Source organism: Notolepis coatsorum, assembly GCF_963971535.1.
Source record: "Notolepis coatsorum genome assembly, chromosome: 7".
In the NCBI taxonomy this organism is placed as follows: Eukaryota; Metazoa; Chordata; class Actinopteri; order Aulopiformes; family Paralepididae; genus Notolepis; species Notolepis coatsorum.
The window spans coordinates 52,952,678-53,075,007 of record NC_140171.1 but is presented as its reverse complement, the minus strand read 5'-3'; the positions used below and the strand labels follow the sequence as shown (position 1 = coordinate 53,075,007).

Sequence of the window (122,330 nt, the reverse complement as noted above, 5' to 3'; positions counted from 1 at the left end):
GTTTAGTAACAAGCCAGAGAGGATTACTTAATCATTACATTTAGTCACTGGCCTATCTGACCTTAACGCTTGTATCTAGAAAACTGTCTAAGAATGGTTTTAATCTGACTACCACCAAAAAGCAGACCTACCTCAGAATCCCTAAGGCTAACCAAGGTCACTTTGAAGCAGCAATACATGGAATTGACTGGAGTGATATACTATCAGGGACTGATGTAGAAACTGACAGTCACCTGTTCCTCTCCACTATAAAATCTACAATGGACAGCTTTCTTAAAGAAATCAAATCCAAATGTGTCCAAAAGAGCACCCTCCATAAAGTTTTCATTCATTCATCCCTTGGATAAACGAAAATTTAAGAAAGTCAATTAAAGAAAGAGATCATGCCCTAAAAATAGCCCTTAATTCCAACATGGAACACAACACATGTAGATTTACAACCCTAAGAAATAAGGTGACCAAAGAACTGAGACAGGCATCTGTTTTTATTGGCATAATCAATGAACCAAAGAGAAACTGCTGTTTGTCAAAGCCCTTAAATAATCAAATGCACAACCGGGGTACAAAGATACATCTTTATTGGATGGTTGGCTCCAGGAGGTTAAGCCTCCCCTCCTCAACACTAACAGGAACCTGGGGGCCGCTGTCTGTCTGTCTTCATCGCCGGCGGTGAAAGGGATAACCTGTCCCTCGTCGTGAGTTCTGAATTGATATGGTAGTGAACCAGTCGACCAAAGGATTCGCGGGACGACCAAGTTGTTTACCACGGAGTCTTTATTTCATCACACAGAGAAGAGAACTCTCCTGCAGCCCGTGGGCTCAGCTCCTCGCACACGAGTAGAAGGGCAGAATACATCACACTACATTTACATGCTATACTATGTTATTTGATACTATCTTGTCTAGCACAGTCTCTGGAGCGTAAAACAGTAAGAAGCATTTTGTATGAAAGTATTCTGTACTTCTGTATGACAACTATTAAAGAAACCTTATGTCATTTATACAGAGGAGGAGGGGTGTATGTATTTGTGTGTGTATGTATGTGTGTGTGTGCTAGTCTGTGTGTGTGCTTGTTTGTGTGTGTGTGTGCTTGAGTGTGTGTGCCTGTGTGTGTAGAGGAGGCGGCTAGGGGTAATGAGCCTGGCTGGGCGGTCACTAATCTAAACAATTGCCATATATGGTCTGTGTGTGTGTGTGTGTGTGAGAGAGAGAGAGGGACTGGGGATAACGACTTCCAGATGTTCAAGACGCCCCTCCTTGGTGTGTGTGTTTTCGTGTGTGTGAGGCCGGATGTAGGGAGACAAAGAGCCATGGCCCCAACAAGGCATGCACATCATGGAGAGACAATATGTGCACAGATACATAGGATATTGACATTGAATATTACTAGATCAATGAACTAAAACGATCAACCCCCCTTTTGACGTTAAATAAATACGTCAACACAACAGTTCATTGATGGATCTGTACCCGTCGATTGTCACCTCATTACATGCATCACATCTAATACTAGACGGGATACCAACATCAGAAGAGGAGAGAGAGAGATATAGAGGGAGGGGGGGGAGCAGGAGAGAGTGAGAGAAGAATGAGAGAAACACAGATTTGCAATTTTTCCAGACGATACACGTAACCCCGTTGGACCCCCTTACTCATTCACCTAACCCAGAGGAACCCACCCCTCTATTACAGTGCACCCCTGGTCCCGTCTTCTAGGGCGTGGGTCTCCTCCTGGGCTGGTTCCCGTTCCAGGGTGCGGTCCCCTAGACAAAAGTGTCTCCTCTGGTCTGCTGCCTTCCCAGTGTCTCTGGACTGTCCCCTCAACCTCTCCTCAGCTCGCCCACCGTCACTCCAGCTCAGCTCAGTGTCTCTCCTGCTGCCGCTTCCCCCGTTCTCGTCGTGGATGATCTGCGTGTCGTAGACGATCTGCGGTGCCTATGATCTGCGGTGCCTGCGGTCTCTGCTGCTCAGCTGCCATCTCCTCCGGTCTGCCTCTCTTCATCCTGGCCTGTCTGTCCTTCGTCTCCTCCTGCCTGTCATCTGGTCGTCTGGTGGTCTCGTCACGGACGTCTGAGGGGCTGCTGGTATCTCACCCCTGGTTCAGACGCGCTGCAGACAGCTGGTAGTGAATGTCTGGATCTTCTGCACCGTCTTCTCCTCCATGTCCCCATTCCTCGTTCCGTCCTTGGTTGCGGCTGGCCCACATCAATTCTCACTTTGGAACCTCCATTTGAAAGGGATAACCTGTCCCTCGTTGTGAGTTCTGAATTGATATGGCAGTGGACCAGTCGACCAAAGGATTCGCGGGACGACCAAGTTGTTTACCACGGAGTCTTTATTTCATCACACAGAGAAGAGAACTCTCCTGCAGCCCGTGGGCTCAGCTCCTCGCACACCAGTAGAAGGGCAGAATACATCACACTACATGTCATTTATACAGAGGAGGAGGGGAGGGGTGTATGTGTGTATGTATTTGTGTGTGTATGTGTGTGTGTGTGTGCTAGTCTGTGTGTGTGCTTGTTTGTGTGTGTGTGTGCTTGAGTGTGTGTGCCTGTGTGTGTAGAGGAGGCGGCTAGGGGTAATGGGCCTGGCTGGGCGGTCACTAATCTAAACAATTGCCATATATGGTCTGTGTGTGTGTCTGTGTGTGTGTGTGTCTGTGTCTGTGTCTGTGTGTGTGTGTGTGTGTGTGTGTGTGTGTGTGTGTGTGTGTGTGTGTGTGTGTGTGTGTGTGTGTGTGTGTGTGTGTGTGTGTGTGTGTGTGTGTGTGTGAGAGAGAGAGAGGGACTGGGGATAACGACTTCCAGATGTCCATGACCGCCCCTCCTTGGTGTGTGTGTTTTCGTGTGTGTGAGGCCGGATGTAGGGAGACAAAGAGCCATGGCCCCAACAAGGCATGCACATCATGGAGAGACAATAGGTGCACAGATACATAGGATATTGGCATCGAATATTACTAGATCAATGAACTAAAACTATCAGCGGTCCTAACTGATCGCGATCGATCCCTCCCCCCAACATCCAACAGAGTGCTGACACTGTAGCGAGGTGCTCCCACCCCGACATGAGAGTCCCACCGTCTTTTTAGTGTTCAGCGTCTCATTTACAGTGGTGGTACTTTGTCTCATTACTGTTGAATAATGTGCACTGTCCCTATTCAAATAAATGTAATAAAAACTCACCTAGGGCACCAAATGTAACAGGGCTGGTGACTCTAAGTAGTTATCTTAAATGGTCAAAAGAAGCGGAAAGAGGTAGAATTGAAAGCCAGGTACTGAATTACTTTTCACCTGCTAAAGCTCACAAAAGAAGCTGAAAGAGGTAGAATTGAAAGCCAGGTACTGAATTACTTTTCACACCTGCTAAAGCTCACAAAATAAACTGAAAGAGGTAGAATTGAAAGCCAGGTACTGAATTCCTTTTCACACCTGCTAAAGCTCATAAAGTAAACTGTAATTCTTGTTCCGGAGGCTCAATGGACTCAGATTGCTGTCTGCTTCTATGACATCATCTTTATCTACAGATCTACATGTGAAGAGACCAGTGGTGACTGACCGGAAGATTATCCTCCTCATCAATAAGTGATAATCACATGTGAAGCTGACAGGGCAAACCGCCGGCCGATGGAGCCAAGTTGAAACCAAGAGTCCGGCTGAGACTACTGGTTGGTCAGAGGTCAGAGGTAGACTAGACGTTTATTTGCAGTTACTGGCCAGTAAGAGCAAACACAGTTACAGAGTACAGTGGCAGTCTGTTCCTGGAGTTCTGCTGAATGAGAATAGTACACAGATATTTATACCTAGAGTGGCTTTAACCTGCCTGGTAAAAGTGCGCCTGTCCCTTTATGGCTGGCAATTAAGGATGCGCTCATATGGGCTCTGATAGCGGAGGTGAGACGTGAGAGGCAGGGGCAGATTTAGGATTGTAGGCGATCCGGGGCTTAGCCCAGATAGGATTTTTTTTACTTCGACACCACAACCTTTAACTTATACCACCACCTTAAAGCGGACAAAAGGCACTAGAGAACACTTAAATTCACACCCTTTAATTAATGAAGCAAACTATAATAATAATAATAATAATAATAATAATAATAATAATAATAATAATAATAATAATAATAATAATAATAATAATAATAATAATAATAATACTGTTTTGTAATAATACTGTGTTTGTATAGCACCTTTCATACAAGAATTGCAGCTCAAAGTGCTTTACAGCAGTACAAAAATACAGGCATAAAATTAGCACAACATTGGCAGATCAAGAGCAATGCATAAAGTGCAGACATAAAGCATAAAATAGATAGCAGTAAAATAGACAAAGTCAAGGTAAGACATAGAACATTAAATCACATCGTTTTTCATATTAGGATCTAAGATCTAGGGTTAACTCGCCGAACGCTGAGCGCCAGGACCTCATCGTTGTTTCTTTTATTCGATATTTCCATTCATAAAGACATGCCGGCAGCCTGTGTTATCACTGGGGATGGGTCTGAGATCTCAAAAGTCCAATACCGCCGCCTAACACCTTGCGGCCGCTATTGCACTCCATTTGAAACGATGTGGCTTGGTGTCTGTCATTTTGGAAATGACACCAGACCACCCTGAAACTACACTCATATTCACGACGGTATAAAACGGAAATGTATGGATGGAAAAATGATCTGTTTTTTGCATCTTGACCGGAAGAAACTCAATGACAATCGACTATATTATTAGATCCATAGCTATAATATATAATATAGCTTTAGGCCTGCAAACACAGCCATGTATCCCCATGTTAAAAGGCGCTGGCCTTTCAACAGTAACAGTAAACAGCGCCATCTGGCGCTGAAAGTGTTAATATGCATCTTTGTTTACGGTTTGATTATCACTGATACAAAGTAAAATAGTGCAGTGCAATAAAATAGTTAGTAAAATAGAATAAAATAATGCAATAGTGCATTGCAATAAAATAGTTATCATTGTATTTTTTCGGGAGGCCAGTAAGGAGTGCATTACAGTAGTTGAGTTGGCTTGAGATAAAGGCATGGATCTGGTTTTTAGCGTCCTTTTGATTTATAAATGGCCGTACTTTAGCTATGTTTCTAAGGTGGAATAATTATGTTTTTGTCAACTTGTTGATTGTGATTTAAAGCTTAGGTCTGAATCTACCATAACACCAAGACTTAACTCACTCAAATACAGTTAGCAGCTGGATAAACTACAGATGGAAATGAGCTTCTGCTAAATCTGGTGCAAACATATTTTCATGTAACAATGATTAATTGTAAAAAAAAATTAAAAAATGTTTAGCCCCGCCCCTAGTGAGAGGAGTCATGACGTGGAAGTGAGAGCGGCGAGTTGGATGTTGTTCCCATAGATATCTATAGAACACTAGATAGCTTAAGGCGGAGTCACCAGCGTCACTGAACCGCCGCCATCTTGCTCCAGTTAGCCTTGAGTGAGAGTGAGTGAGCTGCACAGACAAAAATACTCATAACTCGCTGAAATATTGACGGATTTACAAACGGGTTGGTTTGCTATAAACATCAAATATGTAGTTATGATACTGCATACTTATAAAAAAAAATTAAAGATGTTTTTTTTTACAAACCGCTTGAATCATAGCCACGTTAATAATGCTTGTAATAAACCAAACCGTTTGTAAATCCGTCAATATTTCAGCGAGTTATGAGTATTTCTGTCTGTGCAGCTCACTCACTCTCACTCAAGGCTAACTGGAGCAAGATGGCGGCGGTTCAGTGACGTCGCTCTCCATTGGCCGGCAGCGCGGGCAAGCTATCTAGTGTTCTATATATATCTATGGTTGTTCCACTGAAGGAAGACGTGCAGCCGATATACAGAACAGTAAGAAGTGAACCGTATTTAGATAAGGTTGAAAACGCGCAAGTAAACCTTACCTGGCACGGGATGACCCACGTGGATAGTCCGGACGTCTACCTGAGCATCTTCTTCACCCAACGCGAACTTCGGTGCGGTAGGCTACACGCTGCACTGTGTTTGTTTGCACCTGTTCCGAGGCTGTGACGCAAGCGTCTCCGACTCCAGCATTCCCCTCTCCAAGCTTCCTACCGACGGCTACACATAGCCCAAGCCCAAACGCCTCTCTCTCTCTCCCTGTACTCTCCAGCCCCAAGCCAAACGCCCCTCTCTCTCTCCCTGTACTCTCCAGCCCCAAGCCAAACGCCCCTCTCTTCCCCCCTGCGCTCGCATCCCACACACACACACACACACACATATTTTCTTTAGAGACTTTCTATTTTTTAATTCATTCGCTCAGTTGCGTTGCGGTCATCACGAACTCTTGAAAGTCGGAACTATTGGCAAACGCATATACATGTTCACGAAATTAACTGAAGTGAACTGAGTGACCAGACTGGTTTATGGGAGTTTAATCACAGGCTGGTCTGAAAATGAATTGTTTCGTGTTATGAAATGTTTGCTTATGATTTTGACTTGAATCCAATACATGGACATTTTGACTCTGAATTGAGCATGACTCTTGAGTGTTTCTTTGAATTTATGAACAGCTAATTGATTGTTATACTTTAGCAAACGAACCTAGGATTTAGCTTGCCCAGTAGTCTAGGCCTACTATTAATTAAATTATTATATTATTTGCCTATTATGTGGTACAGTCTTATGCCGGCGCTATAGGCCTAATTAATCACATTAAAAAGGTAATTTGATTTTCATTGGCAGGGTTTGGCCCTGTCTGGCGCCCAACGGGAAAAATGTTATAGGCCCTATAAGTGTGAGGTTTGGTTCTTTCCCCACCACGGGCTTCTTAAAGTACTGTGATGATTGGTCCGCTCCCCACCCACTCGCTCCGTTCCTTTAAGGTACTTTGTTGATTTATTGCATTCCCTGCCTCGCTCCGTTCCTTTAAGGTACTGTGAGGATTCTGTGTTGATTGGTCCGTGCCGAACACACACTTCTAAGTCAAGTATCAATTACCATCACGCACCTGATGTGTGTTCTAATCAGCGCCCCAAGAGGCTTTATAGACTCTGATTCCCCTAGTATCGATGTTGGATCGTTCTGAAACATTCCCTGCATTTGCCTGTTCCTTCCCGTCGCTGCTTTCCCTGTTCTGTTGCCTCCCAGGACTCTCGAGAAATATTCCGTTTGGAGAACCTGCTTCCCCGTTACGAAGCGGTCGCCTCGTTTGATCTGCCCGCTTTACGCGCTGCGCTCTGGTGAGTTTTTGTAAACAGTCTTTTGGATCTATAGTTTTTTGTGTGTTTGTAAAGCACTGAAGAGATCCTGTTTTTGTTCAGACTGTTCTCACCTTTTTGTCTGTTGGATTTACACGTTTTGATTACCTAATTGTTTTCACTCTGGACACTGCTCACTGTGTGTTTCACACCGAAGATCTGTCACTTGGATTATTTGTTTGGACAATTCACCTCACCAGTCACCTGTCAGTTTTCAATTGTGCGCTGAGCTAACTCGGACTCTCTCTCTCCCTCTCCGCCTCCATCCGGAGTATATGCTGGGAGGATCTGCAGAGCGGCTCAGACGTCACGGACAAATTCCACAACGTCACCTTCTGGGAGAAGCTGCAGAGCAGCAAACATTCCTCACATGCCTGTTTCCCAGTTTGTTCTGTTCACCACCTAATTCTTTCTTGTTACTCAGTAAATAAACATGCCCTTGATTTTGGCTAACTCTGAAACAACTCTCTCTGTGCCGTTTGCGTTTGGGGTCGGTGTCAAACCATAACATTACGATCCAACCATGACGACCCCAGCCGACACAGAGAGTCAGCACAGCATTGGCAGTCCAGCTAGAGTCAACCAAGGAACACAGCCTACAGCTAGATGCGGCTGCGGCTGCTGTACAGGAACTCCGAGAGCAGGTCCTGCTTATTCAGGGGTCCCTGGGGGCTCTGGCTAGCCAGCAGTCTGGTATTCTCCTCCACTTACAAGCGCTGAGTGAAACCATTAACACCTTGCTTGTAACCCCACTTCCTTCAGGAGCCTCGGCCGGAGCATCACCCGCAGCCCGGGCAGGTCCCGCGCCTCCCGATCCCGCACCTCGGGAGCCCCGTCTCTCCGAACCACGGTTGTTCGACGGTAACTTCGAGGATTGTGCCACATTCATCATGCAGTGTGAGTTGGTTTTTCGTCATCAACCCAGTCGTTTCACTTCAAGGGGAGCCCGAGTGGCTTATATGACTAACTTGCTCTCAGGCCGGGCAGCCCAGTGGGTCACTGCCTCCTGGGCAATGGGGGCAAACCTCTGTTTCTACTACCCAGCCTTCGTGGCTGAGCTCCGCAGGGTTTTTCACCACCCAGCCCGTGGCCAGGACCCAGGAGCTCGGTTGGGCACCTTCCGGCAGGACAGTGGCAGTGTCAGAGACTACGCGCTGGAGTTCAGACTGGCCCCAACGGAGAGCGGTTGGAACGAACAAGCGCTTCGTCTCACCTTCCTGAGGGGGCTCAACGACGCAGTAAGGGACCAGCTCGCGACCCAAGTGGAGCCCGATTCTCTCGAGGGCCTGATCAGCCTCGCTATCCGCATCGACGGACGCCTCCGGGAGGGAAGGCGTGAGCGAGCATGACGGGGACCCCCAGACGTACCCCCCGAGTACCACGACCTCGAGGAGGTCTTCAGTACCCCAGACGTACCCCCCGAGGACCACGACCTCGAGGAGGTTTTCAGTACCCCAGACGTACCCCCTGAGTACCACGACCTCGGGGAGGTTTTCAGTGAGTCCAGGGCTCAGGTTTTTCCGCCTCACCGGCCTTACGACTGTGCCATCGACCTCCGCTCAGGGGCTCCCTTTCCCGGCGGCCGCCTCTACAGTGCTGACCGTCCTGCCCCCTCCGTGACTGGTGGGTTTGTTCCCTCCCGAGCCGTGACCGAGGAGGAACCCATGCAGCTGGGACGCAACCGCCTTAGCCCGGCCGAACGGGAGTCCAGGCTCAGGTCCGGCCGTTGCCTCTACTGTGGCCGGGATGGACACCGTGTCTCCAATTGCCCTACCCGGCCAAGAAGACCAGGCTCGCCGGGACCCCGGGAGATCCTGGTGAGCCGTTTTTCCTGTTCCCCCACCCGTGCACCACCTAACCGTCTGGCGGACGTCACCCTAGCCTGGGCGGACCAGCGGGCGACGGTGGGTGCACTCATGGACTCTGGTGCTGATGGTAGTTTCATGGACGTTGGGTTTGCCACCCGGGCCAACATTCCACTTGAGGACCTCGAGAGGCCCTTGGAGGTCTTCACGCTGGATCATCGGCGCCTGGCTGACGTCACTCAACGCACCTGTCCAGTCCTTCTCACCGTTGCTGGTAACCACGTTGAGAGACTCCAGTTTTTCGTCACCAGCTCTCCTCTTGTCCCTGTGGTCCTGGGCAGGCCCTGGCTCGCGCTGCACGAGCCCCACATCGCCTGGTCCTCCGGTACCATCAAGGGGTGGAGCTCCTCCTGTCGTGCCCAGTGTCTTCAGGTGCCGTCCAGCCCCCTCGCCGGGTCCCAGTCCCCGTCTCCGGCCTCCCTCGCCGGTCCTCTGTCCCCGTGCCCGGCCTCCGCTGTCGGGCCCCAGTCCCCGTCTCCAGCCTCCCTCGCCGGTCCTCTGTCCCCGTGCCCGGCCTCCGCTGTCGGGTCCCAGTCCCCGTCTCCGGCCTCCCTCGCCGGTCCTCTGTCCCTGTGCCCGGCCTCCGCTGTCGGGCCCCAGTCCCCGTCTCCGGCCTCCCTCGCCGGTCCTCTGTCTTTGTCCCCCTCTCCAGTGCCCCTGATCGCCGGCTTCCTTCGGTCCCGTCCGGGCAGGCCAGGGCCGAGTGGGTCGCCGGGTGGCTCCCGTGGAGGGGGGAGTACTGTGAGGTTTGGTTCTTTCCCCACCACGGGCTTCTTAAAGTACTGTGATGATTGGTCCGCTCCCCACCCACTCGTTCCTTTAAGGTACTTTGTTGATTTATTGCATTCCCTGCCTCGCTCCGTTCCTTTAAGGTACTGTGAGGATTCTGTGTTGATTGGTCCGTGCCGAACACACACTTCTAAGTCAAGTATCAATTACCATCACGCACCTGATGTGTGTTCTAATCAGCGCCCCAAGAGGCTTTATAGACTCTGATTCCCCTAGTATCGATGTTGGATCGTTCTGAAACATTCCCTGCATTTGCCTGTTCCTTCCCGTCGCTGCTTTCCCTGTTCTGTTGCCTCCCAGGACTCTCGAGAAATATTCCGTTTGGAGAACCTGCTTCCCCGTTACGAAGCGGTCGCCTCGTTTGATCTGCCCGCTTTACGCGCTGCGCTCTGGTGAGTTTTTGTAAACAGTCTTTTGGATCTATCGTTTTTTGTGTGTTTGTAAAGCACTGAAGAGATCCTGTTTTTGTTCAGACTGTTCTCACCTTTTTGTCTGTTGGATTTACACGTTTGGATTACCTAATTGTTTTCACTCTGGACACTGCTCACTGTGTGTTTCACACCGAAGATCTGTCACTTGGATTATTTGTTTGGACAATTCACCTCACCAGTCACCTGTCAGTTTTCAATTGTGCGCTGAGCTAACTCTGACTCTCTCTCTCCCTCTCCGCCTCCATCCGGAGTATATGCTGGGAGGATCTGCAGAGCGGCTCAGACGTCACGGACAAATTCCACAACGTCACCTTCTGGGAGAAGCTGCAGAGCAGCAAACTTTCCTCACATGCCTGTTTCCCAGTTTGTTCTGTTCACCACCTAATTCTTTCTTGTTACTCAGTAAATAAACACGCCCTTGATTTTGGCTAACTCTGAAACAACTCTCTCTGTGCCGTTTGCGTTTGGGGTCGGTGTCAAACCATAACAATAAGTGGACACCGCTACATAAAATGGCGCCCAACGTGGGGCCTAGCTGAACCAAGGTTTAAAGGTACTGTCACATTAAAAAAAAAATATATATATATGTTACTTTGTTATTTTGTTTAAAGGTGCATGGCACTATCTTCTTTAAAGGTGCATTATGCTATTTTGTTTAAAGGTGCATGGCACTATTTTCTTTAAAGGTGCATTACGCTATTTTGTTTAAAGGTGCATGCCACTATCTTCTTTAAAGGTGCATTATGCTATTTTGTTTAAAGGTGCATGGCACTATTTTCTTTAAAGGTGCATTACGCTATTTTGTTTAAAGGTGCATGGCACTATCTTCTTTAAAGGTGCATTACGCTATTTTGTTTAAAGGTGCATGGCACTATTTTCTTTAAAGGTGCATTATGCTATTTTGTTTAAAGGTGCATTACGCTACTTTGGTTAAATGTGCAGTTGACAACTTTTTGAAAAGTGAAAAAAATTGATATTGTGAAGGTTTGAAGCATTGCTCGGCTATGTGGGTTCATTAATGTGCTGTGTGCTGCTCTAAATAATTGATTTAGGTTTTTAACCTTACATAAAGCACATTCCACCCACTGATTTCACAATGTCTAAAGGCGCTGATGCTGCACCTGCACCAAGCAAACCGCCTGTGATGTGTTGGAGATGTAAAGGACAACATCCTCCTGGCTTTTGTCCCCAATATAAACCTCCTGACCACCCCAAACCCTTCAATTGACAACAAAAAACATATTCTGCTCCGAAAGGTCAACACCCAAGTAACAGCTTGGTGTCCACAGCTGTCACCTCAAAACGACGTGACAAGTCGGCACAACCTTCCGTGGAGAACCTCTCTCCGGTTCAGAGTACTTCAAAACAAAGTTCTCCTTGTGGCCCCCCTACCCTATTGGTGGTACCCATCACTCTGGGAGCATGGCGGGGAAAGGCTGTCTTGGATACAGGTGCAAGTTACACCCTTCTCCATGAGTATCTATGGGCGGAGCTCAACAGAACCAAAGAAGAGCTTACTCCCTGGGAAAATGGACCTTTGTATCTCGCTAATGGACAGGCACAAGTTCCACTTGGTTGGGGGAAGCTGGAAATCGACCTTACCGGTGGTCGTGCTGGATCAGAGAGGCCTGGCTTTTGGAGTTGTCCTGGGGTTGAACTTCATTTCTCTCAGTGGGCTGCAAATCAACGTGGCTGACGGAGAATATAGTTTCAAGTCTAACCCTGCAGAAGTCTTTCCATTTCAACCAGGTAGTGCTAATGGCCCTGGGAAAGAGAAACGACACTACACAAGGAAATTAGGCCTGATAAGTGCTCTTCCTCCTCCTCTCGCTCCTTGGAGGCCGTGTCCACCGGCTTGGCCGCGCCAAAGATGGAGGCGCCGCCGCCGCTGGAGGCCGGGGGGGCAGCTCCTCATCCTTGCAACAGGTGCTGGATGCACCCTGTATTCCAGCAAGAAGGATTCTGGAACACTTCCGATATCCCTTGCACAGGTATGGGAGGAACAACACAAAGATGCCAAGATTGAGACCATCTTTAAGGCTCTGGCAGAGGAAGGAAGTTCTGTGGAAAATGACTACGCAATCCTGGAAGATAAGGTGTACCGAAAAACACAAGGACAAGATGGACAGTTTCATTATCGGGTCTATGTCCCAGCAACCCTGATTCCGCAAGTCCTCCAGGCTTACCATGAGAACCCACTATGTGGACATGGGGGTATTTTCAAAACCTACAAGAGGCTTCAGGAAGTGGCATTCTGGCCAGGAATGTGGACCGATGTCAAGGCACATGTTAAATGCTGTGTGAAGTGTCAGAGCCTGAAGTCTGACAACAGGAAGCCTGCAGGAATGATTCAGCAACACTCCGTAAGGGGACCAAATGAGTTGCTAGGAGTGGATATAATGGGACCCCTTCCACGCAGTCCAGAACAGAATGAATATCTTCTTGTCCTAGTGCAGTGGTTCTCAACTGGTCTAGCCTCGGGACCCAACATTTTCCTTAGTCATTAAGTCGCGACCCACATTTTTGAAAGACTATGATTTATTAAAAAAAAAAAAATTGTTGCAGTAATACACAATCTTTCATGTACTGTTAAAAACATGAAATAAACACAAAAAGTGCAACAAAAGTGCAACTAGGGCTAAAAACCCAATACAATAAAATAATAATAAATAATTATGCTTCTTAGCAGCCTTCTTAGCTTAACATAACAGACCTACAGTAAGTTTGGGGGAACTAATGGGATAACTGGGGTTGCAACAAAAGTGCAACTAGGGCTAAAAACCCAATGAAATAAAATTATAATAAATAATATATGCTTCTTAGCAGATTTCTTAGCTTAACATAACAGACCTAAGTTTGGGGGAACTAATGGGATAACTGGGGTTGCAACAAAAGTGCAACTAGGGCTAAAACCCAATGAAATAAAATAAAATAATAATAATAATAATAATAATAATAATAATAATAATAATAATAATAATAATAATAATAATAATAATAATAATAATAATAATAATAATAATAATAATAATAATAATAATAATAATAATAATAATAATAATAATATATCCTTCTTAGCAGACTTCTTAGCTTAAACATCCCAGGGAACTAATGGGATAACTGGGGATGTTGTTTGCTCCTGACAAGAGTCTCAAAGTCTGGGGTGATGGTAGACAAAGCAACTCTGAGGTCATGCTCAATGTCCAATCTGTTCCTCTGCTTTGTCTTCAGCTGGACCAGAGCTGAGAAGCCACTTTCAGAAAGATAGAAAAAAAAAAAAATTACACACATCCGCGACCCATTAAAAATGGCCCCACGACCCACTTTTGGGTCGCGACCCACCAGTTGAGAAACACTGTCCTAGTGGACTATTTCACAAAAAGAGGCAAGACTCTTCCTCCTGATGCTCAAGCATATGATGTGGTTCATCAGCTGAAGACTCTCCACGCCAAAGCCGAGGAAAGTAGCAAGAAGGCTTGTGTGAGACAGCTACGGAATTGCAACAAGAACAGGAGGGATGTCAGTTTCAAGTTCCAAGAAAGGGTGTGGGTAAGGAACTTTCCACAGTCCAGTGCAGCCAAGAACTTTACTGCCAAGCTGGCCAGCAAGTGGAAAGGACCCTATCACGTAGTAACACAAACTGGTCCCGTCAACTACCACGTTGTGCGAGAGGACACTGGTGGAGATGTGAGGACAGTACATGTCTGTAACCTCAAACCTTTCTACCCTACAGCAGAGGATTTGGACGAACAGGAAAAGAAGGAAGTCCTGGAGATACTAAATGAAGATAGCTCAAAGTTCCTATGTTTTGAGTAACTGATGTTCACCACCAAAGGTGTTTTTTCACAATGGGGGGAGAGTGTAACAGACCGGCTTTAACCTGCCTGGTAAAAGTGCGCCTGTCCCTTTATGGCTGGCAATTAAGGATGCGCTCATATGGGCTCTGATAGCGGAGGTGAGACGTGCGACGTGAGGGGAGTCATGAGGCGGAAGTGAGAGCGGCGAGTTGGATGTTGTTCCACTGAAGGAAGACGTGCAGCCGATATACAGAACAGTAAGAAGTGAACCGTATTTAGATAAGGTTGAAAACGCGCAAGTAAACCTTACCTGGCACGGGATGACCCACGTGGATAGTCCGGACGTCTACCTGAGCATCTTCTTCACCCAACGCGAACTTCGGTGCGGTAGGCTACACGCTGCACTGTGTTTGTTTGCACCTGTTCCGAGGCTGTGACGCAAGCGTCTCCGACTCCAGCATTCCCCTCTCCAAGCTTCCTACCGGCGGCTACACATAGCCCAAGCCCAAACGCCTCTCTCTCTCTCCCTGTACTCTCCAGCCCCAAGCCAAACGCCCCTCTCTCTCTCCCTGTACTCTCCAGCCCCAAGCCAAACGCCCCTCTCTTCCCCCCTGCGCTCGCATCCCACACACACACACACACACACATATTTTCTTTAGAGACTTTCTATCTTTTAATTCATTCGCTCAGTTGCGTTGCGGTCATCACGAACTCTTGAAAGTCGGAACTATTGGCAAACGCATATACATGTTCACGAAATTAACTGAACTGAACTGAGTGACCGGACTGGTTTATGGGAGTTTAATCACAGGCTGGTCTGAAAATGAATTGTTTTGTGTTATGAAATGTTTGCTTATGATTTTTACTTGAATCCAATACATGGACATTTTGACTCTGAATTGAGCATGACTCTTGAGTGTTTCTTTGAATTTATGAACAGCTAATTGATTGTTATACTTTAGCAAACTAACCTAGGATTTAGCTTGCCCAGTAGTCTAGGCCTACTATTAATTAAATTATTATATTATTTGCCTATTATGTGGTACAGTCTTATGCCGGCGCTATAGGCCTAATTAATCACATTAAAAAGGTAATTTGATTTTCATTGGCAGGGTTTGGCCCTGTCTGGCGCCCAACGGGAAAAATGTTATAGGCCCTATAAGTGGACACCGCTACAGGTGGCCTTCACATATCTTGTAGTACAAGGGAGTCTGCATATGTCTGGAAAATAAGCTTACGTCTGCAATGTCACCCTAACTGGTTGTGATGGTTACTGGATGTCATGGTTACTGGTTGTCATGGTTATTGGGTGTGAGGGTTACTGGTTGTCATGGTTACTGGGTGTCATGGTTACTGGTTACTCCATAAATGAGATGGCACTGATTTAAAAATATCCTCTGTGTGAGTGTAGCACTGTCTGGGTCTGCTGGCTGGAACACCAAGGTACACTGGTGCCCCCACGGGTTGAAAAGCGATAGGGTGTGCTCTATTGGTGCCCTTCCAATGGTCTAAACTTGACCATGTGCCCCCAGAGTTGAAAAACGTCACGCTAAAGTGCCCTATTGAGTGGCGAAAATGAGAGGACGTGCCCTATCGGCTGCCCTTCACATGGGAAAACATAGCAAGAAAATAAAAAATAACGTGTCTTAATGAGTGCTCTGTTAGTGGATAAAATGTGATGCAGCTTACTAGGGCAGGCTTTCCCAAAGTGGGTGCCATGATGACGACAGTCTAGGGGTGTTGCCAAATAGTTAAACCCTGCTTATATTCAAAACACATTATATGGCCATTAGCAAATAATTTCTTTTGCAAGGGACCGATGGGCTAATATCTAGTGAACATGTTGATGTTTCTCGATCTGCACTGTCCCTATTTTTCAATGTATCATTTAGGTTAGAGTAAGTTAGTTTAACTGTATTTTAAAGTAAAAGACCAAATAAATTGTTGCCAATGATGAAACCATAATGTTTAAAATACTCATTCCCAATCCCATTGCTGAAAACATACTGTGGCGATCAGTGAAGAATGAGGCAGTTCGACTTCTTTTTATAGACCGCCTGGACAATTATTCTCAACAGAAAGTTACCACTGGGTTATAATAGAAACAGCAAACTGCTGGCTAAAACTCACTTTGTATGGCATGTTAACCACTACTGAATTCACACACTAGCTCCCCTAAGTAACTAGCTAGTTCTTTCATTAATGTAGTTATAGTAACTGTCAAGACTGAGTTAAACACACCGGCTTAAACCAAAATGTGCCTTAATGGACATGCATAGTTGATTTTCAAATTACGCTTTTCAGTTACAGTAACAGTCATGTAATCTAATGTTGGGTCAATCATATTTTTTCATATCATTTTCTTGAATTTTTTTGGCTTATAGCTTAACCCTTTCTCTGCCAATAACGTCATACGACGGGTTTCAAGGTCATGCGAATTCTGCCAATAACGTCGTACAGCGTGTTTCAAGTTCATATTTCATATTTTCGCCATGGTATTCAGATTTCACTCACGGAGTCTTGGCTGATGCTGTAGGACTCAGCACAACTCTGCAACGCTTCAATACTGCCACCTGGTGGCTGATCGGCGAGTAGCCAAACAGGAAATTACCGTTGCAGCTCGGTCCGTCCCCTAATTCCGTCCGGCCACTCGTTTATCGTCCCGGGACTCAAGACACACACCGTGGATATGGATCTTTGCCATAACTCAATAATCTACATTATTTGGGCGTGTATTAGTAATATACAAACCGGAAATAGATCGCCTCGATCCCCACCACATAACTGGGATGTGTTTGCCCCACTCTCATCGCCCAACGCTACGAGGAGACTTGACGTGAGTTTCAGCATTTTCGTTTATCATTTTCGATACAAACTGCTCTGATCAATATATCACCCATACTACATAAATCATTTAACGTCGGTCACGGATATATAAACGACCCCCCCCCCCCCCCCCCCCCTCCGTTCACCCGCAGATGATCAGTCATACCGTTTAGGACCATGTACAGTTGAAATTTTTAATATAGCGTGCATCGGTATCAAACAGCATTTGATCATCTAATATATGCATTTATGTCTATATCTCACGTTCTAGGAAATACTGCAGAAAACGATAAAAACATATTTATACTCTAGACGGTATTTTTGTATGAATGTGTGAATGAAAAAGTCAAACGTTCCTACATCCTGAACGATAGATAATCGATGGGCCATAGTAATGTCAATTTAGCAATGCCATTTAAAAAGTTATAGCCCTGCAAAGAAGGTGAACATCTCCATAGACTTATAGCACTGGCAGAGAATGGTATAAGATGATCAAAGTGGTGGCAGGGAATGGGTTAACGCAGTGCTTCTCAAACCTTTTCTGTCAGGCCCCCCTTTGGCGGACCAAAATATTTTACCCCCCCCCCCTCCCCCCCCCCCCTTCGCCCCAACAAAATAGTCATGAAATGGGCCATGTTTAAATTTATTGAAATAACACCAATATCGTGACCTTTCAAATTGACAACACCTTCCCTCGCGAGAGCCACCTTGCCTCGCTGTGAAACAGCACTGCAGAATGGTCAGCTCCCATCTCCTCACACAGTGCAGAGAACAGGCGTGCTTTCAGGGGTCGGGTTTTGATGAAATTTACCACGTTTATAACTTCTGTCAAAACCTCATTCAGCTCAGGGCTAAGCTGTCTTGACGCTGGCGCCTCTCTGTGAATTTACAGTGCGTCCATTGCGCGTTTGGCGAGACCCCCTTGATGAGCGCCTGTAGCCCCCTCCTTTTCCCTGCCATGGCCTGCGCACCGTCAGAGCAAAAGCCCACACAGTTCTCCCATTTCAGTCCATGTTCTGTCAGGTAACTGTCAATAATTTTGAAGAGCTGTCGCTCTGTTTTTGACATTTGCAAAACAGCAGATCTTCACTCAGTGACTGGGAATTTACAAAGCGAACATAGGAAATAAGCAAACAGTCTTTATTGCTGTCAGTCTTTGACAAGGCAACACGCATGTCTAGGGCTGCAACTAATGACTAATTTGGTAGTCGACTAATCTGCCGATTATTTTTTCGATTAGTCGACTAATCGAAAACCAATGTAAACAACAACAATTTTTTTTTTTTTTTATTACCTATCTTTGTGAAAGTGGCTTCTCAGCTCTGGTCCAGCTGAAGACAGAGCAGAGGAACAGATTGGACATTGAGCATGACCTCAGAGTTGCTTGTCTACCATCACCCCAGACTTTGAGACTCTTGTCAGGACCAAACAACAACATCATAACATGATGATCCCATAGCAAATTAAAATAATGACTCATGAAACATTTGAATTTGGATCTTTAAGCCACTTTAAATGAAAATGTATTTGAAGAACAATACAGCAATCACTCATAACAAGATAAATAAATTAAATAATACAAATTAAAGTGGAAGTGTACTTTAAATAGAAGACTTTGCGATCTTCTTTGAGGAAAAAGTGGAGAACATCCGCAGCTCCTTCTCCCAACCCCCACCCATTCCAAATGCTGAATCGAGAACCTCATCCTTCACTCTGTCATCTTTCTCTCCCATTACAGAAGCAGAGACCCTGACACTGGTAATGTCAAACCGTCCGACTACTTGCCAGCTGGACCAGCTACCCTCCCCACTCCTCCAGACCATAGCACCAGACATCCTCCCATTCCTAACTGCAACCATCAACTCCTCACTCAACTCGGGGGTGGTCCCCACCTCCCTAAAACAAGCCAGAGTCACGCCGCTCATAAAAAAACCAACCCTGAACCCTACCGTCATAGGCAACTACCGTCCTGTCTCTCTTCTCTCCTTCCTTTCTAAAACACTTGAACGTGCTGTATCCAACCAACTTACTGCTTATCTCTTACAGAATGACCTCCTAGACCCTAATCAGTCAGGCTTCAGGACTGGTCACTCCACAGAGACAGCCCTCATTGCGGTCACAGAGGCACTTCACTTAGCAAAAGCGAAAGGCCTCTCCTCTGTCCTGATTCTCCTAGATCTATCTGCAGCCTTCGACACAGTCAACCACCAGATCCTCCTTGCGGCCCTCGCAGGAATGGGAGTGGCTGGCTCTGCGCTGACATGGCTGTCATCATACCTCAATGACCGCTCCTACCAAGTGTCATGGAGAGGGACCCTGTCGGCCACCCGCCCCCTGCGGACGGGTGTCCCCCAGGGCTCGGTTTTAGGACCCCTTCTCTTCTCCCTCTACACTAAATCACTGGGTAACATTATCACGTCTCATGGCTTCTCCTACCATTGTTATGCCGACGATACTCAACTCTTCCTCTCCTTCCCTCCCTCAGATATCCACGTCTCTGAGCGGATCTCGGCCTGTCTGTCCGACATCTCAGCCTGGATGACGTCCAACCACCTCAAACTGAACCTAAGCAAAACAGAATTGCTCCACCTGCCGGCCAAATCCTCCCCCCTAACCGACCTTTCAATCACAGTCGAGAATACAGCTGTGACTGCGTCCCCGACCGCCAAGAACCTTGGTGTTGTCCTCGACGACCAGTTGAACTTCTCTGCTCACATCGCAGCGACGACCAGAACCTGCCGATTCCTCCTGAGCAACGTCAGAAGGATACGCCCCTTCCTGACAAAAGAAGCCACCCAACTCCTCGTCCAATCAACAGTCATCTCCCGCCTCGACTACTGCAATGCACTGCTCGCTGGCCTCCCGGCCACTGCCACTAAGCCTCTTCAACTCATTCAGAACGCAGCGGCCCGCCTGATCTCAAACCTACCGAAGTCGGCCCATGTCACTCCACTTCTTAGGGACCTGCACTGGCTCCCCATTGCTGCACGAATCCGCTTCAAGGCCCTCGACCTAGCATACCGTGCGGCAAAGGGAACCGCTCCCGCCTACCTCCGGTCAATGGTCTCTAACTACACACCCTCAAGACCCCTACGCTCTGCATCTTCTGGCCGCCTCAGACCTACTCCTATCCAAGCTCCGGGAGGGTCATCAAAGAGAAGTCGCCTATTCTCAGTCCTTGCCCCACAATGGTGGAATGAACTACCCACCCCAGTTAGGACAGCCGAATCACGTCCAATCTTTCGCCGTCGACTAAAGACGCACTTCTTCAACCATTATCTGAATTAAAAAAAAAAAAAAAAAAAAAATCTAACCCTAACTAACCGTACTGTCATGCACTTGTCCTAATAAACTAACCTACACTGTAGCACTCAACACTTTGATGAACATTGTTGCTCAGCTGATAGAGTTGTGCCCTTCCTGATGGCTTGTCGTACAGAACTTGTAAGTCGCTTTGGATAAAAGCGTCAGCTAAATGACTAAATGTAAATGTAATGTAAATAACTTTTGTTTGCTGTGTGTGAGAGGAGTCCGTGTGTGTGTGTGTGTGTGTGTCTTACTCTGATCGCTGTGTGAGTGAGAGGAGTGTGTGTACTGTGTAATTTGTGTGTGTCTTACTCTGATCGCTGTGTGAGTGAGAGGTGTGTACTGTGTAATTTGTGTATGTGTGTGTGTCTTACTCTGATCGCTGTGTGTGAGTGAGAGGAGTGTGAATGTGTGTGTCTTACTCTGATCGCTGTGTGTGAGTGAGAGGAGTGTGTATGTGTGTGTGTCTTACTCTGATCGCTGTGTGTGAGTGAGAGGAGTGTGTATGTGTGTGTCTTAATCTGATCGCTGTGTGTGAGTGAGAGGAGTGCGTGTGTAATGTATTGTGTGTCTAGTCTGATCATCATGTCCTGCAGGGGAAGAATGTTTTCAATGTCCAAAATTTGCTATGGGATCATCATGTTATGATGTTGTCTGGAACCCTGAGAAGCCACTCTCACAAAGATAGGTAGTGCAAAAAAAAAAAAAAAAAAAAAAAATTAAATAATTTTTTTTTATTTTTAATTTTTTTAAATTTTTTTTAATGACTAATCGACGCAACAATTTCTCGTCGACGATTTTTTATAATCGACGTCGTCGATTATGTCGACTAATCGTTGCAGCCCTACGCATGTCATCCTCAAGGCTCAACTTGGCCCTATATTTTGTTTTCAGAGCTGTCATGGATGAAAAGCCAGCTTCACACAGATATGTGGTGCTGAATGATATCAACACCTTAACTGCTGCATCATGAGATACTTGGTACTCAGCACCACACTCTGAAACTAGCTCTCCAGGTGGTATCAGATGAGATTTCAATGAGTTCTTCCAAGAGTTTGGATGGAGATGTGTCAGGAAGCTTTGTCTCAATGTTGTCTGTAAAAAAATTTTTTATCCAGAGTAACTTGGTGATCCTTTTCTGTGTTTTATTAAATAATGATTTTCAGATTTTGAGAAATGGTCAAACTTATCCAAATATGGTATTGTAATGGAGAACAGTGCAGCTGCAACAGATAGCACGTTAGTGATAATTTTCTGTAATAATATTTTTATTTTATTTTATTTTTTAATTTTTTATATCTCAAGGCCCCCCCTGTCATGCTTCTGCGCCCCCCCTGGGGGGCACGCCCCACACTTTGAGAAACACTGGGTTAACGTATAGCATGAAAATAACCAACATATTTTCTTTAGAGGTGTTTGTGAAATAAACATTTTAAAGGTGTATTGTTCCATGTGTGTTTTTATCATAGAGGTGTGGTTATACTTTTAATATGGAATGCCTAGACTACATGTTAATCTAATGTAATTTTAATCTAGGATGAAGACTATTTCATTATACATGACGCATCATAGCTTTTTGCTCAGTGATGGGGTCCTGGGGCCCCTAAGGGGGTTTCCTACTGTAATTTCATTGCATATCATCCATTGATGTCGCTGCTGTTGAGTACATTCTGTCTGTCAGCCCTCGAGGGCCCCCTACTCTGCATGTCAGTCCTCATTATGACAAACGGTCATCATGAATATTTCAGGTGAGAAGCTATATAAACTGTCCACTGGTCAGTCACTGGAGGTGCAGGCAGTGTGCAGAGATGAAGCTTGCTCGCCTATAGGGTTCTTATCTAGCTCTAGGTTCGGTGGGGCGGGTTACCTCACATCTGATGTCCTGCAAAAAGATTAATCCAATTCCTGATCGCCATTCCAAATATTGATGGCGTTTATTGATCCAACGTTATATATCCAAAACACATAATCCACGCTGCTCTGAGTGTCCCCAGTCAATGTGGTATAACGATACTGCATGCCCGAGAAGGAAAACCTGGACCGGACAATCCAATGATGTGCAATACCATCCGGGAGACGATAGGCGGCAGTATTTGCCCTTTTGCGAGATCAGACCCATTCCCAACGATAACATCAGGTTGGATGGATGAAAATTAATGGATATCGCTAATAAAAGAAATAACGATTAACCTGTTAACCTTGATTGATTGATTGATTTAAAAGTGTATTAACAGATTGCAGAATGGGTACAGTACAGTACAGCTCAATACATACAATTGTTAAGGGGATGCAGACCAGAGAAAGACTTTTGTCTTGTTTACATCAGGGTCCCCCATTTTCAATTCATCATAACATATATGACACACGATATACAGATAGACAGTACTGCTACATCTATACATTTATGATATACCAGATTTGCAAATACAGTACTGTTTGTGATACAAAAAGTGTCCAGAAAAAAGAGTGTATATACATTTGACGTAGAAACTGTACTTGGAGGAGGTTGGGTAGGTGGGGTGGGGTTGTGTGGCCGGGGGGGGGGGGAGGGACTGTACATTGGAGGTGGGGGGGGGGGGGGGGGGGGGGGGGGTAGGGGGACACACACTGTACACTGTACATTTGAATACTGACAAAGCCATACTTGGTCATTTACTGTACAACTGGGTTAGGACATTTGTAGGGGCCAGTTTCGAATTGCAGTCTCCCGTAGGTGTTCTTTGAGAGTGTTTTTGAAAGTGGGTAGTGATTCACATTCCTTTACACAGCTTTGGGTAGGGCGTAGGGCGTGCAATGAGTCTCCTGGCCATTTTCGTTTTGAGGACAGCATACTTTTTTTGCAAACCAAAACAACATACTTTATATATTTATAGCACATGCATGAGCTTTCGACAGGCAACAAATAAGCCTTCAATTCGATATATATATTGTATTACAAAATATGCACACCCAAGCCACTAGGGGTCGCCAAAGTGCCGGTTGCAAAAAATCCGAAAAACGTCCCATATGAGCAGCTTAAGAGGTAACCCGACTATAGTCGTGATTGGCGCTCAAGTGTCGGCGAGTTAACCCGACTATACTCGGGTCTGGCGTCCAATGTGTTAAATAGGATATTAAAATTGAAAAAAAAGAAAAATGAACCAAATGCGTAATATTATTGAGTTAAGAGAACAATAAATAAAGCCGTTCTTAACGTCCAAATCTGTTCTTACCGAGGTGTGTTGCATGATGAATCTCACTCACTCTTAAACTCAAATGCGTGTTCGCGCTCAATTCATTTGCATACAGACACGCCCGCCATCTCCTTATAAGGCGAATGAGGTGTGTAAAACAGCCGTGGTTTGGCATCTGATCCATTCAACAGGAAGCGATTTGCAACTGATCTCAAAATGACACACACGTCTCACGACTTGCGACTCAGTGCATGTGTGTGTGTGTTCCTGTGGGTCGCTCATCACATGTGTGTGTGTGTGTGTTAATCTGATTACAAATAAAGACTTATACGTATACGTACTGTATAGTGCGAAATAAATCATTCCAGCAAAGTAGGCTTTGTCAATACTGAACGACTGCACGCTTGTCAAGAACCAGTCGCACAGTATACTGATATGTATATGCCGCTGATCCTATGCTCTCTCATTTCAGAGAGAGATGACAGGTGACAGATCCGGTATTTCTGAACCTATAGGTTTGTAAATACCGGATCTATCACCTGTCATCTCTCTCTGAAAGGTCCCTGTGGCTAAAACCCTGAGTGCACTCAGAACTAGGTGTGGAGCAGAGAAGAGAATAGAGGAGAGGAGAGGTTGTAAATATGCGTTCTATGAGTATGGCCTGGGCAGCCAGCATCTAACTGTTCTAACAGCAATATATAATCCATTTCAGAAGCAGAACGCACACAATAAGTTACAATAATAATAATAATTATTGAAAGGTTCTGGGTTTATAAAGTCATATTTGGGGGTAATTGACCAATGGTTTGCTTTCAACCCATGAACTCCTTCCTCTCTCACCTTTTTAATATATATATTTTTTTATTTGATCTACTAAAACTATTGTATTATATTGTTTGTTTTATAAAGTGTCTTTGAGCATTAGGAAAAGCGCTATATAAATATGATGTATTATTATTATTATTATTATTATTATTATTATTATTATTATTATTATTATTATTATTATTATTATTATTATTATTATTATTATTATTATTATTATTATTATTATTATGAATGGTAGGCTTTTTTAAATGTTTCTTATCTGGGTAAGAGTTTCTTATCTGGGTAAGAGTGCTCTCGACCACTCTTAGAATTTGGTCTTGCCTGAGAGAAAAGCAACAATAAGAAAACATTGCTGAATCCCAGGTAAGAACAAAATAAGAGGAAATGCTAGTTAAGAATGAAATCTGTTCTTATATTGCTTCATGAATGAGGCCCAATCATCTCCCATGACCTCAAGTGGGAGCTGAACATCAAAGCACAGCAGAGGATGTACTTCCTGCGGCAGCTGAAGAAATGCAACGTGCCAAAGACGATGATGGTGCACTTTTACACAGCCATCATTGAGTCCATCCTCACCTCCATCACAGTATGGTACGCTGCAGCCATGGCCAAGGACCAAGGCAGGCTGCAGCGTGTCATCCACTCTGCTGAGAAGGTGATCGGCTGCAATCTGCCATCTCTCCAGGACCTGTACGCCTCTCCAGAACTCTGAAGCGTGCAGGTAAGATTGTGGCCGACCCCTACCACCCCGGTCACAACCTGTTTGAGTCACTCCCCTCTGGAAGGAGGCTGTGGTCCATCAGGGCCAAAACCTCACGCCACAAGAACAGTTTCTTCCCCTCTGCAGTGAGCCTCATCAACAAGGCTCGGGACCCTCACTGACACCCCCCCACTGTGTTACATTAAAGGGGAACTATCTTATAAATGGCCTTTTTGAGTGTTTAGCATTGTTTCATAGCTATGTGAACTTATATTAATATGATCTATGTCTCAAAATTCTCATATTGGCGCATTCTTCCAATTCTCCTCTCACAATATTCACCCTCACTGAACTGAGTCGTTTGAAAATGTGCCTATATGTGATGTCATATAGTCACCGCTGCATGTTAATGTTCAGGTGAACACCACGCTGCTTAGTGGTTTAGGAGCCCAGGCTGCATGTTAATGTTCAGGTGAACACCACGCTGCTCAGTGGTTTAGGAGCCCAGGCTGCATGTTAATGTTCAGGTGAACACCACGCTGCTCAGTGGTTTAGGAGCCCAGGCTGCATGTTAATGTTCAGGTGAACACGCTGCTCAGTGGTTTAGGAGCCCAGGCTGCATGTTAATGTTCAGGTGAACACGACGCTACTCAGTGGTTTAGGAGCCCAGGCTGCATGTTAATGTTCAGGTGAACACCACGCTGCTCAGTGGTTTAGGAGCCCAGGCTGCATGTTAATGTTCAGGTGAACACGACGCTGCTCAGTGGTTTAGGAGCCCAGGCTGCATGTTAATGTTCAGGTGAACACGCTGCTCAGTGGTTTAGGAGCCCAGGCTGCATGTTAATGTTCAGGTGAACACCACGCTGCTCAGTGGTTTAGGAGCCCAGGCTGCATGTTAATGTTCAGGTGAACACCACGCTGCTCAGTGGTTTAGGAGCCCAGGCTGCATGTTAATGTTCAAGTGAACACCACGCTGCTCAGTGGTTTAGGAGCCCAGGCTGCATGTTAATGTTCAGGTGAACACCACGCTGCTCAGTGGTTTAGGAGCCCAGGCTGCATGTTAATGTTCAGGTGAACACCACGCTGCTCAGTGGTTTAGGAGCCCAGGCTGCATGTTAATGTTCAGGTGAACACCACGCTGCTCAGTGGTTTAGGAGCCCAGGCTGCATGTTAATGTTCAGGTGAACACGCTGCTCAGTGGTTTAGGAGCCCAGGCTGCATGTTAATGTTCAGGTGAACACCACGCTGCTCAGTGGTTTAGGAGCCCAGGCTGCATGTTAATGTTCAGGTGAACACCACGCTGCTCAGTGGTTTAGGAGCCCAGGCTGCATGTTAATGTTCAGGTGAACACGACGCTGCTCAGTGGTTTAGGAGCCCAGGCTGCATGTTAATGTTCAGGTGAACACCACGCTGCTCAGTGGTTTAGGAGCCCAGGCTGCATGTTAATGTTCAGGTGAACACCACGCTGCTCAGTGGTTTAGGAGCCCAGGCTGCATGTTAATGTTCAGGTGAACACGCTGCTCAGTGGTTTAGGAGCCCAGGCTGCATGTTAATGTTCAGGTGAACACCACGCTGCTCAGTGGTTTAGGAGCCCAGGCTCAAAACAGCTCGAGATCTTGAGGTAGAAAAATGCTGTTTTTGAGGACTTGATTAGAAATACAAAACAATTAATAAAAAAAATATATATATTACAGTGGTGTTCCATAGACTCACAGGAATTGTGTAAAAGTGCCCAAATAGTGAAAGAAATAGTAAAATAGTTCCCCTTTAACACACCCTACTGGACTATATACTTGCCCACCGCATTGTTACTCATTCTAATTAGTGTATATAATTGACCACATCTGCCCAGTTGTACAGCCCTGGCCTATTCCTATTTACATTTTTACTTATAATTGTACTATATTCTATTGTGCTATATTTAATTTAGTTTATATCCCATATCATTTTATTCAACCTCTTATTTACTGATTCTGATGTAACTCTAACCAGTTTATTAATTAGTCTCTCCATCTATGTAACTAACCAGTTCATTAATCTCTCATCTATAACTCTAACCAGTTCATTAATCTGTCATCTATGTAACTCTAACCAGTTCATTAATCTCTCATCTATGTAACTCTAACCAGTTCATTAATCTCTCATCTATGTAACTCTAACCAGTTCATTAAGCTCTCATCTATGTAACTCTAACCAGTTCATTAATCTCTCATCTATGTAACTCTAACCAGTTCATTAATCTATCATCTATGTAACTCTAACCAGTTCATTAATCTCTCATTTATGTAACTCTAACCAGTTCATTAAGCTCTCATCTATGTAACTCTAACCAGTTCATTAATCTCTCATCTATGTAACTCTAACCAGTTCATTAATCTCTCATCTATGTAACTCTAACCAGTTCATTAGTCTCTCATCTATGTAACTCTAACCAGTTCATTAATCTCTCATCTATGTAACTCTAACCAGTTCATTAGTCTCACATATGTAACAAACTTCAGTGATCCTCTCCTTGTCTTGCTGCACCGTCCTGCTCCTGAGAGGCAACAGACAATCTATTTGAAAAGAAGCTGACATACGATGGCATCTCCCTGTTATAATTCATATAGCTACCGCTCTGCGTCCTACTGGAATATATCCCTATATCAGTATAAGCACTGAATAAATCTCCACATGCACCTTTACACACCTATTCGCCTGGCCACACCCCCATCCGCTCCTCTACATAAGCAGGGGTGTGGCCATACTAACAGCCCCTTCCTTACTTTCACCACGGCGAGTGTCTGTATACACCACTTGAGTTTAGTGTAAAGTGATTGAAGAGGAGCTGCATAGACATTATTTCTTTATTTTTCTCTCTCTCACAGTTTAGGAGAAAAGGCTAAGCTATAATGTCTTCATCGGAGGGTTCGAGCGCTCACAACGTCACCCTTCACCAGTGGTTTTCCATTGCCGCCTCCGCCGTGCGTCGTGGGGCTGCGCTGATTCTACGCTGTGGCAGTCAGACGCACCCGAGCGGCGTCCGGTGGGGAGTCTGCCTCTCTGGGGGGCTGTTGAGCCAAGGCTGTCTCCCGTGAGATGGCCTAGTTCCAGCTCTGGTTCCCCCGCCAGTGGACGGTTGGCCGATAGGAGACGGGATGCCCAGCTATCAACCACGTCGGATGGTGGCGCCACACAGAGTGCGCATGGGGAATTGTGTGCCCTGTTCCCGGAGCTCATGGCGGCCGCCGCAGCCGCTAATGGTGTGGCATTGCCGCAGCCTCTGCCTGCACCTGTCCCTGATGACTTGATAGGTCATCTCTGGCAACGTCGTCCTGTGAGGGAGACGGGCATTGTCTGCCCATTCTTCCCATCAATGGAGGCCTACGTGCGTCAGGGACAGGTAATCTCCCGCATCACTGGCCTTACCCCCGCCTACGTGCCAGTCACGCGGGTGGTGGGTTTGGTCCAGGGACTGAAGGAAGGGGTGCCTCGGCTTGATAGCCCGATGGCGTCTATCCTTTGTCCCGAAGTGGTGTGGGAGCCGTTGCGGAAGCCGGTTCCCCATGGGAAATCGGCTAGCCAGTTGGCCAACTGGGGTAACCAGTCATTCATCGCCACGACACAGAGCCTGGCTGTGACGTCCAATATCGCGCAGCTGGCGCGCTTCATGTCGGGGACGATGGCGGGCGGGACGGTGTTGGACGATCACCATCAGTACCTACACGCCCAGGCGGCTGGAGCCATCCTGCACCTGGTACAGCTGCAGGGAATCGCCGCCGGGAAGGCACTCTGACCCAGCGCCACCTTTGGCTGGAGCAAGCGAGGGTGCGGGAGCAGAAGAGGCTTCCCCTGCTCACGACCCCCCTCTCCGAGGCTGGGCTTTTCGGGTCTGCCATGCAGCAGATGACGGCTGCATGCAGAGACATGGAGGAGGAGCGCGCTGTGCTTCAGCCCCATTTCCTCCCACCCGATGCTGCCGGTGATGTCCGACGGAGGCCACGTCGTCGGAGGTCTGCGACCGTTGCCACCGCCACCACCGCCACCACCGCCCAAGAAGGCCCAAGAAGGCCAGGAGTGGAGAGGGTGCCTCGTCCGCCGCAGCCAGCCGACCCACGCCCGGAGGTGACGGTAGGGATCATCGTGTCCAGGCACCCCAGAACTGCTTGCGGCAGGCGCCGCTAGTGACTTTTCCCTTGTTTACCCCTGTTCCCTTCCCCGCCCCAAACATATGATTTTGTTGCAAATTAAATAAAGGGTTCCTCCTGATGAGGGACTATTTTTTGTTACAAACTGTGTGTTTTTTCACTGTATATGTTGGGGATACGATGTGTGAACCCTCGCCTAGTTGTGGGGTTGTTAGGAGAGCAGGACTTTTTAGTCGTTCTGGTCGCTACATATATGTGTGCTTAGCAAGGCCTGTGGCTAGCACTCGGTCGAAAGACTTTTCTTTCCTCATCCTGAAGAAATATGTTTCTTCTTATAGTGGTAAATTGTTACCGTTGTCTGAGGGGGTTGTGTGTATTCTGTTACATTGGGAACGATGGCATTGAGTCCACAACATTGAGTGTTAGCCTGCAGAAGTGCTTGTGTGTATAGCTTGTATCAAGGTCTTAGACCCTCTCTCAACCTTCAGTGTTTTTTTCTTAAAACATGAAACACGGATGTCGTGTTCACACATAAGCCTACAGCCTTGTTTATAAACCCTGTTCGCTGGGTGTTGTCGTCTGTGACTGGCGTGTGTTGGTTTAGCTTATCCTAGTAGGATATGCGCTTCTCCATTTAGCATGCTGGCTACATAGGTATCACCGCTGATGGCTTGTTTTCTATCATATCCGGGGTGTGGCATCATGAGGGGGTGAACTTGATAAACCCCTCCTTCCTTCTTTTCTGATTGGTCAGGGGGTTGGGCCTTCTGTCCTTCAGGTTCCCTGCCGCACTGATTGGTCAGCGCGGCACGGGGTAGGGAGAGGGGGAATCAGTTCCCTGATTCCTCGCCTTTTGGTCGGTTGAGTCATGGGATTCCCCCCGCCATAGAGTACGTCACTGGGCGCGTTTCTATTGGTTGGCGACTTCCGTGAGTTCTTTTCAGGCTCCATATGTGGACCTCTGTTGTTGTCAAGTTGTTGCTGCGGTGCATGGGAACTTAAGAGTTCTGCTGCGCTCTGTATATATGTGACATGGGAAGTCTCTCCGGGGGTTCCCCGTCCCCTCTCTTACGGAGCGGGTTGACGGGGTGTTGTTTTTCCCTCGGCCGCGTCATATGGGACCCATGTGCGTATTTTTGTAAGAAAATCGGCTTCTTGCCGTTTCTCCCAGGCGGCTTGGAGGAACGGTATCTGGGTTCTTGTTAGAATTACCATTGATATGTTTTGGGTCTCGACCAATGCTTCTGATAGGAACCACGCATGTTCCTTAGTTGCTCATCATTGAAACAGTGTTTTTTATGGGGCAACTGGAATGGAGTTTGTCCCTTCCGAGCGCCAGTGTACTAGGCTTGTCTCGATGAATTCTCGTTCATCTCTGGGGGATGATAACGGAATAGATCAAAGCATTGGTAGAGGGGTCTCACGCCCTTGGGGTGGGCCACCGGGCGCGGTGCTTTGTGTTCTGACCGTCTGGGTGGCGCCCTCTGTGATGTTTTGGATCGATGTACCTACCCCCCTCCTGGGACTGGGGATGGCGGCGTGATTAGGACACAGGACTGGTTCAGGACGCGCCGGACCAGGTCAGTTAACCCGTTGTCTGCCGGGCCGTTTATCTGCTGTTCTGGTACCCTGAGGGACTTGTGCTTTTTCGGGGGGAAAATGCCGGGTCGGCCCGGGCGTTGCAGGGTTTGATGTTATGGAGGTGTTCGTGGTTATGTTACTACGTGTTATCCCTCACTGTTGCTTGGTTCATATTGTGTTGTACCTTGCGCTGTGCTAAGGAGCCTGGTCCTTCTCCATTCTTTTTTTCGCCCCTCTCTTCTCCTGCTTGGCGGGGCTGGGAGGCTGTCGAGGTGGTTCTTGTGCCCCTCTGACATCCCTATGTACGTCCCGGTCCGCCGGGCCCAGGTCCGAACTTGTTCGCGTCGACCTGTTGGCCTGGGTTAACCCCTTCTTAAAAACTGAAACACTTGTACTGCTGTATAGCCAGTGTATACCCGCAGTTGTGTTTTGGAGTTTAGGAGTTTTGGAATTTTTTCTTGGGGGGTTATAGGAACAACCGCCTCATGTTAGAACCAAGGTGGTGGTTGGTTTCCAGGTGTGTTGGTAGCGGAGTCAACTCTCGGGGTAGGCCAGGCTTGGCCCCGTCTGCCTGTGAGTGTGCCCCCGCACCTTTCATGACGTCTGCCAATCATGTCAGCCTTCTCTGCCTCAGCCCCTCTAGAGGGTCTGGGTTTTTTTGTGGAGGCTGTGCCATGTTGCACGGCACACCGTACGCCCCTTCCGCCAGGGTGCTGTTTTCAGCAGACCCCTTTGGCGCCTGTCTAGTCCGCAGTGCTCCAGGCTCAGGTCGAGTGGCATGTTGCCTGGATTGAGGGATCGACCTCTTTTTAGGGTTTGTCTCCCCGGTGTGCTGCCTGGTCCCACTGTGGGTGTAGCGTCTTGAGTGCTTCGGGGCGGCGTGCTGTAGGGGGGGCCCTGTCCGAATATGCTGGCGATGTGGGGGGTGGTGTCACTAGTGACCGCCTGGTGGGGTCTCGATGCTGCGGCGTCGTTGGCCTCACCAGGCCCCCTTTTCTGGGGGGTCCTGTCCCTTCCTGGGGCTGGGTCCTCCTTCGCGCTCCGCTGCTACGGCCTTGCTGGGTTTGCCCTTGACCCCGTGATGTTAGGGGTTGTACAGGGTTTTTATTTCTTCCCGTTCGTTCCCTAGTGGCATGTGGGTTGCGCGTTTGTGTAGTCGTGGGTTCTTCTGTGGGAAGGTAAGTCCCACGGTCTGCTCACCCTGTGCGTTTGAGTTGCTAAACCCCTCTTCGCACAGTCGGATCCGATTCCCTCCCGTCCTCCACTAGGGGGGTCCGGGGGCTCGGGTCCTCCCCGGTTCTGATGGTTGTTTGGGGCCTCAGCGGGTACATTTGTCGAGCTTCCGCTCTACTCAGCTCCTGTATTCCAGTAGGACGCAGAGCGGTAGCTATACGATCTATAACGTACGGTTATATCTATAACGATTATATAGTTATATGAGTACTGGCTGAGCGTCTTGCTCTTCGCCATCGAGATGTACCTCATCTCCAGTACCTACTGTACTTCATTAATGAAAACAAATGCACCCAGCATCTGACCAGGCCCCGCCCCAATGCCGTACTATAAGGCACCAGGCGTGGTCACCACTCGCCCTTCCTCAGAAAAAGTTTCCATCAGAAAACCCCTCCCAAGGGACCTCAGGGCGCGCTAAGAGCAAGACGCTCAGCCAGTACTCATATAACTAGGTTATATACATAACCTATCGTTATATAGTCGTACTGGCGAATCGCGTCTTGCTCTTCGCCATCGAGATATGGGGACAGAGCAGACGCGAGGACCGACAAATGCACCCCCTGAGGACCCGAAAGCCCACATCAGGGGGGAGGGGAGTCCCATCACCCCTCCTTCCTAGTGAAGAGGGGGTGGCAGTCAACTCCACCCAAGTGCGAAAAAGAGGGAACTAGAAACCTCCAAACGCACAGCACAGGCGGGACCACGTGTGACACAACACCTTGTGGTCCACACCCACACACCTCTGCTAACCCACCGAAAGGCGGGAAGCAGGAGAGGTTCCAGACCTCAGAACCGCCTGGGAGACAGAACCCCCGGTCATGTCCATGAGGTAAAACCTTACGAAGGGACCCGGGGAGGACCATGAAGCCGCAGCACAGATGTCCTCCACCGAGGCCCCACCCAGTAGAGCGGCAGAGGCCGCCACCCCACGAGTGGAGTGCGCCCTGACGCGTCTATGCCAAATACAACACAGTTCGGTTTCCGGGTTCCTCTGATTGGCCACTAAGCCCACGTGACCGCGCTCTAGCACGCCCCCCTTAGCGCCCGCTGCGAAGCGGAAGAGCCAGCGAGGCGACGCAAGGCGGTGGTTTCAGCAGCAGCGGCCGTCTTCTTCCGAGGCGGCTCGTTCTTATTAATCCCTAATGTCATGTATGTTGTGTATGTCATAAATGTCGATATTAATTGAAAATGGGGGACCCTGATGTAAACAAGACAAAAGTCTTTCTCTGGTCTGCATCCCCTTAACAATTGTGTGTATTGCGCCGTACTGTATTGTACCCATTCTGCAATCTGTTAAATAAAGTTTTGATGTCCTACGGATCTTCCTCTCTAAAAGCCCCACTCAATACAGCATGTCTTGAATGTTCAGGCAGGAATTCACCGCAAGAAAATGTGTTTCTAATCTTTGTTCAGTACAATATGATTGGAAAAATAAACTACATCTGGAATGAATAAAGTGATTTATTTTTTTTAACTGTCAAGGGTACCAGCATCTTTTTCTCCAGTAGCGCGACTAATATCCATATCAGTTACATCATCCAAGGTATTGTTACTCAATGTTTGTGAGCGTGGTTTGGAGATATTCACAGTAATTGTTAATACAGTAAAGTAGTCAGATCTACTCTTTATTGAAGGTACTGATATGATATGATTCTACGATTAATACTACAAATGTAATGGTCCTCAATGAGTATAACAATTACACAAAACATTAGCTTTATATCAGCCTTTCTGAAAGAAGAAATGGTTTCTTTATACATAGTCCTATATATAATTTGAAATAAAAAAATACCATGTTCCTTAGTCCTGTATTATGATCAAACAATTACACAAAAATATATATATAGACTCATATGCCAAAACATTCAGAAATACCCAAATGATGCTAGTTTGTTTTTTTATGACATGCACAACTACAAGCTTTTAAGAACACTGACATAACCGCTGAATATCGCTGAAATCCAAGTTAATGTATATCTTAGAAGTTCTTTGTTTCATCGTACAAACAGCCAAAGCTGTCATGTATGTTGTGTATGTCATAAATGTCGATATGAATTGAAAATGGGGGACCCTGATGTAAACAAGACAAACGTCTTTCTCTGGTCTGCATCCCCTGTTCCACTCGACGGGGTCGGTACCGACCCTTTTTGACATTATTATCATATAGGCATATTTTTATGAGTGATGAAAATAATTTGTGATTTTAAAATCAACCGTTTTCAAGTATTAACATCACTACTATGTCACAAATGCATGTAGAATGTAAAACGTTAGGTTGGCAATAGTTTAGCAATAGGTTAAAAGTGTACTTATATTATTTAAAGTTTTCTATTTGCGATCGTCTATTCTGACCCGGAACCGGAAATGGAAATGTTGAACCATTTTTGTGGCCATTTTGTAGAGGAGATCGCTAGCTATCTGCCATTGTTGAAATTTCTCCGATCTACACTTCCTGTCACATACTATGGTGGTTCAAAGTTCAGCGTTCTGAATGAATCATATCAATAATTGTTATGATTCGCGATAATAAGCTACAAAAGGTAACGTTTTTGACAAATATTGAAACGCAGTCAGTTTCTCCACACTATTGTTACCATGTAGGAAGAATTAGATCTGAAATTAGTTTCAAAATGGTTACACTGTGGGGGAAATAAAATAGTACAGTCGATTACAGTAAATATCAGTATCTGTTATATTATGCACACCTGGTGGCCTATTGCTTAATAACAGCGCAGCAGTGCTGCTTTTGCTTCCGCGTTTTCCCTGATTGGCTGCGACTAGCCCCGCGGCAGGCGCGGCAACCGCAGAGCGGAGCGGCAGAGCTTGCGGAATTATGTCACCGCCCTAATCCGCCATGATTTTCATTCAGCGCTTCAGCTCACCTGGCAGAGCAGCGGTCCTGCGGTCCGTTGTTGACGAGTTCGAATCCCGTCAAATACTTTTTTTTTAACGTGATTTTTTTTTAACGTGTATTCTTTCGCCGGTTAAGGTTAGGCATGGTTAAGGTTAAGGTTAAGGTTAGGCATTGTTTCGGAGTTGGTTAAGGTTAGAACGGTTATGTTTAGGCGCTGTTAAGGAGCTGGTTAAGGTTAGAGTTTGTCTTAGAGACAGCCTATTTCCGCACTGCCGCTCTCCCGCGTTGCCGCGGTCACATGGTCAAATTGTCACATTCTTGCACTGCTGCGCTGTTAAAAAGCAACACGCCGCCTGGTGATACTATATCCAAATTGAACTCGGCCATTTGAAAGATACTATATGTATATATATATATATATAAATGTGCGAATTGGCTATAATAAGGTAATGTATAAGCATATATTCTATATTCTATAATAATATTTAAAATTGCATTGGTCCGGATGGGAGAATTCAGTACTGTATATACAGAACCTTCAGTTTGATCATCTTCCCTTTATTAATTTCCTTAGATCTTTTGTACACATGATCTCAAGAGGGTACTGAATGAGCTCAGTGGCAGTTTTTTAAGTTTGGTCATTATTATCATGGTTTTATTCACTGTCAAAGATGAAAAGAAAAATCATAATTCATATTTTCCTTTGTTTCATCACAATTTAAGCAAGCCTAGTAATAGACACAATATTTCTGACACTGTGAATACATTCATTGAGGTCCATAGATGTTCCTAGATACCAAGAATATGCAAATAGCCCTTGTAGAAGTGGAGCAATATTCAATTTACATAGGTATACATTTTATGTAGATTTTCACCTGGGGTGGAACAGGTTAAAATTGTGTGTATTGCGCCAAAGGGAACACAGTTTCTTGAGTCTGGCGTTGTTGTACTTTATCTATTTAGTGTTACTTTTTGGAGTAGTGGAGCAGTGATATTACTACCACCCAAATCACGCGCGCCTGCCAGACCACTGCCGATCTCACGGGAGTGGGAGGCATCAACGTGATACCCCGCCTGGCGAAGGCGAGGTCGGGGTAACACGCGCTGAGCATTCTTTCGAAGAGGCCTCGAGTCCCCCTGCTGACCACCATCAACAGTGGCAGCCGTAACACCAGGCTCACCAATCGCACAACGCGTGGCATAGGGAGCCACGTGACAGTACAACATTCTCACGGACAGACCAAGGCTCAGCCATCAACTGGGTGTCAGCCCCTGTCCCCATGAGAAGTGAAACGTGGGATTCAACAAAGGCCCGCAGCCAAAGGAAACGGATCAGAGCCCTTTTTCCGCTGGTGTTGGGGGAGGGAGTGATCGGGGAGCGGGCTGCTCGCGGCAGGACGGCGACGGCTTGTATATTCCAAGCCGAGCTCATCCAACATGGCCGATCCCTCGGCCGCCAAGGCTGTCGGCCTTGTGGACACCTGTGGACATGGCCGCCTGTCGAGGGCCTCGCCATAGTCGCTGACGAGGCCGTGCTCCAACTTCCGGCTACATAGCGTGAGGCGGTGTGGGACCTAGGTCAACAACCGCCCGCGTCTCCGCAGAACGACCAAAGAGTCCTTCCGCGGAAAGAGGAGCCATGAGGAGAAGAAACCTTTCTTCCTCCCCAAGAGGAGACTGCTCCAACCAGAAATGCCTATTAACAAGTGTTGATAGCATCCTAATCCTCCCCGCGGTTATAGCTTGCGACTGATTCAAGATCTCTATAACCCCAAAAACATGCAAAATGTTTTCAGCATCGGCTGGTCCTGTAGCCCCCCTACCCGACGCTAATGTGGACAGAAAAACAGTCAGCTGAGCCACAACACTGGCCGCAGCTAAATTCCATCCTGTGGCAGTATAACTCTCATCAGTCCATACTGCCACCTGCCGGGCCGACCTGCTCTCAAGCGTCGGCCTCCGGGTGGGACACCGTTCAACCCCGCCGGGGCACAGGATCGATGCTACCTGGCTCTCTAGCCATGGCACACCTGCCCTGCACCCTGTTGTCAACCCATTCACCCGTACAAAGGTTTCAGCAAAACCCCACACATTAGCTACCGACTGACCTTCATCAATGAACCGGTTAAGAGGAGGGAAAAGCGGTGACATCCCATGGCGGGGAACATTAGAACAGTGACCCAGCATTATAGCATTAGTATTAGCAGCGCACCCCAAGATCGCCTGGAAAACGTCCAACTCAGAGGGACGTTTACCCAGACATCCTGCCCCTGGTGCCGACACACAACTCGGTTGTCTAACAGAACAACAAGCAGCATTACTAACACCAGCGTTAATGCCTGATGGCACAGAGCCTACCTGTGTACGAGTTAGCTCGATAGCTAAACCTCGCACGCTGTCCCTCGATCTGCTGCCACAAGACGAGGAAACACCAGGACAGACCCGACGTGCCGTTGGAACATGCTGAGAACATTCCAGGGGTTGGCAAATCTCCGGCGAATACTCAACATTGCGCAATTTCTCTATACTTTTCATAACGCTAGTTACACAGGGTGCAAGCATCCGCCATGATGGAAACGAAATAGAGGAAGGGCGAGTGGTGACCACGCCTGGTTATAGTAAGGCACTGGGGCGGGGCCTGATCAGATGATGGGTGCATTTGTTTTATTCGTTAATGAAGTACAGTAGGTACTGGAGATGAGGTACATCTCGATGGCGAAGAGCAATACGCGATTCGCCAGTACGACTATATAACCATAGTTATATGAGTATAGCGGACGCTCTGCGTCGGACTCACTGAGGACCCTGTGGTCTTCACCTTGGTGGTGAAAGACTTTGGAAGGAGCTGTTAGTATGGCCACACCCGTGCTTATGTAGAGGAGCGGATGGGGGTGTGGCCAGGCGAATAGGTGTGTAAAGGTGCATGTGGAGATTTATTCAGTGCTTATACTGATATAGGGATATATTCCAGTAGGACGCAGAGCGTCCGCTATACTCATATAACTATGGTTATAGATATAACCATACGTTATATCTCAATGTGTTTTACACAAGGTCACTGATTATGAGGAATTCATAGTTAAAAGCCTCACTCATGATCAAGGTGGCGACTATCAAAATATTTTATTATATAGTAATAATTTGATAACATTGCAGGCTTGCCATTAACCTTTTCTGTGCCGAAAAAGGAGATCTACGTTTCTGTGGCCCAGCGCTTGAGTGCCGTTTTTGTTTCGGTATTTCTTTTTATTCGCTATTGCCATTCATAATTCATCTGGGCACCTTGTGCATGCTGTACTGAATGTGTCTGAGCTGGCAGACGGTCAATACCGCCCTCTAGCACCTTCTGCCGCTATTGCACTCCATTTGAAACTATCTAGTTTCCTTTCTCTATAGAGCTGCTGCATGGGGGCGGGTCCTAAACACTAATAATACCAATAATCTAGCGCTGATTTCAGGATGAATAGATAATCAGGCGAAAAATGACAACGTGATAACTGGATTTCACTAAAGGGCTATTTTTGCGTCTTTTCCTGGGATTACTGAGAATCACCCAAACTATACTCATATTCAAAACGGTATAAAACGGAAATGTACGGATGAAAAACGATCTGCTTTTTGCATGTTGACCAGAAGCAACTCACTGACAATCGACAGCGTTATTAGATCCATAGCTATAATATAAAATATAGTTTTTAGCAGCGCTAACACGCCATTCTATCCATTGAATAGAACGCTGGCACTGAAGGCCCACAGTGCCCCCTGCTGCCTGGCAATCAAAGTGTTAAGGAGTTAATACTGCCACTGTTGACTTTATTGCCACTACTGCATTGCAGGGGGACAGGGACAGAACAGGGCCTATATTGACTGAATTCATATGTGAGAGTCGCAGCCTCATAATTCCCTGGACAGCGTTTTGTCCAAGCAGGGCCTAATCACTCTTCACTGATGCTTCTAGTGCGATCTGGTATGGTTTATTAGGCTGAATTTGGTAGTGGTTGATTAGGTTGGATTTGGTAGTGGTTGATTAGGCTGGATTTGGTAGTGGTTGATTAGGTTGGATTTGGTAGTGGTTGATTAGGCTGGATTTGGTAGTGGTTTATTAGGTTGGATAATTAGGATAATTAGGTAAACAATATAACAAATCAATAGAATTAACTAACTAACTGAAATATACTGTGTTCACATAAGGTGCAGTATGCATAAGGTAGTGTTATTGTTATGGTTTGACACCGACCCCAAACGCTAACGACACAGAGAGAGTAGTTTCAGAGTTAGCCAAAAACTAGGGCTTGTTTATTTCACAGAATAGCAGCAAGAACTTGGTTGAAAACAGACACAGACTGGGATACAAGTATTTGAGGAATGTTGCTGCTCTGCAGCTTCTCCCGGGGAGGTTACGTCTGAGGAATCTGACAGTGACGTCAGAGCCGCTCTGCAGAATCCTCCCGGCAGTACTCCGAGGTGGTAGCGGAACAGGGAGAGAGAGAAAGCGGGTTAGCTCAGAGTACAGTTGGGAACAGACAGGTGACAGGTGAAGTGACTTGTCCCAAACAGATAATCCAAGTGACTGAATCTTCGGTGTAAATACACACTGTGAGCAATGTCCCAACAACAATCCAAGTGATAGAATCTTCGGTGTGAATACACACAGTGAGCGATGTCCCAATAATAATCCAAGTGATAATATCTTCGGTGTGAATACACACAGTGAGCAAAGTTCAAACAATAATAAATCCCAATGAACAATCCAAAAACAGGCAAAGGGTGAGAGACAGACTGAACAAAAAGCAGGATCTCTTCAGTGTTTACACACACGAAAAATGATAGGGTCAAAAGACTGTCTTGCAAAAACTCACCCAAGCGCTGTGCGTAAAGAGAGCAGATCAAGCGAGCAGATCAAACAGGGCGAGCGCTTCGTAACGGGGAACGGGTTGTCCAAACGGAATACTCCTTGAGAGTCCTGGGAGGCAAAGCACAGGGAACAGCAGGCAATGGAAGGAACGGCAAATGCAGAGAATATATCAAAACGATCCAACAACACTTAATGGGGAATCAGGGTATATATAAGCAAAAGGAATGCTTAATGACAAGCTGTGACAGCTGCGGGATGAGATTGACAAGCGTGTGGTTGGGGGAGCACCAATCAAACGGCATCTACAGGAAGAAGCGTGTGAAGAGGAGAATGCAATTAATTAACCGAAATCCCTTAAAGGAACAGAGCGAGTTAGTGGGGAGCGGACCAATCATCACAGTACTTTAAGAAGCCCGTGGTGGGGAAAGAACCAAACCTCACAGTACTCCCCCCTCCACGGGAGCCACCCGGCGACCCACTCAGCCCCGGCCTGCCCGGACGGGACCGAAGGAAGCCGGCGATCAGGGGCACTGGAGAGGGGGACAAAGACAGAGGCCCGGAGAGGGGGACCGAAGACGTGGACAGAGGACCGGCGAGGGAGGCCGGAGACGGGGACTGGGACCCGACAGCGGAGGCCGGGCACGGGGACTGGGGCCCGACAGCGGAGGCCGGGCACGGGGACTGGGGCCCGACAGCGGAGGCCGGGCACAGGGACAGAGAACCGGCGAGGGAGGCCGGAGACGGGGACTGGGGCCCGACAGCGGAGGCCGGGCACGGGGACAGAGCACCGGCGAGGGAGGCCGGAGACGGGGACTGGGACCCGGTGAGGGGGCTGGACGGCACCTGAAGACACCGGGCACGACAGGAGGAGCTCCACCCCTTGATGGTACCGGAGGACCAGGCGATGTGGGGCTCGTGCAGCGCGAGCCAGGGCCTGCCCAGGACCACAGGGACAAGAGGAGAGCTGGTGACGAAAAACTGGAGCCTCTCAACGTGGTTACCAGCCACGGTGAGAAGGACTGGACAGGTGCGTTGAGTGACTTCAGCCAGGCGGCGATGATCCAGCGCGATGACCTCCAAGGGCCTCTCGAGGTCCTCAAGTGGAATGTTGGCCCGGGTGGCAAACCCAACGTCCATGAAACTCCCATCAGCACCAGAGTCCATGAGTGCACCCACCGTCGCCTGCTGGTCCGCCCAGGCTAGGGTGACGTCCGCCAGACGGTTGGGTGGTGCACGGGTGGGGGAACAGGAAAGACGGCTCACCATGATCTCCCGGGGTCCCGGCGAACCTGGTCCTCTTGGCCGGGCACGGCAATTGGAGACACGGTGTCCATCCCGGCCACAGTAGAGGCAACGGCCGGAGAAGAGCCTGGACTCCCGTTCGGCCGGGCTAAGGCGGTTGCGTCCCAGCTGCATGGGTTCCTCCTTGGTCACGGCTCGGGAGGGAACAAACCCACCAGTCACGGAGGGGGCAGGACGGTCAGCACTGTAGAGGCGGCCGCCGGGAAAGGGAGCCCCTGAGCGGAGGTCGATGGCACAGTCGTAAGGCCGGTGAGGCGGAAAGACCTGAGCCCTGGACTCACTGAAAACCTCCTCGAGGTCGTGGTACTCGGGGGGTACGTCTGGGGTACTGAAAACCTCCTCGAGGTCGTGGTCCTCGGGGGGTACGTCTGGGGGTCCCCGTCGGGTTCTCCCACGTCCTCTCTCCTGGAGGCGTCCGTCGATGCGAATGGCGAGGCTGAACAGGTCCTCGAGGGAATCAGGTTCCTCCCGGGTCGCGAGCTGGTCCCTGACTGCATCACTGAGCCCCCTCACGAAGGTAAGACGAAGTGCTTGGTCGTTCCAACCGCTCTCCACCGCCGCCAGTCTGAACTCCAGCACGTAGTCGGTAACCCCGCCGCTGCCCTGCCGGAAGGTACCCAACCGGGCTCCAGGGTCCAGACCACGGGCTGGATGGTGGAACACCCTGCGGAGCTCAGCCACGAAGTCTGGATAGGAGAAACAGAAGTCTGCCTCCATTGCCCAGGAGGAAGTGACCCACTGGGCTGCCCGGCCTGAGAGCAAGTTAGTCATATAGACCACTTGGGCTCCTCTTGAAGTGAAACGAGTGGGTTGATGACGAAAAACCAACTCACATTGCATGATGAATGTGGCACAATCCTCGGGGTTGCCGTCGAACAGCCGTGGTTCGGAGAGACGGGGTTCCCGAGGTGCGGGATCGGGAAGCGCGGGGCCTGCCAGGGCTGCGGGTGATGCTCCGGCCGAGGCTCCTGAAGGAAGTGGGGTTACAAGCAAGGTGTTAATGGCTTCACTCAGCGCTTGCAAGTGGAGGAGAATACCAGCCTGCTGGCTAGCCAGAGCCCCCAGGGACCCCTGAATTAGCAGGACCTGCTCTCGGAGCTCCTGTACAGCAGCCGCAGCCGCATCCAGCTGTAGGCTGTGTTCCTTGGTTGACTCCATCTGGACTGCCACGGCTGTGCTGACTCTCTTGCGGGCGCAGACCGCGCAGGCCAGAACGAACCTCTTGACGTCGTTCCTCATGGTGGGCCACCAGAATCGACGAGCCAGGAAGGAGAACGTGCGATGAACGCCCGGGTGGCAGGCGAACCGGCTGGTATGGCCCCACTGGAGGACCCGGGACCGGACTGAGTCGGGGACGAAGAGACGATTAACCGGTACATTGCCTGGAGCGCGATGGAAGCGTAGGGCACGCCTTACCACCCCCTCGATGCCCAAGGTGACGACTCTCTCTGTGTCGGCTGGGGTCGTCATTGGTTGGATCGTAATGTTATGGTTTGACACCGACCCCAAACGCTAACGACACAGAGAGAGTAGTTTCAGAGTTAGCCAAAAACTAGGGCTTGTTTATTTCACAGAATAGCAGCAAGAACTTGGTTGAAAACAGACACAGACTGGGATACAAGTATTTGAGGAATGTTGCTGCTCTGCAGCTTCTCCCGGGGAGGTTACGTCTGAGGAATCTGACAGTGACGTCAGAGCCGCTCTGCAGAATCCTCCCGGCAGTACTCCGAGGTGGTAGCGGAACAGGGAGAGAGAGAGAGCGGGTTAGCTCAGAGTACAGTTGGGAACAGACAGGTGACAGGTGAAGTGACTTGTCCCAAACAGATAATCCAAGTGACTGAATCTTCGGTGTAAATACACACTGTGAGCAATGTCCCAACAACAATCCAAGTGATAGAATCTTCGGTGTGAATACACACAGTGAGCGATGTCCCAATAATAATCCAAGTGATAATATCTTCGGTGTGAATACACACAGTGAGCAAAGTTCAAACAATAATAAATCCCAATGAACAATCCAAAAACAGGCAAAGGGTGAGAGACAGACTGAACAAAAAGCAGGATCTCTTCAGTGTTTACACACACGAAAAATGATAGGGTCAAAAGACTGTCTTGCAAAAACTCACCCAAGCGCTGTGCGTAAAGAGAGCAGATCAAGCGAGCAGATCAAACAGGGCGAGCGCTTCGTAACGGGGAACGGGTTGTCCAAATGGAATACTCCTTGAGAGTCCTGGGAGGCAAAGCACAGGGAACAGCATGCAACGGAAGGAACGGCAAATGCAGAGAATATATCAAAACGATCCAACAACACTTAATGGGGAATCAGGGTATATATAAGCAAAAGGAATGCTTAATGACAAGCTGTGACAGCTGCGGGATGAGATTGACAAGCGTGTGGTTGGGGGAGCACCAATCAAACGGCATCTACAGGAAGAAGCGTGTGAAGAGGAGAATGCAATTAATTAACCGAAATCCCTTAAAGGAACAGAGCGAGTTAGTGGGGAGCGGACCAATCATCACAGTACTTTAAGAAGCCCGTGGTGGGGAAAGAACCAAACCTCACAGTTATTGTCCTATTGTGCTTAACTTAGCTCATATTTCATTTTATTTTACTCCATTATCTGTCGGCTAATGTCGCGCCAGTAACACGTGTCTGTTAACGTCTGTCCGCTAATGTCGCACCAGTAACACGTAGCGAGAGAGAGAGAGAGAGAGAGAGAGACGGATGCGCAGTAGTGCTTAGCAAGCCTCAAGCCCCTCCCATCCGAGCTCAGACCCCTGAAGCCCCTCCCATCCGAGCTCAGACCCCCGAAGCCCCTCCCATCCGAGCTCAGACCCCCGAAGCCCCTCCCATCCGAGCTCAGACCCCGAGACATGCGGCTCTGCAGATATACCCTATTGAAGAGGGCACTATTTAGGGTGGGGAGGCATGAGACCGGGGGTTGTCCTTTTTGTGGGGAGCTGGAAACAGTTGAACATGTGCTGCTTCATTGTGCTCGGTATGAGAGGGAGAGGGGGGTCTTGTGGGGTCGGGTGAGGGTGCATATTTTACATTGGGTGGATTGTTGAGGGATGTGGTGGGCAGTAAAGGGGTGCAGGATTTGGTTTTGGGGTTTGTGTTTTCAATTGGTTTTGGGGGTAGGATTTGAATTTTATTTCATTTATTTTGTTTGTGTTTAGGTTTTATTTTTATTTTTATTTGTATTAGGTTTGTATAGGGTGGTGATGTTAGGGTTGGGTATTTAGTTTGGTTTGTTCTGGGTTTGTTGTTTTTCTTTATTGTTTTCTTTTCTTTACCGGGTTCTTGCCTTATCCGCTCCAGTTGCTGGGTTGTACAGTAGGTGGCGATATGCGCCTTTCTGTGGTTGCGACACGCCATTAAACCAAAGAAGATGAAGAAGAAGACTAAAACACGTAGTTTCTGGAGTCTCGTCGTTCAGCTAAACAAAGGTACATTCGGTTCATGTCGACCTCTCCGTTTAGTTACAGTAAAATCTGCTTTTATTCATCTACTGACCGCACATCTGATCTGTTGGGCGTTTCTGCCACTTTTGACTTTTCCACCAGACTGGGTCTTGACCAGAGGTAGCTGGAGCAGCTAACAAGCTAAGCTGCTATGCTAATGATACTACTGAGTTTTTGATTGATTGATTGAAAACTTTATTAACAGATTGCAGAATGGGTACAATACAGTACAGCTCAATACACACAATTGTTAAGGGGATGCAGACCAGAGAAAGACTTTCGTCTTGTTTACATCAGGGTCCCCCATTTTCAATTCATCAGGACATAATAATGACATACATGACATACAGATAGTCAGTACTGCTACATCTATACATTTATGACATACCAGATTTGCAAATACAGTACTGTTTGTGATACAGAAGGAGTCAGGAAAAGGGAGTATATACATTTGACGTAGAAACTGTACATTGGAGGAGGTTGGGTGGGGGGGGGGTTGGGTACACTGGGATATTGACAACCATACTGGGTAATCTACATTGGAGGTGGTTGGGGGGGGGGGGCACACTGTATATACAAGCAAAACTGTACATTGAGGGGGGGGGGGACACACACACTGTACAAACAAACAAAATTGTACATTGGACTATTGACAACCATACTAGGTAAATGACTGTACATTGGAGGGGGTTGGGTTAGGATATTTACAGGGGCCAGTGTTGAATTGCAGTCTCCCGTAGGTGTCCCTTGAGAGAGGTTTTGAAAGTGGGTAGTGATCCACATTCCTTTACAGCTTTGGGTAGGGCGTTCCACATTGATGTGGCATAATTGCGAAACGTGTTTAGTCCCTTATTTGAGCCGAATCTGGGTTTAACATGATTTGTGGAGCTCCCTCTGGTGTTGTGATCGTGGTATTCACTGACCTTTGGGAAGTATTTTGACATGTACATGGGTACCTTGGTCGTGTAGTGTATCTTGTAGACCATGCCCATTGCAAGTTGCTGTACTCTGTCGTCTACTCTAAGCCATCCTAGGTTGTCAAAGTGGGCAGGGGTGAGGTGGGTTCTAGGAGTAAGGTCAAGCAGTAGTCTGACCAGTTTGTTTTGAGATGTTTGTAATTTTGTTTTTAGCGCCTTTGAGGTGCTTTGGTACCATGAGGTGCAAGCATAGTCGTAGTACCCCTGAATGAGTGCTCCTGCCAGAGTCTTGACTCTTCAGGGTATTCTTGTTTACCAGAGAGGAGATCCGGTACAAGAATCGAGTTCGTTGGTTGACTTTTTTTATTACATTGGATGCCATTTTGTCACAGGAGAGATTAGCCTCTAGGATGGAACCCAGGTAGGTAATTTCATCTTTTCTTGTGACAATATTGTCACCCACTGTAACTGAGAAGTCGTCGGTCTTGCTGAGTTTGTTATTTGAACCGAAGAGAATGGACTCTGTTTTGCCCATGTGTAATGATAGTTTGTTATCAGCGAGCCATATGCAGATTCTGCCTAGTTCCGAGCTGAGGGTTTTTTCAACCTGTAACTTGTTCTTGTCAGAGACCAGCAGGGCTGAGTCGTCCGCAAACAGGAACAAGCTGCAGTCACAAGCTGACGACATGTCATTTGCATAAATTAGGAACAGTAGCGGTCCTAGTATGCTTCCTTGTGGAACACCACAGCTCACTGTGAGGGGGGGGGATAGGGTACCGTTTACCTCCACCATCTGTTCCCTCCCCTCAAGGTAGGATTGCATCCAGCTCACTGATAGACTATCAAAACCAATTGCTTTTAGCTTGTCAATCAGAATGGAGTGATTGACCGTGTCAAAGGCCTTTTGTAGGTCCAGCATGACCATGCCGCAGTATTTGCCTGCGTCCACCTCTTGTTTGATGTGGTCATTCAAATAGAGAAGGCATGTGTCAGTGGAGTGGGATGTTCTGAAGCCAGATTGGAATTCGTAGATTAGATTTTTTTCCGCTAGGTACTTTTCGACCTGTTCGTAGACTATTTTTTGGCGGCTGCTGAGTCTCTGAGGAATTTGGAAGGGATGTTGTCGTGGCCAGTGGCCTTGTTAGGTTGGAGGGCGCTCAGTTTATTGAGTACCTCATCTGTTGTTACCATTTCCAGCTTGAAGTCGTCCTTGCGGACCCCTAGGTTTTTGTAGTAAGCTACTATGTGTTCTACCCCATAAAGCCCTGAGTGGGAGGGTAGTTTGTTTACCAGTGTTGTGGCTATGTTTGTGAAGAAAATGTTTAAGTAATTGGCTACATCCAGCTTGTCTGTGATGAGCGTGTTGTCCGTTTTTATGTTTATGTTTGAGAATCTGGTTTTAAGTTTTTTACTGCATCCTAGTTGATTATTGAGTAATTTCCAAAGTTCACGTGGTTTGTTTTTGTTTTCCTCAGTTTTGTCATTGATGAAATTCTTTTTTGCAGTTTTGATCATGGAGTTTACGTCGTTTCTTAGTCTGTTTCTTTCTAGTTTGAGTTCAGTCACGTGGGCTTGGAGTTCACTGCTCGTGCTTTTAGTAAGCTTTGACTGACTTTTACGAAACTCCGAGCATTTTTTGTCTCTGGTTTTCATAGCGGCCAGTATTTCGGAGTGCATCCACGGCTCAGCGCGATTTTTTACCCTGGTGGTTCTTATCGGTGCCATGTCGTTTAGTATTGTGGAGAATTTGGTTTTGAAACCAAGCCATGTTTCTTCAACCAGTGTACCATTGAGTTCATCTGACCAGTCCAGACTCTCCAGTTCAAGGTTGAAGGCCTCGCTAGAGTAGGTTTTTAGGTCTCTACTCTAGATGTGACTGTTTTGTGGCAGCCAGCCTTTAGTTTTAGTTTTTTGCGGGTACAGAATATCATATAATGATCACTTAACCCGCATGCTATAACTCCTTTATTGGTGATCTTGGACTTGTCAGAGGTCAGAATGAGGTCAATGGTAGTCTGAGTTGATTCACATACACGTGTGGGTTGGGTGATTAGCTGGCTGAGGCCGTGCAGATCACAAAACCTACTGAATGACTTGAAGACGGGTGCATCTTTTCGTTGCATATCCGTGTTCCAGTCTCCAATAAGAATTTTGTCTACATCCTCAACTCCAGCTAAACACCCATCCAGTGTATCATAAAAGCCACTATGATCTGGCGGCCTGTAGACTGTGCCAACCAGTAGGGATTTCGCCCTTTCGAATAGGATTTCCACCCATACAGTTTCAATTGATTTATGATTCAGGTCATTTCTGTTGATGAATTTGGTGTCCTTGTGTATGTACACACAGACACCACCTCCATGTTTGTTCCTATCATTCCTGATTATTGAGTAGTTCTCAATCTCTATCTCTGGATCTTTTACAGAATCGTCAAGCTTAGTTTCTGAGAAGCACAGTATGTTTGCCTTACCATTTATGAATAATTGTTTGATTTCATCCAATTTGTTTTTTAAGCTGTTAATGTTAATGTGAAAAATGTTCAGTCCATTGGCGTTGGTTATTTCATTGATGTTGGCAGGTTCGAAGTATTGTTCGTTTGTGATCTGTTCCTCTGTGTGGGGCTGGGGGGCTTTGTTGTTGTGGGTGGGAAGGGGGGAGGGGGGGGTCGGGTCCCGCGCCGTGCTGGAACAACAAAGAAGGGGGCAGGGGGGGGGAGGGTCCCGCGCCGTGCTGGAACAACAAAGGACTCGTTCCTGGATGTTTTCGTTGTTAGCTCTGCTAGCTAGCCGGCTATCGGGCGTCGAGATGTTTAAATCCCGCGTCGAGTTGGTCGTCATGGTTTCGACCCTCGGTTCACCTCCTCTCGTCTCTGCCTCACGTGTGCTCGTCTGCTGCGGCGTCATTGGGGGAGAATCGCCGCCCGCGCTGTGGATGTAGCCACAGGTTGCGTTGTTGATGTTGGTCGCGATGGGAACCTCCATCGCTTCTTGCGTTGCCAGACCAAGCCTTCTAGCCTGAGTTCTGGTCATAACCGGGCCTGGGTTTAGATGAATGTCTCCCGAAAGTAGCAGAACCAGGATGATCATGGTCCTACGGTCCAATCTGCCAGTCGGGGGTAAGTTTTTCCGTACAGGGCTCGCTGTTAGTAGCGTGTGTATAGCCGCTGTTCCGACGTCTATGTGTTTCTTTTCCGAGCCATTGAGAAGGTAGAAGTCACTGTGGGTCTCGTTAAATCCGTTTTCACTTCTCTCCACTTCTGTTTGATGTTGCTTCATTGCTGAATTGAGGTATAAGTCCGTAATCCATATTAGCAGGAGTAGAAAATGTCCACAAAACCTTGTTGATTTGGTTGTTTGGCGAGAGCTCTCTGTAATGCGACTGCTCATGACTGCGCCGGATGTTGGTTAGTGAGAAGATGTGACGTTAGGTCAGAAACTGGTGCGACTCTATGTATAGAGAGACATGTGTTTATTCAGCTCCTTACAAATAATGACCGAACATCTCAACTGTGGAGCATTTCAGCCACTGTTTGGGCTTTACTTGAGAGGCTATGCTGCTAAAATGCTTCTTAGGCCATGAGCCCCACATTTGGACCACGGGTACCATTGATTGATTGGTAAACGTTATTAACAGATTGCAGAATGGGTACAATACAGTACAGCTCAATACGCACAATTCTTAAGGGGATGCAGACCAGAGAAAGACTTTCGGCTTGTTTACATCAGGGTCCCCCATTTTCAATTAATCATAACATAATATGACATACATAATAATGCAGGACCTGCTCAGAGAGAGTACATGACATACAGATAGACACTACTGCTACATCTATACATTTATGACATACCAGATTTACAAATACAGTACTGTTTTTGATACAAGAAGAGTCTAAAAAACGTAGAAACTACATTGGAGGAGGTTGGGTGGGGGGGGGGGGGGGGGTAGGTAGGGTGGGGGAAACTACAACTGTACAAGCAAAACTGTATATTGGAATATGGACGAAACCTTACTTGGTCCCAAGAAGAGGGTCTTGTGTATTATTGGGTTAGGACATTTACTGTACATTTACAGGGGCCAGTTTCGAATTGCAGTCTCCCGTAGGTGTTCTTTGAGAGTGGCTTTGAAAGTGGGTAGTGATTCACATTCCTTTACAGCTTTGGGTAGGGCGTTCCACATTGATGTGGCATAATTGCGAAACGTGTTTAGTCCCTTGTTTGAGCCGAATCTGGGTTTAACATGATTTGTGGAGCTCCCTCTGGTGTTGTGGTCGTGGTATTCACTGACCTTTGGGAAGTATTTTGACATGTACATGGGTACCTGAGTGGTGTAGTGTATCTTGTAAACCAGGCCCATTGCAAGTTGCTGTACTCTGTCGTCTACTCGAAGCCATCCTAGGTAGTCAAAGTGGGCAGAGAATACAAAGTACAGTGATTTTTTTACAGTGATTTAAGGACTTTAAAATGTGTGATAAATCTCAGCGCTCCAGGGTAGACAGAATCCAGCGTGTAGGCATTTCGGGGATGCATGCATGTATATAACATCGCCATAGTCCAGCACAGACAGTGGCAGCAACCAGCCTCTTTTTAGCCTTGAAGGAAAAACAAGCCTTGTTTCTAAAATAAAAACCAGTTTCAACTTCAGTTTTTTAGCTAGTTGCTGAGTGGGAGGCTTAAAAGAAAGATAATCATCAATTATGAATCCTAGATACCAGGGTTAGAAATAAACTTATTTTTTTTCAGGGCTTTTTTTACCCCCCTTAATTGATTTTCGGGGGCTTTTTTTGTATTTCGGGACACTGTACTTTTATGATGAAAAAGGTTATTAAATATCCTTATCATTTAAAAAATACAACTCAATTAATTACCTCATTTTGTGGCTGCGGCTGTCCTGGTGGTGCAAAGCGCTGTATTTCTTTACAGTCTTCGTCCCGCCGACAAAAACATCCACGCAAACTGCTCCTTGCACACTACCAGCCAGGCAGATTTTTTACCAGTCAAAAATTCTAAAACGAATTTGTGTCGCATATATATATATAAACAATTTCAGTGCATTTCAGGTAGATAAGGTATTAACTTCAAGTAGATAAAGAATACACACTTAAATAAGAGGCCAGAGTAAAATTTTAAGCACATTATCTTTATATATTGATTGATGATTGATTAATCAATACAAGTCAATCTTAACACATTAATAGCCAATAACGAGTATGCTCGTTATTGGCCGCCATGCGTTGAGTGCCAACAACGAGTAAACTCGTTTTTATGATCGTTATTTCTTTTATTTGCTATTGGCATTCATAATGCATTCAGGAAGCCTCCGGGAGCTAGCTGGACCCTGTCTGATATTGCAACGCCTCAATACCGCCGCCTGGTGGATTTCGGGTGAGTCATAACCGGGCCTGGGTTTAGATGAATGTCTCCCGAAAGTAGCAGAACCAGGATGATCATGGTCCTACGGTCCAATCTGCCAGTCGGGGGTAAGTTTTTCCGTACAGGGCTCGCTGTTAGTAGCGTGTGTATAGCCGCTGTTCCGACGTCTACGTCTGTCCGATGTTGCTTCATTGCTGAATTGAGGTATAAGTCCGTAATCCATATTAGCAGGAGTAGAAAATGTCCACAAAACCTTGTTGATTTGGTTGTTTGGCGAGAGCTCTCTGTAATGCGACTGCTCATGACTGCGCCGGATGTTGGTTAGTGAGAAGATGTGACGTTAGGTCAGAAACTGGTGCGACTCTATGTATAGAGAGACATGTGTTTATTCAGCTCCTTACTAATAATGACCGAACATCTCAACTGTGGAGCATTTCAGCCACTGTTTGGGCTTGCTGTACTCTGTCGTCTACTCGAAGCCATCCTAGGTAGTCAAAGTGGGCAGAGAATACAAAGTACAGTGATTTTTTTACAGTGATTTAAGGACTTTAAAATGTGTGATAAATCTCAGCGCTCCAGGGTAGACAGAATCCAGCGTGTAGGCATTTCGGGGATGCATGCATGTATATAACATCGCCATAGTCCAGCACAGACAGTGGCAGCAACCAGCCTCTTTTTAGCCTTGAAGGAAAAACAAGCCTTGTTTCTAAAATAAAAACCAGTTTCAACTTCAGTTTTTTAGCTAGTTGCTGAGTGGGAGGCTTAAAAGAAAGATAATCATCAATTATGAATCCTAGATACCAGGGTTAGAAATAAACTTATTTTTTTTCAGGGCTTTTTTTACCCCCCTTAATTGATTTTCGGGGGCTTTTTTTGTATTTCGGGACACTGTACTTTTATGATGAAAAAGGTTATTAAATATCCTTATCATTTAAAAAATACAACTCAATTAATTACCTCATTTTGTGGCTGCGGCTGTCCTGGTGGTGCAAAGCGCTGTATTTCTTTACAGTCTTCGTCCCGCCGACAAAAACATCCACGCAAACTGCTCCTTGCACACTACCAGCCAGGCAGATTTTTTACCAGTCAAAAATTCTAAAACGAATTTGTGTCGCATATATATATATAAACAATTTCAGTGCATTTCAGGTAGATAAGGTATTAACTTCAAGTAGATAAAGAATACACACTTAAATAAGAGGCCAGAGTAAAATTTTAAGCACATTATCTTTATATATTGATTGATGATTGATTAATCAATACAAGTCAATCTTAACACATTAATAGCCAATAACGAGTATGCTCGTTATTGGCCGCCATGCGTTGAGTGCCAACAACGAGTAAACTCGTTTTTATGATCGTTATTTCTTTTATTTGCTATTGGCATTCATAATGCATTCAGGAAGCCTCCGGGAGCTAGCTGGACCCTGTCTGATATTGCAACGCCTCAATACCGCCGCCTGGTGGATTTCGGGTGAGTCATAACCGGGCCTGGGTTTAGATGAATGTCTCCCGAAAGTAGCAGAACCAGGATGATCATGGTCCTACGGTCCAATCTGCCAGTCGGGGGTAAGTTTTTCCGTACAGGGCTCGCTGTTAGTAGCGTGTGTATAGCCGCTGTTCCGACGTCTACGTCTATCCGATGTTGCTTCATTGCTGAATTGAGGTATAAGTCCGTAATCCATATTAGCAGGAGTAGAAAATGTCCACAAAACCTTGTTGATTTGGTTGTTTGGCGAGAGCTCTCTGTAATGCGACTGCTCATGACTGCGCCGGATGTTGGTTAGTGAGAAGATGTGACGTTAGGTCAGAAACTGGTGCGACTCTATGTATAGAGAGACATGTGTTTATTCAGCTCCTTACTAATAATGACCGAACATCTCAACTGTGGAGCATTTCAGCCACTGTTTGGGCTTTACTTGAGAGGCTATGCTGCTAAAATGCTTCTTAGGCCATGAGCCCCACATTTGGACCACGGGTACCATTGATTGATTGGTAAACGTTATTAACAGATTGCAGAATGGGTACAATACAGTACAGCTCAATACGCACAATTCTTAAGGGGATGCAGACCAGAGAAAGACTTTCGGCTTGTTTACATCAGGGTCCCCCATTTTCAATTAATCATAACATAATATGACATACATAATAATGCAGGACCTGCTCAGAGAGAGTACATGACATACAGATAGACAGTACTGCTACATCTATACATTTATGACATACCAGATTTACAAATACAGTACTGTTTTTGATACAAGAAGAGTCTAAAAAACGTAGAAACTACATTGGAGGAGGTTGGGTGGGGGGGGGGGGGTAGGTAGGGTGGGGGAAACTACAACTGTACAAGCAAAACTGTATATTGGAATATGGACGAAACCTTACTTGGTCCCAAGAAGAGGGTCTTGTGTATTATTGGGTTAGGACATTTACTGTACATTTACAGGGGCCAGTTTCGAATTGCAGTCTCCCGTAGGTGTTCTTTGAGAGTGGCTTTGAAAGTGGGTAGTGATTCACATTCCTTTACAGCTTTGGGTAGGGCGTTCCACATTGATGTGGCATAATTGCGAAACGTGTTTAGTCCCTTGTTTGAGCCGAATCTGGGTTTAACATGATTTGTGGAGCTCCCTCTGGTGTTGTGGTCGTGGTATTCACTGACCTTTGGGAAGTATTTTGACATGTACATGGGTACCTGAGTGGTGTAGTGTATCTTGTAAACCAGGCCCATTGCAAGTTGCTGTACTCTGTCGTCTACTCGAAGCCATCCTAGGTAGTCAAAGTGGGCAGAGAATACAAAGTACAGTGATTTTTTTACAGTGATTTAAGGACTTTAAAATGTGTGATAAATCTCAGCGCTCCAGGGTAGACAGAATCCAGCGTGTAGGCATTTCGGGGATGCATGCATGTATATAACATCGCCATAGTCCAGCACAGACAGTGGCAGCAACCAGCCTCTTTTTAGCCTTGAAGGAAAAACAAGCCTTGTTTCTAAAATAAAAACCAGTTTCAACTTCAGTTTTTTAGCTAGTTGCTGAGTGGGAGGCTTAAAAGAAAGATAATCATCAATTATGAATCCTAGATACCAGGGTTAGAAATAAACTTATTTTTTTTCAGGGCTTTTTTATCCCCCTTAATTGATTTTCGGGGGCTTTTTTTGTATTTCGGGACACTGTACTTTTATGATGAAAAAGGTTATTAAATATCCTTATCATTTAAAAAATACAACTCAATTAATTACCTCATTTTGTGGCTGCGGCTGTCCTGGTGGTGCAAAGCGCTGTATTTCTTTACAGTCTTCGTCCCGCCGACAAAAACATCCACGCAAACTGCTCCTTGCACACTACCAGCCAGGCAGATTTTTTACCAGTCAAAAATTCTAAAACGAATTTGTGTCGCATATATATATATAAACAATTTCAGTGCATTTCAGGTAGATAAGGTATTAACTTCAAGTAGATAAAGAATACACACTTAAATAAGAGGCCAGAGTAAAATTTTAAGCACATTATCTTTATATATTGATTGATGATTGATTAATCAATACAAGTCAATCTTAACACATTAATAGCCAATAACGAGTATGCTCGTTATTGGCCGCCATGCGTTGAGTGCCAACAACGAGTAAACTCGTTTTTATGATCGTTATTTCTTTTATTTGCTATTGGCATTCATAATGCATTCAGGAAGCCTCCGGGAGCTAGCTGGACCCTGTCTGATATTGCAACGCCTCAATACTGCCGCCTGGTGGATTTCGGGTGAGTTACACTCCACTCTAAACCGGAAGTGGCGCTCGGTGCATTGGGGAATAAGCTCCGCCAGAGATATGTTGTAACGTGGATCAAGATACACACTTGAGTGCATTGGATCGCTTTCGAGACGCAAGAATCAATATGCTTTCGGCGTTTATTGCGTCATACAAACGGAAAATGGATCTAGCAGATTGACGTCAAATAATTGGAATTTTTCTTCTCCAGACGCATCGGTTAGAGGTAAGAGGAATGTAACGTTATTTCCAGCTCGATTGTCCATTTACTTCATTGCAATCTGTCCGATCAACGTATGGTGTCTTACTAAAGAAAGCTGTTAGTGACAATCAAGGAATCATAAAAGACCCCCCCCCCCTTTCCTTCACGCATGATGGAGCATAATGTATAGCGATCATATGCATTTGAAACTTTTAATATAGCGTGTATAGGGACGAAACGCCAATCGATAATGTATAATACGCGTCAGGGCCTATAGCGCACGTTCTAGGAATTACTGCTATACAGTCTAAAAACATACTTATATTCTCGACTGTACTAACACGACAACGTATGAATGGAAAAATATAACGTTCCCACATCCGGAACGATAGATACCCGATGTTGAATAGGCCATAGTAATGTCGATATAGCTATAATATTTAAAAAGTTATAGCCCTGCAAAGAAGGTGAGCCACTCCATAGGCTTACAGCACTGGCAGAGAGTGCTAAAGATGGGCATACTGTATGGCACCCAATGTGTTAAGCTTAAATTGTAACCTAACCTAATCATCAGACTCCTCACTCTAGCCTCTTTGCAGGATTTAACAGAACATAATAAAATGTGAAGGTTTCGTAAACCTAACTTAAACCTCCTCAATCATGTCCTCATCAGAGTCCACAATCTCATTGATTTACTACCGTTGACTGTGGTGTTATGTTATGTTAATCAGGGCTTGACATTAACTTTTTGACAAGTGGCTCAGATATTTTACTTGTCCGAAAGCTAAACTTACTTGTCCGAAATGTACTTGTGAAAATAAAGGCCTATTAAAAAATAAATAAAACCGACAAGAGATTTGGACAATTATTATGATTTAATAACTTAAACACAGTGTGTGTGCATTTGTGTGTGTGGGGTATATACTGTATGATCAGTCCTGCAGCTCATCTTCACTCCCCATCAGCACCAGCTCATCTTCCTCATCTCCCTCTCTCTTGACGACCAGGGGTTAAAACCTGGTCTACGCCTATAGTTGTATAGTTGTTATTACGGTATAGTTGTTATTGCCATAAATAACACCATTCAAATAAATAATTGTATTTTTATTTGAAATAATTTATTTTAACAATAGGCACATTAGATCAACAGGTAACAACAAAACAACCAACTTCTATTAAACATTCTGATATTTTCGCGGGTCTCGTGCTACTGTCAGTGTCAAGTAAGTGAGCACTCAGAAGACACTCGCCTTTGGCCAGGACAAGTAATATTGACGTACAGAGATTGAGAGTTTCCAGTGTGACACTGTGAGACAGGCACTTTCTGATCAGATGGAATAGGGAGGTATAGTGGTTAGGCAGGGCTGTACGTTAACTTTTTTTGCACATAGCACTGGTGCTACAGAGGTTGATGGTTTTGTAGCACAGGCCAAAATCTTGTAGCACAAGTATAAAACGTGTTATATTTGTTGCAGAATGGGTACAATACAGTACGGCTCGATACACACAATTGTTAAGGGGATGCAGACCTGAGAAAGACTTTCATCTTGTTTACATCAGGGTCCCCCATTTTCAATTCATCATAACATATGACATACACGACATACAGATAGACAGTACTGCTACATCTATACATTTCACATCTATCTATCTATACACTTCACAACATACTTCGGTTTTTTTCTTTCACTGCCCAACCCAGTCCAACCCAGCATATTTCACTGCCCAGTTCAGCCCAACCCAGTCCAGAATAGATCCCTCTTTCATGTTAATATGTGTTATGCTAATATTGTGAAGAGTAGATACTGTTATTAATGTTTTATGCTAATAAATATTTTAAAGAGTAGAGACACGGTGTGATTATTACTATGATTGAAAATCAATTTAGACGAAGACATACAAAGAAGTAATTATCACAATTAGCGATTTTTTTTGGCTGGTAAAAAATCAGTTTGTCTGATAAAAAAAATCAGATTCTCGCCAGTTGGCTGGTAAGCCAAAAAGTTAGTTTCCTCCCCTGGTTTTGATAGCTTATCAGTGAGCTGGATGCAATCCTACCTGGAAGGGAGAGAACAGATGGTAGAGGTAAACGGTACTCTATCCCCCCCTCTCACAGTGAGCTGTGGTGTTCCACAAGGAAGCATACTAGGACCGCTACTCTTCCTAATTTATGCAAATGACATGTCGTCAGCCTGTGACTGCAACTTGTTCCTGTTTGCGGACGACTCAGCCCTGCTGGTCTCTGACAAGAACAAGTTGCAGGTTGAAAAAACCCTCAGCACGGAACTAGGCAAAATCTGCATATGGCTCGCTGATAACAAGCTATCATTACACATGGGCAAAACAGAGTCCATTCTCTTCGGTTCAAATAACAAACTCAGCAAGACCGACGGCTTCTCAGTTACAGTGGGTGACAATATTGTCACAAGGAAAGACGAAATTACCTACCTGGGTTCCATCCTAGAGGCAAATCTTTCCTGTGACAAAATGGCATCCAATGTAATAAAAAAAGTCAACCAACGAACTAGATTCTTGTACCGGATCTCCTCTCTGGTAAACAAGAATACCCTGAAGACTCTGGCAGGAGCACTCATTCAAGGGTACTATGACTATGCGTGCACCTCATGGTACCAAAGCACCTCAAAGGCGCTTAAAACAAAATTACAAACATCACAAAACAAACTGGTCAGACTACTACTTGACCTGAACCCCAGAACCCACCTCACCCCTGCCCACTTTGACAACCTAGGATGGCTTAGAGTAGACGACAGAGTACAGCAACTTGCAATGGGCCTGGTCTACAAGATACACTATACGACCGGGGTGCCCATGTACATGTCAAAATACTTCCCAAAGGTCAGTGAATACCACAACCACTACACCAGAGGAAGCTCAACAAATCATGTTAAACCCAGATTCGGCTCAAACAAGGGACTAAACACGTTTCGCAATTATGCCACAACAATGTGGAACGCCCTACCCAAAGCTGTAAAGGAATGTGAATCCCTGCCCACATTCAAAACCGCTCTTAAAGAGCACCTACGGGAGGCTGCAATTCGAAACTGGCCACCGTAAATGCCGAAAACCCCCACCACCTCCTAATAGACAGTGTCCTCCCCACCGCATGTATATATTCCCTCCCCGCCGTATGTATATTTCCCTCCCACCCACCCACCCCCTCCTAATGTACAGTCCCCTCCCCATCATATGTATATACTCTGTCAGGATCTAGGGGTAACAGTACTGTATATTTGAATACCGCTTATGTCACAAATGTATCAGTACTAAATACCTATATGTCCCTATGCCATACATGTCATGTATGTTGTGTATGTCATAAATGTCTATATGAATTGAAAATGGGGGACCCTGATGGAAACAAGACAAACGTCTTTCTCAGGTCTGCATCCCCATAACAATTGTATGTATTGAGCCGTACTGTAGTGTATTGTACCCATTCTGCAATCTGTTACATAAAGTTTGCATTCATTCATTCATTCATTCATTCATTCATTCATTCATTCATTCATTCATTCACGTCATTTTCGTTTTTTCCTGTTCCACCCTCTGTTTCACTTAACACATTCAGAGCCACGCCCCTTTGACCATAATAGGGCTATGAAATTGCAGCCCGCCACCCGCCATTGGCGGGCAGATTTTCGGTTTGGCGAGTGACACTGAGAGGTCTGTCCGCCACATGGCGGGTAGGGATGGGGATCGAAAACCGGTTCCCGTTGGGCATAACGTTAGTGCCACGCATGTAGCCATGGCAGACTATTTGATTCCTTAAGGGCTCGAAATTGCCTGAGTTTTGGTCATATGCTCCCGAAATGCTCCCGCTGTTTGGCTGCTTCTATGTGCAGTGAAAACTACTCCAATTAGCCGTGGAGCTAACGCTAGCTAACACTAGCTAATCAAGCTCACAGAGAGAGATAAGAGCTGACAGCAGGTAGTACAGGTACAAATAAAATAAAAAGGGGTGGGGGCTGTTGTGTAAACCTTGTACTCTTTAGTTCACATATAATAAGAGACGGAGAGCGTTTGTTTACTAGTAAGTCAGGAAGTACCATGCAACATACAAACGTGTGCGTGTGTGTGTGTGTGTGTGTGTGTGTGTGTGTGTGTGTGTGTGTGTGTGTGTGTGTGTGTGTGTGTGTGTGTGTGTGTGTGTGTGTGTGTGTGTGTGTGTGTGTGTGTGTGTGTGTGTGTGTGTGTGTGTGTGTGTGTGTGTGTGTGTGTGTGTGTGTGTGTGTGTGTGTGTGTGTGTGTGTGTGTGTGTGTGTGTGTGTGTGTGTGTGTGTGTGTGTGTGTGTGTGTGTGTGTGTGTGAGAGAGAGTGCGGAAAAGACCAGATGACATGAGTTTGATAGTATTTACTGAGGAGTGCCAGATAATGTTGATATTTAAATGTTAAAAAAATAATACAAAATAAATGTACATGATCATGCAACATAAAACAATTGTTATAGGAACGGTTTGGGAGAGGGAGGTAGGGAGGAGTTTTAGATTGTGTGTTGTGAAGTTTAGACTTCAGAGAGAGAGAGAGAGAGAGAGTACAAATTTAACTCTGGCCTCTTTAAGTGTGTATTCTTCAACGTAATAGCTTATCTACTTGAAATGTACTGAAAAAATGTATATATGTGACACAAAAATGCGTATTTTTTTTGGCCGGTAAGAAATATGCTTGGCGGGTAGAATTTTCCCATCTACCCGCCACTAGCCGGTGAGTCAAAAAGTTAATTTCGTGCCCTGTGTGCCAATAAGGAAGTCAATGGGAGGTCGGGGACATTTGCGAAGGCTTAAACTATATCTTAAATTATGGCTATGCGCCTAAAAACACCCCTCGCTTATCAATGACTTGCTTGCAGTCAACATGTACGAAACGGATTGTTTTTTCATTGGTACATTTCCGTTTTATACCGTTTTGAATACGAGTTACTATAGTTTTGGAGTTCTAGTAATTCCAGAGAAATTCCGCGATAATAGCTCTTTAGTGGAATACACAAATACGTCTTACACTCCGCACACGTTAGTCATACAGGTAAGAACTCAGGCACCGGATACGGAGAATACCTCACGTATATATCTGTAGTCACAAAATAATATCCCTTGAGCGATAGCTCCCTCTAGTGGGGAAATATAGATACTGCATCACTATTAATCCTAGATATATATAAAGCTGACATTATAACACCCCTCCCCCTTTAAATTTCAACATTACCAAATGTCCATGCAATACAAAAATAATAACAGTAGTGTCTTACCCTTGTACACTTTCCAAAAATATATATATACCAAATAAATGACTTGGCAACAGCTTACCAAATAAGGCACTTGAAAAACATATTACCAACAGTCATTACACTCATAACTGTCTCGTTAAATGTTCAGTCTGTCGGGAGGTCTGCGATCACGCTGTGACCTGCGCAATACCGCTGGTGACCTCGGACACACCACAGGTGACTGAGGTTTGGGTGGCTCTGGTGTTGAGAGCATGAGAGGGGTCTGAGTGTCAGCTCTTCTTGGGGACACAGACACCTCTCCTGGGGAGTCTGTCACTGGTACAGTAGTCACTGGCAAACAACATTCTCCCATAGTCTGTTCCCCACGGGTATCCACCGTGGTGCGATCCGTCTCTGAACTTGTGTCGTGGCGTAGGCGTACATGGTCCTGGTGTCTACGGAAAACACATCCATCAGTCAGTTGAATGACATAGGAAACTGGGCCACTCTGTTTCAGAATAACGCCAGGCAGCCACTGTTGCTTGTTGATAGTCCTGAAGTTCCTCACATAGACTTTGTCCTCAGGTTCTAATTGTCTCTCTTTTGCGTGCTGATCATGATGCTCCTTCTGCTTCTCCTGCTTCCTCTGCACCTTCGCCTTCATGTCTGGACGCAGCAAGTCCAATCTTGCCTTGGGCCTATGCCCCATCAGTAGGGATGCCCCGATCACGTTTTTTGCCACCGATACCGATCACCGATCGTCTTGAGCCATATCGGCCGATACCGATCCGATACCGATCGTTTTTGATTAATAAAAAAAATATATATATAATTTTTTTTTATAAAATATATATATTATATAATTAGACTTGTACTTGTAGTTGTATTATCTGCGAGACAACGCCACCATGCAACAAGTCAAAATGCTCGCTATCTCCACTGTCTGTGTATATACTCTGCTTTGATCAAATCACATTCGGCTCTGCAGATTTACCCTAGGCTCTGCAGATATACCCTACTCCCTCAGCTATCCCCGTTAGTGACTGCGACGCAAGCCGGGCTTCGAATATGCATCGAATGAGTGTTATAAGACATTGATATCAGGAGCTGTCTGTAGCTACTGCTAGCCGGAAATATAACGTTAAGACAACGCCTCAGTGAACTATTTAGTTGAATGGGACATTTCGTTTTGAACAGTGAGCTAAGCTAACGTGAGCTAACAGAGGTATCATACACTAGTACTAGATAACTAGACTATTGCTGGAGCATTTGTTGATATCAGGAGCTATCAGTAGCTAGCCGGCTAGATACCGTTCAGTTTGTTAGACAATGCCTCATCATGTATTAAACTAAAAGTGAATAGTTGACTGGGTCATTTTGTAACGGTAGCTAACGTTAGCTCATGGAGGTCCCGTCCCACTAGACTAGACTAGACCCGTGTTTACATGCATGCGGGAGGAGCTGGAGGAGGAGCAGACGCGCAGCACTGTGTGCAGCTCCCGGTGTCTGAGACAGAACTCAGCGAGTGAGATCTGTTTTGACGATCGGCGAAAATAAAGCATTATCACCGATCACCGATCGCATATTTATACTGATTATCGGCCGATAACGATCGGTGGCCGATCGATCGGGGCATCCCTACCCATCAGCATCTCTGCTGGCGTGCGCCCCGTTGTCGTTTGAGGCGTGAGGCGATAGGTAAACAGGAAACCTGAAAGTCTAGTGTTTAGAGAGTCTCCTGTCATCCTCTTTAACCCAGGGGAGGAAATTAGGCCACTTTACTCGCCAAATGCGAGTATTTTTTACGTTTGGCGAGTAATTCATGAAGAGCACTCGCCAGTCTGGCGAGTACTAGTAATTACAAAACAAAACAAAAAAATCATTCTGCAATCTGCTGATTCGCTCACTGACACAAACCGAACTCTGACTCCCCCCTTGATTCCTCCCATTTGCGCCTCATAATAATCCAACAATAACCAATGAACATCATCGTTGTACAGATGCGCTCTAAGCTCCTCCAATGAACACTCGTTTTCTAGAAGATGCCGCCCATCTAGGGGAAGTGGACAGATCACTGCGCGCGGACCTACAGACTCCTGCCACCGGCTTGACAACGTAGACAAACTTAGACAAAAACACATCAGTGGATGAAAATAATTGCATGTAGAGTCGTCGCTTTCGGATATAAGTGCGGTCTGTCTGACATGGGGGCGAACAACAGCATGCGACGTGTCTCCTTCGAGTCGGATGAGAATGACAAGTGGGCGTGAGGCTCACTCAAGTCAACCAGCATTAGCCGGCTAGCTACCTAGCATGTAACAAGCTACCATAACGCGCGTTCAACATAGTGGACTATACTGAGCGGCTTTGCTTAAATGCAGCCGAGTGACATTTTATTATTACCGGGTTTCCCCCCATATCACCACTCGCCCATATGCCCTTCACAACGGTGATGTTGTCATACTTGGCATTCAGAATACACCTGCTGAACCCCTAGCGTTGTCGATTCGGTTCCAATGTATTGTCATCTTACAGCACAAGTACAGTACAACCAGAATACATTTGGCATACAACCAGAGTGCAAATGTAACAAGTCAAGTTCAAGTTGTTTTATTTAGCTATTACATTACAGTGAAATGCTTGGTTCTTTCACTGCCAACTCAGTCCAACCTAAACCAGCCCAACCCAGTATAACCTAGACCAGCCCAACCCAGCATCTTTCACTGCCCAGTTCAGCCCAACCCAGTCCAGAATAGTTCCCTCTTTCATGTTAATATGTGATTTAATGATGTAATATTTGAAGAGTAGAGACAGTGTGATTAATTTACTATGATTGAAAATCAATTTAGACGAAGACGTACAAAGAAGTCATTCAATTAGCGTTTTTTTTTGTCTGGTAAAAAATCTGTTTGGCTTGTAAAAAAAATCAGATACTCGCCAGTTGGCTGGTAAGCCAACAAGTTAGTTTCCTCCCCTGCTTTAACCCCTCTTTCACTGTCTGAACAGCCCGCTCAGCCAACCATTCTGGTGCATAAATTCACTGAATAGCTCACTGGTGAATGTTGGGCCATTATCCGAGACCAGGGTGTCTGGCAACCCATGGACTACGAAGACTTGTCTGAGTTGGTCTATGGTTGTGGGGGCTGTGATATTGTTCATGATATGGGCTTCTATCCATTTTGACTGTGCGTCTACCATGATCAGAAACATCTGTCCCATAAAGGGTCCTGCAAAGTCTACATGCAGCCTAGACCAGGGGCGGTCTGGCCACTCCCATGGGTGTAACGGAGCAGGCGGTGGATTGTTCTGATTAGTCTGACACTGTGTGCATGATTTTACCTTGCTCTCTAGATCATCGTCCATTCTTGGCCACCAGACGTATGATCTCGCTAGGCTTTTCATCCGGGAGACTCCTGGATGAGTCTCATGTATCTCCTCCACAACTTGTGACCGTCCTGGGGGCGGTACGATGACCCTTGACCCCCAGAAGATGCAGCCGTCCTGCAGGCTCAGTTCTGTTCTGCGTTTAGCATACGGCCTCAGCTCCTCTCCCTCCACGACACTGGGCCAACCTTGCAAAAGGAAGGTCTTGACCCGAGACAGGACCGGGTCCCTCTCTGTCCACTGCTTAATCTGTGTCGCTTTGATAGGTGTCTCTGCTAGCCTCTCCAATGAAAACACAGTCTCTGGAGGCACATATGTAGTGACAGGTGTCTCTGGTAACGGCAGTCGTAACGGCAGCATTTGCGTTATCCTTGCCCGCTTTGAACACTATAGTGTACTGGTAGGCTGAGAGTGTGAGAGCCCAACGCTGTATCCTGGCTGAGGCCAGCGGTGGGATGCATTTTGTCTCACTGAACAAACTCATCAGAGGTTTATGGTCTGTTGTGATAGTGAATGCCCGTCCGTATAGGTATTGATGGAAACACTTCACAGCAAAAACAACAGCTAGACCCTCTTTATCTAACTGAGAGTACCCCTTCTCCGCTGCTGTTAGGGTACATGAAGCAAAAACAACAGGCTTCTCATCTCCATCCTCCATGATGTGTGAGAGCACTGCTCCGACTCCATAAGGCGAGGCATAACTCGAGACGATGATCTCTTTGTCTGGGTCGTAGTGAACGAGCAGCTTTGCAGACTGGAGCAGCTCTTTCACTTCCTTAAAAGCTCTCTGCTGCTCTCCACTCCACTCCAACTTAGTGTCAAGGTGCAGTAGCTTGTACAGCGGGGACAAAACATTTGATAAATCCGGCAGAAATTTGCCATAATAATTCACCATGCCCAAAAACGATCTCAGTTCATGGACACTCTTTTGGCTTGGAGCCTCCTTTATGGCTCTCACCTTGTCTTCCAAAGGGCTGAGCCCCTGTGCGGTGATCCTGTGTCCCAGGTAGGTCATGCTCGGTGCCAGGAACACACACTTGGCACGCTTCAAACGCAGTCCTGCGTCTGAGAGTCGTTTCAACACCTGCGCTAGGTTAGCCAGATTTTGATAGCTTATCAGTGAGCTGGATGCAATCCTACCTGGAGGGGAGAGAACAGATGGTAGAGGTAAACGGTACTCTTCCCCCCCCCCTCACAGTGAGCTGTGGTGTTCCACAAGGAAGCATACTAGGACCGCTACTCTTCCTAATTTATGCAAATGACATGTCGTCAGCCTGTGACTAGGGATGGGTACCTTTCACATTTGAACCGATACCGGTACCGGTACCTGTGAATCGATACCGGTACCCAACGGTACCTTTTTTTGGTACTTTAGTCTTATTTACCTACCTCAGTCGTAAAAAAAAATCCAAACTTCAAATAACTACAATTTCGACAGTTTTCGGCTTGTCATTGCTCCGACTGCTTTGTTGTTGAATCAAGTCAAATCCTAGGTAAGCATATTGTGCGTGTGAACGTTGACACGAAAAGAAAAAAGTTAATTTTTTTTTCTTTTTTTCTCGGTATCTCACTTGTTCGATACTCGGTAGTACCGACGTGTTTCGGTTCGGTATCTCAAAAGTACCGAATTTGGTACCCATCCCTAGAAATAGGAGAATCGATTTTCAGCTCGCATGCGTGCATGCGTACACATAATATACTATCGATAATCTAGCGTTTATTTGAAAACGATTCATAAATAGGCCGAAAAATTACAACGTTCTAGAATATTCCAGTAAAGGGCGATTATCATGGAATGTCTTTTTTTTTCCATGAAAACGAGTGCTTTTCAAAATGATTTCAAACGGAAACGAACCGATAAAAAAACAATCTGCTTCGACAATGTTGACTGGAAAATGAGTCTTTGATAAGCGACGGGCAGATTAGACTCATCATTTAAAACATAGATTAGGCGATATTAACGTTAACATTGGAGTGGTGCTGGGCATTCAAGGGGGTAAAAAGGAAAACACGGCCGGCATTCAAAGTGTTAATCGTAAAGTTAGCAAAATAACAACGTTTATGTTTTCGTTCACTGGGAGACTACACTGCCGTTTGGCGCTGCTGACTGACGTCACCACAGCGTAGCCTCCTGGCTTTAGTCGCAGACCTAGGATCAGATTTCTTCCATAAGCGTGCAATGGGAAAATAACTGACCCTGAATCTGTTGCATTTGAGACATTTTTATCAAGACTGTTAATACGGTATTAGTGTTGTCAAAAATATCGATCTTCGATACATATCGATTCTGAATATTTAAAACAGTTTCAATACTAATTTCCCGCAATATCGATACCTTCTGCACTATCGATACCAGGGCCCTATTCCCCGTACCTGGCTAACTGAGTTAGCCGGATAATTTTCAGCATAGCTTGACCTAAGCCAGACATTTCCGTTCCCCAACGTCGGATTTTCTAAGTCGCTATGGCAACAGATCGAAAAGTTTGAACCTGCTCCGGAGCAGGGTTTAGTTGAGTTAGCTGGATATAAGCTTGCCACTCCCTCGGAACAAAATGGCAGCTCCCTTCCTCAGAGATTGATTGGAAACTTTATTAACAGATTGCAGAATGGGGTACAATACAGTACGGCTCAATACACACAATTGTTAAGGGGATGCAGACCCAGAGAAAGACTTTCGTCTTGTTTACATCAGGGTCCCCCATTTTCAATTCATAATGACATTTATGACATACATGACATACAGATATATATCATGACATTTATGACATACATGACATACAGATATACAGTACTACTGTTACATTTGTGACATACAAGATATGCAAATATACAGTACTGTTAAACAGAGATCCTAACAGAAAATATACGAGGGGGAGGAAACTGTACATTGGGAGGGGGTGGGTGGGTGGGAGGGGGTGTTGGACATTTACGGGTTCCAGTTTCGAATTGCAGCCTCCCGCAGGTGCTCTTTGATCCCATTATACTATTCTGAATAATGTTTTCGCGAGATGATTTCCAGAATGTATTGATTTCATAGAATGTCTGAAATAGGCCTATAATTAAAAACAATTAAAATACATTAAACTGGTCAAATAAATGCTTTTGAAATGTAAAATAATATACCTAAAATTCTGATAATAAATCATATTCAGCCTATGGATTTCCTATACTGCACGACACCTGTTTGAGCTGCGGGATGAGGCGCACTTGTTTCTGATGGAGAATGCATCCCAGATCGCTGCCCACCTCCGATGCCGACTAGATATCAATTGACGCACAGCTATACCTACCTATTCGAAAAAAAACATTATCTGCACTGACTTATATAAAAAATAAGTACAGATCACGTCTGAATGAATGTGGAGGATGATCTCCGAGTCGCTGTCTCCAAAATTAAACCCAGACTATGCCCATCCATCTCATTAGGTGAGTTGAACATTATAGCCTTCTATATGAAACACGCTATATGTATTCATTTTATGGTTGTTTGATTATTGTGTTATTTTGTGTAGTTATTGTGCGTGTTAAAAGCCTCCAATGCATATGTGTGTGTGTGAACGTTTTCATGTTTCAACCACCTCTATATAATAGTGGGGGTCGCGGCTCTCTGACACCGTTATTTCGGGGGTCGCGGCCTGAAAACTTTAGGAACGATGTATTTATTATATTACCTAAGCGCATACAGTACAGATATCCTCATAAATATCTATTAATTCGTATCAATTAGATTTATCTTTGGGCTTGTTTTTGTATACTTATTCTGAAAGAGTTGAAATAATAATTTTCGCTAGCAAGATCTCATTCGATTATTCATTCCATTAAGCCTATTGCCAGCAGTAACATTTAAATAAATATAATCTGATTGATTGGGGTAATGAGGGACTTAAAATGTGCCTATAGATTATGCATTTAACTTGTCGGCGAGGCTATTGAGCCGTACTGTATTGTACCCATTCTGCAATCTTGTTAATAAAGTTTTAAATCAATCAATCAATCAATGCCGTTAGAAAATCAGGATTTCTGCGATCGACACCTGCTGTCTATTCAACTGAAGCGGCCGCGTGCAATTATCAAGTCTGGTTCGAATTAACGAGACTGAATCAGCGTTCGAGGAACAGGGAAATCCCGGATTCAAACATCGGGTTAATTGAATCTGGATAATGGGACTTTTGATCGACTTAGTTGAACCAGGTACGGGGATAGGGCCCAGCTGGCTTTCTTGCTGTCTTCTCTCCTACAGCAAGTTGTTGACACACATGCACACACACGCTGGCTGCAGTGCACGCATTGCCCCTCCCCCTCACAGACCCGTCTCGTCAACAAATCCTCTCATTCGCTGAGAGTGCAGAGCCTCCGGCAACTTGTCGTGACAGCACCTCTTTCAACATCACTGAAGCATTAAACAAAATGGCCCAGTAGACTATTAACTTTAGTTTAATACATGAGGCGTTGTCTAACGTTATATAGCTGGCTAGCTAGTGATTAGGGATGGGCATTTTAAAGAATAATCCAGATCGATTGATTGCATGCTATACTCGAGTGATCGTGTATTACTCGAAAAGGGAATAAAAAAATGTAATTAAATAAAAAATAAAAAATATAATTTTTTTTACTTAATTTTGTTCATTCACGTATATGTTTAAGGAAACCAACAAACAGTTATAATCTTACACATACATGTGAAACAAATATGTAAAAAAATAAATGAATAAATTTTTTTTTTCTCATAGCTACGAGTAATCGATTCACGCCCATACTGATAGCTCATAATATCAACGGCTGGTCGGGGTCTTAATATGCATCATAAACACACAAGCGTGTTTACATGGATGAAAAGACAACAGGTTGATGTGGCTCTTTTAAGTGAAACACATCTTTTATTGGCTGACAATGTAAAGCTGGCGGATAAAGTATATCAAAACATAAGCTACACCTCCTTTGGCACTAAATCCCATGGTGTAGCTATAGTAGTGAAACGGAAGTTGAATATTAAATTGTTGGACGTATGGTCTGATGCAGATGGTCGAGTAACTATTGCTAAGATAGATTACTGTAACAGGAAAATTGCTTTGGTAGCGGCTTACGCCCCTAATGTTTATGACGCTAACTTCTACGCTTCACTAGAGCGATGCTAGATCTCCCTGAGTATTCATTTATAATTGGTGCGGATTTTAATGCCATCTGGGATCCCTTGATTGATAAATCCAGTCTCACCACAACCTATGACCAGAGACGGGCCTCTACGGCACTACAGGCCTGGTCCAAGGACGCAGGAGTAAATCATTTCTGGCGATCGCTCAATCCAACGGCGCGAGAGTATTCCTTTTTCTCAGCAAGACACAGGACATTTTCTAGAATAGATTATGTTTTTGCATCCCCTAGACTATTTGATAGCTTTGACGTTGAATTGGGGCCCATTGCACTGTCGGACCACAATTATTTACTCCTAAAGGGCTCATTCAGTAGAATGACATCCCGAGCCCCAACATGGTGCTTTAATTCGACACTGTTGAAAAACAATGAATTCAACCTTCAATTAAAAATTAAACTCAGTGAATTCCTGCAGTTTAATGCGGGTTCGGTACAAGACCCCAGAACTTTATGGATATCGGTAAAGGGTTTTTATCAAGGATAACACTACTATCTTTGCCTCCAACCTCCGCAAGAAACGTCTATCCAAATTGGTAGAACTGGAAGTGCTTCACTCTTCGTTGTTCTCCTCTTTACAACGCAACTAGTCGTGTCGACTGGAGTCTCAAATTAAAGTGTTGAAAAAGGAGATTAACTCCCATCTTAAGACAAAAATCTGAATTTCAAATACGCAGAACAAGACAACATTATTACTTTCATGGCTCTAAACCTAGTCACCTACTAGCTATGAAGATACGATCCAGTGAACAATTTGCTGATTTCTCTACCATTAAGGACCAACAGGGAATTGTTATTACAGACTCCAAAAAAATCAACAAGACTTCGTACGTTTTACTCTAACCTGTACAAGTCAGAAGTGATCTTCGATCATAATAAACTGGATAAATTCCTTGATCAAATTAACTTACCTCAACTTTCAAAGGAAGACGCTAAACGGTTAGATGCACCTATTATACTAGAGCAACTTAGGGAGTCTATATCTGACTTGCAAAGTGGTAAGGCCCCTGGCTGGGATGGCATTCCACCCGAACTGTACCTCTCATGTTGGGATGTAATTGGACCCCTATTACTTGATATGATTCTACACTCAGTCAAAGAGGGGAACTTCTCCAGGGATGTCAATATGGCACTCATATCTGTCCTACTTAAGAAAGATAAAGACCCCACCGAATGCGGTAGTTATAGACCCTTAAGCCTCCTCGGAACCGATCTCAAGCTGTACGCTAAGGTACTAGCCATCCGACTTCAAAAGCATATGACATTAGTTCACCCAGATCAGACAGGCTTCATAAGAGACCGCATGTCTCTTCCAGCTCCTTCCCTCAGGGAGGAGATACCGGTCCATACATGCCAAGAGTACAAGATTTAAGAACAGCTTTTTCCCCCAAGCAGTCAGACTGTTAAATACTCATTGACTGTCCCCTCACGTGCACCATGCACTTACCACTGCACTTGATAATCTCTGATTACCACCTATTATGCACTTTATTATTTAAAATATTCTGTTATGTACAGTGTCATGTGTTATGTGTTCATGTATGTATATATGTATATATGTACTACGGTCTGTGGGAGCTCCCCTGAAATTTCGTTGTATACTGTGCAATGACAATTAAAAGTCTATTCTATTCTATTCTGATCACGGATAATATTAGACGGTTACTGCATGTGATAGATTCCAGCAAGGATGCCGCGCCTCCTACAGCTGTATTATCCTTGGATGCGATGAAGGCCTTTGACAGGTTGGAATGGTCTTATTTATGGGCAGTACTTACAGATACAGCCGGGAAAAGTCCTGGAACAGCTGTTTGCCGGCCGGTTTGACGCCGTTTTGTGTGGTTAATGTTAACAATGACCAGCGGGGGTGCTCTCATACAGCTGGTGACAACGTGCTGGACGAGCTCCGCCCTCCCTCGGCAAACTGAGAGAGAGGCAGAGGAAGTAAATATCGTGTCTCGTCTGTTGGCAGTGGATTTAGCTCTCAATCGGTAAGCTCTTAATATACATTACTATTGAAATGCATTTTTACTTAAATTTACAGCATTATTCAAACGTGATAGGAAGTTATGAGTCATCAGCCGTTTATATGCAGTACGTTTTTGCCTACAGATTATACAGTACATGGCAAATGGTGTAGCCGGCTCACATATAGTAGACTAACGTTACGTTACTTTCTCAGATAGCAATCTAACATTACGTTAGTGGAAATCAAACAACTCTAACCCAATACTAATAAGTTGTTTCACATTCTTGTTGGGTGTTACACTATGAATGACACTCCGATCAGCGTATGTGGCTACTGAGGCTAACGCGGTTATTGGTAATCAATAGGGATGTCCCGAGAGAGAATGAGAGCGAATGGACTAAATGCACTGTGTTCCCTGGCCGTGCAGACGAGCAAGATATTCGCCAGAAGTGGATTAAGAATACCAACCGAAAGGACTTTGTTCCCACTAAAAACAGCACAGTAGGTTTTGTCAGTCGACAATCTCACAATGGCAAATGTTAGCATACAGCTGCCTAGCCTAGCCAGAGCGTCTAGCCTTAACATGGTGAAAACACGTCTTTAAGCTATTGTATTGTACCCATTCTGCAATCTGTTAATAAAGTTTTCAATCGATCAATCACTAGCTAGCTATAGCTAACGTTACTCAACGATATATTGATTGATTGAAAACTTTAACAGATTGCAGAATGGGTACAATACAGACCAGAGAAAGACTTTCGTCTTGTTTACATCAGGGTCCCCCATTTTAAATTCATTGATTGATTGATTGATTGATTGATTGAAAAGTGTATTAACAGATTGCAGAATGGGTACAGTACAGTACAGCTCAATACATACAATTGTTAAGGGGATGCAGACCAGAGAAAGACTTTCGTCTTGTTTACATCAGGGTCCCCAGACATTTATGACATACACAACATACAGATATACTGTACACTACTGTTACATCCAGACATTTATGACATACAGGATATACAGACAACTCTGTCTATATATATAGACCGTTTCTAAAAGAGAATATATACATTTGTTCTGTGTGTGTTCTGTCCTGTATACTTCCATAGTAAATCTTCCATGTTCTGTGTGTGTTCTGTCCCACTTCAGGAGTAAATATTCCATGTTCTGTGTGTGTTCTGTCCCACTTCCATAGTAAATATTCCATGTTCTGTGTGTGTTCTGTCCCACTTCCATAGTAAATATTCCATGTTCTGTGTGTGTTCTGTCCCACTTCAGTAGTAAATCTTCCATGTTCTGTGTGTGTTCTGTCCTACTTCCATAGTAAATCTTCCATGTTCTGTGTGTGTTCTGTCCTACTTCCGTAGTAAATCTTCCATGTTCTGTGTGTGTTCTGTCCCACTTCAGTAGTAAATCTTCCATGTTCTGTGTGTGTTCTGTCCTACTTCCATAGTAAATCTTCCATGTTCTGTGTGTGTTCTGTCCTACTTCCGTAGTAAATCTTCCATGTTCTGTGTGTGTTCTGTCCCACTTCAGTAGTAAATCTTCCATGTTCTGTGTGTGTTCTGTCCTACTTCCATAGTAAATCTTCCATGTTCTGTCCTACTTCAGTAGTAAATCTTCCATGTTCTGTGTGTGTTCTGTCCCACTTCAGTAGTAAATCTTCCATGTTCTGTGTGTGTTCTGTCCCACTTCAATAGTAAATATTCCATGTTCTGTGTGTGTTCTGTCCCACTTCAATAGTAAATCTTCCATGTTCTGTGTGTGTTCTGTCCCACTTCAATAGTAAATCTTCCATGTTCTGTGTGTGTTCTGTCCTACTTCCGTAGTAAATCTTCCATGTTCTGTGTGTTCTGTCCCACTTCAGGAGCAAGTCCTTCATGTTCTGCGGCCTGTATGCCACCATCATATTCAACTTCCTACTAGGAAAACTCAAATAAAACGTCAATCGCAAACTTGGGTATGAATCAAATGCAAACGTCACACAACATACTTGTTCACATGTCATTTTTCTTTCACTCAGGGATTAGTCAGGGAATCTAAACTCAACCTCCCTCAGTTACTTTTCTACTCTGCATTGTACATTGTATATATGTATATATATTGAACACTTTTGTTTACGTACTTGACTTCTATTTTATACTTATTTTATACTTATCTATTTTTATCTAGCACAATCTCTGGAGCAAAACAGAAAGAAGCATTTTATATAAAAGTATTCTGTACTTCTGTATGACGACTAATAAAGAAACTTGAACTTGAACTCTACTGTGTGTGTCGGCCTACAGCTGCTGTCGCAGGCCTGGCGTGCAGCTCTCACCGTGGAGCAGCAGAAGTGGATCGGTCGGGTGCTGTCCATCTCACAGGTCTCTTCATATAAATATCTTGGGATTTTTGTCGATAACACACTAACCTGGAACACCCACCCTGTCTGTACAATTTCTCTCAAGCGTCTCGCTGCTTCGGTGTTAACATCGTAAAGAAGCTAAGAAATTCCCCAATAAGCCCTCAATTCTGAGCAGAGCAGTATCCGAATGACTTTTATGCCTCCGGTGATAAGGTGTTTTGCAAATTCTGTCAACGTTCCGTGGACTGGAGCCACAAAAACACTTGCGACACTATTGTGATTAAATAGCTATAACGTTAGGACATGATAGCTTCTTGCTAAATCTAGTGCACCCATCCATTTGTTTAATGCAAACGATTGTCATTATACACTGCCCTTTATAATCTAAAAACGAATTCCCTTAAGGATAGGATAAAACAAAGCATCTACTGTATTACTGTGTGTTTCTATTGTGAGCAAGTCAAGCAAGTGTAATTGAACACAATACATGCTGTACAGTCTGCTAGGGGTAGGTACAAATAGAAAACTTCTATAACTGAACTGTCTAATAACTGAACTGTCTCATTGTATCTGTCTTTAGGATGCCTTAACTCGCTACTCGAGTGCCGCCCTAATGCCTATGTGGACTTTATTACGGATGGGTTGTTACTGAATGCGTCAAAGCAAAATAGAAGCCATCCAGGCGTATCTCAGTTAGTTCACAGTTACATAACACTTAGTTCTTCATTAGTTATAATTAGAATATAGATCGCCATAGACCCTAGTTAGTTACTCAACTTTTTTCAGATCAAGGATTAAAGCTTGGGCCCTGGCTAATAAATGCACCTCAACAGTCAGATTTATATATAGCATGTCTATTTTTATCATGCATATTTCTTATGGCTTACCTGTTTTTTTTCTATGTCTATTTTATTATTGTATTATTGCACAATCGATGCTGGCATGACCACCCGCATTTCACTGTATGCCCTGGTATGTATGTGACAAATAAACCTCTTGACTTGACTTGATATATATTTATTCTCATCACATACAATATATATATATCTACACCTTTACCTGCACATAGTTCTTTTACATATCTGTAGATCTTCCTTACTAGTCTCTTAGTTACGCTGCTGGACATGACTACTACAATACTGTCTTTGCCTGTATCACTGTACATATTATACTACAACTCTGTAGCTATACATCCCTACAACAGCACTACAACAGCACTACAACCCATATTATTTCTAATCTATTTCTTTTTTCTTTCGCTGCAGCTCCCACTGTTGCAGCGACCACAGACCAACCCAACAACATCCCTGCCTGTATCCTCTCACTGTACCAAGACCATCCCCATGCCCCTCTCTCCAGACATAGGCATACCAACACCACAGCACATCCAGAGCTTTGATCTTGAGGAAGCAAGACAACTACAACTGCAAATGACGGGACAGGCTGCATGTCCACTGTGGCACAAGGAGCGAGAGGGCAGGCTGACTGCATCAGAATTGGGCAAGATACTAAAGAGAGAGAATTTCAGATGCCTTCATACAGTCCACATATTACCCCAAGCCCTTCACTGCTACAGGCTCAGGGGGTTAAGCGTCTTGCTCAAGGACACTTACATTGGAATGTGATGGCTGCAACCCCCACCATTGAAATGCTAATTGTCCACCACCTAGTATTTATCGTTGCCATTTGAGAGTTCACACTCTACCATAGCAGTCATCAAAAAGGATCATGGATCATCTTTAGACAAATAAATTGATACTAATAATAGATTACTTTGAACCTTGCACCTTATTAAACCTTGTCTAAAGACATATTCCCACTACAAGCAAAAGCACACTGTTAAGTACCTGATTGGCATTACACCACAGGGGTCTATCTCTTTCATTTCCAAAGGGTGGGGAGGGCGTGTAAGTGACAAGCATCTGACCGAGAACAGTGGTCTCCTCAATAAACTGTTGCCTGGAGACTTGGTTTTAGCAGACCGTGGATTTGACATTGGGGACCATGTTTCATTAATGTGTGCATCGGTGAAAATCCCTGGATTCACAAGCGGACGTGCCCAGATGGATCCAAAATCTGTAGAAGAGACACAGCAAATAGCTCACCTCAGGGTCCATGTTGAAAGAGTGATCGGTTTGGTACGCAATAAGTATCGCATGCTACATAATACCATACCAGTCCAACTGCTGGTTCCATTTGAAGGCGAGGACTTTTCTTTCATTGACAAGATTGTGACTGTGTGCTGTGCCTTAACGAATATGTGCCACAGTGTTGTTATGAAACCACCAGACCATGCGTTACCAGATAGTGAGGGAGAGACGGAGTTATCTGTTATCTGTTATGCTAAAGCTAAAATGGAAAATCAAGGCCTCTTAGTTTTACTGATGTGGATTATTTAAATTCAGTTTGTCATGTTTTCAACGTTATTTGAACAATGTTATGTCCTGTAAATACTAGGGCTGTCAAAAGTGAATGCTTTAACTGTATTTCACAGGAGAGAAACTTTATTCATTGAAAGCTATTAAAATTGCCTTTGAATCTAAATATACTTTCTGTGTTTTTACATTAATTCCATGATTTCTAAAAAAAAATATTTCAAACCATTCCAATTATTAACACCTTTACTGCTGTAGCATACGATTGGTAAAACAGTAACATATGGTAAACATTGGTACAACATTGCTAGAACAGATGTAATATAGCATTGTATATTAGTATACTGCATAGTATATTGACAAAAATAAAGAATTAAGACTCGCACAGGTTTGTTTTTCATCTATCTATCTATCTATCTATCTATGAGCCGTACTGTATTGTACCCATTCTGCAATCTGTTAAATAAAGTTTTAGCTCTAATTAAGAATGACAGTGACCTAGCTGACTATTATTTGGAAATCCAGAGGTTTTAAAAACTGGTGCGACAATAACTGTCTGGTTTTAAATGTTAAGAAGACTGGGGAGATGGTGTTTGACCCCAGAGGTGTTGGGGACCACAGGCCTGTGGTCATCCACACACAGTCCATCTCACAGGCCTCTTCATATAAATATCTTGGGATTTTTGTCGATAACACACTAACCTGGAACACCCATGTAGATAGGATTTTATAGTATGTCTGCACTTTATGTGCTCATTTCATCATTCATCAGTTTTGTGTCAGTCTTGTTTATCTGATCTTATTTCTGAAGATGCATTTCCATTGGCTAATGGTCGAGATATAAGTCACTTGTTACTTGATATTACTGTAAATCATTTGACATCTATTGCTGACTGTTCATACATTTGTTACAATAAAGATGCAAATAATTGTTATCTCTTGTCCAATCAGAATAATTTTTTTAATTACAAAACATTGAGATATCAAACAGAAAAATGTTCTTGTTTACATCAGGTTCACAGTACGGGGAGATTGATTGATTGATTGAACATTTTATTAACAGATTGCAGAATGGGTACAGTACAGTACAGCTCAATACATACAATTGTTAAGGGGATGCAGACCAGAGAAAGACTTTCGTCTTGTTTACATCAGGGTCCCCCATTTTCAATTCATCATAACATATATGACATACATGACATACAGATAGACAGTACTGCTACATCTATGACATACCAGATTTGCAAATACAGTACTGTTTGTGATACGAAAAGAATCCAGAAAAGAGAGTATATACATTTGACATAGAAACTGTACATTGGATGATGTTGGGGGGGGAGGTTGGGTAGGAAGAGTGGGTGGGGGACACTGTACAACTGAACAAGTAAAACTGTACATTGGAATATCGACTCCCTCCCAGCAGAACTCAGCACCGCCCCAACTCTGGACTAATTTAAAAAACTGCTCAAAACCCACCTCTTCAACTTGGCCTTCAACCCCTAACTTTCTCACTTTATATGTATATGTTGTGTCTGTCCACTATGTTTGTTAATTTGTCATCTCCCCCCCCCCCCCCCTATGTAAAGCGACCTTGGGTCCTCTGAAAGGCGCTATATAAAACGAAGTTATTATTATTATTATTATTATTATACTTGGTCATTTACTGTACATTGGGGGGGGGGGTTGTGTTAGGACATTTACAGGGGCCAGTTTAGAATTGCAGTCTCCCGTAGGTGTTTTTTGAGAGTGTTTTTGAAAGTGGGAAGTATTTTGACATGTACATGGGTACTTTGGTCGTGTAGTGTATCTTGTAGACCAGGCCCATTGCATTTTGTAATGTACAAACCCTACAAATGTCCTAACCTAGTTGTACAGTAAATGACCAAGTAAGGCTTTGTCAGTATTCCAATGTACAGTGTAAAATGTGTGTGTGTCCCCTACCCAACCAAATGTATATACACTCCTTTTCTGGACACTTTTGTATCACAAACAGTACTGTATTTGCAAATCTGATATGTCATAAATGTATAGATGTAGCAGTACTGTCTATCTGTATGTCATGTATGTCATATATGTTATGATGAATTGAAAATGGGGGACCCTGATGTAAACAAGACGAAAGTCTTTCTCTGGTCTGCATCCCCTTAACAATTGTATGTATTGAGCTGTACTGTAATGTACCCATTCTGCAATCTGTTAATAAACTTTTCAATCAATCAAGTATTGATTATTTTTTTATATCACGTTAACAATCAAATGGCTAGCAAGCTCACCTGTGACATACTGTACAGTGCAAAATACTTTCGTCTTGTTTACATCAGGGTCCCCCATTTTCAATTCATAATGACATACATGACATACAGGTAGACAGTACTGCTACTGTACATCTATACATTTATGACATATCAGTTTTGCAAATACAGTACTGTTTGTGATACAAAGTAGTAGTAGATAGTAATATATAGACATAGCAGCATACTGTAGTAGGTAGTAGTAAATAAAACGATATGCAAAGGAACCTGACGCATCGCTACTGTACAGTAACTCCGCCATCACAACCATTGAACTATTATAACTCTGTTACACCTATACACGGCTGGCCCATAGTAGGTAGTAATAGATAGTAATACATACTGTACTGTAGTCAGAAATAAACGTTACCAAAATAATAACGTTTAGGCAAATCACAGACGCGGATACTACAACGTCTCTCTGTTGTGCCACGCAATAGGTTGAATCGTAGTGAGATAAGTTGAAGACAATGGTCGAGGTGTTTCATGTTTCATAATACGAATTTCATAATATATTATAGCTTACTTGAATGAACAATCTCCCTCCCCACTTTACCAGCATATTTTAAATTCACAATAAAGTTTGTCTCGCGCCGTCCCAACGTTGACAGTGGCTCGTGTTATTGACACAAAGGCAGTGTTGAATGAGGAAGTCAATAATCAATAGACCGCCGCCGCGCCGGGCGACTTTGCGCCTCCTGGCGGCATAAAACAGAACAGCAGCCTGGGTTCACAATTAATTAAAACGACGTGATATAACCGTGCGCGCGTCACGGCAAAGCGCCCAGGAATACTAAAAGCTTCATCTGTAGAAGGATGGGGGTAGGAGATGGGTTCATTCATATGATCAAAGTACTATATACAGATCCATCGGCCATGATTTTAACAGGTAAATTCTGCTCCCCACACTTCCCTGTGTCGCGCTCATCCAGACAGGGTTGTCCTCTTAGTCCCGGACTATTTGCTCTATCCCTAGAACCTTTAGCACAGTACATAAGACAATCCCAGTCCATAGCGCCGATCTCAATTAAGGGCACACAGCATCACATTAGCTTATAGCTTATTAGCTTGCAGACGATGTAATATTGTTCATGCAAAACCCTACCACCTCCCTACCTCATCTTCTCAAAGTAATAGATGATTTTGGCAATCTATCGGGATTTAAGATAAACTGGCCAAAATCGGCCTTCCTTCCACTTAATGTGACTGCGAAGGCTACCACCCTCCCAGCAAATATACCCATGGTAGAACACTTTAGATGTCTTGGAGAAATATTCCCCACTATAAGCCAAACGGTGAAGTATAATTATTCCGGATTGCTAGATAGGATCACAAATGACTTTGGCAGGTGGTCAAAATAAAAAAACTCATTACAGGCCCGAGCGTCAATAGCTAAGCTGAATGTTTTACCCAGAATTAACTTCTTCAGCTCGATGTTGCTGTTACCCCCCCCCCCCCCCCCCCCCGTTGGTTACTGGCAAAAACTACACTCCGCTGCATATAAATTTATTTGGAACAACAAACGTCCACGAATAAAAAGATCCACTGCACAGAGAAATAAAGCCGACAGGGGTTTAGCCTTTCCAGACTTCAACTATTACTTTAAAGTGTTCTCTTTAAGACCACTGATCACCTGGTTTGATTCTCAAGCATCGGTATCCTGGAGACCATTAGAGGAGAACATAGTGGCACCACATAGACTGCAGGATATAGTGTACACCAACTTATCAATTAAGCAATGCAACTTGAGATTTGGCCCTCTTATTACACATGTGATCCGGATATGGCGTGACACACAGAAAAAGTGTACTAACCACCATAAATGGCACAGGCATTCTCCCCTATTTAATAACAATTTACTCCTTATTGCACAACAACCTATCAGATATCCTAGATGGGAAAATAAAGACATACACACATTGGGGGATATCTTCGATGACCATGGTTTCCGCAGTTATCAAGATATATTCAACAAATTTAACCTCACCAGTTCCACTTATCTTTTCCATCTACAAATAAGAGCAGCTTTGAGGGCTCACGGAGTCCCATTAAATATTCCACTTGAGCACCACAGATTTCACAAATAATTTTATGACAAGGAGACATCGAGAGGCTTTGTCTCTGACTTTTATCGCCACTTACTTACGTCCTCATATGAGGTCCTTCCCCTAGACTCGGTTTGGAGGAAGGATATCCCAAACTTGGAAGTAGATTTTGATTGGGATGCAGTCTGGGCAAACGTTCGGCTATCATCACGCAACCCAGATCACCAACAGATTAATCTTAATTTTGTTCATAGGACTTACCTGACTCCTAGACGTTTGCACCTAATGGGTCTCAGACAAGACTCGATGCTCCTTGTGTTCAAACGGTGCTATTGGTACATATATGCATATGTATTGGGAATGCCCTCCTGTTAAGATTTTCTGGGAAAAAGTAACCACTCAATTATCAGAATTTTTATCTCTGACCATACCTACACTGCCTTCTGTATTGTTGTTGAATGATGTTTCTCAGTTATCGACCTCTGTACATGTAAAGAGACTAATTTTGGCCAGTTTTACGGCTGCCAAAAAGTTGATGGCGTCACGCTGGATTCAACTGGATAAAATGTGCCGGAAGGTATGGGTTCTTACCTATCTCGATGTGATTTATCTAGAGATATACACTGCACAAAAAAGGTGTTAATGAAGCCAGCATAGCAGTCTGGGTAGCTGTGGTGGAGAAGATAAAGGGAAGCATATAAACTTGTAATTTTCTGATGTTAAATGAAATAGTGGATGTATAGTCCAAGTGGGGGTCCTGAGGGGGGGGGTGGTGGGGGAGGTCAGGGGAAGGAAAGAGCGAGGAAGAGCGAGCAAGAGCACATGTATTGTATTTATTATTTTTATGTCTTTTAATCTACATTCATTTTGATTTAATTAGTGGACTGTCATTATTGTTATTATTATTTCTGTTATTGTCCTGTGATTTATCATTGATTATTACTGTTACTGTATTGTTTGTCTAGTTTCATGTTAAAAAAGGGAAAATAAAAAAGCATTTGTAAAAAGAAAAAAGAAAAAAATCAACGGCTGTTCGTTTTTGCTGCTTTTGGCTAGTGTTGGCTAGCTAGCTATCGTTATTCCGTTGGCTAACGTTAGCTACCTAGCCACTGTAGCTAGCTAATACGGGCTGTCCTGGCTACCTTTAAATTCGCAAATGGAGTGGCTATCTAACTAACTATACAAATCGATGTGATTGGCGGAGACCGTATTTTGTACGGTTGGCTGGTGTTGTGGATTGGCGGTGCCTGAATACTTTGGGCAGCCGAAGAGTGTTTCCACGTCTCTGATTGGCCAGGTAATGTACGCCCAATCGTGGGACCGCAAGTTTCTACACTGGTTAGGCTTAGGCGCTCGTTCGAAGTCGGTTAAGGTTAGAGTTTGTCTTAGAGCATGGCGATAGAACGCCTGCCCTGATTCCGACGGTTAAGCTTAGGCACTCTTTCGAAGTTGGTTAAGGTTAGAGTTTGTCTTAGAGCATGGCGATAGAACGCCAGGTAGTTTGCAGGCTGTTAGACCCGGAAATAGGCGCAGAACTTGCTGTCCCACGATTGGCGCACATGTCACATCATTCCATAATTTCCGACCTACAAACAACTCTTATATGTTGTGTAGACGTTCGTGTAGATGTGGTGGCCGCTAACGTTACATTTGTTAGTATGTATGTGATGACGACACAACACACGAGTAATAATTATTTGTGTCGTTTCATCATCACTGAGCACTGAGCACACATTATGAACAAATGTAACGTTAGCGGCCACCACATCTACACGAACGTCTACACAGCATATAAGAGTTGTTTGTAGGTCGGAAATGATGGAATAGATTTACCAACAAAAAAAGGTGTTTAACCTGCTCATACCTTATTAAAAGCGAAAGTATAGACGCAGCACGGATAACTTGTGCTTCCATTCAAACAGACGGCAACACATGTGACGTCAAGTCTCGCTTGCGTGAGACTTTCTCTCTAGATACTCTTCAATACCTGACCAGGGTACTCCTGGGTCCTAGTGCCCCCCTATGTTACACTATATGTCATGCGCATGTATTTTATATGTTAATAAAATTGCATTTATCTTTAGTCCTAATTCTGTCACTGTTTGATGTCACAAAGAAGGGTGTATCCGAAAGCTGCCTACAACATTTGTAACATGTGATGAAAAAGTAAACAAATAATTAACTGTATTAGACACTTGTTAATGATGAATAGGCTTCACTTTAGATTGGTCCCCACGATAGCATCTGCAAATGATTTATAGATGTTTTATGAATGTCTTAACAAATCATTTGTTGAACATGAAAAATAAATGGAGATACACTATAGTCGTTTTTTCATATCCATTTTTCAAAGCATCTACAAATGTGTTACTACACATTAAACAACATTATTTAATGATGAACAAATCAAGTACAAACAATGTTGATAATGAGTTATAAATAATGTAGAACTAATCTGTTGTGGTGACCTATATTAAGAGACATTCACCAAGGTGGGCTTGTGCCTTTAAGAGTGTGGGTTGTACTGGTTAGGGGAAAGGTTAAATGCCACTTCCGGTTCCGGGTGACGGGTTGTTGTTATTGTAAATGCTATGTGCAGGATAAGTAAAGTACTCAACTCGACCTACGTCTCTGGCTCACTACTTTCTTATCGCCACATTGGTGACCCTGTGAAGAACATTTGTTAATGTTAAAAAACATTAGCATTATGTCTCAAGACAACCGCAAGCACCCGCGCCGAATGCTAACAACGCTAAATATGTTGCAAGCGAACATTTACGCTGCGACCGTCAAGTTGCCCGACTTTTGGCAGCATAATCCCCGGCCGTGGTTTCAACACATCGAAGCCCAATTCCAGCTGAGAGGAATAACGCAGGACATAACCAAATACTTCCATGTGGTGGCGGCGTTGGATGCTTCGACGACGGCACGGGCGATGATGCTGTTGGAGGATCCGCCGGCAGCTGACAAGTACAATGCGCTAAAGACATTCCTTCTGAAGCTGTATGAACTGTCAGAGTTAGAGAAAGCAGACCGCCTGCTGTCCCTCAACGGCCTCGGTGACGGCAAACCATCAGAGTTGATGGAGAAGATGCTGGCTGTGCTGGGTTCAGCAGATCCCTCCTTTCTGTTCACACACATTTTCCTACGGCAGCTTCCAGTGCCTGTGCGCACGGCACTGGCCAGTTCCCTCCTCTCCTCCACCAAAGACTATCGCGGCCTGGCTACAGAAGCAGACAGGGTTTTCCTGGCCAAAAGGCAGCAGCAGTTTGTCCATGCGCTGCTGCCCCACCAGGGCACCTCAGCCCCACCACTGGATGCTTATACAGACACCGCGGCTGCGGTGACAGCCCGACGCCAACCCGACGACGGGCTCTGTTATTACCATGCCAGGTTTGGGGACAGGGCCAAGCAGTGTCGCAAGCCATGCAGCTTCAAGGGGCAGGGAAACGCCAGGGCCGGCGCTCGTTAGTGGCTGTGGGTGCCGGCCATGACTGCAAGCTGTTGTTCATCACTGACTCCTTGTCCGGCCGGCGGCTCGGTGGACTCGGGCGCACAACGCAGCATCCTGCAGGCACAGGGCGTGGACACCATGGACGGCAGACACGGGCCCCAGATGGACGCAGCGAACGGTACGCCCATACGTACTTACGGCACCAGGTATGTGGAGGTGTGTTTTGGGGGGCGCCGTTTCGGCTGGGGTTTTGTGATGGCTGCGGTGTCCACGCCGCTCCTGGGAGCAGACTTCCTCTGTGCCTTCAGTCTGTTGGTAGATGTGAAAAACTGTCGCTTGATCGATGCCCTCTCTTTTTCCTCTTACCCCTGCACACTTGGGGCGGTTGGGGAGGGCGGAGCTCTCTGCCTGTTGAACACACTTGCCACCGGGGACCCGTATGAACGCCTGCTCGCCGGGTTCCCTGACCTCACCACACCCACGTTCTCATCTGCAGTGGCCAAACATGGGGTGGAACACCATATTACCACCGAAGGCCCCCCAGTCTATGCCCGGGCTCTGCGTCTCGACTCAGCCAAGCTGGCAATCGCCAGGGGGGAGTTTTCCACCATGGAGCGACTTGGCATTGTGCGCCGCTCGAACAGCCCGTGGGCTTCTCCATTACATATGGTTACAAAAGCTGGCGGGGTTTGGCGCCCCTGCTGCGATTTCCGTCGCCTTAATAATGCCACAACCCCCGACTGGTACCCTGTCCCGCACATACAGGACTTCTCTACCCACCTGGCGGGGGCCGTCATTTTCTCCAAGGTGGACCTGGTGCACGGGTACCACCAGGTGCCGGTCCATCCACGGGACGTGCCCAAAACAGCTGTCATTACACCCTTTGGACTTTTTGAGTTCCTAAGAATGCCTTTCGGACTCATGGGGGCGGCGCAGACGTTTCAGCGGCTGATGGACTCTGTGCTCCAGGACATGCCGTTTTTGTTTGTGTATTTGGATGACATTCTTGTAGCCAGTGCATCCATAGAGGAGCACATGACACACCTCCAGCAGCTGTTTGAGCGGCTCAGTAAACACGGCCTCATCGTCAACCCGACCAAGTGCCAGTTCGGGCAGTCCTCCATCACTTTCCTCGGACACCACATCGCTCCACAGGGAGCCACCCCACTCCCCGCCAGGGTGGAGGCCGTTGCCAGTTTTCCTCGCCCCCGCACCGTACAGTCTCTACAGGAGTTCCTGGGCATGGTGAACTTTTACAACTGGTTCTTTCCCCATGCTGCCCACCTCATGCGCCCCTTGTACGAGGCCCTGCGGGGCAAGGTTCCCAAGGACGAGTTAGACTGGTCCTCGGGGATGGACAGCGCTTTTGGGGCTGCCAAGACCGCGCTAGCCAACGCTGCTCTGCTGGCGCACCCCTCTCCCACTGCCCCGGTCGTCCTCACGACAGACGCCTCTGACTATGCAGTGGGGGCGGTGTGCGAGCAGTGGGTGGGCGGGGCCTGGCAGCCACTGGCCTTTTTTAGCAAACAGCTCCGCGACAACGAGCGTAAGTACAGTACTTTCAACAGGGAACTGCTGGGTCTGTTCCTCGCCACTAGGCACTTTAGATTCCTGTTGGAAGGCCGCCAGTTCACTGCCTTTGTGGACCATAAGCCGCTGACGTTCTCCATGGCCAAGACCTCGGAGCCGTGGTCAGGACGTCAGCAGCGGCAGCTATCAGCGATCTCGAGTTACCCACAGACATTCAGCACGTTCAGGCTAGAACAACTTTGTCGCCGACTGCCTCTCTAGGGCGGTCATCGGGTCCGTCCACTTGGGACTCGATTATGCCGCCATGGCGGCAGACCAAGCCACAGACTCAGACATTCAGGCCTACCGGACGGGCCCTACTGCACTGCAGTTGGAGGATGTGGTGTTTGACACAGCTAATGCCACTCTCCTCTGCGACATCTCCACTGGCCAACCGCGCCCTATGGTGCCTACGGCCTGGCGGCGCCGGCTTTTTAACATGATCCACAGCCTTTCCCACCCAGGTGTGAAGGCCTCGACTAAGCTGGTGGGGGTCAAGTTTGTGTGGCCTGGCCTCCGGAAGGATGTTAGGAACTGGGCTAGCTCATGTGTGGCATGCCAGCGCGCCAAGGTGCACCGCCATACCAAAGCCCCTTTGGCACCGTTTATAGTGCCGGAGAGGCGGTTCGATCACGCGAATGTGGACCTGGTGGGCCCCCTGCCCCCCTCCCGCGGATATACTCACCTCCTCACCATGGTGGACAGGACCACCAGGTGGCCGGAGGCTGTTCCACTGTCCTCCACTACGGCAGCGGAGGTGGCCCGGGCTTTCATCGGCTGCTGGGTGGCCCGTTTTGGCACACCGGGGGACATCACAAGCGACAGGGGCCCCCAGTTCACTTCGGAGCTCTGGACTGCAGTTGCAGAGCACCTGGGGGTGAAGATCCACCGCACTACGGCGTACAACCCGCAGGGCAACGGGCTTTGCGAGCGGTTCCATAGGGACATGAAGGCCGCTCTTCAGGCTGCCCTTACGGATGGCAACTGGGTTGACCGCCTCCGGTGGGTTTTGCTTGGTCTTCGTTCTGCCCCCAAAGAGGACCTCCAGGCCTCGTCAGCCGAGCTGGTGTACGGCCAGCCGCTGTGGGTCCCTGGGGAGTTTCTTCCGGAGGCCACAGCTTCCTGGTCCGTCGCCTCCCATCGAACAGTGTCCCGGGGTGTTGCCGATGCCCTTATTCCCATTCCAACATCCCGCCACTGCCTTCCCCAGTCCTACATCCCCAGGGACCTGCCATTGGCCAAATATGTGTTCATCCGGCACGACAGCCATCGGACCCCGCTGCAGCCCCCTTATGACGGGCCTTTCCGTGTCCTGGAGGCAGGCACTAAGAACTTTGTTGTGGACATGGGGGGCAGGCCGGAGCGGGTCACCGTCTTAAGCCTGCCCACTTGGACAAGGACGCACCAGTTCAGTTGGCCCTGCCCCCGCGGCGGGGGCGCCCCCCGGTTTCGGCTCAGACCCCTGCCCCGTCCTCTGTTCCGGCCTTGGCCCCTCCCGTGGCCTGGCTGCTGGTCCCACTTCTCTCCCTTAATCCCCCTCTGGTTAAGCGCAGTCGGTTCGGCCGCTTGATCCGTCCCCCTCCACGTTGACTATTTAATGCGGTAATCTGTTCATTGATGGACTGATCACTGGCTATTAATTAGTTGCAGTTTTTGTTTTGGTGAATTCTGGGGGGGCCTGTGTGGTGACCTATATTAAGAGACATTCACCAAGGTGGGCTTGTGCCTTTAAGAGTGTGGGTTGTACTGGTTAGGGGAAAGGTTAAATGCCACTTCCGGTTCCGGGTGACTGGTTGTTGTTATTGTAAATGCTATGTGCAGGATAAGTAAAGTACTCAACTCGACCTACGTCTCTGGCTCACTACTTTCTTATCGCCACACTGTAAATGTTATACAAATATAGTTATAAATGATTTAATAATCATTTATGAATGTATATAAATGGTTTGTAACAGGGTGTTATTATAAAGTGCTACCAAAATGTCTATATAAATGCTTCTGAAGGGGTAAAACACTGGCAGCTATTACTGTAGTCTTGTATTACTAGGACATAATTCACATAGTACAGAGGTATTTTAAGAAAATGTATTGTGCAAAACTGCAATAGAAAAATGCTAAACCTTTTCTCAAGTTACTTCCATCTCTGAAAAACACTTTTTTCATGAAATACAATAAAATCAAGCGGCACAAAGTGAAAATAAAAACTACTGCAGGACAGGAGGTTTCTTTCCCTCAAACATCTCAAACACAATAAAACTCCAACATAACTTAAATTTAGTGTACATGTTTGACAACGTCCTAAGTTGCTGTAGTTGATGATGTCACACCAGGATGTCATTGTCAACACTCAACACAGAGTTAGAAACAAGAGCAGCCCGATGGATAAAGTGATATAAAGAAACGAATAGCCAATAAATGTGAAGTTATCTTTGAACCTCTGTTGTCAAGCCTCGTCAATATGCCCCCCCCCCCCCCCCCCCCTCCTTGAAACTGGTGCCGCGGAGTCACGTTAGAACGTTAGCTTAGCGGCTAACGTTAGCCTGTTGCTGCACTAAAGCAAGTCTCATCTCAGCCTCCTTAGCCAAATTGAAATGCCCAAACTATATGGCAAGGTCCGTGAGCAAGTGGAGAAAAACTTAAAGGTGACATGCATTATAAATGGCTTTTTTCAGTGTCTAGCATTGTTTTAGAGTAATAGGAGTTAGTATCAATGTGTCTGTGTCTCCATAAATACCATATTGGTGGATCAGGGGAGGAAACTAACTTTTTGGCTTACCAGCCAACTGGCGGGTATCTGATTTTTTTTACCAGCCAAATAGATTTTTTACCAGACAAAAAAAATCGCTAATTGTGATAATTACTTCTTTGTACGTCTTCGTCTAAATTGATTTTCAATCATAGTAAATTAATCACACTGTCTCTACTCTTCAAAATATTACATCATTAAATCACATATTAACATGAAAGAGGGAACTATTCTGGACTGGGTTGGGCTGAACTGGGCAGTGAAAGATGCTGGGTTGGGCTGGTCTAGGTTATACTGAATGATGAATTGAAAATGAATTGAAAATGGGGGACCCTGATGTAAACAAGACTAAAGTCCTTCTCTGGTCTGCATCCCCTTAACAATTGTGTGTATTGAGCTGTACTGTATTGTACCCATTCTGCAATCTGTTAATAAAGTTTTCAATCAATCAATCAATACTGGGTTGGGCAGTGAAAGAACCAAGCATTTCACTGTAATGTAATAGCTAAATAAAACAACTTGAACTTGACTTGTTACATTTGCACTCTGGTTGTATGCCAAATGTATTCTGGTTGTACTGTACTTGTGCTGTAAGATGACAATACATTGGAACCGAATCGACAACGCTAGGGGTTCAGCAGGTGTGTTCTGAATGCCAAATATGACAACATCACCGTTGTGAAGGGCATATGGGCGAGTGGTGATATGCTGGGAAACCCGGTAATAATAAAATGTCACTCGGCTGCATTTAAGCAAAGCCGCTCAGTATAGTCGTCCACTATGTTGAATGCGCGTTATGGTAGCTTGTTACATGCTAGGTAGCTAGCCGGCTAATGCTGGTTGACTTGTCATTCTCATCCGACTCGAAGGAGACGCGTCGCGTGCTGTTGTTCGCCCCCATGTCAGACCGCACCGATATCCGAAAGCGACGACTCTACATGCAATTATTTTCATCCACTCATGTGTTTTTGTAAGTTTGTCTACGTTGTCAAGCCGGCTGCCGGTGGCAGGAGTTTGTAGGTCTGCGCGCAGTGGTCTGTCCACTTCCCCTAGATGGGCGGCATCTTCTAGAAAACGAGTGTTCATTGGAGGAGCTTAGAGCCCATCTGTACAACGATGATGTTCATTGGTTATGGTCTGATTATTATGTGGCGCAAATGGGAGGAATCAAGGGGGGAGTCAGAGTTCGGTTTGTGTCAGTGAGCGAATCAGCAGATTGCAGAATGATTTTTTTGTTTTGTTTTGTAATTACTAGTACTCGCCAGACTGGCGAGTGCTCTTCATGAATTACTCGCCAAACGTAAAAAATACTCGCAATTGGCGAGTAAAGTGGCCTAATTTCCTCCCCTGTGGTGGATTGCTCTCATTCAGGTCAGACCATTTCCTGCTCCAGTTAATTAGGTCATTCTGATTTGACTCACATCGTGACGTAACGAGGCGATGGTGGAGCGGATAGTGATCTGATTGGCTCTGTGGTTGGAGCCAATGCCCGCCCACAATCTACTTAGAGCACACCAAAGAAGTGCAGTGACTTAGCCTAACGTAAATAATATGAGCAAAACACGCAGGCCATGTGCTGTTCCTGGCTGCAAAGCTGCTAATACATCTTAGCACATTTTTCCTGAGGAATAAGTGCTTCGCCAGCAATGGACCAAGTTAGTTTTTGGATTTCTGCAAAGACGAGGGACTTTATGCTTCCGTGATTTCCTGGCTGTTGGTAAAGAAGAAGGGAACTTGCCTGTAAGTCTTTGAGACTGAAAGAAAGCATCGAATCAGTAAGTACATACAGTACGTCGTAATTAGTTAATTAGCAGTAGGACCTCGTTCATTCATCCGTTTGTGTATTACGGTACTCTTCCGTGTGTGTGCGCCAAGACAGTCTAACGCTAGTGCAAGCACTGTGTGTGTGTGTGTGCGCGTGTGTGTGTTTGTTAGACGGACTGAGAGAGCAAGCTAGCTTAGCTAACGTTCTTAGCTCTGTGCTTCGTTGTATATATGTAGACCTACTTGTGTGTATTGCGAATGAATGATTATGTTCCTAACTAACGTTGTTAGTACAAGTGTCGTGTGTGTGCAGGGAGCGAAATTAACTTTTTGACTCACCGGCCAGTGGCGGGTAGATGGGAAGAATCTACCCGCCAAGCATATTTCTTACCTGCCAAATTTTTTTTGATTAAAAAAAAAATATATATATATATATATTTTATATAAAAAAAATCTTTTTAAATAAAATATATATTATATAATCATACTTGTAGTTGTATTATCTGCGAGACATCGCCACCACGCAATAAGTCAAAATGCTCGCTATCTGCAAACAGCTCCACTGTCTGTGTGTATACTTGAGTAGCCTCCAGCTCCAGCAAGGATTCTCCGGCGATGCAGCTAGACCCTATACTAATACTCTACATTCAGCATGCAAGGATTCTCCGGCGCTGCAGCTGGACCCTATTGGTATAATGTTACGGTTCTTTGGTCAAATCAAGTCAAGTCAAGTCAAGAGTTTTATTTGTCACGGCATACAAGTATACAATGAAATGCGGGTGGTCTTGCCCGCAACGATGTGCAATACAGTGGTACAACATATAATAGAATCCAATAAAAAAACATTGTGCAATAAACAGGTAACAGGTAACATGGTGTGACATCTCGGTATCTGTACATAGTTATTTACAGAGCATATAGGACATGCTAGGTAGCTTTGGTAGTGCAATACACTGTTACTGTTGTTATACTAATTTAAAGTGGCCTTTCCTTTTGGCCATAAGTGGGTGTGTGCGGCATGAGTGTGTGCCCAATCATGTTAAAGTGTTAAAGTGGTTGCTAGTGTGTGAGCGTGCACAGCGTGCGTGTCGTGTGTGTGCTCATGTGTGCTTGTGTGTGGATAGTTCAGTGCTCTGTGGCACTCAATGTTCATTGTTCAAGGCTCTGATGGCCTGGGGGAAGAAGCTGAGCCTAAGCCTCTCTGTCCTAGTAGCTGGGGTTCGCAGGCATCTGCCTGACCTCAGCAGCTGGAACAGGCTGTTATTGGGGTGGTGGGGGTCTTTCATTATTCTGCAGGCTCTGGATTTGCACCTCTTGTTGTATAGAACCTGCAGGGGAGGTAGTGCAATACCCGTGGTACGCTCGGCTGAGCACACCACTCTCTGTAGGGCCTTCTTGTCCTGTGCCGTGCTGTTTCCATACCAGGCAGTGATGTTTCCGGTCAAGATGCTCTCTACAGCTCCTGAGTAGAAGGACTGGAGTATCTTCCCCGATAGCATCAACTATACTACTATAGTATTTCATACCACTTGATGTCCACAACTCTATCCCTTTAAGGTGACACTTCATCAAGTACCACTGACAAGACATGTCTAACATAAAAAAACAACACTTAGCCAAACCTGCCAATCTACAATTACTCTGGGGAGAGTGAACGTTGTACTTTGTAAGACTCTTATTGTTACTGTTTTTTATCTGGTATTTTTAGGCCACAGCCCCACTGATCTCCAGTACAGTGGAGGAGATGGCGTCTTGCAGTCACCCCTCTCAGCTGGGACTAAAGGAGCTGTCTGTCAACTTGGTGGACTGCATTAAAACACCAGGACTTAAAGGATCTGTGAATGAAGGAGGAGGTAAGACTCTAAAGGGTAAATCCATGTTCATGCAAAGACTAGGCAAAACCTTTCTAAATATATCCCCATTCATTCTTTCTATGCATGTTTTTCCATGATTCTCATTACCATCATTTTCAAGGTGACATAATACTGTGATGAATCTGAAGAAAATCTCCATATTCCAATAAATCTAACTTTATTTTAAACCTCACATGAAATGCAAAAAAGATTTGCATTATATCACCAAAAGAAATGGCCCATCAGTAATTTCCAGCCATTTCAATTTCCATTTACTACTAAATGGACCCTATAACATAAGGAAAAAAATATATATGTTACAAAAAATGTATGTCCCATTTCAAGATTCAAGAAAAACACAACGGGAGTACGGTTCTTTCAAGAGATTTATTCGTCACATACATACACGAGCAGGGAGCGAAATTAACTTTTTGACTCACCTGCCAGTGGCGGGTAGATGGGAAGAGTCTACCCGCCAAGCATATTTCTTACCTGCCAACATTTTTTTGATTAAAAAAAAATATATATATATTTTATATAATTTTTTTTTAAATAAAATATTTAAAGCTCCAGCAAGGATTCTCCGGCCCTGCAGCTAGACCCTATATTCAGCTAGACCCTACATTCAGCATGCAAGGATTCTCCAGCGATGCAGCTGGACCCTATTTATAACGTTACGGTTAATTTGTCAAATCACATTCAACATGCCCTCAGCTAGAATACGCATTCAATCAATGTTATAAGACATTGATATCAGGAGCTATCTGTAGCTACTGCTAGCCCGGTAGATAACGTTAAGACAATTTAGTTTAATGGGACAGATCGATCTAACGTGAGCTAGCTAACGCGAGCTAGCTAACGAGGGAACGGAGGTATTATGCACTCGAGTCGACTATTGCTGGAGCATTTGTTGATATCAGTAGCTAGCCAGCTAGATACCGTTAGACAATGCCTCGTCATGTATTAAACTAAAAGTGAATAGTTGACTGGGTCATTGTTTAAACAGTAACGGTAGCTCATGGAGGTCCGGTCTAGACTAGAGCAGACTGCCTGTGTTGACATGAGCACTGCGAGCAGAAGCCCTTAGCCAATAGTATCCCGCTGCAGGGCTGGGTGGATATGACTCGTTGCCACGGTTTTCTTCAAAATAAGAGTATCATACGAACCTAATTGTTGCTAACTGACGGAGCCATCGATATTATGACTGGAGATGCGCTTGGGGCGGAAATGAGACCCGCACAGATTTTCAAAATAAGAGTATCGTTATGAACTTGATTGATTACACGCCACAAGGCGGGCAGCCCTCTAAGTGTCAAGCGCCAAAGGTAAAAACTGATCGCCCCTGGCGGGCGGCGGGCTTTAGTTTCGGTCCCTGTACACAAGACATGTAGTGAAATGAAGGTGGCCATGCCCGCCTTGATTGTGCAAAAATAGAATAATAAATTAGAATAGATAATAAAATAGACATGATAAAAATGTAATACGAATAAAATACTATACTATACAATGCTAAGCTTAAGAATTAAAGTTAATGACTACTATATACAAATATACAGTTATGTTTTTTAAAGTGACCTTTTTTGTAGTGTGTTTGTGAGAGTGCAAGTGTGTGTGTGTTCATGTGTGCTTGTGTGTGTGTGTGTGTGTGTGTGTGTGTGTGTGTGTGTGTGTGTGTGTGTGTGTGTGTGTGTGTGTGTGTGTGTGTGTGTGTGTGTGTGTGTGTGTGTGTGTGTGTGTGTGGAGAGATCAGTGTTCAGTGTTCTGATGGCCTGGTGAAAGAAGCTGAGTCTGAGTCTCTCTGTTCTTGCTGCATGTATGCGGAGGTGCTTGCCTGACCGCAGCAGCTTGAACAGGCTATTGTTGAGGTGGTGGTAGGGCTGTCACGGTATGATATTTTCTCACCGCGGTTGTGTGTGGATAATCATCGCGGGATGCGGTGGTACCGCAGTTCTATTAAAAAAAATTACAATTAAATACATTTATTTCATAATCTTTTTTATATACCTGTATATTTTTTTTATTTATTATTAAGACATGCGAGTTTACCCGCAATCGTGATTAGAAACAAATTCTAAGGTCGTAGGAGTCCCGAAACAATTTTAAACATGTTTGATAATCTATCCATTTGTCCCTCAACGTTCTGAAATGTGATAACAGTAGATTAGGGTGTTGCCTGCTCCTTTAAGAGTGATGTGTTGTGGGATATATTATGCCCTTCTCCAACTTAAAACTAACGTTATTTGAGCGAACATTTAACGTTATTATAACACTATTTTAACGTTAGTGAATTCTAATGCACATACATAGCTAGTTAAATATCACAACTTGTGTCATCATTGTTCATCATTGGGGGAAAAGTGCTGCCTCTCTCCGCCGTCCCGCCACACTCGGGACCACACTACCGTTATAGATAGCTAGCCTATAGCTAAAGTCGGGACCACACCACCGTTATAGATAGCTAGCCTATAGCTAACGTCGGGACCACACCAACGTTATAGATAGCTAGCCTATAGCTAACGTCGGGATCACACCACCGTTATAGATAGCTAGCCTATTGCTAACGTCGGGACCGCGGCAGAGAGAGGCAGCACCCAATCTGTGTGTAACGTTAGTCACTAACATGAAAAATAGAGAGCTACAAACGGAAATAAACGCCCAGTCCTTGCGAGAACGGTTTCCTGGTTTACTGTCACCACTTTACAGAGGGAATTACCCCGAAGTCCGGCTAGTTATAACAAGCACGTTACATGACCGGCACTTCGGCCCTAGAGTTTTAGGAGAACGCTCCCCTGTACTCTACTACGGTTCAGATTAATACAGGAAAAGGTATACATTGGGGGCTCGAGTCCGGGATATGAAAATAAATCCTTATTTCATCTGTGAGTTGTAAACTGTATAGAAACGTGAAGTTAGCTCATGCTACTGCAAAACGGACGCACGAGGCAATCTCGTCATTAATGAACTGAGTTAAAAATGATGACTCCCCCTTTTTTTAACACTGTTGACGCGAGTGGCTTTACACACCATGGGATTGCGGTGATACGGTTACCGCGACAGCCCTAGTGGTGAGGGTCCTTCATTATTCTGCAGGCTCTGGATTTGCACCTCCTGTTGTACAAGTCCTGCAGGGGTGGTTGTGTAATACCTGTAGTATGCTCTGCTGAGCACAGTACTCTCTGTAGAGCCTTCCTGTTCTGGGCAGTGCAGTTGCCAAACCGGGCAGTGATGTTCCCAGTCAGGATGCTCTCCACAGCCCCAGAGTAGAAGGACTGGAGTATCTTCCCTGATACGCTGCTTCGCCTTTTTTAACAGTGTCTGTGTGTGTTGTCCATGTCAGGTCCTCTGTGATGTGACTCCCAGGTACTTAAAACTGCTCACCCTGTCCACGATAGCCCCATTAATCCACAGTGGCGTGTGTGTGTGTCCTGATGTATTCTCCTAAAATCCACGATCAGCTCCTTGGTTTTACCAATGTTCAGGAGTAGGCTGTTATCCCGCCACCAGAGTGCCAGGACATAAACCCATCCCGGTAGGCCTTCTCGTCATTGTTAGAGATCAGGCCCACCACCAATGTGTCGTCCACAAACTTCACTATGGAGTTGGAGCTGAACCTGGCTAGCACCTAGCCTAGAGCCATATGAAATCCGTTTAATTATTTCCCAAATTCCGTTTTTTCCGTTTTAATATATCAGAATTCTGTATTTTACCATCAGAAATAGTGTCTAATAAGTGGGAATAATAATAATAATAATAATAATAATAACTTTATTTGTATAGCACTTTTCATACAGAGGTTGCAGTTCAAAGTGCTTCACAACAGTAAAAAATACAGGCATGAGCGAGCATAGAAAGGTATGGTAAATCACAGTGTTTCACATTAGGATCTAGCATCCTAATAGGATCTCTATTCAGTAATACAAATAATAAAATTGTTTAAAATGATTAAGTTTAAAAATAGTCTAAAAATTATAAAATAGAACGGACATACAACAACAGTAAAAAAATACAGGCATAAGCTAGTATAAAAATAAAAAATGTAAATAGCAAGGTTACAGTAAAAAGTGTGAAAAATAGTTTAAAATGATTCAGTTTAAAAATAGTCATCAGTAAGAAGTAAGACAGATGAATTTGATAGGCAGTGTATAAAAGTAGGCAGGGTAAGAATAGTGCAGCTAAGTACAATTTGTGTCAAGATATCCCTGATGTTTCTATAATAGTATTTCCCCTTGCCACTAGGTGGTAGCAGATATCTATCTTCAGATATTTGCCTGCATTACCCCACAGTGAAATGCCTGAGCAAAGAGATAGGTTTTAAGCTGTCTTTTAAAGATGTCTAGTGAGTTGGCTTCTCTGATGTTTTGGGGTAGTTTGTTCCACAGTTTTGGGGCATAGTTGATAAAGGCTGCATTACCGATCCTCTTTTGACTGTTTCTGGGAGCCTCTAGTAGTCCGGCAGCTGATGATCGTAGTGTTCTTGCTGGTGTGTAATTTATTAGTGTTGGCGATGTAGCTAGGTCCCTGTCCATTTAGAGCTTTGTATGTAAGGAGAAGGACCTTCAATTCTAAATGTTACAGGAAGCCAGTGTAAAGCAGCTAAGACTGGACTAATGTGCTCTCTCCTTTTGGTTCTAGTTAGCAGTCGGGCTGCAGAGTTTTGGATTAGCTGAAGCCTCTCTGTGGTTTTCTTAGGGACACCTGTGAAAAGTGCATTACAGTAGTCTAACCGGCTAGATATGAATGCATGAATTAGCTTCTCAGCATCGTTCTGATTAATAAATGGTCATACTTTTGCTATATTTCTGAGATGGAAGAACGATGTTTTCGTCACTTTGCTAATATGAGAATTGAAGTTCGGTTCTGAATCTATGATAACCCCGAGACTAGTGACCTCAGATTTGATCCAAGGGGTTAGTCCTCCCAGGTTCTTTATTAATGTTTCTTTTTTAGTTTTGGGGCCGATAATTAGAATTTCAGTTTTGTTCTTGTTTAGTTTCAGGACGTTTTTACTCATCCATTTATTTATTGCCAGTAAGCAGTCTGTAATGGAGCTAATCGCTGTATCATTTGGTTCAGCAGATATGTACAGTTGTGTATCATCCGCATAGCTATGGAAATCTACATTATGTTCTCTGATGATATCACCCAGCGGTAACATGTAAAGGGAGAAGAGTAAAGGACCTAAGCAACTCCCTTGTGCAACTCCATAGTTGTTGTCGTATATATCAGACACGTGATCTCCTAGTTTATTATACAACGGCATGCAAATTTCTCGATTCTGATTGGCTGAAACAGTCAATTTACACATAGTTATTTTTCATAATCCCACGCTCTTGGTCCCAGGACCCGCCCACAACCGAATTACTATCACTCCGCCGTGCGACCTTTTAGAAAAAAACAAGATGGCGGACAATAATCTTTACGAATGGATATGTTGGTAGCGCGTTGGTAGCGCGTCATAACGACTAAATGGAAAACGATTCTGTCACGGCGAATGTCTTAGTTGCTTAAACAATGTTGGATGATGTAATTGATGGGTCATGAGTCATTGTGAAACAAAATAAAAATCGTGCGAATTGATTGATTGATTGCAAATGTTCTTTTATTTGTTTTTCTTTCTATAGAAGCAGCTGGGAGGTGCGCTGTTTTAAGTGAACATGGACTGAATGGATATGTTGATAGCGTCATAATGACTAAATGGAAAACGATTCTGTCACGGCGAATGTCTTAGTTGCTTAAACAATGTTGGATGATGTAATTGATGGGTCATGAGTCATTGTGGAACAAAATAAAAATCGCGCGAATTGATTTATTGATTGATTAATTGCAAATGTTTTATTTGTTTTTCTTTCTATAGAAGCAGCTGGGAGGTGCACTGTTTTAAGTGAGCGTGGACTATTGAATTGATTGATTGATTGATTGCTAATTTTATTACTGTCCGCCTTGTTTCCAACTGGTTAAGTTTAGGCCCTCTTTCGAAGTTGGTTAAGGTTAGAGTTTGTCTTTAGAGCAGGGCGATAGACCACCAGCCCTGATTCCAAACTCTAACCTTAACCAAATTCTTACAAAAAAAATAAAAAATCTTATAGCAAATAACCCCCCCCCCCCATATAGGGCAAAGACAACTATTTTTTTCCTATAGGGCAAAGAAAACTTTTTTTTAATTTGTTTTACCTACTTTCTATAGAAGCATCTAAGAATGAAGTTCTATAGAAAGTAGGTTAAAAACTAAAGAAAAGTTGGATGTGTTCGTTTGTTGGATGCCTAGTTGAGAGACAGTTGGATGTGTTAGTTTGTTGGATGTCTTACTTGAGAGACAGTTGGATGTGTTAGTTTGTTGGATGCCTAGTTGAGAGACAGATGGATGTGTTAGTTTGTTGGATGAATGAATGAATGAATGAGAACTTTATTTAACAGATTGCAGAATGGGTACAATACAGTACGGCTCAATACACACAATTGTTAAGGGGATGCAGACCTGAGAAAGACGTTTGTCTTGTTTACATCAGGGTCCCCCATTTTCAATTCATATAGACATTTTTGACATACACAACATACATGACATTTATGGTATAGGCCGGGACATATAGGTATTTAGTACTGATACATTTGTGACATAAACGGTATTCAAATATACAGTACTGTTACCCCTAGATCCTGACAGAGTATATACATATGATGGGGTGGAGACTGTACATTTGGAGGGGGTGGGTGGGAGAGAAATATACATACGGAGGGGAGGGAATATATACATGCAGTGGGGAGGAGCCTGTCTATTAGGAGGTGGTGGGGGATTTGGGCATTTACGATGTCTTAGTTGAGAGACAGTTGGATGTGTTAGTTTGTTGGATGTCCTACTGAGAACAGTTGGATGCACTTCCGAGCTGCTTCCACATGGAGGCAACTTCTCTTATTTATTCTTTGGGAACAACTTTTTCTGGCGGATGGTTTTTTCAATAAATCTTCAATTAATGTGTGTTTATTGTATAGCAATAAGGTTGGATGAATGTGCCAGTTGTATAAAAGCATTACACCACTTGTAGTCGTGGATTGTGAAAATTAGACCATGCCTAGGGGGGTCTAACGACCACCCCTAGGCATGGTCTAATTTTCACAACCCACTCCTGCGCGTGATGTAATGCTTAAACATAGAATTTCCTCCCTCTGATGTTGGTATGTTTTAAACCAGCCTAGCACATGTTCTGAGAAACAAACAAGGCGATCGATTAGAATATCGTGATCGATTGTATCAAATGCTGCACTGAGATCTAGCAGGATAAGGATGGAGATCTTATTCTCATCAGAGTTTAGCCTGAGGTCACTGATTATTTTGGTGAGGGCAGTTTCAGTGCTATGATATTTTCTGAATCCCAACTGAAATTCTTCTAAGATGTTGTTTTCTTCAAGAAAGGAATTTATTTGAACTGAAACTATCTTTGTCAAGTACTTTACTAATGAATGGTAGGTTGGATATTGGACGATAATTTGCCATTTCATTACTATCCAAGTTAGTTTTTTTTAGTAATGGCTTTACAACTGCTGTTTTAAAGGCATCTGGGAAAATACCAGTTCTAAGGGAAGTGTTTATGATATCTAGCACAGGGCCTGAAACACTATTAAACACCCGTTTGAAGAAAGCTGTAGGTATAGGGTCAATGTCTGAGGTGGAGGAGTTACATTCTGAGACAGTTTTGCAGAGTACATCTAATGTGATGCATGTGAATGAATAAATGTCCACAATTTTATAAGATATAACAGTCCATTTAATGTTTTTAAGTGCTGCAACTCAGAAAAACAGTTAAATTGTTCACAATATTTTTCAAATAATATTGTGACAAAATAAAAATGCACACAAAATAAAAATACACATTTCAAGTGTAAACAATAGATACTAGTGTTGTCACGATACTGGAATTTCGAACCTCGATACGATACCTTGAAAAGTATCGATATTCGATACCATTTTCGATACCACAGGGAAAAAGGTTCAATCTTAAAATGTAAAAATAAAAAAATATCTTTAGATCACACATTTAAAAATAACTGTTCATCTCACTTCAATCATTTTTATTGCAGAACATGGTATTTTCTCAAGCAGACAGATGTCAACACTGTAATCTGTGTTGCATGTACCTGACAAACTGAACTGTTTGTATTACAGTCATATTCCGACTTAACTGAATGCACATGTGTGTGTGTGGACTACTGTACTATTACAGGTATTGAAATGAACAATGCAACTTCCTTATACAAAAAAATAATTATTATGAATAATTAAATATCGATATTTCGGGAAATGAGTATTGAAACCGTTTTAAATATTCAGAATCGATATGTATCGATTTTTCGATATTTTTGACAACACTAATAGATACAGCTAGCTACTAGTGACATTATGCGGGTCCAGTCCACGGTACGTTGACAGAATTTGCAAAACACCTTATCGCCGGAGGCATAAAAGTCATTAGGATACTGCTCTGCTCTGAATTTAGGGCTTATTGCGGAATTTCTTAGCTTCTTGACGACGTTAACACCGATTGATTGATTGATTGAAAACTTTATTAACAGATTGCAGACACACTGTAAGCAAAACTGTACATTGGAATATTGACAACCATACTTGGTAATTTACTGTACATTGGAGGGGGTTGTGTTAGGACATTTACAGGGGCCAGTTTCGAATTGCAGTCTTCTGTAGGTGTTCTTTGAGAGTGTTTTTGAAAGTGGGTTTTACAGCTTTGGGTAGGGCGTTCCACATTGATGTGGCATAATTGCGAAACGTGTTTAGTCCCTTGTTTGAGCCGAATCTGGGTTTAACATGATTTGTGGAGCTCCCTCTGGTGTTATGATCGTGGTATTCACTGACCGTTGGGAAGTATTTTGACATGTACATGGGTACCTTGGTCGTGTAGTGTATCTTGTAGACCAGGCCTATTGCAAGTTGCTGTACTCTGTCGTCTACTCTAAGCCATCCTAGGTTGTCAAAGTGGGCAGGGGTGAGGTGGGTTCTAGGAGTAAGGTCAAGCAGTAGTCTGACCAGTTTGTTTTGAGATGTTTGTAATTTTGTTTTTAGTGCCTTTGAGGTGCTTTGGTACCATGAGGTGCAAGCATAGTCGTAGTACCCTTGAATGAGTGCTCCTGCCAGAGTCTTCAGGGTATTCTTGTTTACCAGTGAGGAGATCCGGTACAAGAATCCAGTTCGTTGGTTGACTTTTTTTTATTACATTGGATGCCATTTTGTCACAGGAAAGATTTGCCTCTAGGATGGAACCCAGGTAGGTAATTTCTTCTTTCCTTGTGGCAATATTGTCACCCACTGTAACTGAGAAGCCGTCGGTCTTGCTGAGTTTGTTATTTGAACCGAAGAGAATGGACTCTGTTTTGCCCAGGTGTAATGATAGTTTGTTATCAGCGAGCCATATGCAGATTTTGCCTAGTTCTGAGCTGAGGGTTTTTTCAACCTGTAACTTGTTCTTGTCAGAGACCAGCAGGGCTGAGTCGTCCGCAAACAGGAACAAGTTGCAGTCACAAGCTGACGACATGTCATTTGCATAAATTAGGAACAGTAGCGGTCCTAGTATGCTTCCTTGTGGAACAGTGGCGTTCCACAGTGGCGTTCCTGGGCTTCCGGGGCTTCAGCCCCGGATGTTTTTCTCCTAGCCCCGGATCTAAAAAAAAAAAAAAAAAAATTGTTTACCTTTTTTTTTTACTTTTTTTTTTTTTACTTACTTACTTACTTACTTACTTTTTTATTTTATTTTTTTTATGTCAGCATCCCCATTGTCTGTGCTGAATGTTTGTTAGTGTTTGGTATTTTTTGTTGGTTTTTAGTACTTTTAAACATCCATTTTTAGTAAGTAGTTTTCATTTGATCCTATAATTTTTTCATTCACCAATTTGTGGACTTTTCTTTTGTGTCCTGAAAGGCACCTTGTAAATCAAATGCATTATTATTATTATTATTATTATTATTATTATTATTATTATTATTATTATTATTATTATTATTATTATTATTATTATTATTATTATTATTATTATTATTATTATTATTATTATTATTATTATTATTATTATTATTATCCAGGAGGGAAAATACACTTTGGATAGTAGGGACTGCATCTCTGCCTGTCCTGACCAGGAAACACTTTGCAACTGTGATCTCCTCTGGCAATAGTTGGATATTGTAATGTGTGGCGAGGGGTTGCAGCAATTCCACTGAGAGAAACTGGTCTGAGGCTGGATATGCCTCTCATAAGTTGTTATCCAACTCATGAGAACCTGCTCTCAAGCTCTTGCAGCATTCTGTCGATGACTGGATAGAACAGTCTCTGTCTCAGCTGATCTCCTGAGCTGAGGTCTGAGCTTGTGCCACAAGATGACTCAACTACATACTCGTCCATCCTTTTCTGCTTCCTCCTTTGGCTGGTAGTATGTTCCTCAATCCAAAGGCCATTACATATGGCCTTTGTCCTGTCATACATGTCCACTGCCATCTCTGAGGTGCGATAACCTTTGAGTGTGTCCTGCACTGTGCTTTTAAATAGTACAGATATTGAAGATGTGATAAATTATTTCCTCGAAATAAACATGAAACGTGGTCGCAAAGTTTCGATATATCGATTTTCCAAGCTTGGATATGAGCACACGCACTAACAACCAATCAGTGAAGTAGATGGCCGACAGCGAAGGAGACCCGCGCTGCACCTCTGGGTAGAGAGGTAGGACTCCAGTAGTAAACAAGGCTGGCTAGGATAATTAGCTTGCACGCCGCTATTTTATAGTTTACGTGCCGAGTGGGTGTGTGGCGTGAATTCTGAGGCCACGGTTAGAGTAGTGTGGGGTATGCGGTGGACGTCGTTGCAATGTATTGGGGCGGAACAGAGTATTTTAGGGTGATATTTAGTACATTGGAAACAAGGCTGGCTAGGATAATTAGCTTGCACGCCGCTATTTTATAGTTTACGTGCCGAGTGGGTGTGTGGCGTGAATTCTGAGGCCACGGTTAGAGTAGTGTGGGGTAGGGCTGGGCGATATGACGATATTATATAAATATCGGGTACAGTTCATTAACGATACACTTTTTAAACGTATCGTGGATATCGTGATGTTTTGCCCAAGAGGCTTGTGTCGCGTCAATCTGGTCCACACGTTGACACTTTTGAACAGCGCCGCCCCACACACACACTACTGCATCAAAAGTTACTACTTATGATAACAAAGGCATTAGTTTTGTGGCATTAACGTTATATAGTTACACTTTCAATAACATCAGCGTATTTACATAGCAACGTCCGAGGTCGACCTAGATATAGCAAGCATTAGTCGTTCATATCTCAGCTCGTGCTGACTCAGTTGTGCCCATTCTGCGGTCTGTTAATAAAGTTTTCAATCAGACAGATGTATGGAAAGGCTTTTATTATAACATCCGTTGCAGTAAAATCATTATGCCTCCAGTCGTTTAGTCATTCTGCGGAGCTAAAAGCTAAACGTCGGCCGCGGCGAGCTACCGCTGCCATTGTTGTTGTCATTGAGCTCTCCAATGGCGGAAGTAAAAAATGAATACACGCTTGCCGATTGGTGCTAAGAATAGCAGGGCGGGTGCAAGCGGTGTGACGTAATTGGCAGACGCGACTGTCAATCAAAATGATTCTGTTTGCCATCTGGATGAATGAGAACGTTATTAACAGATTGCAGCATGGGTACAATACAGTACAGCTCAATACAACAACAGTCAACAGTGGACTGGAGGATGCAGACCAGAGAAAGACTTTCGTCTTGTTTACATCAGGGTCCCCCATTTTCAATTCATCATATTTCATATCTAAATCATATAATATCTCATTGCTAAATATATGCAATATATAATCTAATAATCCAATAATCTAAATCTAATATATAATATAAAAATGCTAAATGCATGGGTATTTTATTTTGTCTTTAATGTTAGCTTGCAAACTCAAATACTGTCTTGGTAAGCCTCATAATGAATTGTTTGGGGGAAAAAAAGAAAAACATTGTGATGCGTATCGTGTATCGCTGAAAGGTCAGAAAATATCGTGATATCATATTTAGGCCATATCGCCCAGCCCTAGTGTGGGGTATGCGGTGGACGTCGTTGCAATGTATTGGGGCGGAACGGAGTATTTTAGGCTGATATTTAGTACATTGGAAACAAGGCTGGCTAGGATAATTAGCTTGCACACCGCTATTTTATAGTTTATGTGCCGAGTGGGTGTGTGGCATGAATTCTGAGGCCACGGTTAGAGTAGTGTGGGTTATGCGGTGGACGTCGTTGCAATGTATTGGGGCTGAACAGAGTATTTTAGGGTGATAGTTAGTACATTGTCATGGGATACCCCGCTTGCTCTGGCTAACTGCTAACGTGCGTGGACTGATGACGACATCAACTCAAGACATTCGCAGCAGCAAAACAAGTCTATTAATAGCCCGTCCATCGACGCCGGGCATAAGAAGTTAATTAAACTTGACAGAAATTATATCGACGATAATTATCTATCGAGTTATATGAAACTAATTTTTTAATTTGATCGCGATAACGTTTTTGGCCATATCGCCCAGCCCTACGTTTGATGTGGTCGTTTAAATAGAAAAGGCATGTGTCAGTGGAGTGGAAACAGCCAGACGCTTGGACACTGCTGCCTGTTGTGTGTAACACGCTGTAGCGTCCCCGGTCATGTTTGCTTTGCACAAAACGTTCCATCTCCCGAAAACTCCCCGAATTTCAGTCCAGGTTAGGCAAAATTCTGCAATATTCCACGTTTTACAGTTGATTCCATTTTTATTGGTCAATTCCACGATTCCATGAATGCGGATTTCATATGGCTCTAACCTAGCCACACAGTCATGTGTGTACAGCGAATACAGCAGGGGGCTGAGAACACAGCCCTGGGGGGACCCGATGCTCAGGGTGATTGAGTTGGAGGTGTGTCCACCCACCCTGACCGCCTGGGGAAAGTCCAGGATCCAGGCACTCAGGGTTGAGTTCAGACCCACATCGATCAACTTGTCAGCCAGTCTGGTGTGGACTATGGTATTGAAAGCTGAACTATAGTCAATGAACGGCAATCTCGCATAGCCCGCCGTCTGACTGTCAAGGTGAGAAATGGTGTTGTGCAGTACCTGGGAGACCGCGTCTTCAGTGGACCTGTTTGTCCTGTAAGCAAACTGCAAAGGGTCCATGGTACTAGGGAGGGAGGCACAGATGTAATCCTTTACCAGCTTCTCAAAGCATTTCATGACCACAGAGGTGAGTGCCACCGGTCTGTAGTCATTTAGGCCTGCTGGGGAGGTGTTCTTTGGTACAGGGATTATAGTGGACACCTTGAAGGAGGCAGGGACCACGGACTTGGCCAGGGATAGGTTAAATATAGTGTTGAACACTGGGGCTAGCTGCTTAGCAGATGAAGTATTTTCCCTGTTACTACTAAATGGACCCATGTCCATGATAAAAAAAAATACATGTTACAAAAAATATGTCCCATGATGCTGAAATTCTGGATATACTGTATATACAGTAATGTAAAGTAAACAACTATGCTAAATCCTGATTAAAAGAATAAAGACCACATCAAATAGGCTGTACAAAAAATGCTTTGATCATTTGTCCATAACAATTGCATTTAATTTTTTTTTTTTTTATATTTTTACTTACTTTATAAAACATATATACCCATAGTACTATAGTATTTTTATGATTTACCAGAAGTGTTGAGTCCAACATAGTCTGGTGAGAAACGCACCTTATCATTTATAATCATCATCCATATCATCAGTTTTGTCTTCTTCTTCATAATATCCAATAGTTCGCTCTAGGCGATCGCCATTGTTGAATGTTAGTTGGCTGTAGTTTGCTCCCTAGTGCTTTGGGTGCTGTGGGGTGACCCCACACTAAACTGGCCCATGCAGTTTAAAAGGTAGGAGATACTGCCACCTGTCTGGATTGGATCGCCATTGCAATTTTAACATAGCCAGAGGTCCCAGGCACACTCACAAAGGCCTGCACGAGTGTTTAGAATAATAATAATAAAAAAAGGAAAACGAGATATCTCGTTATTGGCGCTCAAGCGTTGGCTGTCAGAAACGAGATATCTAATTTTTGGTGCTCAATGAGTTTAAGAGGGTACAGTACATTATACAAAAATAATATAGAAACAGAAAAGTTAAGCATTTACAACAATTTGGTTGGCTATTATAGATTTAAACTGACCCAATGGATACTCAAGTATTGAGTTTAAAGTGCTTTGCAAAAGATTCCATTTGTCGGGGGCACAGAAGCTAAAAGCAGATTTTCCTAATTCAGTGCAAACTCTGGGGACCTATAGTGGCTTTATAGTAGAAGCAGCAGCATGTCTATAAACTGTGTCCATAATCCAGAACAGAAATTGTTTCAAAACCCTCCTTCTGCTAAGCATAGGAAAATAGGGTTTGTTTCTGTACAAAAGCCAACCTTCTGTCGCAGATGACACGCACACGCCAGGCAATTTTTTAAGCGATCGCGCAGCAAGTTCTGTCGCCTGGCTAAATATCGCCTCGATCCTATTTTTCTGAGGCGACGGCAGGCGACACAGCAAGGACAATGAGGAAATAATATGACTTCTACTGGTGTATCATTTGTACACCATTAATTTATCAATACATGCATTGATCAATAACCTACGTATTATTACCATGCTACTTATGTTAATTATTATCAGGAACTATTTAAATAAATAACGTTAGTTGGAGAAGGTATAGTGGCCGCTTGTCATTAACTAATAAATTGACAATGCGCCACGATGCACCTACTAGATGTTTTTATACTCGGGTAACAAAAGAAGTTGTGGATGTTGACAGAGTTTAATGTCCAGGCTGCAGCTGATGTAGTTTGTAAGGTTTATTGTCCAAAGAAAATTATGGTTGAGAACAGAACAGTTAGCGTCTTCCGTGAAAAAACATTCTCCACCTGACATTCGCCAAACATTCGCCTCTGCCACCTTGTTAGGGGGGGCCTCGGTGGAGGACGTCTGTGCTGCGGCCTCCTGGTCCCCTTCATTAGGTTTTACCTCATGGACATGATTGGGGGTTCTGTCTCCCAGGCGGTTCTGAGGTCTAGGACCTCCCCTGTGTCCCGCCCTTCGGTGGGTTAGCAGGGGTGTGTGGGTGTGTGCCACGGGGTGATGTGTCACACGTGGTCCCGCCTGTGCTGTGTGTTTTTAGGGGTCTCTAGTTCCCTCTTTTTCGCACTTTGGTGGAGTTGACTGCCGCGCCCTCTTCACTAGGAAGGGCGGGTGGACGGGACTCCCCTCCCCCCTGGTGGTAGGGCTTGCGGGTCCTCAGGGGGTATATTTGTCGGGCCACGCGTCTGCTCTGCCCCATATCTCAGTATGGCGAGGAGCGAGACGCGATGGCCAGTACGCTATGTAACGAAAGGTTATGACTATAACCTAGTTATATGAGTACTGGCTGAGCATCTCGCTCTTAGCGCGCCCTGAGGTCCCTCGGTGTCTTGTAGGGGGACACTGGGGCAGGGCCTGGTCAAGTGCATGGGTGCATTGTTTTCGTTATGAAGTACAGTAGGTACTGGAGATAGGGGTATATCTCAGTATGGCGAGGAGCGAGACGCTCAGCCAGTACTCATGTAACTAGGTTATAGTCATAACCTTTCGATATGATACTCACCATTGTGTCCTGTATGATAGGGTGGGTTGGCCTTCTCTTGCAGAAAGGCGCAACAAACACTGGTATTTATTTATTTTTAAAGCCCTTATTGGTAAACAACCTGTTTATATCTCCTCACTGTTAGATTGGAATATTGGAACCTATTCAACTCGATCGAATGACTGGATGGTTCTTAGGGTTCCTCAGATTTGTTCTGAGCTAGGGAAGTCAGCCTTTTCCTTTGATGCCTCTAACTCATGGAATGTCCTTCAACTCACGCTGAAATTGGAGGTTCGCCCTTCCCTTGGAATGTTTAAATGTAAGATTTCAGACCATTGTGTGACTACCTGTAACTGTTTTAGTTGATATTTTTAAATTATTTTGAAACGTTTTAAATTTTTTTACTCTGGTGTTTAAATTTCTGTGAATATTGTTTTTATTATGTACTCTACAATCGTTGTTTCTGTAAATGAGGGAAAGCTCAGATGCTTACGATTTTAAATAAAGGTTGAAATATATATTTGTATGTCATGCATGTCTTAAATGTCATGATTAGATTAGTTTAGATGATTAGATTAGATTCCTTTATCTGTATGTTGTCGTGTATGTCATAAATGTCATGAATTGAAAATGGGGGGACCCTGATGTAAACAAGACGAAAGTCTTTCTCTGGTCTGCATCCCCTTAACACAATCGCGGCCACTGGGATGAGTCTAATAAATCTCTAGAGGACCAGCAAATGTAAACAGATGTGGGGCTGTTTGTAGAGCTAAATCTATACTTTATAGTATTGCTATCTGTCCATTCTCATTGTCAATTGAGACCATAAACCGTCCCTTCAAAATGGCTTAAAGAAAAAAAAATTTCCTCAATACGTTCTCATTTTATAGCGCCGTGAATATAAGCGTTATACGGGATTCCGGCTAGGATATTTCCTGGAAGGCGAGATAAAGGGCTAATAGCTACTACCGTTATATCCAATGGAATTTCCGTTATACATACGCTACAGTTAAAACTCAAACTGCATATGATCGGCACGATCCTCAACCATGTATGCATGAAAGGGGGGGGGGGGGCGGGGGACGTTGTTTCTTATTATTGATTACCAATAACCGTGTTCGTCTAAGTAGCCACATAGGCCGATCGCCTGGTTGAGTATCATAACAATGCCCGATCAGGTTGTACTTTACGTGAAAAAGATCTTACCATGAGCCGGTTGGATCCCCCCGAGCATTTCCCCGTTATCGATCGCCATCTGGTAGATCGATATGTCCATTGGCTGATGATAAATCCCCTTATTGCATAGTGAAATCCACGCTCCAAAAGGTATTCCGTGGAACAGACAATAGCTATTGCTTCAGATGAGTAGAAAACGACATTAGAGATCAAAAAATAAAAAGACTATCTATTATCGCGATAGCGCCCCTAAGAGGATCTGGCCGGTATTGCACTTTGGCGAATTCAAAGAGTAGGATACATCTGCAGTGCAGCTCGGCGACCTTGAATAGGTTATTCAAATGGAATAAAAGCCAAAACAACTTGCCACGGATATATCCGTCCTTCTGTCCACAACGGGTGGAATCGAAACACGGATATATACGTTGTTGGGCGGGATTGTGGTGTACTTTAGTTTGTATATTCTATAGTGTTTGGATCCTATTCTTTTAACTTTTTTACTGTATGAAGCATATTATCAGGGGGCTCATACAGAAGCAAGCATTTTACTGTACATGTACTTTATATGTGACAAATAAAACAACACTTGAAACTAAACTAGTAAATGTAAAAGTATGCATTTTGGATAAATAGCTCTGAAACCATTTGTAAGCAGATGTGTCAAAGCCAACATTCATTAACCTTTGCAATAGAATAGTGATGAACTGTGTCAAATTAGTAGTGGCTGTTGCTCTAAACTCACATTGATGTGGGCTTAATATAGAGTGATCTGAGAGAAACAGATCTTTGCAAGACAGGGTAGCTTGGATATTGGTCGATATAGCTGTTAAGATTACTTCTATCTCCACCTGTATGTAATGGAACAACATGAGCTATTTTTCAGATACTAGAACTATACATGATGGCAATGAAACATTTGATATATGTTAGTTCTGTAATTACTGTAGCAGCTAACCTGAGCAGAAAGAAAGAGTCAACCTCTCCAGTTGATTTCCTGGTATCAATGGTCTGTAATACTTCAAAAACAACACAGGGAGAGAAGGGCTGCAAGGTAAACTGAGGCATGCCTCATAGCATGCACCAGCTCATGATCACCAAGAGGGGGCGCCATATAATTATTATCAAACAAATGACCTGCTTCAGAAAATGTGCCGATTAAAGGCCAGACAAATCTCTTTCTGCTCAAATATTAAGACAATTAAATTGAATTCACCACTTCAAAAAATTATGGCCGTATAAAGGGATCTAAATATTAGCTGGTGATACAAATTCAAATAATAGTTTGATTTGGCATTCACTACCTCAGATGCACATTTATTTCTAAATTGCCTAAATAATGACAGATGGGAAGGGTCTCCAGAGTGTCTGTGTTCCTTTCTCTAAATAATTCACATAGCTCAGGTGAGAACCACAGGGTTAATCTATATTTTATCCTAATTTATTTAAAAGGAGCATGTTTATTGATGACTAAGAGAGAGAACAACATCAGGGGTGTCTTTTGGAAATAGTTTATCTGTAGTCTGGAGTTTTTGTGGGGCAGTGATCTCTGATTCCCAACTCAAATACTCTGCAAGCTGAATTATTATTACATCTATTTGAGAAAATCAATTGAGGTGGATTTAGCCATGTTTTTCAGGTTTGGCCTGGTGGGTTCAGTAACCAGCTGGGGAAGATATAAATTACCACTAACCTCCTTAAAGTAGTTGGAGGCATTACTTAACCAATTAAAAAGTTAAGAAGAAGAATATTTGGTCAGCTCAGACTGCCTGCAAGCTAGCATAGACTGTAAACATAACAAGCATAGACTGTAAAAGATGAGATACTCATGTACATGTCTTACTTTATAGCCTTGTGTTATAGAAATAAACCTTTGGCCAATATCTCATCAAGTGGAATCAGATCCATTCTGGAGGAAAGCTGGGAACCTTTTCCTTCTCCTCTGATGTTACTGGAGGAGGAAGCTTTATGACAACTTGGTAATAGATCTGACCAACTGTAGTCGATACAGATCAATCAAATGTAGCTAGTATCACCCTGATAGCGATATTGGGTATATGGTCTGTGCATCCCTATATAGGCCTATTCTTTCAACATGTTACTTTCCTGGCAAGAGTGTAGTGTTTGTTACTTTCAAAAGTAATGGTTACAACAAATTACATTTAAATTCTTCTTCTTTCTAGACTCCCTTGCCTTACAACTGTTTATGTGTGAAGAGGAGGTTCCCCCTGAGCAGCAGGAGAGGAGCCCCAGTCTGGACCAGGAGGAGGCAGAGCCCCTACAGATGAAAGAGGAACAGGAGGAACTCTGGAGCAGTCAGGAGGGAGAGCAGCTCCAAGGTCTGCAGGAGGCTGATATCATGAAGGTCACATTCTATCCTGTCTCTGTGGAGAGTGAACATGATGAAGAGAAACCTCAGTCCTCGTGGTTTAACCAAATCCAGGACCCAGAGCCCCTACAGATTAAAGAGGAACAGGAGGAACTATGTCAAGATCTAGAGGAGTCTGATAGGTGCAAGATGATCTTACATCCTGTGAAATATGAAAACTATAGTGAGAATACTCTGTCCTCACAACTCAGCCAAACCCAGGACCCAGAGCTCCTACAGATTAAAGTTGAACTACATCCAGGGCTGGAAGAAGCTGATCGCTCCAAGATCACAGTAGACCCAGTGAAATGTGAAGATGGTGAAAAGAATGATCAGCCTCTTCAAACCCAAAGGGAGAGAAACGGAGAAGCTTACTCTTTACCCAGCACTTCAACTGAACAGATGAAAACAGAACCTGATGCTGAGGACTGTGGAGCATCAGAACCAGCCAGTAACCTAGATCCAGCTGGTGACTTAGAACCAACTAGAGATGGCCAGCTCCTCTCTTCAGACTGTTCGGGAAATGAGACTGATGACAGTGATGACAGTTCTGAAACTGATGACAGTGATGATGACAGTCCTGAAACTGAGACTGATGACGGTGATGAATGGAAGGAGACTGCAGGGCCAGGTTTGATGACTCTGAAACCAAAGAAGACACAGAAAATACAAAGTTTGTCTAACAGCAGTCCTGGGTTCAGAAAGAAGGGACATCTGAAAATACACATAAATAAGCATATTGGAGAGAAACCATTTGGTTGTTCAGTTTGTGGGAAAGGGTTTAGTACGAAGGGAGCTCTGAAGAGACACGCAATAACTCATACTGGAGAGAAACCATTTAGTTGTTCAGTTTGTGGAAAAGGGTTCAATAGGAAAGAACATCTTAAGATACACGCAATAACTCATACTGGAGAGAAACCATTTATTTGTTCAGTTTGTGGGAAAGGGTTCAATATGAAAGACTCTCTGAGGAAACACGCAATAACTCATACTGGAGAGAAGCCATTTAGTTGTTCAGTTTGTGGGAAAGGGTTCAGTGTGAAGGGAGCTCTGAAGAGACACATGAGAACTCATACAAGAGAGAAACCATTTGGTTGTTCAGTTTGTGGGAAAGGGTTCAGTTCAAAAGGATATCTGAAGATACACGCAATAACTCATACAGGAGAGAAACCATTTAGTTGTTCAGTTTGTGGGAAAGGGTTCAATATGAAAGCTAATCTTAAGCCACACATGATAACTCATACTGGAGAGAAACCATTTAGTTGTTCAGTTTGTGGGAAAGGGTTCAATATGAAAGCTAATCTTAAGACACACATGAGAACTCATACTGAAAAAAAAACATTCTGTTAAGTTTAAGCTGGGACTAGACTTGAAAAGAAGAGAGAACAGGTCCCAAAACACAGTTTGCAGTTTACATAATAGTAACCCCATGTACCTATTCTAAGCAGTATACTTAATAGAATCCCCATGTACTTATTTTAAGCAGTATACTCAATAGGATCCCCATGTACTCATACTATCATTAAAATCTTAAAAGGGACATGCATTATAAATGGCTTTGTGTTTAGCATCGTTTTATAGTAATAGCGGTTAGTATCAATGGGTCTGTGTCTCTAATTACCATATTGACTCATCAGTCTAGTCTCGAGTTCACGAGATCCTCCCTCATTCAACTAAGCTGTTATGATTTGACAGTTTTTCTGACGTGAATATAGCACTGATTTGCATAACTAACTATGGTTGACAGCGGCCGCAGAGCGAGTGGAAAATCTTCACTTCCTCAAACAGAGCGAGGGAGGGAGGGAGGGAGGGAGGGAGGGAGGGAGGGAGGGGGAGCTTCTGTTGGGGAAACAAACCGCACGCGAGGAAGCAGCAGTAGCACACACTCATTTACACACAACCTGGACCTCGCAGGGAAGCAGCAGTAGCACATACTCATTTACACACAACCTGGACCTCGCGGGGAAGCAGCAGTAGCACACACTCATTTACACACAACCTGGACCTCGCGGGGAAGCAGCAGTAGCACACACTCATTTACACACAACCTGGACCTCGCGGGGAAGCAGCAGTAGCACACACTCATTTACACACAACCTGGACCTCATGGGGAAGCAGCAGTAGCACACACTCATTTACACACAACCTGTACCTCGCAGGGAAGCAGCAGTAGCACACACTCATTTACACACAACCTGTACCTCGCAGGGAAGCAGCAGTAGCACACACTCATTTACACACAACCTGGACCTCGCAGGGAAGCAGCAGTAGCACACACTCATTTACACACAACCTGGACCTCGTGAGGAAGCAGTGGAGATAACTTTATGCTCCGTGTCCCTCTCTCTATCTCCCTCCCTCTCTATCTCTCTATCTCTCTCTCTGTGCCAGTCGCAGACTGTGTGGATGACTGTCACTCAAAGTGCTTATGGGCGGAGCCAGGCCAACACAGCCTGGACTCCAAAGAGAGTACTTGATTAGAAATATAAAACGATGATAAAAAAAATTTAATAAAAAAAAACGTACAGATGTGTTCAATAGACTCACAGGAATTGTGTAAAGTTGCCCAAATAGTGCTAGGAATAGCAGTGCATGTCTCCTTTAAATTGTACCATATGTCCCCCTTTAGACAACAGACCTAACGCTAGTGTTGCACTTTTGTTATGCTAATTTGTTAGCCAATAGGCCACTCTATTCAGGTGGCGTCTCCTCACCTTTAATCCGGTGCTGACCCCTGGACTTGGGATTTGTAGGATTTGTAGTTCTGACATACACAACCTTTTCTGACATAACGTTTCACCTTTTAAACGAATGCTGCCATCTACTGGACTACAGAAAAGTACTGTATGGAAGTTGATTTGTAAATAAAGGCCCCCACAGGCCATTTTCAGTTCAAAACCCAAATGTATATGTTTTTTTTAATGACTTTTTTTGGTTTCTATAAAAAAAAAAAAATGGTAAATGTTTTATATTCATCACTGCTAACACTGAATGAAGTACAACAACAACAACAACAACAGTACTGTCATTTATATTGTCTAACAAACAAATACTAATCACTTGTCACTTGTTTTGAAAAATATGACAAACTTGACAACAGCCAGCACATTTTATAAACAAACATATAAACAATTGAAAACAATATAAACTATTTACAACACAATACACCATACATACATTTATTCATTCATTCTCATTCATCCAAACACCAATAGCACCAACAGTCTTCGCCCTCCTCCCACTGTACACAGTTGTCACACTGGACCCACGACACTAATAGTCCATGGACCAGAGCCCAAAATGTCATTTGTCGGTACCACTCAAGGTGACGAAACTTACATATAATTTTTTTAAAGATCCATGTCTGTAGACGATATTTTGGTATGATACAGTAGCCCTTCCTGAGTGGTAGCTGTATCATAATTATCGAGTCATGAAGTATACCCACCCCCTCAGGAAATTGCATTTCAGATGCTGGTGCATATCATGCTTTAGACCAGACCTGGGCAATTTACGGCCCGCGGGCCACGGGTCAATCAGAACGGCGTACCAAATTTCTTTGAGCAGGAGCACGCCGCAAGTCCGCGCTCCGGAAGTTACCGGAATGCGTTTCGCTCGACACCTGGCTACTTTGCATAACAACAAGCGTTGGAGCCTCTGAGGGGTGTGGTCTGCGTGCGCGAGCGTCTGTCAGTTCAGTGTGTGTGTCTCTCTATCGTAGCTCTGAGCAGACAACACAGCACACAACACAGCGTTGGCAGCAGCTATCAATCGTATTGGAGAATTCTGTGTTCACAGATATTAGGCCATTATTATTATTATTTTGTCTCGGTCTCAATGAAGACTGAGCCGGCAAGCGAGAGTGAATCCAATGATTACTTTTGCCTAGCTAACCCGCACAGCACATTGTGCTAAGCTAGGCTAATAATAATAACTGGACTTTGGAGAAGTCAGCCAGTCTGAGCCAGATGGCTTTCTACAGAACGAGTCAATGAATGAATCACGATAGAAATAAATAACGCCTACATGCTGGCTGTGTGTGTGTCTGCATTCAGTGCTATCTGGTTGCACGTTATTAGCCTAGCTAACCGGCACTATCCGCTTCCATTCATTGTGCTAAGCTAGGCTAACATGCAGCCAAGCTAGGCTAACGTGATAAAGCCCAAGACAACACACAACTACTGTATTGCTTTTTGTATAAAGTTGATCAATTGCATGTCTTTTAACATGCTGCAAAACATCTCTTCAGTGTTTGTGAAGTTGAAAATTAAATGGAACACTGATCAAAATATATAATTTACTACTTTTTACAATGGGAGATAATGAATAATGAGCATAATTAAGTTCAAGTTATCATTGGTTCGGCCCTCCAACACAGTTCAGGTTTCTTATGTGGCCCCTTGTAAAAATTTATTGCCCACCCCTGCTTTAGACTCACGTAGAGGACATCTGTCAATATTTCACAATATTGTCTTTGGTATCATTTTAAAGGGGACGGTCATCTTTCATTCAAGCTAATATGTGAATCTTTCTGACCAATATAGAGGTCACTGGAGCTCTTTGAACAGTCAACAACACATTTTTACACGATTTCCGCCTAAATTATATACTATATTTTAGCCTATTGTCATCTAGGAGCAACAGGGACACAGAATACAAAATCTACAACACCCTCAGGACCATAAGGATCCAGGAAATGCATAATATGCCTAGATACTATTTATTGTCAGGGGTGATTGTGAGCCTTAAATTAGAAGAGCAGTACTAGGCTCCTATTAAACTATACAGAACAGCCACTAGGATAATGTCACAGAGTGGTCTGTCTTTATCATACATATACAGGACACAAAGGACACCACAATGAGATAAGGAACCACTTAGTTTTATAAACAACCTATTAAACAGAACAACATTATAAACTAAATTAACATTGAAAGTGAATTATACATTTAATCCCACAGTATACAGTATCGTTATTAATGGGAATAGGCCTATGTCAACATCTGATTATAGTCAGGCTATCATGGTCTGTGTGTACTAGGGCTGTCCCCGACTAAGGATTTGGATGGTCGACTAGGATTGGCCAAAATTTGCCGTTAGTCGACTATTGGTCGACTTTAAAAAAAATTAAAAAGTATAATATTTAAACATTTTTTTTTTTTTTTTATCGTTCCATTTGGGCTGTGGGGGGTGCTTAATGTCTGAAGGAGTCGACTGAAGGCTTCTTGTCCTCTGCAAAAGCATGCAATTGGTCCACTGATGGATACATCTTGATATTTGTCTAGTCTAGTGTGTTCATTAGATGGGTGAAATCCTCTTTCAGTGCCTCTGTGCCTGTTTTCGTAGGCAGTTAGCCTCTGGTATGCATGCCATTAGCGTTAGCCACGCTTCTAGGCCTCTTTTCTTTTGGAAAAAATTATTAAAAAAAAATATATAATTTCTTTTTTATATTCGACTAAGAGGTTGGCCAGTCGACTACGGCTCCTTTCGACCGATTAGTCGACTAATCGATTAATAGGGGTCAGCCCTACTTAAGATAGAGTTGAGATGGGTAAAAAAAGAAATCTTTTTAAAATGTATTTTGCATTAATTTTCATAACGCAATAATTTGCTGTGTAATTAATTAATCTAATTAACGCGATAAACTGACAGCCCTACAAATAAGTGTCAATTTTGTTTGGTTTGGTAAATATTGCGCTATGAACAGTCTATCAGTGTACTGTATGTGTGTAGGGGCAGGTACAATAAGAGTTTTCTTCTTCCTGTTCCTTTTGGCCATGGAATTTAGTGGATGATATTAAGTAATATATTTTTTTAGAGAGTTGTTCATTTGCACACATTTTTGTGTACAGTCTTAGACCAGAGGAATAACATGTATGAATTCTGAAATTGGGAGTAGTTCCTTGTTTGTAACATATCTGTGTAATTTGGATTCATAAAATGGATAACTGAAGCCGTCCATAAAATAATTAAGTGACATTAATAGCTTATTCTACACAAAATATCACCACACATACCATGGTGAGAGAGCGGGGCAGCCAGGGTGCGGCTCTGAAGAGAGATAAGTACATTTGATTTAGCATATATACATTTAAAATGACAAAATGCACAACATATTTTAAATGAATTTAAACAGTTGATTTTATTTTATTTTATTGATGGATTAAAAACACACAACAAGGATCCAAAGGATAACATGAGAGTAAAACCCTTATTTCCGTCATGGTCCCAGGGCTGTTAGGCCACAACAAAAACACGACAATAATACAAATCTCATACATTTAAAACATTATAAGACTAACCTATCGCTAAAATTGTATACCCCACAATAACTAAAAACTGACAATAACACAAAACTCATACATTTAAAACATTAAAAGACTAACCTATCGCTAAAATTGTAAACCCCACAATAACTAAAAACTGATTGGAAACCCATTCAAACTATAGGGGGCTATTCCTCTATTCTGTCCATGAGCCACTTCCTGACGCTTCTCTTGAAGCTGTGGAGGCTCAAGCTCTGTTTGATGGGGATAGGCAGCTTGTTCCAATCCTGGGCTCCTGAGAAAGTAAGGGAGCACTGGCCCAGTTTGGATCAGAAAGAAGCAGGCTTCAGGTTTGCTATGCTTGCTCTAGTTCTGTGGTTGTGGGATTCGTTGACCGGGGTGAAGTAGTTCTGGAGGTATCTAGGGGACCTTTGGTTTATGATATGTTCAGTCTGAGCTGGGTAACTCTGGCCTCCACAGGAAGCCAGTTTAGCTCCTGGAAGTGACTCGTCCCTATGTGGGTGCGAGGGCCAAGACCCATTACCACCCTTACCAGCTTATTTTGGGAAACCTGAAGCTTCTTTTTTATGTTCACTGTCAGGCCCTCGAACCACGACACGCTACCATAGTCTAAGTGGCAGAGTACTAGGCTATTTGCTAGTAGCCTGAGGCTATCTCTGCCAAGGAGGTTTTCCTAGCTAGGTACCTGGTGCGGGCGTTGACTTTGCTCAGTACTTGGGAGGCCATAGCCTCCCCATCTAGGCTCCCGTCTATCATACAGCCTAGATACTTCGCTTTTTTTTGCTGTTTTAGGGTTACAGCTCCTAGCTGGATGTTAAACTCCTGTGCTTTCCTGAGCTTGGGCTTGGAGCCTAATAGTACTGCCTCTGTCTTACCTAGGTGAAGAGAAAGCCTGTTGTCCAAAAGCCACCTGCTGACCCCTGCAAGTTCTTCACCTAGCATCTGTTCTAGTGTGTTCTGATCCTTGTGTGAGACTAGCAGGGCTGAGTCGTCTGCAAATAAAAACAAGTTACATGAGCATGCTGCTGACATGTCATTTATGTACAGTAAAAAAAGGAGAGGTCCTAGCACGCTTCCTTGTGGGACCCCACATACAATGGGCTTGGCCTCTGACATAGTGCCACTGACCTCAACCCGCTGCACCCTATCAGCAAGGTAGGAAGAGAACCATCTGACCACTGTCTCAGACAGTTACAGCATGTTTGAAAAGCGTACGGTGGGAGGGAGAGGGAGTTGGTTGGGACCCTAGGCAGCTGGACTGCGGTGGGACTGCAGGCTCTGAGAAATAGTTAAGAAAAGACGATTAAACAATAAAACATGATTATTTATTCATATGAAAATTAATACTCTTTTGCTAACTGAGAATGCTGTCTCCCAAATAACTGTTAAGCGAAAATAAATAAATAAATAGCATCCATTATGGCTGTTGAGGAGGAAGAGGTGGAGGGATGGTGGTCTTCCCCTCTCAAAGCAGGCAGGCGAGTGCTGGTGTGACTGGTGTGGAGGCTACAGGCGGGCAGCAGACTGGGAGGCAGAAGAGGGGCACGGAGGCTGAGGGACGGGCGATGGCAAGACCGGAGCTGGTGGTGGGAGCGGCCCCGGGGGACACTCCTCTTCTGCGGCTGAGGAGAGAGCCGCCACGCGGCGTACGGGAGGATGCTGTGGGAGTCCGTGATGTTTCAGCCCGCTGCCGCTGTCGGTCTGCCCTGGCCAGAGCTCCTGCCTCGGCGCGGGCGGGACGGTCCTCTGCCTCTTCGATGACATCCGTCATCTCCTGGGCGGTGAGCAGGCGGGCCTTGGTGGTGTTCCTCCTGACCTTTCCAGATCCTCCTGTGAACTCTATCTGGGCCAGGAGTTGTCTCAGGTCCGCCGTGATCCTCCCTGCTGTTACAAGGGGGTGGTTGAGGTAGGGGTTGGGGAGCACGGTATATATTATAGTGAGGAAGATGTAGATGTGGTGGCTATAGGGGGGGGGGGGGTGAGAGGGGGGGGGGGTGATGGTTCAGTGATGGCTCTCTGGAAGAAGCTGTTCTGCTGCCTGGGAAATGGTGTTTCTGTAGGCCTGTAATGGCATTACAACAGTTTGAATACATTTGACATTTTGTATTATTCTTATTGTATATATATATATATATATATATATATACATCATATAACCTATATTATATGTATCTATTTATTTATTATTTATTTATTACACCAATCAACATTGTTCTTTAAACTTAACCATGTCATGAATGTCATGCATCAAAATGTTCAAACAATATATTCAAACTGTTGTAATGCCAGACATTACAGGCCTACAGAAACACCATTTCCCAGGGTGCACTGGGGCCGCATGTCAAACATTCATGTTGATCAGAGCTAACATGCTACAAACATAGCATGTTGAGCAGAGCTAACATGCTACAAACATTTCATGTTGAGCAGAGCTAACATGCTACAAACATATGATGCTGAGCAGGGCTAACATGCTACAAACATTTCATGCTGAGCAGAGCTAACATGCTACAAACATTTCATGCTGAGCAGAGCTAACATGCTACAAACATATCATGCTGAGCAGGGCTAACATGCTACAAACATTTCATGTTGAGCAGAGCTAACATGCTAGTTAATATGCTAGGGAGCTAACAGCTAACATAAGCAAAGCACATGAACAGAGCAAGCAGAGCACATAATCATAAAGCAAGCAGGGCACATGCACATTAAGCAAGCATGGAAGGTAAATGTAAACATACCATTGGGTCATCACGTTCCTGGTCTGATTGCAGCTAACTCACTGAGCACAATGAGCTGACTCCATGATTGACTGAATGAGCTGGGGTTTCAATGCAAGTCCTCTGGGCTGCCCCCATAGATGCCAGATGGTAAACCAGTCAAGCCCTCCCATGCTGCCCGCATAGATGCCTGATGTAAATTATTCTCTTTTTACCCCTAAAGTTAATTAAATTTCAATTTACTTTGAAAATAGTTGCAAGGAGTACATTTGATCATTTAGGGGACATTTAAATTGTACCATTTGTTTTGGATAAATAATATATGTCATTTTGATTCAATAAAATACATTTGGCTCTCTTCTCCTAAAGAGTTCGACACCTCCCACTTAAGTTCCTGATCGCCGGATCGAGTGTGTATAGACGAGCAAGCATAGTCCAAAGTTAGCTACGTCGCTTGGCAGGTGTGTGTGGTGCCAAGATCGATGTGGGAATGAGGTATGAATGCACTTAGTCTTCTTGTATGACGAGTGTGTGTAGACGAGCAAGCATAGTCCAAAGTCAGCTACGTCTCTTGGCAGTTGTGTGTGGTGCCAAGATCGATGTGGGAATGAGGTATGAATGCACTTATTATCCGCTCTGTCCGATGCCATTTGTTGCGGACAAACAGATTTGGGCCAGCTAGCTCACTCCATTTTCCCAGAATCTGTCCACCCCGATTTGAATCGCTCTCAGTCGGCGCCATGGATGGGTGCACAGGTCGAGTCCACTTGTATCACCTACCACAGAGGCACGGCCCAGGATGAGGGAGTTAGGCGTTAAATACTCGACTACATCATCTTGGCTTTGGGCTCTAGCATCAATAGGGCGCTGATTTGTCAGGTTGGCCGCCTGGTAGACCAGGGTTTGAAGTTCTACCCACGTGAGCGCCTCTGTTGCGTCTCTGAGGTTGGTGAGCGCTCTTTTCAAAAGCTTCACTGCAGCCTCCGCTGCCCCATTCCGATGGGGAGCATCTGCAGGGTGGAACTTCCACTCCCATTCGGTCCCATTCTTAGCCTTTTCTTCATGCGCTTCTCTGACCAGTAGGAAAGTGACAGTAGTGTCACGGAACTCAACACCGTCTTGGGCCACGAGAGCCAAATCCTGAAAAGCTGCTGCTCTTTCTTTTGCAGATTTGGCCTGCCTCCCACTTTGCTGTTCCGGGAGCCTGGCAGTTGCTACCCAGCCAGGTTTCCACTGCTCGTCTGGTCCAGGCGACAATTCCGCACAACTTTGCGTTGCTCTGGCCTGACAGCTGTTTGGACTGGTCTCTGGTGACCGCTGCAGAGAATGCTTTCCTCTGGAGTCCTTTGATTTGATCAGCAACAGAATCTCGCTGGCGGTCTTCATGGGCCAGTCTGATTCAGGTGAGGCAAGGCCGATGGGATCATAAAAACCAGCGATCTGGCTTAACAGCATGCGCCGGGTGAGAGGGTTGGGTGTGCTGCTCCTGATCTCCTCCTCCCGTAGATCCAGCCCTGTTCTCATCTTCCCTCGCTTCTTTGAGAAGTTTATCAATGTCAGAACACGGAGCTTGTCTGTTTCGGGTTCGTATCCAACCCCCAGCGCCTTATTCTCCTCATCCTGCATCTGGTTGGGAAGAATCAGGGTTGTGGGCAAGGTTGAGCGGCTTCTATTGGGGTCAGTGGAGTCCTCATTCCTCCCACTTTGACCCGTCCAGACCCACGGTTTGAGGGAGAAGCCGCCAGCTCTCAGGATCTTTTCCACTCCTTTGGTTGTCTCAATCAGAGGAGTGTTGCTGTGTTTGTCTGCCAGCACATAGGTGAGGCAGTCCTTTATTTTCTCGAGGTCCCTTTCTTCTCCAAGGGTCATCTCTTTGCCTCCTGGGGGACAATTGCTGCACTTACAGCTCCCGCACTTCGGATCACAAGCCGCTCCGATGCTGTCCCACTTGAACCACTCAAACAACTCCTTGTTGGTGGCAGTGGTGTTGCTGAGGACCACGTCCTTTCTTGCTAGGTCTTCAGTCAGGCCTCTTGAGTCCACAAGGACCTCCTTGTCCTTCCTTGAGGATGTTCTCATGGATCTTGCGAAGTGAGTGTCGGACTGGTGCATGGTTAGATCGACCATTTCAAAGAGGTCAGGGTGTGTTCCGCCGACAGTCTTCCCCAGTGGTCCATCCCACAGGACTAGATCTCCCTGCATTTTGACTGGCTGTGGGACCAATCGACCTTCCCTGTGGCTAATCAGGAGGTCGATACTTTCAGGACGGACCAGGTCTTCCGTGGCGACGTCAGGAAAGATTTTCTGCAGCTGTTGTGGAGTGACAGACTGGCTTATCTCTGCGATGCTCTCCAGGCCATAGCAGAGCAGTTTGTGTTCTGCCACGGTCCCCTTGGAGGTTTTCACCCTCAGCCGTAGGGTATACCGCTTGGTTGTCACTGTCTTTTCCATCCCTCCGATATCCGATGCGAGGTCGATGAGGGCACCGATCAACTGGCCAGAATTCGTTGTTATTTCCAGCAACATCATAACCACTGGTTATTCCTGTTCAATGCCAGTATTGGTGCACATTGTAGTTGAGGCTCTGTTAGAAAACGCCTTTCTGACCTCTGCCCTTATGTTTTCTGAGACTTTAGAAAGGGCCTCTTCTTGGATGCTGGTCAGGCCTTTCTTCTCCACCTTTGAGCCACCTTGCCCCTCACAGCCGCTCTCCTTCCTCTGAGTAGTGGGCCTTGGGCAGAGCAGGTAGTTGTGTGGTGGTTCTGCTTTCCTACAGCCTGATTTGCTGCAGAGGAACCCTTGGTTACAACGGCCATCTCTTGGGTGGATGCTCAAGCACAGATAGCAAGTGCCATGAGCCCTTAGATGAGCCTTTTTCTTTGCCAGGTCCAACTCTTTGAAGGTTCTGCATGCAAAGAGCTTGCCAGGATGCGCCTCATCGCCGTAGCAGGTGCAGGAGCTTAACTGCTGCTTTGTCTGAGGACCTCTTTGGCCTGAAGTGGCTCTGGAAAAGGATCTTCTCACTCCCTTATCTGGTTTGTCATCCAGGCTTTTCTCTGAGGAGTTCTTCTCTCCAGGACTTGCTTCTAGCTGGTCAAGCTCCTCCAGGATTGCCTCCTGCTTTTTTAGGAATTGAAGCAAGCACTCAAAGTGGTCCTGGGGAACAAACCCGTTGGCAGGCTCATTTTTGTGAGCAATCCATTCCTTCTTTAGGGAGCTAGGCAGTTTGCTTTCTAGGGACTGAGCGACCAGACGGTTCTTTATAATGTCCTCTTCTCCCAAAATCAGGAGATTATCTAGAGCCCTCTCCACTGCCTGGATCAGTTCAATAGCCTTCCTTGGGTTGTTTCCCTT

General features: G+C 44.6%; 1 protein-coding gene across 1 annotated transcript; it reads left to right on the top strand.

Moving 5' to 3' along the window:
* Positions 1 to 44,286: 44,286 nt before the first annotated feature.
* Positions 44,287 to 112,611, top strand: LOC311231658 (uncharacterized protein; the record flags this gene model as incomplete). Its single annotated transcript, XM_084318286.1, has 4 exons — positions 44,287 to 44,342; positions 90,627 to 90,771; positions 109,785 to 110,025; positions 112,599 to 112,611. The coding sequence occupies exons 2-4, from the start codon at positions 90,663 to 90,665 to the stop codon at positions 112,609 to 112,611; spliced, it is 363 nt and encodes a 120-aa protein (XP_084174412.1). The 5' UTR covers positions 44,287 to 44,342; positions 90,627 to 90,662.
* Between the last annotated feature and the right edge of the window lie 9,719 nt (positions 112,612 to 122,330).